Raw genomic sequence first — 142,994 nt, 5'->3', positions numbered from 1 at the left:
ACCGTCCAATAAATGTCCACCAATCCAATTATCATCTATTCAAATAATCGTTATTTTTTGGTCCATTGATACATATAAACTGGTATCCATAATTTGGACAGCTTGGCATGAATTTATTATACTCTACGCATGTAACTTCTAAGTAATATATAAGCGCTTGCGTATCATCCATCGCATCCTGGCAGAGTATCAAAGTTTTTCTCGTTGGGAAATGGAGTTATACGGTAGAGACCGGTTGCCCTGGAGTATGATAGAGCGATCTTCTTTCAACAGTATATTTAGTAGGGTAACGGATAGATCAGAACTGTCCATCTTGTTTTTCATTTTATAGATGGTAACATATTAGAAAATTCAGATCAATTTTAGAGTTCTAGCCATTGAATCAATCGTTTTCAAATCAACGGTTACAAGCACAAGTAGCCAAGGGCCCATTTGGCCGAGCGGATTGGAAGGGATTGGATGGTATTGGAAGGGACTGGAAGTTAAATCACATGATTGGCCGGGCGTGCCAAACAGACTAGATGATCCGATTTCAGGATATAGCAATCCCATGGATCTTAAGACAATCTACTGACAACACCATCATTACCTGGAAATCCCATCCAATCCACCCTAGTCGGTTCAAATTTGCGGATGGGAAGGTTTAGTCCTGGATTGGCCGGGCGTGCCAAACAGACTCGGAATAGCAATCCCATGGATTTTAAGACAGTCCATTGACAACACCATCGTTACCTTGAAATCCATGCCAACCACCCTAGTACCATTCAATCCCTTCCAATCCACCCGGCCAAACGTGCCCTAACGGTTATCATTAAGTATAGGGAAGTGAAGAAAGTGATGGATGGGAGTGTCTAGTCGGCATGGATTTTTGAACTATCGACCGGCCATGATAATCGTAGTTACCTTGCTACGTGGGCTGTGGATAGACGATTTCTCTTCGAAAATTGTGTAGTCTGACGCACCATAAAGTGTCCGACGTGCCCATTTCGTACACGTGGAGCTCATGGGTTCGTTAATACAGACCATCGATCTTGCTGGACCCACCCAAGGAAACATGACCCATAAGAGATGGAAGATAATATCAATCATATCTTTTCTCCTTTTCATGCACGGTTGCTGCATTTTACATATTAACAGTGTATATGTTGGGCACTCGAGAAGAAGGTTAGAAACCTCTGTTCTGTGAAATTTCTGGGTATTACCCCATCCGCACTAGTGCTCATAAGATCAACGGTCTGGATCACCAACCCATGGACCTCATATCTACAGGCAGGTGCATCATGAGCCATTCACCTTATCATGCAACCGAATTCCGTAATTCGTTGGGGCGCATGGCATTCGGAAGGGTTAAGTGGGATGAGATTCAAATAATGGCAGGGATTGTCCCATACATCATGTGGGGGGGAGGGCGGGGGGGGGGGGGGGGCGGGCAAGGCAATAGGAAGGATTAAGTGGTATGAGATTCAAACAAACATAATTATTATACATGGCAGGATTGTCCCACACATCATTGTAGGACCTACTCAACTCGATAACATTGAGTGGAATTGGCACAGGACTAATGCAATTCCATCTCATCCAAAATTCCAAGCTTTTCATTCTTCCCAAACATAGAGTGGGATTGGCACAGACCAAAAGCAATTCCATTTCATCTAATCCCTTTTAATATGATGCGCCAAACGCCCCTTGGGTATTTCGTAAAGCATAATGTCTCGTACGCATAATACATGTGGTCTACCGGCAGAGAAAAACTACGAGGCAGGGTAGGATTGATGATACGCATGCACGTAGAAACTGCTCAAAGATTCCATACTTGACATGCAGTTATTTTAAATTAAACTGTCCAAATGGTAAGTCCCAGTTTAGATGTATCATCAACCAAGACTTTTATACAGTTTACGGCTGCCAGATTGGAAGACATTCATTCGACGGCCAGGAATAGAAAGATCCATAGATCCCTTCTTTTTTTTTCTTTTTTTTTTTACACACATCCCCATACACGCATGCCATAGTAGTAGGATTTCACCATCTATGGATATTTGAACCCTCGACCGGGTGTTGAAACTCCTAAGAGTCTACCACAGGAGCAAGAGTAAGGATCCATGGATCCCATTTCATCAAACAAGTGTCCACAAGATCGGTGCATATCAAACATCATTCACTACCAGAGTATCAAATGACTCCCCGTACCACGAGAGTCGAAGTTGATAGATCGTATAAATAAATAAATTTGATATGCTAACAGAAGTTTCTTAAATCTGGACCGTTGGCCCTTGTTGCCATGGCCGTCAATTTTGATGTCTACGATTCGGCCAGATGCCCATCGATTCTGTGCATCTTTTCTTTATGACCCATTTAAAGTCAGGCCCAAGATTTCCACTATTTAATTTTACTGATATGTGCCTCACGTGTGGAATCTTTGAGTGCACGTCTATAAACCAGCGCATTCTGCCAGAGTATCAGTGTTCTTCTTTAGCTAGAGCATTGGGTAATTTTTTTACCATTGACGCGACCTTTTATCACCTTTTTTCTTTTGATCTGAATAAAATTTACCTTACTAATCTATACCCCTACAAATATAGATAAACCAATAAAAATGGAAATACTCTTACTTTTTCAATTGCTTTTATCTAAAAATTAGGCTGCAGTAAAAAGACCGGTGCACATCAGGGGGAGCAGTTGAACTTGTTTTCCTTAACAGCATGGCTAGAGAGTGCACACGAATTTTGAGTGCTGGCTTGTTAGCCCATAATCCAAATGGTTGGTCTATTGTGTCCCACCGTTGATGGACCGCTCTCCATAAATATTATGGATTGAACGATGCTAGCCACCAATACTGGGCAGCTTTTTAGTTAAATGTACTATTATCGCATTTGATGCTGGGCAGTCCTTAGATGGACGTGGACCGGCTTTTATGAAGTCGCTAGCTTGACTCGCATGCATACGAAGAAGATTAATAAAATATACTCAGCTTGCACAAGATGCTTTATATGCACGCACTTTGAGACTCCGTATGACAAATATTAACTCAAATCAATCGATCTGTATGATCGCTAGCTGCTGCTTTAGATTTTAAGTTGCTTAAGATAAGCTAATTAATTTATATTTATGGAGAAAATAAATACATTTAACAAACAACGTGCTTATCAGCTTCTCTTTTCTTTTGTTCTTCAAATGCATCTCTTCAACAAACTATGGAAAATAAAAAGAATGCCCTTCTTCAACAAATTATGGAAAATATAAAGGTTACAAAAAATAACTGAAGTAATTATATGCCATTAAGTAAAAAAGTTATTCATAACTAATCATAATTTAAATTAAATTAAGTTATAAAATTTACTATTTATTTTTTACACAACGCACACTTAGGCAGGGTAAAAACCAAATATACCTATCTCAAATGAGTTACTTATCTACTGACATAGGTAGAAAAACTAACTCGTGTGATATCTAAACCGGCACAAATAAGATATTTTTTCTACTTACATCAGCAAACAAGGAACTTATTTCATATGAGTTTGATTGATAATTACTTATAAGTAACTTCTTTTACTCAAAAGTACGTACTCACTTCTGTTAAGTCTCTTAGCTTTTTTACTTTTTATAAGTCGTCCAAGAGAAGCATGGGATAGATGAAAGAGAGCCAAAGCTGATAAATAAGTTGTTTACCGAAGATACTTATCTTCTTAATAAGTGTAAATTAAGGTAAGTTACTTATGATATGAATATCGTATCTTAAGCAAATTATAATCCAAACGTCCCCTAAATGACTCCGCGGTGTTGAATTCCTTATTGTCTCTAGTTGAAATGTGACTCATCTGACTCAAGGGTGACTTAAGGGATCAAATCAAATCATCCCGAATCATGTGAACATGAAAAGTAGGTCCATCATGTCGACAACCCATATATTACAGGAGGAGGAACAATGATCTACATCTAAGCACACGGGCAACCTATTTTTGGGACGCTGCTTGTTCATAACTTTGGTAAAACAATGGTTGAAAGCAATAGATAATATTCGGAAAAACAATAAATTAAATAATAAAATAATGTATGAAAAAGATAACTTATTTGTTTGAATTGAAGCGTGATTGGGTCACTCGGATTGAAATAAAATATATCATCTTCTGACTACATCCCAAGTGCAATAGGAATATTGGACAGTTGGCCTCTAGGATACAGTAATTATTACCCGGTCCCAATGGTAGACTTGAGTGTACTCTCAATCATCACATAAACCCCATACCTAACTTGGTGCGACGTGTGCCCATATGCATATGCGGTCACGCATATATGGTTTATCATCCTAAGAGAGGGGTTCATGCCCCATGCAAAAAATATTCTCTTATATATTTTGTTTTTTCTTTTGTCATTTCTGATGCGGAACAAGTTATACACTAAAAACAAAACACTTTCCAAAATAAGAAATAAATGAAATTTTTGAAAATCTTTGTTTTAAAATCCTTAAAAAACACAATACATAATGGCCAAGTGATATTTATGATGAAAGATACTTATGTAGTAAGGCCCCTTCTTCATCGACTTGCTTGCATTTGAGCTTGGATGCATATTGCATGGGGACCAAGGATTACAAGATTTGACTTGGGCATATGCCTATGTTAAAGATGACCCACACAAAGCATGTTTTAAAGTTATTCGGATGAGATGCAAATTGTAAGTAACTCTATAACCATAGCCCTCCGCGTCGACTTTGATATGCCATGATTTTATTGGGCTACTCACCCATGTCAAAGATGGGCCCAAAGTACGTTTGAAAGTTGCTAGGTGGAGTGGGTACTTGACTGGGTCCCATGTCTGACAAGGACACGTAGTCCAATCAAATCACCTCACGCAAGGTCACAACCCAATCCACTAGTCATGTACCATACATGAATTCCATGGTGACTTCACGTCACATGTGGAGTTAAGATGTAAAGGAATTTGATTAGGCCATGTGTTATTTTAGAGATGGGCCACTAGATCTAATAACTTTTAAGGGCACCCTCTCTAGACCTATCTCAATCAAATCCTACGACATATCAACACCACTAAATTATAAAGTGTTGAGACTCCCTGCAATTTGTGTCCGTATTCAACCAGCCCATCTATGCCCTAATCAAGACTTGTAAGGTTGGGTCACCACAAATTCTATGGTGGTAGGGTCACCATGAATTCCACAACCTTCGAGCTCACACTATAAGATGCGGTTTAGGTGGTGAGGCCCTCAGGAAGTGTGCAGAAGCTCTGAAAGTGGCTCTACCAACTTTCGATGGGCTCTGCATAATCGATCCTTCTTTGACGGGCATATACTGTAAGCCTCGTATCTTAGACCGTACCGTTCCATAGACTTCTGCGGTCTTCCCGGTCGAATTTCGACAACCTTCGACCCATATCCGATGTTTGCGCGCGACCCTGAGATGCATGCCGTTAACCCGAGTCGACTCAACCCAAGATGTGTACCCTAGCGACGGCGCCGTCGCCGCGGTTCCGATGCCACGACTTGCGCGCTAATATGATACTCTGGCCAGGAGTTGCGGGCCAGCATCGATGCGAGGAAAACGCTGCGCGTGCGAATTACAAGAAAATTTCTACGAGATGTCACATCAATCAATCAACCCATCAATCCCATCATGACAAGTGCATGTCAAGTACACGTCACCTTTCACCCATTCCCAAACAACCACAAAAGTAAAAAAGTTCTTACAGGCCCATACCTTTCTTACACCAAAAAACTCAAAAAGTCAAAAATCTCTTACACACCCATCACTCACCACATCCATCACTCCATCACCCATCACTCTCTCTCTCTCATTTTCAAACTCATTCCCAAGCAAGAGAGAAAACACCATACGTCTAAGCCTTTTCAAGCATTCCCAAGCAACAAATGTGGCCCACCTTCCCACTCTCTCATCTTCCATCTCAATCATCCAAACTCCATCTCCTCCGTTGGAATCGAAGCTAATTAGCTAAGGAAGCCAAGGGAGCAAGAAGATCAAGCGGTGGGTGCTTTGATAGAATAGTTTTAATATTTTTAAAAATGGGCCAAGTGAGGCCAACCGACCAATGGTTTGGATCTTACTTGGAACCCTAAGATGTGGCCGATGGCCCACTTTGATCATCATGATCATTCCATGATGGGGCCATTATCCATGGACCCCATTATGATGTTTATTTTTCTTGTATACCTAGGGTCATCTAGACCGTCTATTTTAGTGGAGAAGGGATCTCCACCGTTAGATTTTGATTTAATGGGCTCGTGTGTAATGGGACCCACTTGATGCATGATTTAGTGCGAGGGAAGGCCCATAGTGTCGAGGTCCCTCCATCACGCGTGTCCCACTCTCTATCCCTCTCTCTTTCATTTTCTTTTATGAGATCATGATATGGTTGTGTGGCCCACTTGAATAGACCCCACCATGAAGCATGTATTTGATCCAAGCCATTTGTAGGTGGGGCCCACTTTACATATATATTGTGACCACACCATCCATCATTTGGTGGCCCACCTGAACAGGGCCCACCTTAAAGGACGTGCTATGCCACACTGTCCAGCGTCCAGGGATGCTAGACGTGTAAGGGAAACAAAAATATTAGCTTGATTCACAAGCTTTTTGGGTGGACCACTTGTTTAGGCCCCACCTTGATGAATTTCGTTAATCCAAGCCATCCAACCTTTTCCCCAGACCATTTTAGGTGTTGAGCCGAAAAATGGAGCCAATTCGAGGTGTTGGCGGACTATAGCATAGCAAACAGTGTGTTTACCATTAAAATCTACCCTGGAGTTTTGTTATGCGAAAAATATATTGAATATTGGACTCGTTGGGTCTATCTTGAGCAGTAAAGACCAATGGCTGGGGTGGATTTACATGATGCGGGCCGCATACCCGAAAAACCGCAAGAAAACACAATTTAAAAATAAATAAATAAATAAAATAAACATCAGCAGCAGCAGGCGTTGCTGCTGTGTCAGAAGGTAGCAGGTGCTGCCTGCGCACAGCGGACAGGCGGACGGCAGCAACCCACCGCCCCTACCGTGGGCCCCACCATGATATATATTTTGCATCCACACCGTTCACGAGGTGGGCCACTCCCAGCAGTGGGCCCCCTCCAAATTTCAGCTCTATCCACAGATCAAGTGGCCCACACTGCAGGAAACAGTGGGATTGAACCTCTGCCATTGAAACCCCCCTTTTATGGGCCACAGAAGTTTGGATCAAGATGAAATTTGGGTTTTTCCTCTCACTCAGGTCCACGTGACCTCATGAACAGTTTGGGTGGGAAATAAACATTACAGTGGGCCCCAGGCCCACCTCCAGGTCCACGTGACCTTATAAACAGGTTGAATGGTAAATAAATATTACAGTGGCCCCCCAAGGTCCACATGACCTTATGAATAGATTGGATTGCAAATAAATATTACAGTGGGCCCTAGGCCCATGTGACCCTATGAACAGTTTGGATGGAAAATAAACATTATGTTAGGCCTAGGTCGAGTGGAAAACAAACATTTTGGTGGGTCCTACTTAGGACCCACTTATGTATGTATTGTGTCCACACCTTTCATCAGTATGGACCTCCACCACGGAGTATGTGATTAATCTATGCCTTTCATCCCTATGGGACCTATCATGATGCATGAGTTTCATTCAAACCGTCCAACCATTTTGGAGATTTGTATAAGGCCATTAGTTGAGGCCATCTTAATGTATTTGTGGCTCGTGGTTGAGGCCCACTTTGATAAATATAAGGCCCATGGGTTATGGCCCATTGCAATGTACATAAGGCCCATTGGTGCGGCCCATTGATGTGGCCCACTTGATGAATATAAGGCCCATATGATGTATTTAAGGCCCAATGGGATGTACCTAAGGTCCATTGCAATGTGTGATCCCAACATAGTTTATGTGATGATGTTTACGACAGACTATGCCTTGGGAGAAATGATGGTTTGACGACCACATTGCAAGTATAATGTTAGTTAAATGTCCACATTATAACTCTCTAGGCCCATTGTTTGGCCCATACTTGTTGTGTGTAGGCCGTCTAGGCCATCTGCGTTGTAAGGATAGTGCATTACTTTATAACATGTGTAGTATAGCTCCATAACTTATGATCATACGCATCATATGTATGTTTGATATGAGAAGTGACTGATCATAGCATATACCTTCGGGCAGATTGTTTAAGGGCTCCTGGATAGGCGTTGTTGTCCTACATGAGCGCACGACACGCGCAAGATTTCTGCATGACTGGATAGTGTGATTCATGCATTCGCATTGTGTGACATGGTTATCGTACGCCCCAGTGACATCAGGGCCGTAGCCTCCATAGGCGTATCGTGGTTGGCAGGATTGAATACCGAAAATCTTGTTCTACATGAGGTGCTATAAATATCCCTGGGTGAAAGTCCCTAGGCCCTTATGGTACTAAGAGGTTGCTCCAATGTCTAGACCGAGTGGGTACATGAGCGCTAAGTGCCGATTACCAGACGGTTGTGCTTTTCACTGTGTCATGGTCGGTTGGAAGGGGGTGCGGCCTTACCCGCTCGAGAGAAGGGGGTAAAGCTAGGCTGAGTCTAACCAGCTCGAGGAATGGGTCCGCTATTAACGAGCCGAGCCCGATATTGGCAGGCGAATAGTGAGGTCTCTTCCACTCCCCTTATCACGCGCGATGAGGCGACAATCTGGTTGGAGTGTACTAGACCCCGGTGATATTCCACAGTTGAACTGTATTAATGTATGGATTCAGATGAGGATTTATATGCTTGAGTTGTATTTTGCATCGCATGGCCTTGGTATGGCCGACATCATTCATGTCTTACATTGCATAGCCTTGGTACGACTAATGGTATTCATGGGTTCATCAGCATGTTCCGCATTACTCTGATACTGCATAGTTGTATTATTACCTTGTGCACACACTTTCACCACCCTCTAAGTTTTTCATAAGTTTATGCATGACCGTTACGTGCAGGTGACGTTGGAGCGCAGCAACGCTGAGGCAGGAGCACTTTGTAGATCATCTCGGAGCTTTTTGTTTATTATCATTGTATTTTCCTTTATGCTCATTGTACTTTTAAAGTTTTTGATCATAGTGGAAATGTGATGGAGTTTTTGGTTGTTGTTTGTGGGTTATGCCTTTGGTTATGCTTATTACGAATCAAACTGATGTTGAAAATCCTCCTCGTAGCATCCCAGGATCGGAACCTGACGAATTGGCGCTGGGAGCCGAGAATGGGGTTCTACGGAGGCTGTCGGCGCCGAATTCGGCGATTGAGAATTTTGTGAGCCCGGTTTCCGAGTTTGGGGCGTGACATCTACACATTAAAAATATGCTGCCATGTCGCTATAATACCTTAATGAGTGTTACTCGAGAAATTTCTGACTGTAAATGCAACCCTTTAATTACTGTCTTTTCCAAACGCTTCCAAACTTTACTTTCCCAAATTAAACCATTTTGTACGGATACACTATTTTCATATGAAAATACCCTTGCATTCAGCACGGTTGCACTGTCCATTATGTAGACCTATAGCTACAAATTATAATAGTAGCCATTGGTAGCATCGCCACTGGGGCTCAAGAGCCTTTGCACAGTATACTCGGTAGATACACCCTGATCCATAACTCAAGTAGTAGACTGAGTGAAAGATACCTCATTTCAACACTGAGGTCCTGGTATCGATCCTTAATGGGGGTGGCTAACAGTGAAGTGTGAACTGACGGTGGGGTGTACTAAGAAGCTAAAAAAAAAAAGTATACTCGATAGACCTACTTAGAGGTGGGCATCGAGTCGAGTCGGACCGAATTGGCCCCAACTCGACTTGGTCCGAACTTCTCAACGCCTGACCCGAACTCGATCCGATCCGGGACCGAGTCCAAGTCCTTTGACTCGACCCGACCTGTTGTACTACTGGCTTAACTCGAACCGAACTCGACTCGGTCAAGGAAATCAAGTCGGATTGGGTTACGTACGATTCAGATAGAACCGTCTTGACCCTAAAAGAGTTTCAATGGTAGACTTTCAATCCCAACTGCTTTTTGCGGTGTGGTCCACTTGATCTTTAGATCTATCTTATTTTTCAGCTAAAGCCTTAAGACGAGCCCGCCGAGTAGATGGACGATTTAGATATAATACATACCTCATGATAGGACCCATGGAACTTGCTGACGGCAACACGTCGAACCAGCTGGGCTGGTGCGTGGTACATCTGATAATCTGTGTATAAATTTTTTTCAGTATTTTCTGCACCACGCAATGGGATGCTATGTGGGCCCACAGTGATATTTTTAAGAAATCCACACCGTCCATCAGTTGTGAAACGTTATTTTGGGACATGATACCAAAAAATAGATGGATCCAAAGCTCAAGTGTGTTGGACGAGAGGGAAAACTGAGGAAGGTGGTCATTGAATCTACATTGTTTCCTCTCGTAAGGGCCACTCGAGCTTTGGATATACTTTGTTTTTAGCCGCATGTCCTAAAATAATCTCTTAAAACGGATGGACGGTATGGATTTATCACAAACATCACGGTGGGACCCACCTAGCATCCCATGCAGGGGGTTCACGTGAAAGGCTTTCCCTTAAAATCCACTTGTGTCAGCGAGCTCAGTGCTCGAGGCAATGGAAGGTAGTCGGTGAGAAGACGGATTGGCCGCTCCCCATGCCACCAGCAAGTGATGGTAGTCGGTGTTCTATGGACCCCACCGTGATGTATTTATTTCATCCATGCCGTCCATCTATTTTTCTAGATCATTTTATGGTAATAAAAATATGAGCTAAAGGCAAAACAAAGTGTGACCGACGTGATGGACGGTGCAGATCACACACACACACACTCAATCTTTCCATCCACGTCAGCAAGATTCACACCACTATACTCGTACGCAAACACACGTGTAGCTCACAGCCATCTTTATGTTACTTTTTTAAAAAACAGGTGGACCCATCTCACCTGGCGAAAGGCGCGCGTCCACCAGACTCCCGCTCTCTCTCAGATCTCACACACGCACTGACGTTCCTCGAGCTCTGAGTTGTATGAATGGTTCAAGCGAGATCAAAGTTTTATAGCCACACAGTGATGTATTTATTAAATCTACACCGTTCATCTATTTTTAGAGATCATTTTAGAATATTATCCAGAAAACAATTTATGTCCAAAGATCATCTAGACCACACCATAAATAGCAGCGGAGATAATGATTTTCACCGTTAAACAATTTGTAGGGCCCACCATAATGTTTATTTTCCATCATAAGGTCACAAAGACCTGAATGAAGAGGAAAAACAAATTTCATATTGATCCAAAACTTCTGTGAACCCAAAAAGGGTTTCAATGGTAAACGTTCAATCCCCCACTGCTTTTCGTAGTGTGGTCCACTTAATAGTTAGATCTGTCTTATTTTTTGTCTCAAGCCTTAATATGATATTGCCAAATGGATGGACGGTTTAGATATAACACATACCTCGTGATAAGACCCACAAAACTTGTTAACATTACACTAGCCAATCCGCTTCGGGGTCTGACAGTCAAGACGGCAGCCTGTAAACAGCTTTATGCCAATGCCTGATACGACTATCTCTCTTTCTCTCTTCCGTATACAGTTATATACCATTTCTCAATGTATATCTCTCTCCACCAAAGAAATCTCGTAAAGCTCCAAAACCCAACGGCAGAAAGTGAGGAATTTGATCTACCGCAAGACATCTAGCTAGCCTTCTACTTGCCTTCTTCTTCAACAGACAGGGAGAGACAAATTCTTCTTCAACTGACGGGGAGAGACAGATATAAAGAGAGAGAGAGAGATATATAGAAAGATAGAAAGAGATAGAGATAGAGTTGACGGGCTCAGGTGTACATTGGGCAGGATTTTTTGGCGCCGAACAAAAAGCCTAAGCGGTAAAAGTACAATACACACACACACACACACTAATATATACGGTCCAGATCGGGTCGGTCCGAATCGAATCCAATCGGATTGGGTTCCAGATCGGGTCGGTTCAGAACAGGGCCTATCCGGATTCGACCTGAAAATAATTCGGATCCGGATTACGTTACCTGATCCTGACCATCGGTTCTGTTTGAATCGGGTCAGATCCACTGGTTCGGGTATGAAATGCCCAGCTCTAGACCTACTCTACAAATGGCTACGGTTATAATTCGTAGCTATAGGTCTATAGAATGGACGTTGCAATCGTGCTAAATGCAAGGGTAATTTTGTGTAAAAATAATGTGTCCCGTACAGAATGTTTTAGTTTGGAAAAGTAAAGTTTGGAGTGTTTGGAACAGACAGTGAGTAAAAGGTAGGGTTTACAGTCAAATTTCTCGATGAAATCAGATTGCCTACCGAGTAAACTCTGTTGGGCCCATTAAGAATGTATGTGTTTTATCCACACCGTTCATCCGTTTTTTCATATTATTTTAGAGGTTGATACAAAAATTTAAGTATATCCAAGTCCCAATTGGACCACACCACATTAAACAGTGAGAATTATGATTTCCATCATTGAAACCTTTCTAAGGGCCCACTGTGATGTTTACTTGTCATCCAAACTGTTCATAAGATCACATAGAGAGGTGAGAAATAAATATCATAATGATCCAAAACTTCTACAGCCCTCGAGAAATTTTCAACGGTACAAGTTCAATTCATACTTTTTCTTGTGATGTGGTCCATTTAGGATTTGGATATCCTTTATATTTAGGTTAAAGCACTAAAATTATCTGGTGAAATTGATGGACGGAGTGGATAAAATAAATAAATTACATTGGGACCCAAAGAGTTTACTCAGTACGCTAGCATACTGAGTTACTCGGTACGCAATCCGCTTCCTACCCAGATAACATATAATCCGCTCCCCCGCCACCACCCTCAGGTGGTGTGGTGACGTGGGGAGATTTAATTAGGACACGGATAAGCTACTGACAGGTTGAGTAGCAAGACTCAACATTGAAGTGACGTCACCAAGCTATGTGGGCCCCATGATAATGTATGTTTTGTATCCACACCGCCCATAAATTTGGAGAGATTATACTAGGGCATGATCCAAAGAATGAGGCATACCCAAGGCTGGAGTGGACCCCTCTGCAGAAAAAAGCGGGGAGAGTGACACCCACTGTTGAAACCTTCCAAAGGTCCACCGTAATGTTTATTTGAGATCCAACCTGTTCATATGTTAAAGAAGACATGAAAGAAGGGAAAACACAACTATCAATGTGATCGAGAACTTTTGTGGCCGTTAGAGCTTTTTAATAGTGGGCGTTACTCTCCCCATTATTTTACGTAGTAGGGTCCACTCGAGATTTGGATATGACTCATTCCTTGGATCATGCTCTAATATGATCTATCCAAATGGATGGACGGTGTGGATATAAAACATACGTCATGGTAGGGCCCATATAACTTGGCGAAGTAACTTCAGTTGCGCTATTCAACCTGTCAGTAGCTAATCCGCGTCTATTTAAATACGGGTGCACAGGATCCTCGAACAAGTGTTACTCAGTAACACCCACCTACTGTGGAGCCCACCTGATATTATGTGTATCCATGTTGTCCGTCCGTTTTTCCGGCCCATGTGAAGACAAGATCCCAAAAAGCCAAGCAGATCGTATCATAAGAAAGAGAGGTGATTGAATGTCTACCATTAAAAACTTCCTAAGGCACGGTGTGATGTTTATCTTGCATCCAATTTATTATCAAGGACTTAAATGAAGGAAAAGTATAGATATCAGCTTGATCCAAAAACTTGTGGTCCACGAAAGTTTTTTATGGTCATCATCACTTTTTCTAATGTTGTGGTCCACTTGAAATTGGATCTCTTTAATTTTTGGGACCAAATCCTAAAATGAGGTGGAAAAATGAATGGGCTATATGGATATGTAACATAATCATCAAGGTGGGTGTAACTAGGGCTGAAAGTATGGTGGGTTGGGTTGGGTTGGGTCGGGTTGGTGCTCAACCCTAGCCCAACCTAACGTTACTATACCTCAACCCCTAACCCAACCCAACCCAACTTCGGGTTGGAAATTCTAAACCTAAGCCCAACCCAAGCGGGCTCGGTCAGGTTGGTCGGGTTGATACGTGCTAATATTTTTGTTATTACATTAGTCTACTATATTTTAATACATGCCTTATTTTTTGTACATATAATTTTATTAATTACATATGTAGTTATTTATTACAAAGAACTTTATTTTTTCTAAACAAACAAGCTCAAATATAAGACAACTACTCCTTTAACAATCAAGCATATCAAATTTCAAGCATTATCAAATATCAACAACATATCAATTTTCAAATAATATCACGAGTAATAAAGAAAACACAGTAGAAACTATAAAGACAAGAACATACCTCCAAAAAATAGAAGATCCAAGTTGTATATATATGATTACTTTTGGAATCCAACTATGGATGGCTCACAAGATACCGAAACAAAATAAATAAATACTATATTAATTCATTAATAAAGATAAAAATATATTTATAAAAACACCACTAAAGTAAAAGTTTAGTTTAGTTACTTGATTCATCATCTTCTAACTCTTCTAATTTTTCTTCAATATCGACTGGAGTTGATGAAATCTGTAACCAATCTTGTGTACATATCAAAGATTGCACAATATCAGGTGTCAACGAACTCCGAAACCGATCAAGAATTCGACTCCTGGTACTAAAAGCCGACTCTGAAGCAACGGTGGATATCAGAATTGCAAGTATGTCACGAGCCATGCGTGAGAGTACGCGATACTTTGAAGAATTTACCTTCCACCAATCTAAAATGTTGAAATTAGACAAATCTTCTTCAAGATATCAATCAATCTCAGATTTAGTGGCAATAACTTGTTCTTCTTGCAGAAATCTGAGATATTCTCGCCTAACATCCACAATATGCCCAACAACTTCATCAGAAGGAGTATCAATGCTCTTTCGTGTTAATGCATTATCTTCAGTTGAATCTAGAGTTGTTGCAAAAGAATTGTATTGCTCGAAGAGACGATTCATAGTATCCTTGACTTTCTCAATCATCTCCTTAACTTTTTCCATTGGATACAACTTGGAATAACATAACTTCAAATACTTTAACTTATAATAAGGATTCAAAACCACGACAATCACTAACAATATATTAACACGATCAAAGTCCCCCCAATACTTTGTAAACTTCATTTTCATCTTTAATCTCATGTCACGATAGCTCAAATCTTCGCTTACAGACCAAGAAGATAAGAGTCCTTCAATCGCATAAATCTCATGAAAGTATGCATTCGCAGGAACATACTTTTAACCAGGTAGACGTTTGGTGACATGATAAAAAGTTTTTAGAAACTTGCACAATACATTTGCTTTAACCCAATCTGCATTTGTAGGCATCCACTCACCAACGTCTTTTTGATATTGCTGGTCATTTTCTTCCATTCTCTCAAAAGCCTTTTGGAATACTAAAGCGGATTCCAACATGAAAAAAGTAGAGTTCCATTTAATGGCAACATCTAAGCAAACAACCATTTTACTGGTTATTCTCTCTTCCGCCACACAACATTTGAAATCTCGAAGTCGAGAAGGCGAACTTCTAACATACCGTACACAATGACAGATACAGACGATTGCTTTTTTAATTTCATCGATACCATCTCTCACAATCAAGTTTAAAACATGTGCACAACAACGCACATGAAGGAACTCACCATCTAACAACAACCCATTCCGTTTAGCTAGTTTTCTTTTCAATGAATGAACCGCCACATCATTTGAACTTGCATTGTCTGCCGTGATGGTTTGTATATTCTGTAACCCCCATGTTATTAGACAATCAACTACATTAACAATGTATTCACCACAGTGAGGCGTTGGAACCACGCAAAAGTTAATAATTTTTTTCTGCAACTTCCAATCTTTATCTATATAATGTGCAGTGAGGCACATATATCCAAGATTTTGGATGGATGTCCATATATCGGTGATTATACAAACTCTTTGAACCGACTTCTTAAATTCGCCCTTCAACTTAACCCTCTCGCACTTGTATAACTCAAGACAATCTTTCCTTAAGGTGATGCGTGACAAAATCTGAAACTTTGGCTGCATTACTTGACAAAAGTTTCTAAAACCCTCATGCTTGACAAAATTAAACGGCAACTCATCAACTATTATCATACGTGTAAGGGCTTTTGTACAAGCTTCTTGATTAAAACTCCAATTTACAATCCCACTGCTCCCACCATCTTTCTCTACTAAGACTGCCAATGTCCGTTGTTTAGGATCTTTATTATGTGGATATTTCTTACATTTATCCAAATGTCTCCAAAGTGCAGTAGTGCCTTGCTTACTATCAACTTGATATTCTTGATTACAGTAATTGCAAAATGCTCTCTTTTCTTTTGTTTCTGGGTTCTCAACTTTTTTAAAGTGTTCCCATATTCTTGAGACATTATTATGTGCCGTCGTTGTCTTCCTTTTCTTTTTTGATGTCACTTGTTCACTAACTGTAGAACTACCCGTAACATCAACAGGTGTATTACTATCACCCATTCCAGACATCTACTTATACATCTTGATATTGAAAGAATAAATAAATAAATAAATAATTCTGTACATTAGGACGGGCCTGGTTTATTCCAGCAGTTTGCTGGCATATGGTCTAAGTAAAGAAAAAAAATGAGAGAAAGAAGAGAATGAAGAAGGAAATGAAGGAGAAAAAGTTGGGATTGAGTTGTGCCAGGTTGCACCAACTCACTGCACCGTTATCGGTTTGTGGGTTGCGAGTTGGGTCAGGGCTGGCTGGTTGCAACAAAAGAGGAAGAATGAGAAGAAAGGGAGAAAGAAAAGAGAAAGAAGAAAGAAGGTGGTGGTGTGTTAAGCCGAGTCAACTCGACTCGAACCAAGTCGACTGATGTGAGTCAACTCTCTTTTCCTATATTAGAGCATCCTGTATTACCATTAGTTCCATTACCATGAATATGATAGTTATTAATCATGAATAGTCATCACTACACCGTCTACGTTAATATTAGTTATTATAAATGAAGCTACTATTAAATGATGGCACCCATCACTTGAAATATATTACCATCAATAATAGATTTTAATATTTTGTTACCATTGTAACACTTGTTATTACTATGATCGCAAGTATTAATCACATCATCAACAATAAATGGTAACTAACCATATTATTACATTTTGTTTAAACTACGCATACATTATGGTTTAACTCCTATAACTAAACCTTAAAAATCTAGCCTAGACCTAGACTCTAAGATAAAATTTTAGACCTAAGTAACTTAAACCCTAGGCCTGTACTTAAGACATAAATGGTAAGTTAAAGTATAAATCTAATTGTAGAAATTCATAACTCATGGTAGGTCGTAGTACCTGTTATCATGGCTAAATTCATTATTGAAAATTATGGCTATTATCATTAGAAAATATTATCATTTTCCTTATAGGTTAGTATAATTCTTGTTGATATAATTGTTAGTATCGGTCCTCATCATTGTTAGTGGAAATGTTAGTATCATTACTTGTATTACTTAATAGGTTATTAGTAAGTATAGAAAATATTAGATAATGTTGGGATATTAAATATGAATTTGAGAATCATCATTATCAATATTGATTGATAAATATTCTCATTACGAATATTATTTGATCCATCGTACAATAATAAAAATAAAAATAATTTAGGATTTAAATCATAACATTTAACTAAACCCTAGATGAAATCCTAATTTTACACAAAATTTTTAAAAATAAGTAATTCAAACCCTAGGTTATAATCTCAATCATAAATAGTACGCAGAACATGGATCTAACTATACAACTTACAATTCGTGATAAGATCCAAGTCTAAGGGCGTGCGCTCTTCCTAATAATATTGGAAGGCGAGTCGACAAATAAGGTGATGATTCTTCCCCTTAAGCTTTCCATTTTCAAATTGGTTTAAGTTATAGTCTTTGTCAAATGTTAAAATTGTTAATTTATATCATGCGATCTCTTACATGATTTATATCTGATTCACGGTTGACAATTGTGAAACATGATTGCATGCGATGGCTGCTTACATGATAACTCTCATTTTAATTTATAGTTCACATCATGACCTGTTATGATTATTATGCTTAACATGTCTGTCATGTTATAACTGTATATTTTCACATGAATTGTTGTAAGTCACTATGGACCTATATTCACTGCACTTATTAGTGGGTAAGCCCTCTTGTGTATGTGAACCCATACTTAGGATGTAACATGATGGAGTGTGGAATGGAATGGACCCTCGATTGGAGGTTATGTGGGACATGGAATATTAATGTGGGATTTACCATCCAGAGGTCATATGGCTTGAGTGGCCTAGAAACGATCTCTTTAACCGTCCTGGTTTAATCTTATCTGACCCCTTTGCCATTTCGATTTAATGTACCGAGCACCATTTTTCAGCTGCGATTTAACGTTTGTCCTATATTTGATGATTTCCTTACGTGGCTTTGATGGCCTATACCATGCGGTGGAAATCTCTACTTATTGAAATTGATTGGCCACTGATCGATGGGTTCCATTAAGCATCCCAAGGTAGGGAATCTCATGAGCCGGGGATGGTGGTCATGGGACAATATGCCCGAGCTGTCGGCCTATGCTGGGTGACAAGCCTCCCGTAGTGACCACTGAGTTACTTAAATTGGCTGATTATAACTGAATTAATAACGGTTGGCTAATCATGCATTTATAGCATATTGGCAATGACGGGTAGCTAATTCTGGATGCTGTAGCATGTGCTTTATAGTTGTTGGGGTATCGTTCCGCTAGCTCTCAGACCACCGACAATGACGGGTGGCTAATTCTGGATGCTGTAGCACGTGCCCTAGAGCTGTTGGGGTATCGTTTCGTTAGTTCCCAAACCACCGACTATCGACCATTTTGTTCCGACTGGATGATCATTCCCAGGTCGATGATTGCATGGGTAACGAGCCCAAGTTCGACTGGATGTGCATCCCCATGTCGATGTGCATTCATATATTCATGCATATAAAAAGATTGAATCATATATTGTTTTGATTACCTTGTCATTTTAATTATGCTTAGCTAAGGCGGCAATGTGAAATCTTGAGGGGAATTCATACTAAGTTGGCCACTCATCCATCAAATATACACTCGTACAGGTAGCACATGTGGCTTAAGTGATATGTAGGTTCCAAATGATGAAGAGCCGTCTTAGTGGTCAAGGATGCATGGCTATATTACCAAGAGGAGCTGCGCGATCTTGTTGCTCAGATTTTATATACATTATGTTATCTCACTTGTATAAATTGTGAAATTCATGTATTTGTTATTTTGGAGACATTGGTTTGTATAAGTCATTATGGGCAATATCTTATATATTCTAAATGTAATTGTAATCTTTCCTTATGATTGATTTGTCCATTCCACGCTTATCTGTTAACTCTGATGATATATATATATATATATATATATATATATATATATATATATATATATATATATATATTGTGTGTGTGTGTGTGTGTGTGGGGGATTTGGTTCTCTATAAGTTAACAGTCGGGTTTTTGGAAAACGGGTCGTGTACTCGGGTCCTTAAAAGTCGAGGCGTTACAGTGGGGCCTACACAATATACACCTAATCCGCTCCTCCATCCAAAGGCACTGAACCCCACCTCGAGGAGGAATTCGGTGGCTGGAACATACGTTATGCGTCGTTAGACTTTTATTAATAATAAAAAAATATATTTTTGTAAATATTTAATAGATAAGATCTTTCAATCCCAAACAAAATTGGAAAACTTAGTCCATAACGAGCCCCCCATTATCAACATTATGGATCACTAATCCATGTCCAATCGTGAGAAATGGATGTCGGTGGGGATACTACACCTACAAGGACTTAGCTAGAGACGGACGGTCCTGCTAAGGCCTCCATGGGCCCACCATGATGTATATGTTTGATACATGCCATTTATCTATTATTTTAAGTCGTCATGTAAAAAACAAGTAATCAAAGGTTCGAGTGGTCCACAATACATAAAGTATTTATAGTTGAAAATTTTTAAGCGCATTAGTTTTGGATTAATCTTATATTTATATTTTACCTTCCTACCCTTATGAATAGGGATGCGAATTGCGTCCTACCCCCACCCGGACGATAATCCGTCTGGGCAGGGCTCTGTGGGGCCCACCGTAATGTAGGTGTTTTATCCATTATGTTCATCGTTTTTCTTAGATAAATTTAAGGTATTATCCTAAAAATGAGCCAGGTATAGGTCTTAAGTGGACCACAAAGTTGGGATCGAACGTCCACCGTTAAAAACTTCTTGGGAGCTGGAGAAGTTTTGGAGCATGCCGATATTTTTGTTTTCACTTCATCCACGTCTACATGACCTTATGAATAGGTTGGATGCTAAAAAAAAGCCACGGTGGCCCTTAAAAAGGTTTCAACGGTGGTGTCATTATCACTGCAGCTTCCTTTGGTGTGGTCCACTGAAGCTATGGATCTGCATCATTTTTAAGATCATATCTTAGAATGATCTGAGAAAAGCGATAAACGGCGTGGATAAAACGCCCACACTACGGTGGGCCCCATAGAGCCCTGCCCGGATGGACCGTTCGGGCGAGGGTAGGACGCAATCAACGTCCAATGAATAGAAGGGCAGATAAATAACTCAGGTTCTTAAGAAGTTTTCAATGGTAGGAATTCAATTTACATTACTTCTTATTGAAGTCAAAATCTAGACCACCCTCCACTCAATGCTACGAGCCTCGTACGGACCTTAGTCATGCACAAAAAGGTGAGCAAAGGAGACCCTGGCTTAAATAGGGGACCCTCCGATGCCTAAGTCAGGCTAGGGAATTTGGGTCTAAGTCGCGTAATGTAGAGAGAGGGTGAAAGATATTGCGTACCTGTTGCAATAGGGTCCTCTGGTATTTATACCTGTGGGTCGGGCGGATCATAGCCGTCAATTTCGACTTGACCTACTCAATCAAGCGGATATTGCAATCATGGAAATACTCCACAATCTTTGGATCATATAGGACATCGTGTCTTAATGGAACGTATCTCCAAGCGTGATCTTTGGCCATGTCCACATTGAGACTAGTTTCTCAGCTCGGACCTCGTCCTATCTGAGTCCAAGGCTAAGTACTTGTGGTCGAAATTCATAGTTGAGTTGTTGGTGTCGGAATCTGTTAGGCATGTTTATTCAGGGCTTAACCCTTAGCCTTTAGGTCGAGGATGAGGATGAGGACGAGCCCCCGGCTCGGCCATCCTTCTTCGAATGAAGATGAAGATGAGGACGAGGACGAGCCCTCGGCTCGACCAACCTTCTTCAGATGGAGATGAGGATGAGGACGAGGACGAGGACGAGGACGAACCCTCAGCTTGGCCATCCTTCTTCGGATGAAGATGATGATGAGGACGAGGACGGGCGCCCGGCTCAGCCATCCTTCCTCGGATGAAGATGAGGATGCGGACAAGGACGAGGATGAAAGCTCATCTTGCCCAGCCTAGGGTTGTCGTCTAGAAATCCGTTCACGCCCAACGCGTTCTCCTCCCGAGGCCCTATTAATTAGGTTGGATGGCTCGGGACCGAGCCTCTTTGACCCTATCCAAATTTCTCCATAACACTTCTAAAAGTGTGGTCTACTTAAGCTTTTAATCTATCTACTTTTTATATTTATTCCCTAAAATGATAGGTCAAGATGAATGGACGGTATGGATAAAAAATATACATCAAGGTGGACCTCCCAGATCCCTGAAACGATCGTTCGTTAGGGCTGAAAGTTGGGCGGGTTCAACCCAACTGACCTGTGACCGCTCTGACATTGGGTTGGGCTCGGGTAGGATATTTCGGATCCAATCTTAAGCTTGGGCTATACAAACACCAACCCGATAAAACTTGGGTTGGGCTCGGGTTGAGGTCTTGGGTTGCCCGACCCAACCCGAACCCGATTAATATATAAGTTACTTATAAATTATAATTAAGTGTGGATCCTTTATGTCGAAGGCACACTAGTGATGTCGAGTCTCATTTGTCCATGTCATTTTCAAGGACTCAAGATAACAAGATATGCCAGATTTCTCTCTCAAATAGACTTCTGTTATGCTACATGACTTTTAAAGGAGTAGTTGTCTTATATTTTAGCTTTTTTTTAAAAAAAGAAAAAAATAAAATTCTTTATAATGAATAATCACATACATAATTAATAAAATTATAGATAAAAAAAAATTCGTATATTAAAATATAATAAACTAATGTAATAATATTAGCACGTACATACCTGGCCAACCCGATCAACCTAGCTGAGGCCCACTTGGGTTGGGCTTGGGTTGAGAATTCCCAACCCAGGGTTGGGTTGGGTTAGGTTGGGTTGGGTTGAGCCCCAACCCGACCCGACCGGACCCGACCCGGCCCGACTTGACTTTCAGTCCTACCGTCCGTCTCTAGCTGGGTAGCGGTGGGTTACTACCAAATCCGCGCCCCATCGGCACATAATTATCCCCGCTGCATCAGGACTCCATGATTCCTCCCAACTTAAGTTCGCGGGCCTCCGCTCAAACAATGCCACGATCGAGAAACGATTACAAACAGCGACTGTACGTGACCTTTTCCATACATCCACTTATATATCCAAATTTTTTAACACTTATAGAAAATCCGATACATTAAAACTAAAATATCCCATAATTATAATAAAAATATTTAAATAAAATACAGATCCACTGGTTGGATGGGTCACACCAATGAGCAAAGCCATACCAAAAGATTTTCATTTTGTGTCTATATCAATAAATAGATGAACCTGATTTTCATGATCAGTGATAAAGAAAATATCTCCTGCCATTTCCACGTGTACGATAATTAGAAAAACGATACATCATCAGAAAAACAATGGTTGTATACGAAGTTCACATACAACCGCCGTATGTGATGATCCTCTCTCGCTCCGAAATCTATATTCCCGACAAACCAAAACCTTTTCTCCAAAATCCCCATTAGATCCCTCCGTTTTTACCCCAATCACTCGCCGCTGTCGAAATCTCTCACCTTCTGTCACTTGCCATCCTTCTGCCCTCCTTTCTCTTCAGAGACACAGAGAGAGAGAGATAAAAGAACCTAGCCTAGGGTTTCCGAACAGTCCGCCTAGGGTTTCCGTACACTCCGCTCCAAGGGTTGCAGTCGCCATGTACGCAGATCGGGTCGCCGCCGGGAGCAAGCGGTCTATAAAGGATCGTCTTAACGGGAATTCGGGCGAGGATTTCGTCCGTAGTCGGCAGTCCGCCAACGGCAAGAGGTTCGTTCTCCTCAAATCGATTCCGATCTCTCTCTCTCTCTTTTTTTTTTTTTTTTTTTTGCCAAGTTCAATTTGGATTTGGACTTTACCGTCTTCGATTTGACGGGCATGTGTCTTTCTCCTCGTGAAATTGCATCGATGGGTGGATATTTGAGATCGTTTGGCGGGAAAGTTAGGGTTAGGGTTTGGGGTTCATGTCGAATGCAATTACAGTCTAGAGAGAGAGAGAGAGAGAGAGAGAGAGAGAGAGAGAGAGAGAGATGTTTCAAGGGTGTTTCCAATTTGGTGGGATTCGTAGTGTCCAGAATTCACTATTATATCACTGAATGGGCTGTCTCTAATCATTCCTCAGCGTGTAATCTGTTCTCTGTGGGAGAGTAATTTTCCAGCTATTTCAGCGGGTTCTCTCTCGCCTGTTTTCCTTTTTCTATTTTAATGAAAGTGAATGTTATCTCCCTCTCAAAAAAAAAAAAGAAAAAAGAGTCGCCTAAGATGGAGTGGCGTGAGGGTCACTGGTCGTTGGCTCTGCTCCGCCTTTGGAGTCCTGTTTTCCTTTGGTATTATTGAATTTACAGCTTTTCGTAAAAGTGAGTCTTTGGTACTGTTTCAGTGCATACTTACTGGATCGCAGGAATGGATGTGTGAGTTTGATGGTTTTGCTTTGATTTTCTATGATTTCTTTTTAGTGAGGATTTCAGATCTTTTGGATGGTTGGTGTTGGGGTTTACTGTTTATGCTTGATGTAATGAGGCTGGCAAATGAGCTGGGCATGCCTGGCCTGGCGAGCGTTCACCGTGCTTTGGGTACGGTGTGAGCGGTGCAGGACCCTCAAGATATGTAGGTTGTGCTTCAGCTTGAGTTTTTCGATCCGCTTAGTTAATTGAACTGGACCTGGCCTTGCATTTTCTTTAAGGCTTGAAAAGTTGGTCCAGCCTGGCATGACTCATTTGCCACCCTAGATGTAATTACAATATACTTCCATAGAAACATGCTTAATGAGCAGAAGTGGGAAAAGCTATGGCATGAGTTTGGCAGATTTAGGGGAGTGTTGGCAAAATATCTGGTGTACAAGTAGCATATATGCATGTCAATCTAGAATGTTAAAATGGCTGGTTCAATTATCGATCAGGTGTAGCCTAAAAACCCCATCGATCAGAGGATGCTCTCTGCCCAGTTGCTGGCCACTAAATTGACACTCAAAGGGAAGATTGTCAGGAGTCTGAAGTTAATGGGTATAATCAGATTGTTTAAAACAGTCTGGTGTTTGTAATTTTTTTGGATATGCTCCAAGGCCTGTGATTTAGAGGTCTGGCTTGCTGTACATTAGCACTGCATGTAATGTGGATGCGCTGCTAAATCCCCAGTGGTACAAAAAACTCGCATTGTAATCTAGCCGCAGATGTATAGCTGAGAATTTGGTGAAGCTATGCATGATTCTTGTTAGCATGCTCTGTGCATTGTTAAAAACCTGATAACTTGACCAACTAGATGTTCAACCTCTTCATCAATATTTAACCGGTAGGTTGGATACAACAGGTAACTATATTCACGGTAAAATAGTAAGCTGATTAAATGGGTATGAGCTGGTGTGAATAAACAAACTAAACTGGACAAATGTGGGAATATCTGGATATAGGTGGAGGGGATATCCCAAAAAATTATTAAATTGGACTATTTGAAACCTTTGATCATTTCACCCTTTTCCTTATAGGGCTAAGACCTGGGCCAGGGCAGTGCAGGTCCTCCGTAGTCGTCCATTATAGTGTGAAAGTTTCCAATTTCACTTGACATAGTGGCATTGTTCGAGAAGTATAAAAAACAGAGATATTTGCTTGCGTTATGTGGCATTGTATGTCTCAGGAAGGCATGTTCTCAGCTACGGACTTACGGTGTGCATATGCTGGTATATTACCTTGGGATTATTGTCCAGGATACTGTTGTTGCTTGGTTTGTGGATTGGAAGTTCCGTTTACTGTCAATTGTAGTCAACTGTTTGTAGTGCTGGAGTCTTGTAGCTATGTTGAGGGTATTGTTTCAGTTCATTTCTTAGCCAACATCCTAATAGAGGAAAGTAGAGAAAGTCCTAAGCCATTCTCAAGGATTTGGAATGTGGTGGCCCCTTAAAAGTCAAACCTTAATCTGGGCTCCGTGGTTGGAGAAGATTCTAACAGTCAACAACCTCAAGAAGCAGGAATGCCGCTTCCAAACAGAGGTATTATGTTCTGCAGTTCTGAAGAGTCGGTAAATCATCCTTTTCTGCAGTCCGGTGGCTAGATATGTATTGACGATGATAGTTGCTAAATTTGGCTTGGATTGGGTCCTTCCTGATACGCTTTTCAGGCTTATAGCAGGCGGGTCATCTCTGGCCTGGGGCCCAATTGGTTGTATGCTTTGAAAGTCAGTGGGTCATGTGTCATCATAGGTCATTATGGATTGATAGAAACTCCAGATTTTCTAGGGAAAATAGCTTCGATTTGGGTCATAGTCAAGCCTGCCTTTTCGATTTCTGGTGTTGTGGTCGGAAGCTGACGCCACCTTGAGATGCATCCCACCTTCGGAGCTAAACTCAAACTGGGTGGATATTCTGCAGTGCTGGATGAAGGTGCTTGAAAGCAAAGGTCAGTTGGAAGCCCCCTCCCCCGTGTTTGTTCACAGATAACTTTGATTGTGGCTTTTTATGCAACCTGGGTTTGGCTGGTACAGGAGGGGTGGTTTAGGATCACAGTTGTAATACCCTCATTGAGTTCTCAGGGCAAATATGTATAAAAGATTCGAATTTCGCTGAGGCCACTAGTTTCCTTGAAGCAATTAAAATCCTCTGGAAGGTGACTCTGGAATTGCTATTGCTTGGGCGAATTCAGGTAAAACCCTCAGAAGATTGCAAATATGGTGGGTGGCACTGGATATCATCTGCAGGGGCTATTTGGTGAAGTTTATGCATGTGTTACTTGAAGATAAGGAGGCTGCAGTCAGCTTGCGGAGCTTGGGGCGTTAAGTTGTGACCTGATAGTGTATGATAACAGAGATGGTTGGTAGCTAGAGGCTGGATTAGTTTTGTTTGATCCCTGTTTTCTTAGTTTCCTGTTGTGTTTTTATGCTTTCTAGCCTATTTTTGGGCTAGCATTGTTGGTGGGTGTTGTTCTATCATCTTTCTTTTTAATAAAATTTGGGTTACTTTCAGAAAAAAAATTCTTTTGAGATGCTAAAAATGTATGTTATATATTTTAAAAAAAAAAATAAAAAACAAAAAAGAGGAAAAGAATAGAAAAAGTTTTTTTTGGAGCTTATGTTTTCATTTGTTGTTCAGCTATTTCGCCCATTTAATTCAATCTGCCCCCTCCTTTGTTCTGTTTAATTCAGAGAGATCATTCTCATAATAGATTTGATTTGACTGTTTCTTCGTTTGATTCTGAGGCTGTAACTTGTGCAGGCAACGCCAAAATGATGACAAGTGGAAACATGATCTTTATGAGGATGATGAAGATCCTCAAGTTTCAAGTACAGATTTATTTGACCTGTAGTTGCAACCCAATTCTGCGTAACTTTCGTTCTATTTGGCTGAACTTCTTAATGATGTTGTTGATTGTTTTGATGTAACAATATAAAGATCCCAAAGTTGGTGCCAGAGACCTTCGATTGAAGCTTCAAAGGAAGGGTTCACTGCAAGCACATCAAAGTGGAAAGGGCTCTCGTGAAGGAGTCCGAGATCTACGTGAAAAACTAGCTGGCACAATGCACACTCAACCAGCAAATACTGATACGCCAAAGGCTAAGGCAGTTGCAGAGGCTGCAAAACCTGTGAAAAAAAGTGTCTTGCCCACTGAGGCAATCATGTCAGACTCTAAAAAGGTTGCCAATCCAGCTTCGTCTAGGAAGAAGTCTCAGCAGAAGGTAGAAATTCCCATGGATTTCCCTGTTATTTTATTTTATTTTTTTTAAATTTTTTTTTGTTTCATCTGCCACCATGCACATCTATTCTATTGGCATTGCGACAAGACTTGCTGCAGCAATGTTACTTTCTCATGGCGATGTGTCTCGGTTCTAGACAATAAGGCACCCATTCATGCGATGGGGATGCAATGAAATATTAATATTTTAGAACTGGTAAAATAATGATACTTAAAAACAAAGAAATTAATAACTTTGTATATTTCATCATTCAGCCCCTACTATTATACAGTAGTATAGTCTGAAATTTTAGTAACAAGAGAATAAATGAAGAATTAGTTAAGATTGGTGACCGAGAAGCATCCTGAAATGACACTTTCAATTTCTGGGGTCGGTCGTTCATTAGAATGGAGTTATTGAGAAGGATGTTGCCCATAGAATTCAAGCCGGGTGGGTGCTTCTTAGGTGGTGATGGTGCTGATTGTACATGCTGTGACATTTGTTATTCAAAAGTCTGTGAATATACATTAAATGTTGTATGATATTTCACATAGTATTGCATCTATACCTATAAGGGGATACAAACTGCAGCTACAGGTCCTGCTGTACAGTGAAAAATCGTGCATTTACCCAAAAGGAAGATAGTTGCAAAAAATTAAAAGAGAAGAGAAGCCATATAATTTTGATTCATATGATATTGTGGCTTGGGTCAGAGCTTGCATGCTTGTGCTGTTGTTTCTTGAGCATATTTTGTTGGTTGCCAAATAAGCATGATGGTAAGTTTCTTCTGTCACAAAGCCATCGCTTGTTCTATATTTTAGTCACAATCAACACTGGATGTTGATCCTCTTCAAATTTCTTTTATTGACTGCTACTTCCCAGATGCTAGACTTGTTTTAGATTTTTACTTTTACACAGATGCTGCATTAGTTTTGGAGAGGGGGAAGGAGTGAGGGAGATGGTACATTAAGTTTTTGTCTTAATACCTATGTCAGTGAATGTGTGTCCCAATGTGGCAATTTGTTTTTGAAAAATGGACGTTCCTTGTTTCCTACTTTCCGACATGATGCCTCTCTTTGCATGGCGCTGGTACTTTTTGAAGCATGTCTGGCTATTCATACATTCGACTGGTTTAGATGTGCCTCTCCATCAAAGCACGAGCTCCCATTTTTCTTAGATGGAATTGCAAACCATAGAACTCGAAACCTTTTTTTTTTTTTTTTCTCTAATTAGAATTTAGTTACTTTATCTTGTTTTTCTCATCCTTGGATCCCTTTCTTTGCCTTTCGTGTGTATCAGATTCTTGCACATAATGTTCCTTACACCCATGCGGTGTAAGCATAAATGACATGATTTGCATAAGATTGCACTCATTTGTCTTGATTTTATTTCCAAGTGATGTAACTAACTGTGCAGGCTGATACGTTGGTCAATGGTTTCTAAATCATGTAACTAACTGTGCTTCATTTGTCTTGATTTTGTTTCTAAGTCATGTAACTAACTGTGCAGGCTGATACGTCGGTTGATGGTTTTCTGCAGTCTCTTGGTCTTGAGAAGTATCTGATTACGTTCCAGGCAGAGGAGGTATGTAATTTGAAGATAATTGCCTCTACTTATGAGCTGTTACTTTTTGAGCATTTCCAGGAACTAATGTTTAACATCTTATATTACAACTGCAGGTTGACATGACTGCTCTTATGCACATGACTGATGAAGATCTCAAGGCTCTAGGAATTCCAATGGTAAACTCCACAACATCTCACACCTGTCCCCTACTCCACTATCTTTTATCGGTCTCCCTGATTTCCTGAAAATGACCAAAATACCCATGAGTGTATTGAAGATGACTCATCGCCTACAGCCAGGTGTAGGCTCACACACTCTGCCACCAAAAATTTTAAAGCATTTTGATCTTGAAACATATCATTTTTCAAGGGAAAAAGTGGGAACAAATTCGACAGGCATAATCAATGGGATTTTGCATAACACTGGCTGTAGGTGACTTGTTCCCTATATTTAAAAGGACCGAAATGCCAAGTAGTATTTTTTTTTTGAAAGATGACTAAATTTAATTAGAGAAAAAGGGGGAAAGGATACAAATATAAAGGGGTCATCGAGAAGGCGGCCTACAACTGCCCAAGGAAAGCCATTTACAATCCTTCAAATTTGGAACACAAGAAGCCCTTTTGATAACCATCTTCCTTGCCTTAAGGGAAATGCTTTCAACTGGCATGCTCAAACTGTTGAAGCATCTTGTGTTCCTTTCTTCCCAAATCACCCACCATATAGTGAGGATTGCCATTCTCGAAACCCAGATCTTACTTTCCCTAGGCCTACCCCAATCCAAGAGGCTAAAAGATGGCCTACTGAATTAGGAGCAAACCCACATCACCTGGAAGCGACTCAGCATATCAGCCCAAATCACCCTTAAGAAAGGGCAATGCCCAAACAGGTGGTCCACAGTCTCCTCATCCCTCATATACATGATGCAGATAGTTAGAATCACCATAGCTCTCTTCCGAAGGTTGTCAATGGTTAGAACTTTCTTTCTCCCCATCAACCATCCAAACACTGCTATTTTTGGACGGACATTAAAGCGCCAAACAAGCTTTGTACACTCCGCCTTGTTGCAATGTCTTGTTCCTTTGGTGAGGGCGTAAAAGGATTTAACTGAGAAGGCGCCCGATTTATCAGCTGTTCACACCATCTTATCTGATTCAGAAGATTTCTGGGCGGAGAAATGAATGCGCTCTTTGTCATGATCTGGGGAGCATCTACAAGGAGGTTCCCAAACGACTGCTCCCCCTATTGTAGAGAAACAGTCCGCTACCTTGACATCACGATCTGGGGCCAACCGATAGATAGCAAGAAAGTCATCTATCAAGCAGGAAGACCCCACCCAAATATCTTCCCAAAATCTAATCTTTTCACAATTACTAACCAAGAAGGCCCTCCAAGAAAGCTGACTTCACAGATCGAACCCCTTTCCAAAGAGTTGAGGTCCTATACATGTTCCACTCTCTAGTCCACCAATCCCCACTAGAAGAGCCACATTTGCTTTTAACCACCCTCTTCTTCCCTAAACCTCCAAAGCCACTTGCCAAGCGATGCTATGTTCATGGTTTTGAGATATTTAATCCCTAGACCACCCTCCTCGTATGTTTTGCAAACTTCTTCCCAACTCGCTAAGTGGATCTTATTTTTCTCTTCTGCACCTTTCCACAAAAAGTCGTGCTTCAACTTTTCAAGCCTTGAGAGAACCGAAGCCAGGCATTTGTAGAGAGACATGAAGGGGAAGATTAGATAGGACCACTTTGATAAGAGTGATGCGACTGCCTAGCGAGAGATCGAGCTTTCCTTGTTGCAAGATGCTTCTCGAATCTTTCCACCACGTTATCCCAAAGGGCTTTGGCCGGCTTGCCCACACAGAGGCAACCCCACGAACGTGGCCGGGAGCACACCCCAGCTGCACATCCAAAAATCTCAGCTAGCCTTTCCACATTGCTGTCCGCCATTCACACCCCAAATGCAAATTTATTTATTGACCTCTCCTTTCAATGATCTTTCTGAAAAGTCACCTTGATTACTCAGAAACACTCGCACTGGAGCATTTGCTGGTATGTGATGCCAGTGGTATACTACAAAAGTGTAAACCCTGAAAGTACTAATATTTTCTTTCAAAGTTCAATGGAAATTGGGCAGTTGCTGCTCTCAACAACTTATTTTCCTGTGGCTTTCAAGGAGCCCTCCCTTCTGCTTTTGTTCACTACTCAACACCTGGGTCTGTGACTTTTAAGGAGCCTGTCGACCAATCACGGGTAATTGCTGAAATTGTGCTGGGAGTTTTCTAGGTTTCAAAGATTTAACTACTGGCATTGGAATGTACTTTGCATTGCCTTGAAAGGTCTGGTAAGTTGACTTTCTCGATGTATCATGCAGTTTGGGGTTGTCCTCTGAAAACAATCAAGTTATCACATGAAAGTGACCTCAGTTTGATATTCCAAGCTCATTCAAAACTTCCAAGTAAACTGCAAGATTCACTGCTGTGTCTAGGAATTCGAGTGTTTTGTTTAACCAAGGGTCTATTTTGACTTACTCCTGACATCACAGCTGGAGCAGTGCAGTTGGCAGTCGAGCCACACCTTTCGTTTGTGGCCACAGAAAATGAAAACTGCATTAAGCAGGATTCTGTTGCCCTACCCCTTATGATCCATGTCGAAACTGAGACAATAACATTGAATATCTGTACTTATCTCACTGCCACGGAAAGTTTGTTTTTCTCTATTTTGAAAAAGTTAACCATTTCAGAGATTTGAATGATTTGTGTTGCAGACCGTTCTTTTTCCAATTAGAACCTTTGATAGGATCCTTTCTATCATCTCTTTTTACAGGGTCCCAGGAAGAAGATAATTCTAGCCCTGGATTCCAGAGATTAACATCGACGTCACAAGCGTCTCTTTTTTCACTGTGCTGGAGCCAAATCATCATGCTTGGCAGCTTGCATTTGCATTTTCTATAACTGTGCATGCCCATGTTTCAGTTGGTGCGAGCCCTCTTGCCAGTAAGATCTTTTATTTCTTTGCTTTCTGCCATTACCTTGTATGTTGGAGATGGCTCCAATCCCCAATGTTCATAGCAACAGCCGCATGCAATATGTGTAAGCATTGTGCTTTTGCTAATCAAGCCCCCACCCAGATAGGGGAGAAGCCAGAATTGGATGCTACCTGTGAAAACGATTATCATATTTAATTCCAATTTTTAGTTTGAGCTATCATTTCTCCTCACTGCACGCCTCATGCTTCGTTTCCTCATTGATTTCTAGTAACTAGGAGTTGGTGCCTTGCAATATCTGTGCAGTGGCCCATCAATTGGCTGGTCTGGATTGGTTGATCTGTGCTATTCATATGTGATGCCCATGCCCGGTCCTTTTTACCATTTCCTAATTGCGACAAGATCACTGGCTTGGCCTGTCTACTATTAGGTATGCAGGGAGTGTACCCACCGCCACTTTTATTAGGTCCAACTCATTCATTAGGTATGCTGCCTCTTGTTCAGGCTGATCGAAAACTCAGGTAGCCAACGCCATAGGAAACAGTTGGTATGGAGCACCCACCATGGGTTGTGTAGGACCCACAATGTTGTCTTATATTTCACAAAATCCATTAATCTAACTTGCCTCATCAGGATGAAAGCATTTCCCAAAAACCACTATTCCAAAACTTGAGCCACAACAGGTGAGCTTAGAGGTTTAGGTATAATTCCCTATGGGGTGGCCCACCTAAGTGTTGAATCAGCCTGATTTTTGGGATCAAGAGTAAGCAAGGGGTGTTGGACCTGATGGATGGGGTGGATCCCATGCGCTTAAAAGTCTTCTCTCAAAGAAGTTTTTTAAAAAGCCCCATTATGTTAGAAACCACCTTTCCAAAATGGCTGTACTACCTGAAGTTATTTGTAGTGTGATCAGATTTCCGTAATTTGCATTGAAATAGCAGTAGTTGAAATCAATGACGGTGTGGCATTACCATTTTTGCATTGATCTGAATGCCTATTGTGCTGAATGCTGCTGTTGATCTTGTCAAATGGAGTTCGCTTGATTTGTTGGGTGGGTTTGACACAGGAAAGCGTGCCTGCCTCCCAAGGCCAAATGCACCCGCCTTTCCCAATCACACTGAAACTGATTCTTGACCAGTAGGTTGATTTCATTTGTGTAGTTCTGGTTAAACAGATTCGGAGATGAAGATTGATAATGGCAAAGCTGGAGCAGGCCATGTTTTGGCCTACCGAATCCAAATTTAGATTGTTTTGATGATGAATCCGAATTTAGATTGTTTTGGTGATGCATCTCTTCCAATACGAGCCATCGCCTCTACAACCTGTTGCAGGTGATATTTGGAGTGATTGCCTGCAACTGTCCGATGGCTAATGTAGCCCACCATCTGAGCATTCTGTGCTTTGAATGTTATCTGATTTTCGGAAGGGTAAAGGTGAAAGCATAGGGTCAGAAGACATGAAAGGCAGGTAGTGAAATCCCACTAGGCGTGTGTGTGTGCGCGTGTAAAAAAAAAGAAGAAAGGAAGAAAAAGGCAGGTCTTACCATTCGACCGGTTGTAGGTTATCTGTTGGCTTGCAATATCAGGAGCTGATGCGCTGTGCCGAGGATTGAAGCTACATGTTAGATGCGTCCTTTGAATATTAAATTTGCATGATCAGTGTGAAGAACGACCTAGTTGCATGTAGTCTGCTGTTGTTTGTGCAGACTCCATTCTTTGTGAGGCCCACCCTTGGCAATCTAAGTGGCCCCCATAGTAAACAGCCCGCTGCACGTTCATTCATTCAATGGAATAGCTTCTTTTTTCTTTTTTCTTTTTTTTTTTTTTTGCTTTTTAACGTACCGATCTGCCTGATGCTTGCCCCCCACAGAATCATCCGATTGTTAGAGATCGAGTGCGCTTGCTCGAGGAAAGGTTGGAGGTGGGGCCCAGCTTTCGGTCGAGACTACCTTAAATTATAAGTGGGCAGTATTACAAGTTACTAACTTTTTTTTAGTGGCGATCGCTTGCCCACTAATCCATCACGACTGTCATGCATTCAAAAGCTCACGCGCCCTGAGTTTTGACCAAAGTGGAATGGGTGAGATGGATGGGGACCTCGAAATCACGTGCCGACATGGGGCACGTGTGATATCCAAGTCGTTCATGAGCTGGGGTATTCCCTGGAGCATTTTATATATATATATATATATATATATATATATATTCACTTGACGGTCATACCATACCTGCATGATAAACAATGCTAGATTTCGAAAAAGTGACTAATGATATCCACACTCACTTGGCCTGATGTTACGGTGTAGGGTTTGGCCTCTACCCGATCATGGACGGTCGGCCTTGATCAGCTGTGGCTCACATAGTGACTAGGCTGGTCCGGTAGAGAAGCGAGGAATCGTTTTTCTTCCTTTATAAGGTTTTTCAGTATAAAACAAACATGTAGCCGTCTTAGCTCAGCTGGTAGAGCGCATGGCTTTTAACCATGTGGTCGTGGGTTCGATTCCCACAGACGGCGTAAATGTGATATTAATCCTTTTTTTTTTACACGTGGCACATCTCCCAGATCTGCCTCATTGTTTATATTTTGTGTGTAATTAGTATATCCAACCGACGGTCATAATTCAATGGGCAAAAAGTTCCTTTAGCCTCTAGCCAATACATTACATGCTTACGAAAGATGAACATTCGAGATCTCACTGAAACAGGATTATTATTATTTTGCATTGCAAAATCAGATGGCACGGCTATGATCATGCAGAATGAAGGTAAATGGCGAAACCACAGTCAACCCAACAAAAACTAATGATTACCTTCTGTGGGGACATAGATGGGCAGATTAATATCATTTTAACGATCAAGGGATGTACCTACGCAATAGACCGAATTGGAGAGTTGGAAGTGAGTGGCCTCCTTAAATCAACCAGCATTGGATCGGACGGGTCTCTTTACTCCCTGGATCCAACAGCAATCGGATGGCGGCCTACAATCAATGGTCTTGATCTATTACTCTTCGTTTCCTTGCCTCTTCCTTTTCTTTTTTTTTCTTCCTGTTTCTTGCTCTCCTTGTATTTTCCATACGTTAGCACTGGTCGGTTAATAAACTCCGACCAACGGTCTCCAGTCAACAAGTTCATCTGCCCGGTTTGATTTTTGGCACATGGTCAATCCATGGTGCAAACCACTGATCAAGTGTCCAAATCAAATCAAGACCGGATCATTTTCATAATCATACTGAGACGATTAGGATCCTTTTCTTTTCCCAGATGTGACACGTGGCAAGTGGATCTGGGTCTAAAATTTAGTCCCATGGGGCAGGTCTAGATCCTGAAGTTCAACATGAATTTCTAAATGGGTTTGTCTGGTTCTGAAAATTAAACATGAGTAATTAAATTGGTTAAGTCTTGGGTCCTCCCGAAATCAACCCAAAATGGACCCAACCAAGACGCAAAACCCAAAAAAAAAAGAGGTTAATTTAACGAGGATCTTTTTCTTTCTTTCTTTTCTTTTAGGCTGGATAAAGCTGTAGTTTACCACATTTTTTTTCCAAAACACGGTTATCCATCAACTACTAGGGGCAAGTTCGACCAAGAGAATAATGGGCCCTATCATCAATGGAGAACATACCAAAAGTTGCTCTAATTGTACTCTACTCGTTGAAATTGGATTTTACTGCCCATTGCAATTTTTACCATCGAAATTGATAACCACCAGTAATTGGATGGTTTGGAAGTATAAAAACTCAATTGAAATTTCTATCCCCAACGTAGACCCAGACCCGGATTTTAGTGGGTTAACCGTTTAGGTCTATTTCCAAAACCAAGGGTGGCAATGGGTCAGGCCCAAAAATTATTGGGCAGGTCCAGTGTGAAAAGTTGATAAAATCCCTATTTCTCGCTTGAATGCTCCCAACCTATCCATTGATCAAGTGCACCACACGCACAAACAAATAGACATTTTAAATTGAAACCAACAGTCTACACTCAAGAAGGATGGATTGCCAAATCGATAATTGGAATGACATATTCATAGAAGATAACATGCATGTATGAGGTCAGGTAGCATCAAGCTTAACCCAAGCCTGACAATAAAATTGATCAGGCCATTGATGCAAAGTCCAACCTAGCTGGTCAAAGGCCAGCCCAAAGACTTTGGGAGGGCTACAAGGGCCATTGCCACCCTTCCAAAATTCCAACCAGATTCTTAAATGGGTCAGGTCCTGGGAACCCCTCGGCCAGACCCAGTAGGCCTTTCTCCATCTCGCACAAAAACCAAGAACTGGACACAAGACAAAAAGCAATTGCCCTGAACAATAGGAGTGATTCAAATAAATTTTCGTGACAAGATCTGATTACAAGCTCTCTCTCTCTTTCTTTTTCTTTTTCTTTTTTAAAATCGGCTTCATGTGTACAAAGAAACTGTAATGGCAATCCATAGAAAAGCCCCAGCCTTAGACGCATTAGAAGCATTACCTATTGGGGATAGAAGCAAAACTTACAGCTTCCTTCATTGGCTGATGTGGCAACCCCCCAAGCATCATCCCCTTTGTCTCATCAACCTCCATCTCCAGATTCTCGATCCGTCCCAGAAGGGGGCTGATTGAGTCAGAGTAAACACGCACCTACGACGACAAACATGTTTCAACCCTTCATTAAGCTATTAACCATAAAAAGGAAATCACATGTCAAGAACACAAGATACAAGACAAGATTGGCATTGTTCATCCAGTAGGCTCCACCACATCTGGGCCATTAGCTGCCCCTTAAAATTTGGGGCAGTTAGGGTTATCCTATTGGGTGTGTATGATGGTCCATCCTCATGTATGTGGCCCACTTTGTTTTGTTAGAGTGGTGTATTTTTCAAGTATGGAACAAATAGGTTGTGAGGACTAACGTCTGCACATGTGGGGGTGAGTGTATCACACATATACCCTTGGTTCCTATCTTTCCCTTTTTCGTGACATGCGAGAGAGAAGAACATGCGAACACCCAATTGGCCTGGCTTTTGGGCCACAATGTATGGTGGGGCTCACCAGATGACAGGACAATATTGTGTACACATCCAACCAGCATTCCTCATCAAAGTGAACAAACCTCTGCCACTATTTCTTCACACTTATCAGCCAGTTGTTGCCGTGTCACCACTCCAGATTCTTTCACTGAACTAATTCTCATATTTATATCATCCCCCTGCCATCAACAGTAAATCCCATTTATGCACCTTGATTTCAGAGGTGTGGCAAAAGTGTATCAGATATGAACAGCTGGTCAGGCAGGCTCTTCCTTAGATGGGCCACACCCCAAAAAAGCACACCCACAGGACAATCCCACCTGTTCTGTTGGAGGACTTTTGCAGAAAGAAGGATGATTAACGAAAAGGCCAACCAAAGTTCCTTTCACTGTCCATAAAGAAAACCTCCAACCTGAGGTCTAAGATTATCCAATCAGTGCAAATTTTAATAAATGGCCCATTCAAAGTAAAGGCATACCTGACTAATGGTTCAGATAATTAAAAAAGAAAAGTATGAAAATAAGGGAGAAACAATCAAGGTTTTGTTTTAAAAAGAGCTATATATGAAAGTGAATTGGTTGCAGTATCAGAATCAAGAGGGGAGCAAATGCTACCTCTGCAACCATAACTTCAACCTTCCTTTCCCTTTGGTCAAGCTCATGCGACTTCAGTTCCATTTCTGACTTCGCAGCATTAAGTTCCTTAACAGCCTCTGCATGTTTCAGATCTCTCTCTTTCTCCATTGCCTTTCTGGATTCCTCGAGTTTGTCCACTGGCCGCAATAATTGCAACTTTAGCATATACCGGTTGAAAAAAGCTAGGGTTTTCTGATGCCCACATGCACCTATAAACACAGCAGCATGGACAAACTGGCATGTAGGAAGATCCAATCCATGCATCAGGTTTGTCCTTATCGAGTGCATGGTTTGGCCCAGAAAAACAGGCCAGCCTGCACATCGGGGTGACAACAATTCTGGAAACGACTGATGGTTTTAAAAAATGGCAATGGTCCACATTAAGCTCATCAGGCTGGTCTGATTTTTAGCCAGGTCATCAGAAATTGGACATCTCAAGCACCATGTTGTGATGCATGTGGCTTAGAAAGCCTCTGGAAATTCATGGGAACAGAGTTGCAGATTCACATTTTCCTTGCCGGTCGACTATTTTTGCTTCTAGAGACATGTCAGACACTGCCTCATTACTCAGATTGGCTTTCAGATCTTTAACATCTTTATCAATGGTTTTTGCAGAGTTAACCTGATACACACCAATGTTTAGCAACCATCACAGCTTAGGAATAAAGCATAGATGAACAGATCAACCCAATACTCAATAGTTTCATTATCTAATCTGGCTAAGGAAATTCATGCAAATGGAGTCTATAAGGATCCTCTCACATGGATTTGTCCGCTTCATCTGTAGGCCCATTGCCTACCAGATCAAAAAATAAGAAAAAACCAACAACAATGCTGCAAGGAAAATCACATGGCAGCATCTCTTCATATATGGCTCTCATTTGCTAATAATCTTTTCCTATTGCTGGCAACACTTCAAACACATTACATGAACTGATTGTGTAGGAATTATCGGGTCGTAGGCCTCAAGGTTTGTAGTGTCCTGAACCCAGAGTCCATAAAAGTGGGCACATGGCATCTGGATGATAGATCTGACAGGCTCCACACATGGACCACACTACAAAATTGTTACCTGTTTGGAAGCCCTCACTATCCAATCTTTTGCATTGTTTTCATTCAATGTAGACAGTGGATGTATTTTTCTCTTTAACAATTTGCAGGCCACCAACTGAAAAGCTAGGATCATTCAACCAGGAAGATTTTCAGCGTGTGTATGGTTGGGCCTATGAGGCCAACAACCTGCATCACCAACCTGGGCCTGACTTGTATGGAATTAATACTGAGCACATTAGGAACCTGGCAATGCCTCTTAAATATGTTGATTTTGTGTTGTTTACTCCATGTAGTACAGGAACCTTCATAGTTCATACCAACCTGTCAACTCAAGCCCAGTAACATATTGACAAAATAAAAAGTTAGAAAAAAGAAATCAGCTGAAGGCACAAAACCAAACCTGTTCCTGTAGAGCCTGCATCTGCGCCAAGCGCTTGGACATTTTTTTGTGAGCCTAGAAAAGAGAGAAATTGCTTAGCATAATCAAGACAAGAAGAGGCAAAGATCAAATGAAAAGACCATCTTAAAGTAAAGAAGCATATGAAAAATGAATATATTAAACATAGAGAAATTGCTTAGCATAATCAAGAGAAGAGGAGGCAAAGATCAAATGAAAAGGCCATCTTAAAGTAAAGAAGCATATGAAAAATGAATACAACAAACATAGAGGAATTCATCGTCTTTGACAGACGAAAAAGTTAAGCAAAACTCTCTGAGAAAGGTAACCTCATGAGGAGTGGCGATGTTTTTTGTTGGAAATACAACACTCATGATAAATGCCAACTTTCCTTTAGAAAGTCATTGTTTGTAGTGACTACATTCTCCTAAAACATGGAGTCTTTTTTTTAACCCCTTATCTTAGTGGATGGCAGTTTTCAGGAAGACCACCACGCATCATAGGGATTTACAGAACCACCTTTCTATTTAAAAAGATGATTGGGAAAAAAATATAAAATTGGGAAGACAATAGGAAAGAAAAAGAAATTAGGCAAGCGGAGGGAAAGCAAGGCTTCAAAAAGTGTTCCAATCGTAGAACAAACAACATGCATTACTGTTATATAAGAGGTAGCTTAACTAGAGGTGAAGTTTTTACAAATGTAAAATGTTTACACTTTTTGGCTCGTATGTGTGTGGGTGCACCTTTACATAGGTAAAGTCTTCACTTAAAAACACTCTTAAGGTGCTTCTCACCAATTAGGTGAGTTGCCCTTTGCCTATAAATTCTTTACCAACTAACGACTCTTTCCAATGTGTGTGTGTATTAAAATCTTTACCAACTAGCAACCCTCTCCAACTGCCCAAACATGATAAATTCTCTACCTGTAAAGACCACACCAGTACCCAAACCCAACTTATTGAGGGGGGATGCACATAAAGATTTTAATGTTAAATGTTTGTAATTTTAATTTCCTTTAATTTTAAGCTCCTCCAGAAGCCCTATTCACTACTAAGAGGCTGCTCCACATTCATATTGATCAGAGTAATAGGAACTCAATTTAGAAGAGAACCCTACAAGAAACTAACGATGGAAATAGATCCTTTCTTTGCACTGACTCCATGTTAAAACTTCTTAAAGAGACTGATTGAAGGGTTGTGTAATTTTCAATAAAATAATGGCTATAACAATGGTGGAATTTGTTTGTAATTTTCAATGAAACAACAGATTCATTTTACGGAAAACAGCATCATATTCCATAACATAGCAACAATATATTTGAGCAAGTGTCACTTGTAGTAACGGCTTTATTCCATTACATAATGCGTGTTATAGAGAAAATAACAGCCTGATATTCTGAAAATAATGACTGTTATTAAACAAGCATTTAGGTTATGTTCTGATGGGATTAATACCAAAGCAGCCACCATTGTGAAACATCATTCAAAAATCACTAAAAGATTTATATTTGTTAAGAAAAAGAGCTCCATTTGTAATAATATTTGTCCATTGGAAAGGATCTAATCAAATAACCAGGCAACCACACCTAGCAATACACGCATGCAGAGACCAATGGTGGGAATGGGTCGTGTAGACTGCAAATCAAGCCCGGCCTCACTTCATAGGCCTTGAAGACAATTGGGATGTGCTTGAGTGCAGCCTCTAGGTAAATCAGGATCTATTAAATAAATGTCAAGATATCAAAATACCTCAAAGAATCTTTACAAGAATTAGGTTTCCAAGAGTAGATAACATATAACTTGAACAATGCCTCCCCCTCCCCCCAGTGTGCAATGGCACTTCTCTCCTTCCCCATTTATTTGGCAAGAAGGAGATGAATGTGAAGAAAATACCCTGATGCTTTGGCAAGAATAAGATGAAGAAGAAACCCATTGCTGAAATTGATGCACATATTGCCTCACTTAATTGGCACCACGGCAGGAAGGGATTAATACCAAGGCAGGAGTTAAGCGACCATTTGGATTGTAAGTTGCTTAAGATAAGCTACTTATTCCACAAGTAGCTTATCTTAGTTTCTACCTATTAAGAAGATAAGTATGTTTGGCAAACGACATACTTATCAGCTTCTCCTCTCTTTCGTCTCTCATGATGCTTTTATTCAGCAACTTATGAAAAGTAGAAAAGCTAAAAAAAAATAACTGAAGTGATTATGTACTTTTAAGTAAAAAAGTTACTTGTAACTAATCATGAAACCAAACTTATCTGAAATAAGTCACTTCTCTACTGCTGTAAGTAGAAAAGGCAACTTATTTGGTGGTATCGAAATGGGCACTTCTCTACTGCTGTAAGTAGAAAAGGCAACTTATTTGGTGGTATCCAAATGGGCCCTAAGTGATAAATGCTCAACTAATAATTCCCCGTGGTTCCCAAGACCAACAATCCTAACCACTTATAAGCATTCAGCACAATATGAAGGCAGGGTGATTGGAGAAAAAGGCATCTGCACAGACCCCAGAAGGATAAGAGGGAGCATGGGTGGGATAGGGATACGTAACATATGAAAAAGAAATTGAACATTTGTTTCATGTGCTGGGAGGATGAGGAAAACACAGGAATGAAGTCTAGTCATTTCATGTCAAAAGCTTCATTCGTATTAGAGGTGCAAATATGACCACCCCCCCCGGTGCAAGTGTGGCGGAATGGTGTCCCCCTGAGAGTCAGAAGCAGCTTGGTTGGCCACCACCAATAAAATCTTGAAAGCGAACCTAAAGAAAAGAAAGTTTGCTTCAAAACATTTCTTTCATGTGCTGGGAGGATGAGGAAAATATCAATAATTTGTTTCTCCATTGTCCTTTGTCAAGGGAGGTGCGCAACCACTTCATTGTGTCTGTATTGAGATGGTGATGAATGCATCTGTTGGGGCCCTAATCAGTGGTTGGCTTGGGGAGCTTTTTCTTCCAAAGGGAGAGTCGTGTGGAAAATGTTGCCTCATGCCATCCTGTGGACCTTGTGGAATGAAAGAAATGGGAGGATTTTCAGAAACAGAAGAGCTTCAGCAGAAATTATCAAAAGATCTATGATGTCCTCTGTTGTCAGTTGGTCAATGTCAAACCAGAGTTTCATGGGACATCTAGGACAGACTTCTTCTAGGATTTTTAGAGAGGTATTTGCTGGGTAGGAGCAAACATAGTAGAGCTACAGCTTAGTGGACACTCCCACCTCAGGACTGCCTAAAATTTAATTTCAATGGTTGCTCAATTGGGAACCTGGGACCTGCTAGAATGGGAGGGGAGAGGTGCACTATCACAAGGGAGCATTTTATTGGCTTTCTTAGATCTAGATGGTGATATAACCGCCCTTGAAACTTAAATTCTAGCCACGAGGGAAAGCTTGGTTGGCATTGCCTTGGAATGTCAGTCATCTAATTATCGAGGGGGGACTCATGATCAACTGGGCTTCACCTAGATGTTTGCTCCATGGAAATTATTGTCTTGTAGTTTCGAGATCAAATAGTGGTGGAATGATCATTGTAAATTGTTCTCAATTACTCTAGGGCATGAATGGGCTAGGCTTTTCTCTTATTGGGTGATGAGAGGGTTACTATCGGCTTTGCGCTTCCCTAGAGCTTCTGCATTCTGTTGTTTTTCCTTGCTCTAATAAAATTTCAGTCACCTTTTCAAAATAAATAAAAAATAATTTTTAAAAAAATTCATGTGTCCCAATCACAGTTAACCCAACACAGTTAGTTTAATAGAGTGGCGGCATGACAAAGGGAAGTAACTAAAAAAAGAATACCTTTGAATACACCTCCACAGTAGAATTCCTCTCTTGGAAGCACTGCATTGCTGATCGTTCAGAGTTTGTTAATTCCGTTCGAATTGATTTCTTTTCCTCCAGAGCCCTCTTCAAATGAGAAATAAGTAGAACATTTAGCAGACTATATGAAGAATTGGATGGAAATTTCCATGACTGTAAAGAAATTACAGCATTAACTATTTGTAGTGCAAATATAAAGTGCCAATCGACTACATATATCTATAATGCTTGGAATGATAATGCATATTAGTTCTGAATCATGTGCCTAAAAGGACTTCTGGTACACTTCGAACAAAATCACTGATAACCAAAATCTGTTACAGCAACAAAAACCATTTTCTATTGGAAAATGACAATGGTGCTGAAGATTAAGGAAATCATAATGAAATGACCATACACCAATTGAACCATATTAGCACATTTTGTTGACAGACTAGGTGTTACACTCCTCACTCTAGAATCTATAGGTAGACATGTCAACATAAAATTGAGACTATTAAACGTCCAGCTTTCTAGTCAAATTTGACATGAAATAACTGTTATAAGAAAAGCACTACACAGTTTACACATTTGTAATCGTTAAAATGGAAATCACACGAGTAAGGTTACAAGTATTGAATCCTTCCAAAAAAAAAAAAAAGAGTACAAGTATTGAGTACAGAAGGATTACATACAGGGGATGCTATAAGCCCAAAATTCATATGAGTAGAATAATATAGGATATGCACAAAGGAGTCAATATAAGATATCAAAATGATAATGTTAAAATTTTGCCAACAAGAAATATCCTTGGCTTGGAGTCAAGTTTGAGGGATGAGCAAAAGAGATTGTTAAATAAATTGTCTACGAGGATCCCATTTTATAGCTGAGTGACAACTGATCACCAGACACCTGTTGTACATTAGGTTAACCTACAACACATTTCACAGGCATTTTACCCTCGAAACTAAATGATAATTTCGAGGGGCAAAATTGGAGAGCAGTTTCCAAAATTGGAAATTAAATACTTGAGAGCTAAAAAAAAGGTTTTTAGCATACCGCCAGTTGTAGCAGATCAGTTCAATTTAAGAATTGGTATTCTACAAACCATTCTGCAAAACATATTATGCAATAATCAGATGGAAAATATGAATGGGTGACGAGCCTTGGCAGACTCAAGCAGGAATACTTTTCTTTAGTTCTTAGAAGGCCTCTGACAGTTTACAGCTACAAAAACTTCTACTGAAAGAGGATTAAATTATCCACACCAAAAAAAAACAAGGTAATGACAGGTTAGAGCAGTACCTGTAGCTTATCTGGTGATTGAACGATTTTAGATCGCAATTTGGCATTTTCTTGGGCACTTTTTACTAATTCAAAATCGGCACTGGATATCTGCAAGATGTTTTTTATTAACGACAAGATGTTACTATTTAATAGGGGAAAGAAGAGAAAATAGGTAGCTAAGTTGCATCTTGTTTGCCAAAATGACAACCGCATCTGGTATGAAAATGTTAAGCATTCTTTGTTTTTTTTTCCCCCCTGAAGTAAACAGAACAAAATTGCACCACGGATCAGAGACCAAACCTTATCATTGATTTCCAGGTTTTTGTCCTTCAGCGTCCGAAAAGAAGACTTCAGTGATACCTGTTGTTTGTTTAGAACTTGAATGTTCTGGCGCAACTCTTTGACCTCCGCCTCAACCTCTTGAACCTTAGGCTGCTCCAATCTGCTCGCTTCTTCATGGTCCACAATTTCTTCCTTCAGCTGCACGGACAGTGTAACTTCTTGCAAATGTTTGGATTCAATAATTGTACTTTTGAATGAATTAAAGGGTTCCACCTAAAATACCTTCGCAATATGTGCTTCCAGCTCAAGACGCTGTTGTTCATAGCCATCCAATTTCTCCATAATCGGTTGTAAAGTACTCAATTTATCCTGGCTGAGATATATAAGCAAGTGTATTGAAAGACAGAAAACAAGTAATCACCAAATAGAACTAAAGATTGGCATATGTATTGATAAGATGTGTGCCCTCACCCCATAAGCTAGTCATAAAAAACTATGCCCTAAAATGTATGCAGTGCACATGTCTGTATCTTTTTTATGAAAAAGGGAAATGTCGGCCCATTTGGATTCTACCAAATAAGTAGCTTTTTTAACTTACGCAAGTTAATAAATTAGTTTTCTTAAATAAGTAGTTTTTTTTTTTTAAATGACTTTTTTTATTGCTTTTCAACTTTCAGAAGTAACTTATTTCCTTCATTTTCATTGGTGACATAGCAACTTAGGAAATTATTTAAGGGAATATGCTCTCTATGGCCATGAACCCCTTCTAAGTTCATGAGATTGAAAAATAATCCAATAAATGGGTATATGATCTAGTAGGCCCCACATGATGATGGCCCATATCAAGGTGGCCCCACATGATGGACAATCCACATCAAAGGTTTGTCCCTGATGATGAATGGCCCACATCCAAGGCGAGCCCCACATGATGGGCAACCCACATCAAAGGTGGGCTCCACATGATGGGCAATTAATGATGGTGGGCCCCACACGATCGACAATCCACATCAAAGGTCAGACTAATGATGAGTGGCCCATATCCAAGGCGGCTCCCGCATGATGGACGGTCCACATCAAAGGTGGGCTCCATATGATGGGCCGTAGATATTGAAAATGGGCCCCACATGATGGACAATAACATTGATGGTGAGCCCTATCTAATGAACCGTGCACATTAAAGGTCGGCCCCTAATGATGAATGACCCACAACCAAGGTGGGCCTTGCATGATGGACGGCCCACATCAAAGGTGGGGCCCACACAATGAACAATCCACATCAAAGGTTGGCCCCACATGATGGACGGTGGATGTGAGGGGGACCAAACAGGCTTTCAGGATAATTACTTATAATGTTGGAAACCAAATATGCTTTTCTACTTTTTGGATGATAAATATGTTCTTTACCAAAAATACTCATCTGCCAATTAAGTAAAAAACCAAGATAAGCTACTTATGGCATAAGAAGCCTATCTAAAGTAACTTGAGATCCAAACTGTGTGAATTGGACAATCATACCCATCTAATCATCGGACATTTTCCAGACACCTTCGTTGTTACCAAAACTCCACTTCTGCTCATTTGAAGGTCACTGACCAGGTAGTTCAGATCATCTGACCAGTAACAATTTCCACCATGGCCCATTCACAGTTCAGCCTATGTCACATGTGCCCATTTTACGTGCAGTAAAAAAAAAATTATCATCATCTAAGCCTTACCCAATAACCACACTAATTGGGGTCAGACACACCCACACGAATCCCGTTCCACCACTCCACTCTATCAAGTACCATATTCTCCTTGAAATGCCAGCTTTTCAAGATTCATGGTAGAAGTTATGGCCAAAGTTTCACGCCAACTGCCAACATGATTCAATCCTCCTTTATCCGGCTTGGGACTGGCTATGAGAACGCAAAACTCCCATAGGCATTATTATATGCAGCACAGAAATGAGATTATCAAATCTGTGCACTACATGCAAGTTAGATTTCCCATTTTTCTAAGAATTCATTAAAAGAAATTTGGTATATAGAACTCTTATTTCCCACTTCTAAATATCAGAATAGTACCAAAAGCAGAAATAAAAGGTTAATGTATCAAAAATGAGGCAGAAAATATAAATTCCCTGAAATTTTAAAATCAACCAGTCAAAAAGTTTTAAGGGGTCATTTGGCACCCTGGAATTTAAAAATTACTAAAGAATTTGTTTACGGGAAATTAAGTCCCTGAGAAAGATAGTTTGTTTGTCATGTTTGGTTACTGGGATTGTAATTTTGTGGAAATTTTCAGGAATTCCACAACGCGTATCAAAATTTCCAAAAAAGTGATAGTTGGGAGCAATCTGTTTCCCTCAAATTTGCAGGCCAGCCTCTGGCCAGGAATCAGAAAAGCAGCCATTAAGCTGGAACTGGTTTCCAACCAGAGACAGTTTCTAAGCTTTTCTAGGGTCCCAAATGCTGGAATTTACCCCTATTTAACAGATTCCATTTATAGGTGGCTATTTTTTTAGGGAGCCAAACGACCCCAGATTACCCTAATCCATTATTGCATCGAAACCTTGATCACTAAAACCTACAAAAGGAACCCCGAAGAGAGAATCAAAGGTATTGATTTACTTGTAAAGGCACAAATTGATGATCCCGCTGATGAATGCAGTCGTCCGGTCACGCTTCGGACTGACAAGATCTTTCAGCGTGAAATTCATAGAGCAGGCCGAGTTAACCAGATCCTTCATCTTGTGGTACAGATTGACGATCCGGACAGAATAGACATGCCGGTCCGGATCCTCCAGAAGCTCCAGCGTGGCAAAATCCGCATGTGCCGGATCATCCCTGTAAAAACCCTAGGAAGAATCTCAGGAACCCTAGATAAACAGAGAGAGATTCAAAGGCAATTCACAGCATACATTCCTGACTTCTCATGAGTGTGAAAGATTGTGGACATTCATCAGGTGGGCCCAACCCCTACCAAAAAGTCAGGCCAGTTCAACCATCGGACGGGTCACACATAGCAATCTCCGATCGTCTTTTTCTCAAACCGTTCATTTCTTCTCATTAACGTGCAGTGCAACGATGAGATCACCGATCTGATTTTTGGATCAGGGAGAGTTTGAAGTGGGCCCACTTCTAACGGATGGCTAGGATATGCAAAAAAAAAAAAAAAAAAAAAAAGGCATGGGATTTCTCAGAAAAGGATTGTAACGTTAGGGTAAGGGTTAGAAATGTAAGTGAGAGAGACAGAGCGGGAGCTGTATAGATACATACCCGAGCGGGTCGAGGTGAGTGAGGATGGCGGTGTAGAGGGAGGTCATGAAATCGACAGTCGGATTTGCAAGGTCCTCTGGTTTGACGGTGGCGATCTGCAGCTGAGAGAAGAAGGAGACGATCTCGGAGAGGGAGAGAACAGGAAATGAGTAGGACGACATTTGAATTCCCGCTGCGAATTTTTTCCCGCCTGCTGGAAGTGGGGTTTTGAGCTTTTATAGAGAACCCGGTCAGGTTATCCAGCGCGCAGGTGCGGGCGTGTTTGATTTTCCTGTGAACTGGTAAATACCGCGTAAAAAAGTAATAATTATATCCTTATGCGTTTACAACATACTTGATTTGACTGCTTACTTTTTGACACGAAAACCAAGAATATTACAAGATATATGCGGGCCCCACTGCGATGTATTTCTCTTATCCACACCGTTCATCCAGTATTCAAGTTGAATTCATAGCATTAATAAAAACTTGAGGCATAACCAATATTCAAGAGGACCACGTCATACAAGGCTACGTAAGTGTTGGATCTGCTTCATTTTTTGCTCCAAAATATTGTAATAAAACATATGGATGGAATGGATATATTATATGCATTACCTTGCAGTTCAAAAATTAAAATTACCTCTCTTGAATCAATTTTAAAGGCACAAATTCTTCCAAACAAGGTTAAATCGTAATAATTACTATTTACCGTGCATTTTCCATTCCTTCGAAAAAACGAACAGGCAGTGCGCACACCCCTGTGATAGTCGCGGGAAAGAGGAATTACACAGGTTTGAGGCTGTGGAAAGTGCGGCCCATTTTTCGGTGATCCAGACCGTTGGTATGTTGAGTCCCAGCGTGGATGGAGATTATTATTGAAAATATGCCATATTGGAAGATTCGCAATCAATATTATAACTTTTTTTGGTGAACGTGACCCGTTGATTTATTTCTCCTTGGCACGGACAATAGGGAAACTTTTCAACGAGATGAGGAAATCAGCCTCATCTTCACGATGGGGCCAAGGTTCGTACGGGTGGGATGTCCTGAGTGGAAGCGGATTGCGTAATGAGTAAACTCTGTGGGGCCCACTGTAATTTAAGTATTTTATCCAGTCCGTCCATCCATTTTATCAGACAATGTTAGGTCTTGAGGCTAAAAATGAATAATATTAACAGCTCACCTGTACCACACCACAGGAAACAATGTGAATTGAATGTTTACCGTTGAAATATTTTCGTGGGCCACAGGAATTTTGGATCAAGCTGATATCTTTGTTTGCCATTCATCCGTGTCTTTTTTATCTTATTAACAGGTTGGATGACAAACAAACATCACTGTGGGCCCTAGGAAGGTTTCAACGGTAGAAATCATTATTCCCACTGTTTTCCGTGGTATGGTCTACTTGGGCTTTGTAAATCCTTTAATTTTAGGATGGACCTCTAAAATGAGCTGGAAAAACGGATGGACGGTGTAGATAAATTACTTATATTCACGGTGGGCCAAATAGACCTTACCAAATAGGATATAAGCGTACTGAGTTACTCGGTACGCAATCTGATTTCGTCCGAAGCATGTCGTACGTCTCTACGAAAACGGGGTTAATGTTTTGCAGTGCTAAGTTAGAGACAGTTGACTCCGCTTGCACACAAGGCTGGCTCTTTTTCTGATATGTGCTAATAAAAAGGCTTCCCAGAGACCTGCCTAGGATGCAGGTTTTTCAAATGGAGGCTGGCCCGATTAAATAAACTGGCTGGGCACGGACTGTCTCGGGTGTATCCCGTAATCTACACTGACGCAGGAGAGCACGTGAGGTTGAGTTATATCTTTCTCAAAAGGATAATTATTTTCAATCCAGGAAACTTCTCTAAACTTCTCAAAGAGATTTCTCGAACCCACAAGAAAATAAAGTAAGAAAAATAAAAATAAATTCTAATAAATTTAAAATTAATTAATAAGTAACTAAAAATAAGTTCACGGCCTTTTATATAGGGATACCATGAGAGATAAATCAGAATCAAACTACAATTAAAACTCTTAAAATTCACGACTTACTATAAATATATATGGTCGCGGTGTCTGCTAGCAAGTTTCCTATTTAGCTTCACCATGTTGTTCTCTTAATTTTTTTAAGCTCCTTTTGCATTTGGCGCAACTCTTAAAGCCCAACAAATGAAAAGTTATAATCAAACTAAAACTTATTAGTTATAATAAAAATTGAATTAAAATAGGGAAATGACCATCGATTTAGTGGTATTTCGCATATCCAACTTGGGCAACCCAGTGTAGCCGAGTTGGGTGGCTAAAGTAGCTCATTCGATCCCAAAATCATATATTTTACATCCAATAACTCATTTTAAATTGTGATATACACCTGATTTAAGGTCTGAAAATCCAAATTACTTCTATCATCGACCAAGTGTTTTTTGATCCATCCTGGCCACGTAACTGCCCACAATTCTCTCTACATCATAAACTGTCACTAGGATAATTGAATTGGTCTGTTGCATGAAAATATCACCCGATGGTGAGAAAAGCACTGAAGTGAGTTCTCCAAAACAACGATACATAAAATTAGGAGAACTCGGTAAATAATCCTAGTGAACAGGAAGATCTACCTTAAGCCAAGCTTCTTAAACACCGGACTCTGATGCAAAGGGTCATTCCCTGAGCTGAGAAGGACGACTACAATAAAGCAACGATCTCCAAGAATATCTCGCTCCAAATCAAAGGACTATATTTGACATAGTTAAAAATTATATTGACTGAGGCGAGCTGGGTGATTATTTTTGATGAGTATATCCAATATAAAATTCCAGCATATCTCTATATAATATATCCCTATAAAATGTCACAACATACATGATTTCAACATCTTATAAATACTATCACTGCAGATGAAGAGAGTGAAATAACAAAAAGATCCTTAACACAAGCGTGGCTTAAATATTTTTGTGTATTCACCTGACCGAGGCATACGAGGGTCTCAGCCGCATCACTGTTTTTTATATATCATCGCGTGGATATACTCGACAAGTCTATTTCTATAGGTGACTGCACCGGTTTCTATATTCAAGGGATAAAATAAATCATTAGACAGTTATCAGACAGGGTACACGTGCCAAGGACATGGCCTGAGCAGTGAGCTCTTGTTCAGATAATCCAAACCGTTCGCTTGTGTCTTCACGTGCAGAGTTTCGCGCGGGCCTATTGTGCCTGGTACCGCAGAAGGGAGGAATGGTAGGATCCTGAACCTACCGTTTGTTGCTGCCCACGATTCCTTGCACGTGGGCCCACTGCTTGGGGATCTAGATCGTTAACCTGATGGGCCCCATTGCGCACGGTGGATGACCCAAGCTTTTCACTGCTTGGTATATCTCAGCCCCTTCATCTATAACAATGTTACCTTGTTAGTATTCCCCACTGTGCGAGATCTGGTCTGTTCATCGGGTGGGACCTGACATGAATGGGCCCTGGTCCAAAAGTCCGGCTGCTCTGCTCATTACTGATTAGGTGGGTGAGGGTGGGCCTTTTGTCAACTTTTCTTAATACAACTCGCCCTTCTAATCCTAGAACTATCGTAACTGCTTGGGCCAGAAACATACACAATCATGTTCGGCCCACCTGATGAACGGCTCGGATCTAACATGCGTATTGCTTTGCACGTGGTTGGCATAGCATAGCTCTTACAGTGATGTCAATTCAATATCCACGTATGTAGTTCACGTGCAAAAGATCAAGACCCTTCATCTATTTGGCCCTACGCTGGACCAGAAACATACACAATCATGTTCGGCCCACCTGATGAACGGCTCGGATCTAACATGCGTATTGCTTTGCACGTGGTTGGCATAGCCTAGCTCTTACAGTGCTGTCAATTCAATATCCACGTATGTAGTTCACGTGCAAAAGATCAAGACCCTTCATCATGCGGCCCGATCCAGACCGTACATTATTCAAGGCGCAAGCCCCACCGCAACGCAGCTCACCCAATTCAAATGTGGAAGCTTAGCACTTGCAAGTCGCGCCAACCACTGCACCTTAGATGGCATTGCAGCCCAAGATCTGTGGGCCAACCTGGCCTCCCTCACACTAGGTGAAGGTATGATCATGCGGCCCGATCCAGACCGTACATTGTTTCTCAACGCAGCTCACCCAATTCAAATGTGGAAGCTTAGCACTTGCAAGTCGCGCCAACCACTGCACCTTAGATGGCATTGCAGCCCAAGATCTGTGGGCCAACCTGGCCTCCCTCACACTAGGTGAAGGTATGATCATGCGGCCCGATCCAGACCGTACATTATTCAAGGCGCGGGTCCCACCGATGATCATCCACACCCACTTCGAGTACTCGAAGCTTCTCGATTCAGATGCGTTGTTCTCCACGTGTGGCACTTGCAGCCACACCCTCAAGCAGCCCTCACCGCATCCACCCCACCTGGTATACATCTCATCAGATCGGATCGCCGGACTGAAGACGGACGCCCTTAGGGACGGCCGGCGCGTGAATTGCACCACATTCCACGTGATCGCCGCGCGAATATGGAAGGCGAGGAGCGTCGTGATGGGGCTACCGGATGATCGGATGTCCACCATGTTATTCCCAGTGGACGTGCGCCGACGGATGGTGCCGCAGCCGCCGCAAGAGCTCGCCGAGAATGCAGTTGTGCCAGGCTACGCACGTGCAAGTGTGCACGAGATCATGACCGATGGGGCCCCATTTCTGGTGGGGAAGGTGCAGGAAGGGCTAGATCGGCTGACTGATGATTATGTACGGTCAGGGATCGATTGGCTGGAGGAGAATAAGGGGGTCCCATGCAGGGTTGATAGCTTCTCTAAGGTGGCCTGGTGGAAGCTTGGATTGGAGGAGTTTGGGTGGGGCAAGGTCAGATCTGTGGCCCTCATCGATCTAAAGCCAGGATTGATTCTGTTGTTATCAGGAGACAAGGAGAAGGGTGGGATCAACATCTGCCTTGAACTGCCTCCTGATCAGATGAAGGAGTTCTACAAGCTTATGATGGAGGATTGACATTGGAGTGGTCATGATCTTAAATGTAGAGGTTGGTTACACTCACACGTTCCAATGCGGTACACGTGTGTGAGATACTAGCTGTTCATCAAGTGGGTCACACTGCTTAGTACCCAAGGCTAAAAATCTGTATGGTTCGCGCCTCAGGTGGGCCATAGTGTACAAAACATATAGATGGCTAGAAAAAGTTGTTTGGCACGTGTGGCAAACCTGAGTCGTGAAGAGTGTGGGCCACTTGATGGAAAGGTTGGATTTCGCATGCGTGTGCCGTTTAGCACGTGTGGTTGCCTGTGGTATGGATAGGCATTTGGTTTGACGGTTGATATCAATAAGCTTATGATGGAAGGCTAATGTGTTATGATGTTTTGGGGCTGCAATGTACGGACGGTTTCTTTTCTTGTTGTTTCCGGAGCGTACCAATCTCAAGTGCATACCGTACTCTAGTTTTACATTTGTACAGGTGGGGCCCATGAGTGAGGAACTGGACCGTTGGTTTGTTGGTACCCAAAGCTGATGGACCATTCCTCAAAATGTCCTCGATAGGACCATTGTAATGTTTAAATCAGTGGCCTGCAAGCAAACGGTGAAGAAGAGAAGTACAGCAATGGTCCATCCATTGTGGGTCCCACCGGACCAACGGTCTGATCTAGATCACTGAGTCATGGGACACGCGTGCAAACTGAGAGCGTGACTATAATGTGCCCATGTAGATTATATCATCTGGTCACTGGAGGAGAGAGATCCATATGTTAGTTGTGAAATCTAGTCAGTGGATAACAATTATATAGGTATTTTTTCACTGTAGACACCACCTTTACCTATCTTGCCAGCCTCGGCCGACCACAAACATTGATAACCAAACTAGACCCCTGCTTGTACTGACAAGTGACAACCTATTTGGGATGAAAATTACCCTGCTTTTTCACCCGCTTCTTACCTGAGCCCGAGGGTATTTTCATCCGTCCATACCTTAAAAATCGTCTTTGGTTGTCAAAGTTTTCCGTCGGCGAGAAAAATAATTATTCTTAAAAACTACATCTACTTTAATAATTATTTCTCATATGATCTATCAAATGCAGATTTCACTCAATACTTATAAGGGCCTATTCGATTTTCCATGATATATGTAAATCATAGTAAATAAGTAATTATTATTTTTTCACCTTGTTTGAAAATACGACAGTAATTCCACCTTCAAAATTGAAACAAAGGTGTTGACTTAAATATGTGGACCCCACCATAATGTATATGATATGTCCACATCATTTATCTATTTTCTTAAAACATTTTGGATCATGAATTGAAAAATGAGGCTGATCCAACACTCAAATGGCCAACAAGAAAGGAAACAACATTTTGGATCATGAACTGAAAAATGAGGCTGATCCAACACTCAAATGGCCAACAAGAAAGGAAACAACATTTTGGATCATGAACTGAAAAAAGAGGCTGATCCAACACTCAAATGGCCAACAAGAAAGGAAACAGCATTTTGGAACATAAATTGAAAAAAGACGCAGATCCAACACCCAAATGGCCAACAAGAAAGGAAACAGTGGCCTTGCTTCATCCATCATTGAAAGTTATTTTCTTCACTAGGCCCATGTTAAGGTTTTTTCATCATCTAACCCGTTCATAGGGTCACACACACATGGATAAGGGGAAAACACAAATATCAGCTTTATCTAAAACTTTTAAAGGCCCCAAGAAGTTTTTAATGGTAAGTGTTTGATTCCCGTTGTTTCCTGTGGTGTGGTCCACTTGAGCTTTGGATCTGCTTCATTTTTTTTGCTCATGCCATAAATTCAGCTGGCATAACAAATGAGTGGCATGGATAAGTAACATACATCACGATGGCCCCCACGTTAATGTTGTAAATTTCTTGATTTAAGTATTAAAAAAGTAAGTTGTCATATCCGTATTGAGAAAGATGTGGTAATTACCTAGGTAAATAATTATTACCCATTTAGATGGTAATTACACTTGAGCCGAAAAATGAGAAATTTCCAACTGTATGACCCATATATGGCCCACCAACCTTTTTAAGCCCACTTCTTTTTAAGCTTCCAAAAATAAGTCTCTGCTTTACGGACGCCTCTGCACATGACGAAAATGCTCTTGCTCTAAAAATATCACTACATGTGCTCTCTTACACGCAAACACATGTCCGAACTCTCCCTACCATCCCTAATCCTTATTTTCACCCATTTTCTTCGTGAAATCTCCATAGAATCCCCATCCGACTATCACATTACATCTTCCATCATCCACTCTACTCAAGGCGAACGGTTTTCTTTTTCTAAGAGGATGTGGATGCATTGATAAATGTGAGATCTTGAAAACTTGTCTCCGAAGAACGTGTTTCACATCAATGTACTCTTATTATTCTTCTCAAACAGAATTTTACTAATACGGTGGCGGCACGAGGTAAGGACGTTTAAATTCTTAACAAATTACCTAGAAGTTTGTAGTCAATTTCATGCATTGCTAAGTCAATTTTATGTGGTTATCCAATAAACTTCAAGAAGTTCGCGGTCAATTTAACAAAGTTTCGAGGTCAATTTCACTTAGCGCATGTTTGATTTTCTCAGGTAAATGTAAATGTAGTGGAAATGGGCAATAATTATTTCCCTGGGTAATTACCTTCGAGGAGACTGCCAAATATAAGTGGGGCCCACCATGATGTAGGTGGATTATCCACACCGTCCATCCATCATGATAATCGAATTTAGGTCAGGAGCCAAAAAATGAGGCAGATTCAAAGTTCAAGTGGACCACACCACAGTAAAAATGTAATCAAACACTTACCGTTAAAAACTTCTTAGAGCTGCTGTTTACTTTGGTGTGGGCCACTTGAATGTTGGATTTTTCTCATTTTTCATCTCATGCCTCAAAATGTTATGGTAAAACGGATGGATGATGTGGATATGTCATACACATGACAGTGTGGCCTACAAATTTATGCCAGTCATTTTGGACCCATTTTTCAAAGCAGGAATACGCTGCTATAGTCAAATAGGTGAAATTGTAATAATTGGCTATTTACTGGTATTTACATTCTCTTTGGAAAATCAAATAAGCCGTTAGTTCCCGGTCAATTTACTAAATTGATCGGTCAACTTCATGTACTACTTGGTCAAGTTCATGCATTTTACCTTCAAATTGTAGTGCATTTTTGCAATACGACCGTCAAATTTGTAGTGCCTTTTTTGTAGTACAATTGTGAATGTTATATATTGAATACATTTGTTGCTTGCTTTGAAACTGGGAATTTCATACCACTACGATTCAAATTTCACGGTCAATAAGACATTCCTTTTACGGTCAATTTTATGCACTTCACGATCAATTCCATTCACTTCACGGTCAAGTTCATGCATTTCATGGTTAATTCCATGCGAGTCCCCTTCACTTCACGGTCAATTCCATGTATTTCATGGTCAATTCCCTTCACTTCACGGTCAATTCCATGCGTTTCACGGTCAATTCCATGTATTTCATGGTCAATTCCCTTCACTTCATGGTCATTTCCATGCATTTCATGGTCAATTCCGGCGATTCCCCTTCACTTCACGGTCAATTCAATGCATTTCATGGTCAATTCCCTTCACTTCACGGTCAATTCAATGCATTTCACGGTCAATTCCCTTCACTTCACGATCAATGCAATGCATTTCACAGTCAATTCCATGCATTTTATGGTCAATTCTATGCATTTCACGGTTAATTCCATGCAATTCTATGCACTTCACGGTCAATTCCATGGATTTCACGGTCAATTCTCCTCACTTCACGGTCAATTCCATGCATTTCACGGTCAATTCCCTTGACTTCATGGTCATTTCTATTCATTTAATGGTTAATTCCATCGATTCCCTTTCACTTCACGGTCAACTCAATGCATTTAACGGTCAATTTCCTTCACTTCATGGTCTATTCTATGCATTTCACGGTTAATTCCACCGATTCCCCTTCACTTCGCGGTCAATTCCATGCATTTCACGGTCAATTCCCTTCACTTCACGGTCAATTGAATGCATTTCACAGTCAATTCCCTTCATTTCACGGTCAATGCAATGCATTTCACGGTCAATTCCATGCATTTCACAGTTAATTCCATGGATTCCCCTTTACTTCACGGTCAATTCCATGCATTTCACGGTCAATTCCCTTCACTTCACTTAGAAAATTGACCGATAAGTCGATCATATTCGAGCTAGTACAACAGTGTATTTCCTACTACTTGGTCAAATCCACCTTATACTTGTGAATACTAAACGAGTTATATTATTGTGTTTGTTTTCAGAAAATGGCTTCGATAATGATCATATGCTCATATGGTGGAGAGTTAGTAAGCAAAAACAATCGATACATGTACAAGGGTGGATACTCGAAAACTACTGTTGTGGGCATTGACACTACATATGATGAGCTTCTATCGAAAATGTACAAGATTGCGAAGAGTAGACCTGAGGATTATGATATTAAGTTGAAAGCATTGTTTCCCTGCATAAATGAATCAGTCCCTCCGATTGTAATTGAAGATGATGAAGATGTGAGAATGTTGTTGGCAGCACAGTTGAAGCATTCGGATCAGTACATCCCTTTATTCATCGAGACAATGAAGCGCGTTAACGAGGCAATACCCGAAGACTCGATGGCTTTCAGTGGTTTCGAACATGATGCCGCAGCAATAAGAAGTTTTGGTGAGGAACATATCTTAAAAGTCGAAGTAAAGGCACACATGTTCCTCTAAGCAACACCTCAGTACCCGAGCCGGCTCAGACATCAAACTTCATTACAAGTCAAGTGAGGTCGTCGGTTGACATGAATCTCATAAGTGAATATACGACATCACCTTCATTTACAAGAGTAGATTTGGCCTCAACATCCAACGCCATCAACATAAGTGGAAGTGACATTCCTTTGCCCGGGCAGGCTCGAACATCGGACTTCACCACCGGCCTTCCCATTGTGCCTTTCGAGGATGCTGGTTTCACCAATGCAGACCTGTCATTGTATTCACATCCACTTGATGACTTGATTGATATAGTTGTTGGCCAAACATTTAAGGACAAGAGCTGGTGTAAGTATGTGTTAAGCCAATTTGCAATTCGCAACAACTTTCAATACAAGGTCCTGTATTCCACATCCAAGAAATTCACCGTGGCGTGTATGGAAGATAAGTGTGATTGAAGGGTACACGCATATAAGGTGAATGATGTGGGGATTTTTAAGATTAAGACTTACACGTCCACACATATATGTGGAATGTCATACATGAAGAGTGATCATCGGCAAGCAAGCAGTAAGCTAGCCAGTGAACTGGCGGTCAATTGCATTGAGCAACGACTGTGATTAAGGCTGAAGGACATTATATTGGCAATGCAAGAAAAGTATAATATTCTTATTAGCTATAAGAAGGCATGACGCGCAAAAAAAATTGCAATCAATCGCGTAATGGGGTCTTATGAAGACTCTTACAAAGAACTCTTGATGTACTTGCATGAGTTGAGGATGGCGAACCTGGGGACACTGACCGCCCTGCTTGCGGATCAACAAACTGGGAGGTTCGAGAGATGTTTTGTTGCGCTCGGACAGTGCGTCAGAAGTTTTCGAACATGTCTACGAAGGGTCTTAGCCGTTGATGGGACACATCTAAAAGGTAAGTACAAGGATGTTTTATTCATCGCTATGACTTTAGATGGTGACAATCATATCTTTTTAGTTGCTTTTGGTATCGGAGAATCAGAGAACAGCAGCAGTTGGAACTAGTTTCTTACTTACCTCAATCGTTTGTTAGGCGATCTACTTGGTCTTGTGATCATATCAGATCGGCATAAAGGTCTAATGAAAGAAGTTCTCCAGTTCTTCCAAGTAGCAATCAATGGCTACTGTGCTTACCATATATACCAAAACTTGGTGGACACGTTCAAAGACAAGTCGTTAGAAATATACTACTGGCAAGCTATAAAGACTTGTAGGAGGGCTAAGTTTGAAAAATTAATGCATGATATCGAACTTGCCAATCCCTCGATACATGCATAGTTGAGGGAAATACGGTATGAAAAGTGGGCATCATCGCACTTCCCAAGAAAAAAATTCAATTTAGTCATTACAAACATAACTGAGTGCGTTAATGCTCTATTCAAAGAAGTGCGAGAATATCCCGTGACTATGCTGATAGAGACGATCAGATTGAAAATTCAAGAGATGTTCTATAAGAAAAGAGAATCAACATCATCATTCGTTGGACCGTTGACACTGTGGGCCGAGAAACAATTAAAGGATCTCATACCGAAGGCACGAGATGTTCGTTGTCATGCAATTTCTCGAGATGAATATTATATTATGGGAGAGTACAATCATACTGTCAAGCTCAATGAGCTTTCATGTACATGCCGCACATTTGAAGTACAGGGATTCCCTTGTTTTCATGTTCTTTCAGCGTCTATAAACTACAACCTTCCTCATTATTCATACTGCTCCCCGTTGTACACGGCGAGGAATTACTAGATCACATATGAAGATTTCGTGTACCCAGTACCAGACAAGAATCAATGGAAAATTTCATTAGCATTCAAGGATTTGTGTGCGAGTATGAAGTCACCGCTACAGAGGAGGGCAACTGGAAAACCGAAGAAGGCACGGATCCTTTCCCGTAAAGAGGAGAGAGCAACTAAAAAATGTGGACGTTGCAAACAAACAGGGCATAATCGTCGGAGTTGTAAATTTCCAATACATCCGGAATAATGTAATTTTTTGTGCATTTTTTGTAATACGACTGTGAATGTTATACATCTTTTGTAAGACGACTATAAATGTTATACATTTTTTGTAATACAAATGTGAATGTTATACATTTTTTTGTAATACGACTATGAATGTAATACATATGTTGATTCACGGTCATTTCCAAGCATTTCACGATCAATTCCTTTCACTTCACAATCATTTCCACTCATTTCACAGTTAATTCGCTTCATTTCACCATCATTTCCATGCATTTCACAGTCATTCTCGACAATTCCGTGTTGATTCACGGTCATTTCTAAGCATTTCACGGTCAATTCCCTTCACTTCACGGTCATTTTCACGCATTTCATAGTCAATTTGCTTCACTTCACGGTCATTTCCACGCATTTCACGGTCATTCTCGGCCATTTCGTGTTGATTCACGTTCATTTCCAAGCATTTCACGATCAATTCCCTTCACTTCATGGTAATTTTCACGCATTTTGCGGTCAATTCGCTTCACTTTACGGTCATTTCCATGCACTTCATGGTCATTCCCGGCCATTCCGTGTTGATTCACGGTCACTTCCACGCATTTCACAGTTAATTCGCTTCGCTTCACAGTCATTTTCATGCATTTCACGGTCATTCCCGGCCATTTTGTGTTGATTCATGGTCATTTCCAAGCATCTCACGGTCATTTCCCTTCACTTTACGGTCATTTCCACACATTTCATGGTCAATTCGCTTCATTTCACCGTCATTTCCATGCATTTCACAGTCATTTCCGGCGATTCCGTGTTGATTCACGGTCATTTCCAAGCATTTCACGGTCAATTCCCTTCACTTCACGGTCATTTCCATTCATTTCACGATCAATTTGCTTCACTTCACGGTCATTTCCAAGCATTTCACGGTCAATTCCCTTCACTTCACAGTCATTTCCACGCATTTCACAGTCAATTCGCTTCATTTCACCATCATTTCCATGCATTTCACGGTCATTCCCGGCGATTCCATGTTGATTCACGGTTATTTCCAAGCATTTCACGGTCAATTCGCTTCACTTCACGGTCATTTCTATGCATTTCACGGTCATTCTCGGCCATTCCGTGTTGATTCATGGTCATTTCCAAGCATCTCACGGTCAATTCCCTTCACTTCATAGTCATTTTCACACATTTCACGGTCAATTTGCTTCACTTTACGGTCATTTTCATGCATTTCACAGTTATTTCCATGCATTTTTCGGCGATTCCCGAGACCTCAACTCGAGCCCAACCCAAGTTTTATCGGGTTGGTGTTTGTATGGCCCAACCTCAAGACCAAACCCGATACATCCTGCCCAAGCCCAACCCAATGTCGGATCGGTCACAGGTTGGTCGGGTTGAGCCTGCTCAACTTTCAGCCCTAAAATCATATATGATACGTTAAGTAACTAATTTTGGTTTAGAATATATTCTTGTTATATGAATAAAGAAAGAAATGAAAAAAAAAAAGAGATAAAAAAAATTTATATGCTTATATATACATATTTATATAAATATGTGTTAGAGAAAAATGTAGATAGAATAAAATTCTCCATGTAAAAAATAAAAAAACATTGCACAGGGATACGGCTATAGCTACGGTTATAATCCGTAGCCATAGACGATAAATCGTGGCTCCCCCAATTCCACCGAAGTTGCTAATCGGCGCTGTCCCGATCAGCGATCAATTGTGGATTCGGTGATTCCACCACCGGATCTATGGCTACGGATTATAACCGTATCTATAAGCGTATCCCAATGCTTTTTCTTTTTCTTTTTTTACATGGAGAATTTTATTCTACCTACATTTTTCTCTAACACAATTTTATTCTACCTACATTTATTTATTTATTTTTTCTGCCTAGATCAGAAAAGTTTGGATCTTTTTGTATTTATCTTCTCCACGCTTGCATGTTTATAAATTTTGTTTATTCTTGTGTTTTTAATTCCTGTTGTATTTTTTCTGAAAGATTGATGACCCGTTTTGGTTTCGGGTTTGAATTGTTGGTTTGTTTTGATTGATTGGTTGTTGAACTTAGGAGAATGATTATACTTTTCATCGCAATCTTGCTAGTTTTATTGGCGATTTTGATGGATGCATATTTTTCTCCCTTCGGTTGTGATGGGTTCATGTGGTAGATTGATGTAAAATAGCTTTTATTTTGTGTTGTTGGGTTGTTTTGCAGGATGGGTTTGTTGAAAATGTGAGAAACTTTACTGCTTTGCATGTGTGGTTTTCTGTGTGCCTGTGGTCCTTCCTTATGCCTGCAAGGGTTATATTTTCTTAATTTTGTTTTCTTGGCAGTCAAAAAAATTTCTTGCTTTTGGTCAAAATTAGAATATCAAGATTTTTTTTCTCTCAGTTTGCATTCATTGAAGTTTTTTATATTTATAAAAGAAAATGATTTACGCGTATTTTGCTTGGTGGTGGTTGTTTGGTTTGCTAGATATATCGGTTTGGTTCTGGCTTTTTTGTGGTTATAGGCTTGTTTGTTTGGATTTTTCTCTTTTCGCTTCATTTAAAAACTCGTGTCTACCATTATGCCATATGGGGATTTGGTACTTAATCTCTGGCTTTGTTTGTTTTATTCGATGAGTTATTGAAAATGGGAAGAAGTTCCTCTGTTCTACTCATTTTTCCTTGAGGATTTTCATATTGTTTCTTTGGTAAGTGTTTTTTCTTGTTTTAGTTTTGATTGTGTTGTACTCTGAGTTAGAATCTGGTGGAAGTTTTGTTTTCCATTGTTTCCATTCAATGAGGATTTGATATTTTAAATGAAATGTCCTTTTTCGCCTTCATGCAACAATCTTGATGGTAAATTGACGTATTCTGCCAAGTAGGAATCACATTGGTTGTACATGAAGCATCTGAATTTGGTTACCACGCATGGGGACGAAAATGTTTGATTGGTTTGAATAGGGTTATATTCCTTTGCAGAATGTGTAGCTGCATTTTGTAATTGTCTTCTTCTAAAAATTGAACTACCTACCTCTGTTGGCGTTGTTTGCTGGTCTGGATTTGGAAGCTATAATGATGGGTTATTGATTTATCCAACAGCATGTTGGCTAGGTGTAGGTTATTAGTGGATTTATGTGCTGTTGGAGTGGAACTAGAATGACAAATTTATTTGGAATTGGCCTCATCGACATGGGTAAATTTATTTTCCCATTCTCTTGAACTGCAAATGTGACAGAAGAAGCGGATGTTAAAGGGGCTTTTGATGAGGATGATAAAGGCGAACGGTTAGATCTGGAGGATAATGAACCAGAATATGAGCCGGAAGAAGACCCTGGGGTGGAATATGAGGAAGTTGAGCATGAGGATGGCCAAGATGGGGGTGACATTGAGGTAGAGGGTGAGGAGGGTGATGCAGGTGAAGAAGACGAGGGCAATATGGCTGAAGAGGAATTTGAAGATGGTGGTGAGGGAGAAGAAGATGGTGAGAATGATGAAGAGGAACATGAAGATATTGTTGAGGAAGAGGAGCACCATGAAAGTTGCCAAGGAGAGGCGTAAACGCAAGGAGTATGAAGTATTTGTTGGTGGGTTGGACAAGGATGCAACTGAAGAAGATTTGAAGAAAGTCTTTAGCGTTGTTGGTGAAATTACTGAGGTTAGACTGATGATGAATCCCCAGACGAAGAAAAACAAGGGCTTTGCATTCTTGCGTTTTGCAACTGTAGAAAAAGCAAAACGAGCTGTTTCAGAGCTTAAGAGCCCAATGGTATTTTTTTTCCTTGTGTATTCTTTAGTTGAAATTGTGGCTAAGGTTTTTCCATGTTCTTTTTAAGAATTTTACATCTTGATTCGAGGTGAATGGGAAACAGTGTGGTGTTGCCCCAAGTCAAGATAACGACAAACTTTTTTTGGGAAACATATGCAAGACGTGGACTAAGGAAGCTGTAAGTAGGCTGGACACTTAAATGGTCCATGGTTCTCCTTTTAAACAGTGATATATAGGATTCCCTTGTCCTATGTGATGTGAACATGATTTCAGTTGAAAGAAAAGTTGAAACATTATGGAATCGAGAATGTTGAGGATTTGAATTTAGTTGAAGATACCATCAATGAGGGAATGAATTGTGGGTTTGCCTTCTTGGAATTTCCATCCCGTTTAGATGCAATGGATGCTTACAAACGTGAAGTGAAGCGAATTGACCATTAAATGCGTGGAAATGACCGTGAATCAACACGGAATCGCCGGGAATGACCGTGAAATGCATAGAAATGACCGTGAAGTGAAGCGAATTGACCATGAAATGCGTGGAAATGACCGTGAAGTGAAGGGAATTGACCGTGAAATGCGTGGAAATGACCGTGAATCAACACGGAATCGCCAGGAATGACCGTGAAATGCATGGAAATGACCGTGAAGTGAAGGGAATTGACCGTGAAATGCGTGGAAATGATTGTGAATCAACACGGAATCATCGGGAATGACCGTGAAATGCACGAAAATACTTAGTCCTGCCATCATCAAATGAACTGGATTTATCTAATTTACATTATTATTATTATCCATTGCATGATTTTCAAGCGATGGCCCACTAGCTGAGCGGTTTGCATATGGCTGAAATAATGCAGTGCTCAATGAAAAGCAAAATTTATCTAGAAGTACTGTCAGCCCACACCATTAATAAAATGATAAAAGGAGATTTCATTTTCAATGCATAACGGGAAACTAAACTTAGGCAATAGATATCGTGAACTCCCCGTAGGGAGAAGATGACGCCATTCTAGGGATTGGGCCACAAAAAGGGGCGGTGTGAGGGCCTACTGGTCCTCAGAGTCAGGCGAAAGAGGGGGTGCTCCCTCTTTCTGTACACAGCACAGGACCGCTCTTATTGCGCTGTAGAGCTTCTTGCCCAGCTTCTCTTGTCTCTCCATCCTTGCATCAAGCGATTGGTAGAGCTCTCGTATTTCCTGTAAGGCAAGAGGTGTCTCGTTTGCCCTTTCCTTTTCAGCTTCCTCTTCCCCTTCACTTTCTTCTTCTTCATCGCTCTCCTCTTCTTCTTCCTCTTCGATCTCATCCCGAAAATTTTCGAGCCTAGACATCTTGAGTTTCGAGCCAATATTCATATGGTTGATCGTAGTATCGTCGATGAATTTCATGGGCTCGGGGTCCCCATTGGATCCCTTGATCCCGTACTTGCGGGCGAGCCTACAGATTAAGCGACCAAATGGAAGCGTTGCATTTCCCCGAGTCGATGTTGTTGCCTTTACAATCTGGGTAAGTACAATGGTGGGGAGACATACTTGTGCTCCCTGGCCGACTTGGTAAAGGAGCTCGACCATGAAACGGCTGCACTCAGTCCGGTTGCTAGTCCTTGGATACAGGTTGTACGTACAAATGTGGTGGAGTAGTCGATACGGGAAGAGCAGGTCGGAAGCAGCCACGCTGCTGCCACGCTTCCACTCGACCAGCTTCCCACACAGGTGCATAATTCGCTCATTCCTATCATGTTTCTTCTTCATATTTTTCACATTAATATGCACTTTCCCTAAAGGGGCTCCGAGGATCTTGGAGATGACTTCTATGTTAACGCGGACCGTTTTCCTGCCAAAAGGGATGTCGAACCCTAACGGGTTCATACTTGCCTTATGAATTACAGAGTAGAATGACCTTACCAAGCACGCATCGGAGCGGTAAGTACCATCAAACATGTGTGCCCAATTGTTGTGCAAGAGGCGGTCGAGTAACTCAAACTCGCCAAAGAACTTGTCTTCAACGGAGACCTCAAACACGACTTTTCGATATCGAAATTTCCCTAGGTTCACCTCGGGGTGCACGCGAGGAGCCATCTTTTCATTTTTGTCGTGATTCCTTTTCGAACGCCTTTCACGGCTTGGCCTCGCGGTGCTAGGAGCCATTGCTAGCTGCGGCTCACTCTCCCTTTGCGTGCGCGTAGCCTGGCTCAGCCCTACTGACTCGCCAAATCCCTTATGCAAGGGTTTGTTATCTGCAATGATGAATATGAAATTATAACAACGATAACATCAATATTTAACGAAGCATAATGTGAAAGTTCACTTGCTGTGGTGAAAAATCATAAAGTATGGTGTGAGTTAGCCAAGTCGGTGGTCAGTTTTTTACGAATTCAAATGAAAGTACAGGACTTATAGGTAAATTTTCACAAGTTTTGTGCCTGTTTCACTCGTATATCAGTCAATTTCATGAAGTTGTCAGTAAATTTATACAAGGTTGTCGGTCAAAAAGATGTCAATATCAAGCAGTTATCGGTCATTCTGACATTCAACAAGTCTGCGGCAAATTTTACCAAGTTATCAGTCAATTTTCCGAGCTATATGTTCCATTTCGGCTCGAGAACGTCATGAAATTGACCGTGAGTGAATTTGACTGAGGACTGAAAATGACCGTGAAGTGAAGAGAATTGACCGTGAAATGCATGAAATTGACCGTGACGTGAAGGGAATTGTCCGTGAAATGCATGGAATTGACCGTGAAATGAAGGGAAATGAGCATGAAATGCATGGAATTGACCGTGAAGTGAAGGGAATTGACCGTGAAGTGCATGGAATTCACCGTGAAGTGAAGGGGAGTTGCCGGAAATGACCGTGAAGTGAAGGGGATTGACCGTGTAGTGAACGGGATTGACCATGAAATGCATGGAATTAACTATGAAGTGAAGGGAATTGACCGTGAAATGAATGGAAATGACAGTGAAATGAAGGAAATTGACCGGAATTGACTGTGAAGTTAGTTATATGTTTCTTGCAGTTGTGAGTCAAATTTCACTTAGCGTTCAATCAATTCCATTCACTTTGTGGTCATTTTAAGTCAGTTCACAGTCCTCATCAATAACTCAGAGGGTCCTCGGTCTATTAACTCAGTCGGTGCTCGTCGGTCTTTGTTTAGTTTCACATCTCATTTCGTTATTTGTTTCAAAAACTCTCATTGTGGGCTATTTGAGCATTAACTTTTGCCCATGTATCAGGACATGCCATACCATTCAATGTTTAAAATAAAATAGGTTGTACATGAGTCAAGCTCGCTCGAGACATCCAGAGTCAGCTCGGATTGACTCGGCTTAAAGGCCAACTCGAGGTAAGTAAAGTTAAGTTCAAGTCGAGTTCGACCATGGTGTATTGCAACTCGACTCGACTTGAACTCGACTTGACTCAGCATGGACGAGTCAAGCCGAGCTTGGCCCACCTCGACTCGACTCAGCTCGATGTACGACACTAAAATCAAATGATAAATGGATCGTGGACCATGAGCATATATAGTATAATATATAGTGGGGTCAACAAAAAGCGAGGGATTTGAATATACCTGCCGTTCGAAGCTTCTTAGATGGGAGGACCATTTTCGTGGGGACCATTTTCGTCCTTTCTTGGGTTCACAAAAATCGAAAATGATGTGTGCGGGGTCTGTATTCTCGACTGGACAAAGGGAAAAGAAAAAATGAAGAAAAGGGAGGGTTTTACTGGAAGGTGGACAGTCACAGAGGGGGAGAGGCAATCAGAGAATTAGATTCAGTCGGCTAGGATGAAGGAGCGGGGAGAGGAAAGAAGAAAAAATCAGATTTTCAGTGGAGATGGGGCTGGCAGCGTTTGAATGGGCGTCTGTTTTAGAGCAGGGGCATTTTCGTCATGTGCAAGGGCGTCCCTACGCCTGGGAAGTATTCTTGGCAACTAAAAAGAAATGGGCTTAAAAAGGTTGTGGGCCATATACTGGTCGTACAGTTGGAAATATCTCCCGAAAAATCAAACAAGCCTACATGTTTTTCTCAAACATTGTAGAAGATCAACTCATTTGGTAGGCCACGTGTACGCCGATTGGACGTCAATATCTTAATATTCCATTTATTTTCTGGTGGCCCACCTGACAAACGGCTTTGATCTCTTATGCATCTGCTGTGATGACTCGAGTGAGCTGCGGGTGCACAGAACGTAGTGTAAGAGAGGTTTAACCATATTCTGCCGGAGTATGGAATGTATCCACACATCCGGCTTTCTAAATACCGTCCAGACCGTTTCATGCATCTTTAGCTAATGACACGTGATTGGATCTACTCAGACGAGATCCGCATGATCCTGACCATTTCTTTGGTGGGCCTTTGATCATTCTCATTCTCACAGCTCCAAAATTACTGATTTTGATTTTGCAAACCGGGACTATGGTGAATAGGCTTGCCAACGTATTAGATAGCATTTCTGATGAGGCTTAAGTTCTTGCAAACGGTCGCAAACCGGAATGAGGCTTAAGTTCTGACGGTCCGGGATCATCCGGTTGCACACGTGGATGCGCTCAGCAAAACTCTCCATGGGACGATGGAAAGCGTGGACGTATTCTCATTTGCACAGATTCAAAACAAAACATACAATTATCATCATCTATACAGGAAAGAGAGATCTCACATCTTCTCTTGGAATTTCATCATACATGAGGCCGGATCCAATACAAAGGTTTCTACGTTAAACTTAATGTACAGATCTGTGTGGGGCCCACTGGGATGTTTTAATGACATCAAATCCATTCATCTGAGTGTTCTCCTAATGGTATCCTTAGTCCCAACAAATCTGGCCAATCCAAAAGCCATGTGGGCCACACCACAGGGAACAGTTGGGATGGGAACACCCAACATTAAAAACCTTTCAGATTGTATTTTGGGATCACCATGTTTTGTACATGCCATCTAATCCATTTCCAAGATGTGTCCAACCAGGATGAATGGACACCCAACAAATCAGGCAATTCCAAAACTCAGGTGGGCCACAATACATTTAAGGCATGATTTTACATGGTGCGGCCAACCTGAGCTTTGAGCAGCCAGATTTTTGGGGGTGCACATGATGGATGGATTGGACGTCATTAAAACATCACAGTGGGACCCACACATCGATTTTTACATTAAACTTATCATAGAAATGTTTGGATAATAATTATCACCTGGGTCTTTTGCATAGGGCTGTGGTCAAGACGATCTCATCTTCCCTTGGGCGTTTCAAATTCATACCGATGCAGCTGCACTTGAATTGGGTGGTGCTCGAAATTGGATTGCACAGGCTGGCTAGTTCCCCTGTTAGATTCAAAAAAGGACCCAAACACCCTCACTAAAAGAGCAAGAAACACCTCCTAGTTGCAGAGTAGTTAGGAAATTAGGAATCTTAGAGTTCCACTGATCCCACACATACCTCTATATGTGGATACAAGTGCTAAACTGGTGGTATTTGTGTGGGAAATCGAAGCCTTGCATCAGGTGGCCCCCACCTGATGTTTGGGCTGGTCCACTCATCGTGTGGTCTATGCATCTACGTTGAATGTGGAATGGCCTGGTTCTTAAACCATCAATTGTCTGTGAACATGTGGACCATTTAACAAATTGACTGGACATATGTGGCGGTGCAATGTCATGCATGGCCTGGACATTCCACACTAACTTGGAACGTATGGTTGTTTGTAGAGGTACATGCTGTCTAAATAATCTCACGAATCCAAAGGCCAAAGCTGCAGCAAACATTACAAAATCTATTGGAAAAGGTTGCTTGTGCTCATTTGCACAAAGAGTTGGTGCACATGGCACCCACCAACGGTTGTGGCTCATGCACGAAGAGTCAGTGATCACGTCTCCCACCATCCAACAAATGGTGGGTTGGAATCTCAATAAAAATTTCAAAACGCCTCTCAAAAAACAAGAATTTCAAAATGGGTTTTCAAGCCTGCTATTTCGAGTTGGGATTTTAGCCCCTATTTGTTAATCGGGAGATGAGATGGGGATTTGTAAAGTGCAATTTTAGGCAAGAAAAGGAAGAAAAACAGGGCATGTACCTGAGCTGCGCCGATCCATCTTTCTCTTCTTGAGGAATTTGACATCTTCTGACTGTGGCTTTCTCTTGATTCCAACGCCATCATCCTCGGTTGTCTTAGGATCGTCCCCGTTCCCGTTGTTGGAAGGGTTATGCAGTCCTGAGGGGTAATCACTCAAACATTAATAAGGGAGAATTAGGAGACATTATTCAATTAGCGATAAGGAAATGTGTGTGTGTACATATGTAAAAATATATTATATACATATACATACATACATACATGTGTGTGTGTAGAAATGTAACGTTACCAGGCATTGAACCCTGGATCAGTCACACACACTACAGTCTCTACCCGCTCATATAATGAGCAGGAGAGGTTATTCAATTAGTGATAAGGAAATTTTGAAAACTATTTTAATAATAATTGTTTGAACTCTTTAAATAGAAAGAAAAAAAACAAAACAAAACAAAAAACAAAAAACTAAGAGATGTTGCAGAATTAACTCAATCAAATCATGTTTTATGCACTTCAACAAGTTCGTAACCAGGAAAAACTAGATTAAATACCCAGATAATTATCGGCTTTCACATTTTTTTTGTATTGGCATCTGTTTTTGCTGAAACGTCGTGAACAGTGAAACTGGACATAGAATCTGCAAGAAATTGAGAACTGTCTTTCACAAGGAAACATATGCATCTGGTTTGAAGTGCAGTTTTCCATGAATTCATGTAGAAATGTGAAAATTCAGCAGTCTAGAGACCCCCCCCTCCCAGCCCAAAAAAAAAAAAAAAAGCAACGTTTGCAAAAAGTGTTTAAGTGGGATTCTGCTTGATAAGAGTTTTCAATGCAAGAAAACAAACACTACTTGACAAATGGACCTCCAAAACAAATTTTGCCAAAGTTCTTTCACTGTTTTCAAGAGTTGGAATGAAAATGAATCTTAACCATCTGTGTGTGTTTTTTTTTTTCAGAGAGAACTGAAATTTACTAAGAAAGGCCCAAAAAGCAGGGAAAGAATACAAAGCTACACTAATGCGGAAACAAAAAAAGAGAGATCAGCAGACCTATCTGCTTGGACATGAGGAACCCATTCGGAAACAGCACATTTCACTAAATAAATGACCCTCTCAATTGAAGATTTCTTGTTTCTCTCTTGAATGTGAATTGTTTGTCTCTCGAATGAATAGAATGAATATGAAGGTAAAGTGGTATTTATAAGTTTCTCAAATCTACCTTGGAAGATTATAGAAAACTTCTCAAGCTTATATCTAGAGAGATCCGAGAGATCTACTCAATCTTATCTAGAGAGATCATGGAGACCTCAATCTTATCAATACCCTCACATTATATTGAATTTACAAAGGAAGTAATCATATGAATTACACCGTAATTTCTAACATAAACCACCATTTCTTAACATTCCCCTTCAAACTTTGAGTGGGTGAGGGCTGAACACCCAACTGGCTACATATCCAATGGCTACAATATCGAGGATCAACTTATTAGAAATAAGTGGCGAACTACTAAGAAGAAGATGGGATCTTCCCTCAGGTAACTTTCTAACAAACAAAATAGTAATCGATCTTGGTGTGTTTTGTGCGTGTGTGAAAGACTGGATTTGCCACCATTTATGTAGCACTAGCGTTCTTGCAACAAAGAATAGAAGAGCCAGGCAATAAAATACGAAGATCCTGAGGTAGAAATTGTAGTCAACTCAACAATTATAGATGCCATATCATGATACTTAGCTTCAGCACTGGAATGAGAAGCAGTGGATTTTATTTTTTTCTTGGCACACTAAGAGAAGTGTGCAGTCACAGAGAAGCCGACTGTCTTGTGGTCAGATGATCCTGCTAACTGAGGCTAAGATGATGACGATATGATGATGGTTTTTGACAACCATGACAGGTTTTATAAGGCCTTTTAGAACAGACACGGTGAATTATGATGAAGGAGAAAGTTAGCTCCCAAATCTAGACTGTGATGTTTCAGTATTTTTATGTAATTCAAACTAAATCAACAAATAAGTCTCTTGTACTTTTGGCAAAATCCTCGTGTGAGGCTTATTGCTGGTTACAAAATAGAAGAAGTGTTGCAAGAGCACACTAACCTAGGCATTTTATCCCATAATCTCCGCTAGCTCCCCAGAGAATAAGAAAAATGGAAAAAGAACCAGCCAGATGTCCGAACGAAAGCTTGAATAATACCATGCTAAATGATGAAAACTAAGTGAGCAGGCAAGGAAGGGTTGAGAAGGATCGAATGACAGGGATTTTGCTGTGGCTACGAGATGCTGGCTGAAGAGGATTTTGCAACACTTCTTTTATAAATTAAGGGAAGATTCAAGAAGAAAATGCACCGGGGACATTGGATCTCATAAGATCTCGAACCAGCCAGATGTTGGGAGGAAAGCCTAAACCATGCTATCCTTAGCTGAGGAAAGCTACGCAGGCAAGTAAGGGTAGCTGAAGGGGCGATGCAGTTACCTACAGGCCAATTTTCATTCAACAAGTATTCTCCAATCAATTCGATGGTAACCAATCTACATTTGCACCTAGATGTAAATGGTGGTATTGTCCCTTGCTCAACAAATGCTAACAAGCTCATATGAACTTGTCCAATCATACCTGAAATTCCCAAAAAAACATGCCAAGGCCATAAAGATATGACGAGACTATGATGGTACCACCTAACAGATGAAGCTTTCTTGAAAATGGCATTGCACCTATTAGGTTGCATACCCCAATTGTTTGTATGCTCATTACTTCCTCAGAGGGTGACCAAAGCTTGACAACAAAAGAGAGATAATTTACAAGGTATAATCCATCTGTATTATAGCTACAAGTTTCACTGATTCAGACCAACTCATGCAGTCCATGAATACTTAATTACAGGCTGTAAATATATTACAAGTTATCCAAACACAAACAATTGTTTGCATGTAATCATATTACAACTTAAAGCCAAACATGAAAGGTTATAAACACTTTACACTTGCAATCAGATTTTGGATGCCTATAAGGTCCTTAAGTAGTAAAGGGATTACATATATTCAGATTACAGGGGCTGTTTGGATGCATGTATTTGCCTATAAAGGCTTTACAGGCTGTAAACATATTACAACTTTTAGCCGTAATCCGAAACTTGGCAAAAAGCCATGCTTCATATTATAGGTAAAGTCTTTACAGCTAAAAAGACATTATACATATTAGAACACAGTGATTGACATACACTCATGATATGTGGGGCCCACCATAATGCGTACAGTACATCTAATCTATCTATTATGTGCTTCTCTTGATGCTCTCCTATGGCCCTAAAAAAAACAACTCTTGATTATCCAATTGACCACACAAGGGATGGATGGGACGTCCACCATTAAAAACTTCCCTATTGCATTTGGGCCCCACTGTGATGAGTGGAAGACGTCCGATCCGTTTAGTGTATGCGTGCTTTAATGCGCTCTTACGGCCCCCAAAAAAATCAAGTCCTTATGTGATTTGTGGATTTTGGAAGGTTCACCGCCCAAGCTCTATTGTAGGAATTCCTACTTCATCCATTGTAAATACTTTACAATCCAGCAAAACACACAATCTATTTACCTGTAAACAGATTACCACTTAAAAGCCAAACGGAATAGCATGTAAACCATTTACACATGAAACTCTTTTCAGGTGTAATGTGTTTACAACTTAAAACTTTACAAGCATCCAAACGACCCCTTAAGGAATTTCATTTTTGGAAAACTACAGGCAATTGGAATGTTATACTGATTGGCCTATCTCTCAATTGGATATGTTCAGTTCAGCCTTGCCAGGAAATGATAGAAAGAACAGCAAGATTTCCAAAACCTGATCAAGGACTACAGTTTTAAGTAGTCACATGGACTACTAGAGCAGTTCAAAACCATTACTAAAAAACCAAGAACAGAAGAAAAGCCTCTCTCAGTCCGCCAACCACTGAAATGAATTCGTAGTCTGCCTGCTGGGCCATTCGTGCGGATGATCAGACACGTTCGAGAGGTAGGTCCCACCATCAGCTTGCCATGTGAACAGTACGATTGCATGGAATGAACCATGGCCTCTGAAGCGAAAAAAGGGCCATCCGTAGCATTCAAGAGGGCCCATGAGCTACGACTTCTAGTAGTCACGCAGACTGCTAAACTTGCGCTAAAGCAAACATACCCCCCCCCCCCCGGCGCACGTTAGCGGAGACCAATACAAAATCACCATCGTCCACCACATGGCCGGGGAACTAGAAGTCTAGAAACTAGAACCCCTCAACCCCCGCCACTAAAGTGAGAAGCAGAAGCGCACAATAGCAAAGACAGGAATATCGAGCTAACGTGCGCCATCCAAGCTTAACCTATCGCCGCCGCGGAGCGGCTCTACTGAAACAAATTTCTACTATTTAAAGAACGTGGAAATTAATAAAAAGAAAAGAAAGGAATCACCTCCGTTTGCAATATCAGGACGGCAGAGCTTGCCGTCGACGATCACGGCATCTCGACCGTTCGTTCCGGTCGAGAATCCTCGGCTATCGAAGAAGGAAAGGAGAGACTTCCAGGTGACGGAGGAGATGAGATTGACGCCCCTGCTGACGAAATGGCCGTTGAGCCGTAGGGTCGCAGGGTCGAGCCCGAAGGTCCGAGCTATGGTGCCCAGGTCGAGCCTGTGGTCCTCGTACGCGACGAACGGGACGAGCTTCGACAGCGACGGACAGAAAAGCTTGATCGTCTTGCTTTTGGCAGTAGACATTGCTTTTTTACTCTGGAAGTAGCAAAGCAGAGCAGAAGAGCATTTTTCATTTCAAGGAGAGAAGAGCTTGTTTCGCCTCTGTCGCGACTGAGTATCCAGCGTGCGTCGCCACCCACACGGGCCCACATTTTGAGATGTTCTGATTATCTGAACCGTTCATGATCTCTTGGATGCCATAAATAAGTTGTAATCCGACGATCACGTTTCAGTTACGATTCTAACTTTCGATTTTATGGTTGAAATCACGCCATAGAAAAAATTTCTTTTCATTACCAATCATTGGTTCAGCCAATTTTTTTAGAATGATAAAGAGTGTAAAATAAATAATTTGGACAGTTTAGATCATCAGATAAATAAAAAAGTGGGCCCCAGTGGCGGCGACTCAAGCTGTACAGCAGCATTGGCAAAACAGATGAGAGAGGTTTTCGTACGGTGGATCTTCTCGTATGATGGATAGTCGACTGCGTTTTAGAAAATGGTGGTGACTCTTTTAATACGTGGCAAAGTTTTTAGGCAATCCAGACCGTCCAAATATCTGAAACCATCAATTTTTTCATAAGAATCACATACCACTAAAATTTTAATTTTAACCATAGATTTGATAGCCATCAATTGGATGGCTAAGATTGCTTAATCTGTGTGATTTTAAATATATGAACCATCCATTAAGCTCTCTACAATTTTGATGGTCTGGATATCCCTTATGAGTGCCCCAGGAGAAGAAGTCACTTCCAATTTCATGGTGGTGAACCATGAGTATGGTGGAGCTAGTAGGAATTGAATATGGTAGAATTATTCTCTACAATACACATAGTTTGATGAATTCCCGATCTGGACCGTCCGTCTACTGGAAACTATCATGGATGGACCATGTGTAAAAGCTTACGCCTATCAGAAACACTACTCACAAGTTCTCTCTACTTTGGCGTACAGAACATCAACCGTTCGGGTGCTTTTGTTTCGTACCATAGATTCGAAATCTGGTGATCGGATGGATACAATCGTCCCAACTAGGCGAATTTTAGAAGTTTGTGCGTTTACAGTAATTGAATCTAGGTGGACGGTACAGATTGATAAATAACCGTTGCATGTGTCCTTTCAAGAGATGGATGCATCATTTTACGATTTTACCGGTTCTACCTTATCATCTCGCGGGAGAGTGCCTCTATGTGTTTCTAACAGCTTCCGGAAGTGTCTCAAACGTCCAGCGTTTTTATTAATGATCCAGTGCTCCTCCAGAGCACAAACACCGCAAGAAGCAATAGCTGAACGGTTCGGAATACTGAACCATGGGCTCCACTTGTCACAGCTGAAAGTGTGCAAAGACACCTTACTCATCCAATCAATTGATATGGACTGTCCATGAGGTCCAGATCACACTACATGGGAGACCATGGATGATTCCAACCAGTCCATTGGGTGTGGCTCGTCGATGACTGCTTATGGTCCCAGAAAAAACCACTTTTGATGGATTTTCTAGTTGGCGATGTTTCTTCCTGTCGTGGCCGACTGAATGTTGGTGGATCTGAGAGACCGGTCTAAATTGATTTATTGGACGGTCCATATAACCCGATGGAGTGAGAAAGGTTATCCCTCTTAGTCATGGTCGCTACATTTATGCTGGACTTCGTAGGGCGAAGGCACTATTAGGATGAACAGAAAACAGCATCAACATAAGCCATTGCATATTAATTGCCTGCTAGATTTATAGCTTAGATAATCCAAACATGCAGCCACGTGGGCCCCATCCGTGGTTAGCGTGGGTGCCATATTGGATCCACCCACCATCAAGTCCACTAATGTTACGGTGCTCCACACACAATGCCAAAGTCAGATAAGAAATTTATGTTTATGTGTGTTAAGGTTTCAATGCATATTTTCTTTTATAAAGTTAATATGGATTTATAGCCCTAAGATGCCCTCCTTAAATGGAGAGCTCTCCTACCTATCAAGTAATTGTCTTCGAAAATCACCAACGTGAATCTTGGAACAGCGCTATGAATAAGATCAATAGGACAGATTTCAAGGGAAGAATGGAGAGTTGCATTAAATTGCTGAGCTCGACCAAACAATTCCAACTTTGAGGTCGAAAGTCCAAGGCTATCTAGAGGTGGATGTGGGGTCACAGTTGAGGTCGACTTCAACGCATACAAACAATGGTATAACTGTAGATTAGTTGGTCGGAGCTTGTCAGGAGTTCCAATCTCTTCAGTGATAATTGGAATGCCATGTCGTGCCTAGGGATCGGGACTGGCTGTTATAACTGAACTGTCCCTCTAAGGGCATTGCAGTTTATCTTATTTGGATCATCCTTGGTCAATCCCTTTCTACTCATAACAACTTAAACATGATATGGATCCTCAGCTTTTCATCAACTGTAAATTCCTGTTTTTATGTATTATGATTGATCCACATCATCAAGGACATTCAACGTTATTATTATTGGGGAAAAATATGACAAGTCCGAAGACCCGGTTATGAAATAGACAAACTCTATTGACACTGCCCGAGGGTCCGGGGTAACAAGTCGAACCAAGACAAGACGAAGCCTAAAGGAAAGACTTAACTCGGATTGCAGGAAATAAATCTCGACCAAGACTTAAAGAGTCAAAAGCCATAGGCAAAATATATAAAACGCATAAAGTTGACTCGGCTAACGAAACAGTAACGTCTAAAGGGGTCGATTAAGACCCGAATGCTAGAAGTCACCTGACCGACCATAAAACCGTCCCATATTAGGGCGGTTATAGCGTCGGTTATCGGATTAAGAAAGGATATCGGTTACGGATTGACTCCGTTTCATCCGACAGAAGGCAAAAAGCTACATCCTTACAGTCATCCGAGACTCATTTACTATCATAGTCGATTAAGGCCGAGCCGAATAAGAAAGAGACGGTGTAAACCTAAAATACTGTCCCGAAAATCCAGTATAAGAATTTCTGATCCCGAGAATTTCAAAATCGGGTGAAATCCGTAAACAAATCAAATCAAATCTCCTAAGAATTGGGAAGAGAATCCCTGCACGTCGGGACCTCTCACTCCTATAAAAGAATGATGTCTCCGGGATCAAAGGTAGGCAGAAAATACCTTAAAAATACCTTCTTTCTTGTCCAGTCACTGACTTGAGCATCGGAGGTTCCCCGACTCTAACCAGGGTCCCCTTTACATCTTTCTTGTGCAGGTGGCGACAAAGAAGGTGTATCAGGTTTTTTTCATCAACAATCACATTAAATGAAATATTTGTGATGATGTGATTCAATCATATTGCAACAAACAATATAGAGACTCCGAACTCAAACAATGCCATGTGGCAACAAAATTTTTGACATAAATTGAGCCAAAATTTCTTCAACTGCCTTAATGAGAGATCTTAAGTTGATGATTTTTCAAGGGGAACAAAAACATTCTAATACACTGTAAGAGCGATGATTATGGATGATGCATATGCACCAGCCAATTTGTTGCAGTTTGATGCATGAAATTTCAAATATATACATACATACGTGTGTGTGTATTTGTTTTGCTTTTCATCCCTCTATGGTAGTTTTTTTTTTTCCATTTCTGCATATGGTTGATCAATCAGACAATTGCAAACCACTAATCACATAATTATTGACCACAGTGGTTGCTAAAATCATGATTAATGACTTTCTAATGAGAAAAAGGAACTTTGAGACTTTGTCGGAGTGTGATGAATGATACAAATGTGCATCGACTTAGATTGATTTGTCATGAAGTGTACAAAAATTATATGCTCTCTATCGTGGGTGCAGTATATAAAAGCTTATTTTAGCTCCTATGCAATTCAATGTCCAGCATGTATCAACATCCATCACGGCAAAAACGACTATCATCTGCACATTATTTTAGAGTATCATGCCCATTTTCAAAGCTTTATTCCAATTGATTGAAGCCAGCTACACAAGTTATGCTATGCTTCCGTTGGATAAGAGAATTTGGAAACTCGTCTCCGTCTACTTTGTTATTAATTTACGCATTGTCTTGTTGTCCTTTATGGAAATTGTTAGGTATGAATATGTCGGATACATGTGATTTGATCAAAGACATTTCATTTTAAGTGAAAATTATGATTTGTTTGGTGATCTAATTTCATATAAAATGCAGAGTAAACGAGTCACCATTGTTGTTTTGCAGGTTTTTGTTTATACAAGAATTACAACTCATAAATTGATAGTCGAATACATTTGTAAAGGAATAAGGTAAACTACATTCCAATATTTATATTTTCACGTTATAAAACTATCATTATTACCTTACTATGTAAATGAAACAAACAATGTAGTAAAATCATAAGTTGATAGTCGGATACATAAGTTGATAGTCGAATACATTTGTAAAAAGATAAGGTAAAATATATTCTAATATTTATATTTGTTTCATTTACATTTGTAAATGAAACAAACAAACAACTTATGAAACAACTCATAAGATGATAGCCGAATACATTTGTAAAGGGATAAGGTAAAATACATTCTAATATTTATATTTTCACATTATAAAACTATCATTATTACCTTGATATGTAAATGAAACAAACAATGTAGTAAAATCATAGTTGCAATCTGTCAACGATTCTTCTTTTTTTTTTTTTGAATATCTTTACATTGAGATAATACAAATAAATAGGAAAACTTGCAATCTTATTTTTATCTATTACAGATATCTTAGTAAAGATTATGAGAATTCTATATTTAAGTCTACAGCTATATTGTCTATATTTACGTCTACAGCTATATCTTTCCTAAGTTGGCTTCTAACAGCTTACGCCAACACTCCCCCTCAAGTTGGCGCATACAAATCTCTGATGCGCAACTTGTTAAGTGAGTTGTGAAACTCTTTGCTTGATATCGCCTTTGTGAGTATGTCTGTTAGTTGATCTTCGGACTTCACAAATGGAAATCGAATTATTTTTACTTATAGGTTTTCCTTGATAAAATGTCGATCCACTTTCACATGTTTTGTACGGTCATGTTGGACTGGGTCGTGTGATATTGCAATAGCAGTTTTGTTGTCACAAAAGAGATCCATTTCTGACATAGAGGTGAAGCCTAGTTTAGTAAGTAGTCTCTTGATCCAGAGTAGTTCACAAAGCCCTTTTGTCATTCCATGAAATTCTACTTCGGCACTGGAAAGTGCTACCACCTTTTTCTTCTTGCTTCTCCATGTAACAAGATTCCCCGCAACAAACATAAAATAACTTGAAGTAGACCTTCTATCTGAGATATTTCCAGCCCAATCTACATCCGTATAGCCATTAATTCTTAAATGATTATTCTTTGAAAACATAAGTCCCTTCCCAGGCGAGGACTTCAAGTATCTCGGTATCCGGGCTACAGCATCGATGTGATATTCACTAGGATTATGCATGAATTGGCCAACTACGCTTATAGCGCATGCAATGTCTGGCCGAGTATGTGAGAGGTATATAAGTTTGCCAACTAACCTTTGGTACCCCCCTTTATCCGTTGGTGTTTGATCTGAGTATTCTCTAAGTCCGTGGTTCTGAACAATTGGAGTGTCCACTGGTTTGCATTCCAACATTCCTACCTTAGTTAATAAATCCAACACATACTTCATTTGGGAAAGAAATATTCCTTGTCCAGATTTGACAACCTTAATTCCTATAAAGTATTTGAATCCTCCCAAGTTCCTCCTCTCAAATTCGGTGGCCAACTTCTTCTGTAGTCTGGATATTTCTTCTTCATCATCTCCTGTGATAATCATGTCATCCACATAAATTATCAACACGGTTACCTTGCCCAATTCGTGCTTTATGAATAGTGTGTGATATGAGTTGCTTTGCTTGAACCCGTATTTCCTCATTGCCAAATTAAACTGCCCAAAACTCGCTTGAGGTGATTGTTTCAATCCATATAGTGCTCGTTGCAGTTTGCACACGACCTTGATTTCAGTAGATGCCGTGTATCGCGGAGGAAGGTCCATGTACACTTCTTCTTTAAAATCACCGTGTAGAAAGGCATTTTTTACATCAAATTGATGTAATAGCCAGTCACAGTTGGCTGCAAGAGATAACAATATCCTTACGGTGTTTAGTTTCGCAACAGGTGAAAAAGTTTTTTGGTAGTCTACCCCATATGTTTGTGTATAGCCCTTTGTCACCAGTATTGCTTTGTACCTTTCGATCGATCCATCTGCCTTGTGTGTTGATGGAAAATACCCATTTACATCCTACTGCTTTATTCGCTTCAGGTGACGGAACTATGGTCCATGTGTCATTCTTTAGTAGTGCCTCCATTTCTTCCTTTATTGCTTGAGTCTATTTCGGATCAGACAAGGCTTCCTGAACTCCAATTGGTGTACTTGACTTGAAGAAAGTACATGCACAAATGATTTGAGGGGTTCGGATAATCTCTTGGTAGACACGTAGTTGACAATTTGATATTTCGATCTTCGCTCTTCAATATTATGAGAGTATCTATTCGGTGGCTTACCACGATTTTCCCTGAAAGGCAATGTATATCCAGCAGGAGTATTCAGGTCACTTATATTTGAAGGCGTGTCGAGAGTGCTTACCTCAGGGATATTCTCAGGAGATGGGTCTGCAGGTACTGAGGAAGGGGGGAGCTTGGTTCAGATGTATTCTGCTCTGTAGGCCCATCCGGCCCCGTGGGCTCAATCGGCCCTGGGTTTGGCTCAACCAGCCCTGGGCTTGGTGCTTCGTCCACCACTGTTTCACTATTTGGCCAATCAAAGTGCAACTAATTTTGCTTTTCATCTCGTGTCTCCCCCTGAAGAGAATAATGAGGGACTGGGAAAAATGTGTCGAACTCCAGGAAGGTGACATCCATCGTCGCATAGGTGCATCGGGTAGAGGGATCATAGCACCGATAGCCCCTCTGATGCACGGCATAGCCCAAGAAGAGACAGTGGAGAGCACACGGATTCAATTTGGTTCGTTGAGTTTTGTGAAGCTGCACATAAGCCACACACCCAAACACTCGGGGAGGGAGCATTAGGGCTGTGGGTAGGGAGACATGGGATGCCAGAACCTGGAGCGAAGTCTGAAAATTTAAGAATTTTGAGGGTAGTCTGTTGAGTAAATGTACGGCAGTAGACGCCACATCAGACCAGTATCAGTCGGCACATGAGCTCCGTGTAGTAAAACTCGTGCAGTTTCGAGAATATGGCAGTTCTTCTGCTCAGCTACGCCGTTTTGCTAAGGGGTCTGAGGACACGATGTCTCATCAACGAGTCCATGGTGTTCAAAATAGGTGTGGAAGCACTGATTAACATATTCGCCCCCATTATCAGAGCGGAGAACTCGTAGTTGGGCGGAAAACTGAGTCTGGATCATCGCATGGAATGATTGAAACATGTGTAACACTTCATCTTTATGTTTCATAAAGTAAAACCAGGTCATACGGGTACAGTCATTAATGGAAATAATGAACCGACAAACACCAAAACCAATAGAGATAGGAGAGAGACCTCACACATCCGAGTGAACTAAAGCAAAAGGAATAATGCTTTTATTCATACTTAACGGATAGGAAGTACGGTGGCTTTTGGCTAAAATTCAGGTATTATATTTAAGATCAGACAGTACCATATTGGAAAAAAGATCAAGTAGTAAATGTTTCAGATAACCAAATTTTGGATGTCCCAAATGTCGATGCCATACCCAGATTTGTTGTTCCCTCCTATCACCCCGTATGTGATAAGCATGACCCATGCTTACATCTTTCATGTAGTATAGGCCCCCCCTTTTAGTACCATGCCCAGTTATCTCCTTAGTGAGAATATCCTGAAGAAGACAAAATGTAGGATAATATAAGGACAACACAATTTAATTATATAGTAACTTGACTAACAGACAATAATTTATGCGAGGGCGATAGTACAAGTAACGTATTCGACAATTAGAGGGAATGAGACAGATACACAGATCTGGCCCCTGTGACCAGAGAGACAACCCCATTAGCATTTGCAACATTGGTGCGTCGTAGTGGAGATGTCGTAGTAAAATCGGTAGCTGCAAAAATCATGTGGTCTGTGGCTCCGGAGTCAAGGAGCCAGGCACCACGATCAACATCACATGGGGAGGTAACTAAACCAGAACCAGAGTTACCTATATCGGAGACGGGTCCCGCATCCTGAGAAGACTCAGCTTAGGGATTCAAGGAATGGTGGGGTTCGGATGACACTACAGCCACCCCGCCTGTGTTCACATTCGCACCAGTCGAGTCATTCTTTTTCTTTGCTTGCAACTCATACCATCAATCAGGATAGCCATTTTTTAAAAAATAATTCTCACCTGTGTGGCGATGGTTGCCACAATGGGAGCATTTCGTTCCATCTGGAACAATCCATGACTTAGAGGTTGCAGTGGATTTCCCAGTGGGCTGGCTGGAGATCGCAACAGAGGGTGAGATGGTTGAACTCAGTTTCAGCCCCTTGGTGGCGAGAACCGCTCCGGAGGTATTGTCGGGGTCGCCAGTGCTCATGACTGCCTGTCGGAGAACCTCCCTGCGAACATGAGCATAAGCTTGCTCGATAGAAGGAAATGAGTGCATCTGAAGCAAATCGTTGCGGATGTTGTCGAGGCGATCATCAAGATCATCTAGGAAGGTGTAAACACGATCCTCTTGGAGTAGGTTGTTGTAGTGTTGGATGTCGGTGGTGCATTCCATCGGATTCGGACGACGGAAATCAATTTCCCGCCAAAGTCCTTGTAGTTCGGTGTAGAACTTGTCAAGGGAGCCGTCGGCTTGTTGCAGGCGAGCCACACGTTGCCTAAGTTCATAGACTTGAGAAGTATCACTGCCATCGAAATAAGTAATAGCAATGGCATCCCAGAATGATTTTGCAGTGGAAACGGATGAAATCGCCAGTGAGTGTCGGGTCCATAGAGTTTATCAACCATCATTTGACAATGGCATTATTAGTACGCCATTTTCGAAAGGATGGATCTACCTGCAACGGTGGTGGACAGTCGTTGTTGATATAGCCCGGTTTGTCTTTGCCGGAGATGTACATCTCGACAACCTGGGACCAAAGGGCGTAGTTGGAACCATCTAACTTGATGCCGATTGGAGCAGTTGAGTTTTTGGTAGACGAAACTGGGACCTGGACTTTGGATAAAGCTTCGGTCATTTGGTCGGTAAAGGTGGTGATGATGGAGTTGGTATGTGGTGAAGGGTCACCAGTGCCAGTGTCGGCCATAGCTAGAAGGCACGGATCAAATAGAGAAAGCTAGGTATTTTTTTGGTGGAGGGAGCCAAGGATCGGATGGCTTTGATACCATGTCAACGATTCTTTTTTTTTTTAAATATCTTTACATCGAGAGAATACAAATAAATAGGAAAACTTGCAATCCTATTTTTGTCTATTACAGATATCTTGGCAAAGATTATGAGAATTCTATATTTAAGTCTACAACTATATCGTCTATATTTACGTCTACAGCTATATCTTTCCTAACTTGGTTTCTAACAGTTCACGCCAATACAATCAAATGTAAGTGATGTTACCACACAATTACAAAAAGAAATTAGAAAACCAAACAAGTATAACAATTAAGATTCATCGTAGAGTAGGTGCTTTATTTAATATCTGTCCTTGTTATAAATATATCTAGGTGGCTCCATGTGGTATGATTTATTGAGCTTTTCCAAGTATCGGCCGTTCTATCGATTGGAGAAGGTCTTTATTCCTATCGGGATCGATGACGAGAGTTGGGCTAATAAGTTCCTTGTTGGGTGCCAGCTTAATACAAAAATCCTCCTGTATCAAGCTTTGGGGTCCGGTAATGATAGCGTAAACTCTCGCACGAATGTATTATGTATTAACCACATGCCGTTCTTTGTCTCGAATCACCCAATCCATGCGACATGTGTCCACGTGCCAATACGCACACGTGCTCTATCTAGCTTTAAGTGCCCATATATCTCATGTCTCATGTTTTACTATACATATTTTCAAGCATTTCACATGTACCACTTCCATCGCAAATCAACTTTAGATGGTCCACACATGTTAAGTATATCCTATGTAATAGGCTTCATTTCTAAGCATCCTGCATGCCTTGCATCCCATTGTTGAGGACATGCTAATGACTGCCTCCTCTATCAGAGGGTACTGAGTAAGATAATGATTAAATCTACAAATGGCATGGTGTGGCCCACATGAGCCTTGGAATATGCTGATTTTTGAGGAGGCAAAGGCCAGGATCATCACCGGTAGAGTCGGGCATTGAGTTGAGTCAGACCGAGTTAGGGCTGACCTGATTCGATCCAGTTTTGAAATAGTCCTGACATAAATTCGACTCGACTTGGTACTGAGTCCAACATGCCTGAACTAATCCGAATCCAAGTATAGTATGGACTAATCAGGACTGAGTCCAACTCGGAAAAAAGTACCAAATCGGTTCAAGTTAACACCAATTTAAATTGAGAGATGGAGGACTGAAGGAGTGGAGAGGAGAGAGAGGAGGACGGTGGTGAATCCGGTGATGGTAGTGGGTGGCTGCGGGGCTTGGAAGAGGAGGGTGGGAGGGAGTGGAGAGGAGAGAGAGAGGGGGAGGAGGAGGGTGGTGGGTGGTTGTCGAGCTTGGAAGAGGAGGATGAGGGAGGAGGAGAGTTTGGGATCGGGTCGAGGTCAGGTCGGGTGAGGTGTATAAGGTTAGAGATACTTAAAAACGATGGTTTTTTATTATATATACTTGAATCGGAGTCAAGTTAGTTTCGAATTGAGTTGAGTCTTACCAGATCGAGTTTTAGGTCAAGTTATTGGGTAACTCGATCTTGACTCAGTATGAGTTCGGATTGGGTGAAACCTACTTGGTTCAGGCTGACTCACCCATTTAGTTCGGGCCGAGTTGGATAAGAAGAGTTAGGCTAGTCAAGCCAGTGTGCCCAGCTTTAATCATCGGATGATGATCATAGGGCTATTAATGGCAGCCAAGGAACGTACACGGTTGATAACTGTCTGAAAACCTGAACCGTCCATTTTCTTTTAAAGCTTTGGTCCGCACGACCGGTCTGACTTAAGAGAAAAAATGAACGTTACTGGTCGCAGTAACAGAACCATTGGCACTGAACAGGACGGGAACCAGCCATGTGGGCGGGACTCTGACCGTGGGCCATCTCGATGTATGAATTATATATCCACGCCGTCTATACGATTTGCAGCTCATTTTATTAAACGGTTAAAAAAGAGAGGTAAAAACAAATTTTAGGCGGACCACGCTAAAGAAAACATTGGTCAATAAATACCTATCATTAAAAATTTATAGGGCCCACGGTAATGTCTATCTAGTATTCACCATCAAACCTGGTGATGATGTCAGGAATAACCGGATGATAGGCACAACACAATATCAGTTTTATCCCAAACTTTTGTGGCGCACAATTTTTTTAATGGTCAATGACTACTGTTTACCGTGGTGTGGTCCACCTACAATTTATATTAGCTTTAAGTTTTTGAAACATACTCTAGATTAAGCTGCAAAACGGATGGACGGCGTGGATACACAATTCACACATTGAGGTGGGCTCCACGGTCAGGTTCCCACCCAATTATGGGACACATGTAAAAAATCAACAATCCGCTACTTTTCTGGCTCAATGTAATAGTGGGGCCCACCCAATTATTCGGTTGAAACCAATTTATTTCCATTTTTCCTCTACATCACTTGCCCTTTTTTGGACGGATCAGATGTTATGCAGGTGTGTGCCACGTTGGCGTAAAAGAAAGACCGTTGTATGGGATATTCGTTCACATGCAACGTACTTGCATGTGAATGGATCTCTCAAGAGAAGTATAAATACCAGAATCCAAAAAAGAAAAAAGAACAGAAAAGAAAAAAAAAGTTGGGGGGTTTTAGGTTCTCTGAGAATCAGGCTTCTCGATCTCGATTGTTCGATCTATCCCGACCTGGCTCTTTTTCCTCGTCGGGGAATCAATGGCTGGGCTCTCTCTAAAATGCGAGGACTGTGGGGCCCACTTGAAGAGCGTAGAAGAAGCGCAAGAGCACGGTGAGCTGACAGGCCATTCCAAGTTCTCAGAATCCACAGAAGCCGTCCTCAATCTCATCTGTAACACGTGCGGGAAGCCCTGCAGATCCAGAACCGTACTCCCTCTTTCTCTCGGATTTCCATAGATCATATGTTAATTCTTGAATTTGTTTTTTGTTTTGTTTTAAAATTTGGGTTTCTTTCATAGAATTTCGGATCTGGGTTTTTCGTTTCCATCTTGGAAACTTAGTATTTTGTTTTAATTTTCCCTTTCGTAGTAGAATTTGGAATTGTCTGATTGTTGGGGATCTTCTTTTTTTTTTTTTTTTTGGTCCTATCATATGAAAATTCTGAAATGATTTTTTTTTTTTTTTTGATTTGGTTTCTTTTTGTAGAATTTGGGAACTGGGTTTTTTAATGTTTCGATGTCTGAATCTTAGTATTTTGTGATTTCCCCCTTTGTAGTATAATTTGGAATCAAGGTTTCAAATCTGTTTATTGGGCATCATCTTGTTCACCACCGATACAGCCTCAGATCACCCTGTATCCCACTGTCTCCGGCTGTTTCGGCCTATACAGCTTTACAGTTTATGGACAATACTGGATACTTATCGGGCAATACATACTGTTTTTGGGTAAAACTTTAAACCCTGTTTGGAATGTTCTGATTGTTGGATCCTTTATTTTAGTACAATTTTCTTTTACTTGATTGCTAATTCATTGATTTCTTTGAGAATTTGAAGTGTTCATGATTGTTGGGGTTTTAGTGTTCCTCACTGAATTCTGAAGTTTCATATTTTTGTTTTGATCTGGGTTTTGTCTAGTAGAATCTGAGTATTTGAGATTTCCTGGGATGTTTTTTTTTTTTTAAAAAAAAATTTTTGGTTACGATTTATGAAGTTCTGTATGATGGTTTGGTTGGAATTCTTTTGTAGAATTTCAGGATTGTTGGAGATCTGGGTGTTTTGGTTGCAATTTATGCATGCTCATGTAAAATTTCAACTAATTTTTTTAGTAGATGTGTTCATTTAGGGTGCATTGGGTTGCACCAAAGATGAAGAAGTTTCATGATATTTCATGATTAATCAGTCTAATTTGGTTCAAAATATCATGAAATTTCATGATATTTGGTGCAACTAAAACACACCCTTAGTGATGGTTTATGAGTTGGGTGGTGGTGGTTGCAATTTCTGAAGCTTTGTAGCTTTGTTTTGAAATTTTTATTTTTATTTTTTTCAATAGAGTTTGAACTGTTTGTGATTAATAGAGATTTTGTTTTGAATTGTTTCGCCCCCTTTTTTGTTACAAATATTGTGGATTTTGGGTTGTTTATTCTGTAGGAAAGTGAATTGCATACAAAGAGAACCGGCCATGCTGATTTCAGCGACAAGACCTTGGAGGCTGCAAAACCAATCGATTTAGAGGCTCCAAAGGCTCTGGCTGCAGATTCAGAGGAGGGAACTGCTAGCGGCGAAAGTGAAACTCAAGCCCAGGGTGATTATTTCCTGAACATGTTCTGAGGCTGATATTTGGGTCTTGTTCAATGTGTTGAATTTGATTTTGGATGGAATTGGGAGATTGGTTCCTTTTTTCAGTTGATAAGTAATGATTTGTTTTAGATCATGTTCGGATGCATGTCTCTCAAGATAAAAATCTGAACCTATTCTGCCTCATTAGCTATTTGGTTCATTCCGCATGGAAGATATGTTAAAAGGGCAAAAAAGGTTTTCCATTGCCGATGGTGTGATTCCACCTCATTGCACATGCCTCCAAATGCAGCCTTAATGCTTTGTTTGAAGTTTCTGAATTTGAATGAATTGGAGTCTAGTCCTTTGCATCATGGTGATGGTATTTGGAGGGTATTTCTGGGTTAGGTAGGTCCATTGGCTTTTTGTGTCTGTAGGATTAGTTGATGTTGATCTGTTTATGGACGGTGAGTGATCCAGGGTTCAATCCCTGGTAATGTAACTTTTCAAAAAATAAAAAAAATCAAATCCTAATTTGGCATCTCTACTTTTTAATTTCAGAGATGGCTGTTCCGGAAGTTGATAAGAATTTGCTTGGCGAACTCGAATTGATGGGATTTCCAACGGCTCGTGCAACAAGGGCACTCCATTATTCTGGTGAGGCAATTGATAAGAAGAGTCTCTTTTCATCTATACTCTGCATTTTGTAATAGCAAAGTTGCTTCCATATAAGATTGGACAAGGCTATGATGATGATGATGAAATTTGTTTTTTGTATCTCACTAAGAGGTTCCATTTCTTCTGCCCAAATCACTGTTTTTGTTGTCATGAGTTTCTGTTTGATGATTCTCATGGATGTCTATGAACTTATGCACTGCTAAGCTTTTGAAAAGCTGGTTGGGTTATTTCTAGTGCTTCTCATCTAATATTTTTGTCTCCCTTTGCTGGACATTTCAGTTGTTGGCTAGCCTAATTTGGCGGTGTATCCCTTATTATGGTGATATATCAAATGGGAAAAATGGTATTTAGCGATTCTTCTACTTTGTTGCATATCTTTTGATATTGAGATGATGTCAAATTGGAACATATCTAACTTTTACTATTTCTAACCACACATCATCTTCATCTAAGCCTTATCCCAAATAATTGGGGTCGTCTACATGAATCCGGTTTTGCCATTCCACTCTATCAAGGGCCATACCTTAAGTTAGATCATAGGTCATTAAGGGGTCGTTTGGATGCCTGTAACTTTTCTAAAATGTAAGTAAGTTACAGGTGACTTAGTTACAGTTAGTGTTTGGGGGAGGAAAGTCACAGGTGACTTTCTCTCAACCTGTAACTAAGTTACAGGAGAAAGAGCCAAAAATCTTACAGGCGCTGGAGTCGTTTTTCAAGTTACCTGTAACTAAGTTACAGGTAACGGTTGAAATTTTTGAAATGAAAATCGTTGGGAAGAATCGCAGTCTTCATCTCCCTCTCGCCTCCGTTTCCCTCTCTCAGTCTACTTCTCCCTCTCCCATCGAGCTTCTGCTAGGTACGAAACCCCTTCCTCTCTTTTGCGTTTTCCTTTCTTTCCATTATTATTATTATTTTTTTCCTTTTGCATTGATGGAGGTAGTATGGTGAGGTGGCGTGGAAAATGCAGATGATCTATGGGGCCCACCATATTGTATTTGTTTTATCCATGCCGTCCAATCCATTCTTTTGAATCGTTTTAGGTATTGATTCCAAAAATGAGGGATATCTAAATCTCAGGTGGACCACACCACCGAAAACAATAACGATTAAAAGTCCACCATTAAAAAACTAGTAGGGCCCACTGTACTGTTTGTTTGACATCCAAGCCGTTGATTAGGTCATAAAGACCTGGATGAAGGGAAAAAAACAAATATCAGTTTGATCAAAAACATTGGTGGCCCACCAAAAGTTTTTAATGGTGGCTGTTCAATCAACATTGTTTCCAGTGATGTGGTCCACCCGAAATTTTGATGTACCTTATTTTTGGGCTGATGACTTAAAATTTTCTGGAATAATGGATAGATGGTGTGGATGAAACAAATACATCATAGTGGGCCACCTTAACACGTTTAGTCCATGATCTGGTAGAGAGTGTTTTGAGGGAGGGGCCCCACGGAAACCATTTTAGTCCTGATTTGCCACTGGGTTTCATGTACATTGTCTACATGACATGTTGGCACATGTGCTGTGAAATGCCTCTTCAATGGATCATTTTATCACAGCACATATAAGCACATGGGAAGTGCTAAAGCATTAACAGTCATTTGTGATGGTGTATGCAACCATTCGGCTGAAGCACTTCTCACGGGAGACGTACCCCAGTAGTTAACCCAAATTATTTTCTAGAGATTTTGATAAGGATTGAAAATTTTTGATTGAATATGTTACTTCAAGTTTTTTGTTCACATTACTAGCATTTTGAAAACATGGGCCCATTTTTATGGTCCACCTATTGATTAGTTTAGCCTAAGAATCGGCCAAACTATTCATTTACATGGGCTTAATAAAATGAAATAATTTTATCCCAATCTTTTTAATGTATCAATCTGATTTTTCAACGATTCTCTATTTCAAACTCTATCTAGCGTGAATATCCAACTTATTACCTGTAACAAAGTTACAGGTTATCCAAACACAAAAACAAAGTTACCTATAAGTAAGTTACAACTTACATCCAAACAGGATTACCTGTAACTTACTGACACCTGTAAGTAAGTTACATGTAACTTACTTACAACTTAAAAAAGTTACAGGCATCCAAACAGGCCCTAAGTCTTTTCTTACTACCTCCATACATGTCCTTTTGAGCCTTCCACTTGCCCTTTTAGAGCCTTTAATTTCTACCATTCATTCCTTCTAATTGGTGCGGTTCTTGGTCTCCATTGATCATTACCAAACCATCTAAGTCTACTTTCCCTCATCTTATTACCTATGGGTGCTATGCCTAAGTTCCCTTAAATGCATTAATCTCTAATTATGTCATTCCTCATCTTGCTACTCATCCATCTCAACATCTTCACTTAAGCTACACTCATCCTATGAACATTTGTTCTTTAACTGCCAAACATTTTGTTCCATAAAGCATGGCTGGTCTTATAGCTATCCTATAAAATTTCTCTTTCAGTTTGAGTGACACACGATGATCTCATAAAACTCCAGAGGCATATCTCCATTTCTTCCAACCAGCTTGAATTCTACGGGCAACATCCTTTTCTATCTCCCCAATCTTATGAACTGTTGACCCAAGGTATTGAAAGTGGTCATTTTGGGAAACTTCTTGGTCGACAATCTTAACTAATTCCCCATTTTCATCCTTATTGTTTCTAAAGTTGTACTCCATATACTCTATTTTAGTCTGACTAATTTTAAATCCTTTAGATTTTAAGGGTTTGTTTGGACAACGGTATTAAATGGTATGGAATTGTATTAGATGGAATCAACACCATTATTGCGCAATGATTACATATTTGGAAATACCATGGTATTTTCACCGTCCAATCCCACATTTGGGATGAAGTTCTGCCTTTGGAAAATACACTGTATTAAGTGAAGTATGCTTTTGGTGGACCATGGAATTATAATCAACGAACCACATTTTACAACCGATGTTGGTCACTTGTACGCATATGCAAGTTAAATGTCACGTGTAAAGGGCACATATGTATGGATGGCATGGATAAAACGTGCACATCAATGTAGGGTCCACAATTGTAGTGGATTTTGAAATCCACCAGAAATTTTGTAGCATCCACCATTAGCTCTGGAATATATGATACTGGGATTAATCCAATCCTTCCTGTTGTTATCGAACACCCGGTGGAATTTGCATGGGACCAAACGCAATTCCACACCATCCAATCCCATCTAATACCATGCACTGAACAACCCCTAAAGTATCCCACCATAAATCTAGCTCCGTGTTTATGCCTTCCCACATCTTGTTAATCAAAACGGTGTCATGTGCAAACAACATACATCATGGGATCTCTTTCTACAAATGCCTCGTTAACTTCCATAACCAATGGGAAAAGGTACAGGCTCAATGCCTCACATTTATTACCATTTCCTCATACATATCCTTAACAATGTCTATATATCTCATTGAAACTCCTTTCTTTCCCAACATCCACCAAATAAACTCTCTAGAACCCCATTGCATACTTTCTCTTAGTCATTAAAGAACATGTGGAGATCCTTCCTCCTCTCCCTATATTTCATCATCAATTGTCTAAGTAGGAAAATAACTTATGTGGTAAACCCTCCTTGGCATAAACAAAACCGATCTTTTGATACATGTGTCTCATGCATTAGTTTTTGCTCAATCACTCTCTCCTAAAGTTTCATAGTTACGACTCATAAGTTTAATCCCACAATCGACTCTACATGTCTCCTTTGTTCTTATAAATAGGCACCACATCTTGTTGAGCTACTTTGTTAGCCAAAATAACCCAGCATCTCCCATACACTTCCAAATATCTATTGGTATACGGTATACCATCTGGTCCAAGAGCTTTTCCTATTTTTGTCTTTCTCAAAGCTTCTTTCACTTCAATTATCCTAATCCTTCTTTCACTTCACTACCCTAATCCTATGAAAGTATCTATCGTATCCTATGTCATATGAGTTTGTGGTTCCTTTTATTCCTATGCTCTCAAAGTGGTGGCCATTTAACAAGTTCTGAAAATAGCTTCTCCACCTTTCATTGATCTCATTGTCTTTTACTGGCACTCTTTGGTTAATCTAACACAATCTAGGTCCCTACCCTTTCCTCTCTTTCATTTTCGCAAGTTTGAAGACATCTTTCTCACCGTCTTTTGCCCCCAGTCTATTGTAAAGATTATCATAAGGCTTACATTTAGCTTCACTTATTGCTTTCTTAGCAGTCTTTTTGGCATCTCTATATTGTTCAAAAATTGTGTCATTTTTTGTCCCTTCCTCAGCTTTGAAACATTAACGTTTCTCGTGAATAGCTTTTTGTACATCGTCATTCCACCACCAAGCTTCCTTAAATGACTAACATTTCCCTTTAGATACTTGTAAAATATATTTTGCCACTTTCTTAATGCACTCTACCATCTCATTCCACATAACATTTGCTTCTTCCTCAACATTCCACTTTCCTTGTTCCATAAATTTATTTTTAGATATGATTTTTTTTTTCTTATTTTAAATTCCACTACCTAGTTTTTTGACACCTATTAATTTCACTCTCTTTCTTCCATCTCCTAATGTAAACATCTATAACCATTAGCACAGTCTGACTCTCTCCTAGTATAATCTTGTTGTGCTTATCATTATGTTTTCCTAAGTTAAAAAAATAAAATAAAATCCATTTGGCTTGGATATGATCCACTTTTGAAAGTTATTAAATGTTTCTTTCTTTTCAAAGTATTTGTTTGCTAGAGCTAGATTGTATGCCATAATGAAATCAAGAATGGCATCCTCCATCACATTTCTTCTTCGAAAACCATATCTTCCATGTATACTTTCATATCCTCCACTTTCTTTTCCTACTCGACCATTTGAATCTCCTCCTACAAATATCCTCTCTTTCTTGGGAATTCCTTGCATTAGTCCATCCATATCCCTCCTAGAATTGTCTTTTGATTCTATCCTCTTTCCCTACTTCCAGGGAGTAGGCACTAATTACATTGATTATCTCCTCTCCTAGCACTAATTTGGTTTTTGAATCTTCAAATATCTGTACATACTTATGTTTAACAATCAAGTTGAGAAATGCTAAGGCGGTTCCCATGAGGAAGGGTTAAAGGGTGATTTGCAACATACATGTCAATTTAGCACACGTGTGAGATCCGGTCCATTCATCAAGTGGGAATCACCGTGAGATCTGTCCTGGCCAGAAAATCAGGCAGGTCCACTTATCAAGTTGCCCACACCTGCGCGTGATATGGTTAGAAATACGTGACCAAGGTCTACTATATGCCCATGTGGTGCACGTGATGAGTGGACCCACCTTTTTTTGGGACAGGGCGTGTTCATGGGCGGGGTTTCCACTTGATGATTGGCTCATATCTTGCACAAATTGCCATGCTGGCACTAGTGCCACAAATTGCCTTTTTGATTTCCCTGCGTAAATCACCATAGCCTTTTCCCAATCAAGTTCCCTGCTTATCCCATTATGCTTAGTACATAGTACATGCTCTCTTCATGGAATCCCACTGCAGCATTATGAAACTCCCTGCTTTGTACTTTTTTGTGGTGTGCATTTCCCACTCAAATTCCCTGCTTGTCACATTATGCTTTGTATATTTGCTCTTCATGGAATCGCACTGCAACATTTTGAAATTCCCTGCTTCATACTTTTTTGTGGTGTCTTCACTTTTCACACATCATTATCTATTATCTATGTTTTTTATTTTATTTTATTTTATTTATAATTTAAAAAATTGGCTAGTTCTGTTCAAATCAAAGATACACTGTTTGGCAATATGGTTCTTTGCATTTATTGTAATTTCTAATGTCCTGTCCTCAGGTAACACGAGCCTTGAAGATGCTGTTAATTGGGTTGTTGAACATGAGAATGATCCAGACATTGATCAGATGCCTATGGTATGGTTTTCTATTCACTTGATGTTGGCCTCTATTCGGCATTGGATGTAGATTTGTTGACAAGTACAAGATTTGGCTCTTTTTTTCTATTAGCCTGACTTACAATCTGGCAGTAAAACTGGTTGGCAGTGTCAAAATTGTTGAGAAGAATGATCTCCAACTTTCCATTAACTTTTCACTGAGTTAGGAAGACTTAACCTACCGATAGCATCTGACTGAAAGAGCTCCTACAACTGGTCTAGAATTTCTTGAGTAGGTGGGTGGACCTTAGGGTTATTACAGCTTGACACTGCAAGGGCCTTGCCACAAGATAGGCCATTGGAGCAAATGAGCGACCAATTTTTGAGTTAAGCCAAAATGATATGGGAGTTGATTTATAGAATGAAAATATCAATCAGTCATCTTTGGCCCGGGAGGTTTGTTGTGGTGGTGTACCCATGTAGGGAGAAAAGTCGTCCGTATTAATGGCTTCTCTTATCTCCTTGCTAGATAGAGTTGACCTGCATCATTAATGCTAGAAAATCCCTTTTATTGTTTTTGTAGCAGGATTCTTCCCACCATGGGGGCTATTATGTGGCCTCTGTATTTTAAGGAGTTTGGGAAAACTACTAAGATTATAATTCCTCGAAATAGGAGTACAAGAGTATTAAGGAGGTTTGCCTGTGTGTGCTTCAAATGCATGGATGAAGCAAATAGGTTGATTGAGGTGCTGAATGGATGGAAGGTAGGATGGTGGAAGTTTTCCTTTCCAATTAACTTTGCGAAGTATGGGAGGAGACTTCGAAGGTTATAGTGGTTTAAAAATCATCGATGAATCTCACTACTTGTAAGGGAGTAAACTTACATCTCTCTCTCTCTCTCTCTCTCTGAGCAGTAACAGAAATTTTAATTGAAAGAAGCACCGAGATGGTAGAAAAGCATTAACCTTAAAAAGGAAAATTTTAATCTTTCTATCCATCCGTACTAGAAGCCCATTCCACAACATATAACATCCGCCTACTAGTGACTCCGCTCTCTTGTATTCCTCTCATTTTGAAAGCACCCTCCCATTCCTTTCTCCTCATATTGCCCAAAGGCCAGCCAACAAACACAATCTCCAAAGAGCCTTTGCTTGCTTCCGAAGGCCCACGCCATGCCAAGTCACAAAGAGCCTGCCAATTGAACTTGGTACTGTCCAAGTGATATTAAAGGTAATAAGGAAGCCACTTCACACATGATGTGCAAACTAGCAATGGACGAAAAGATGATTGACCAACTCAACGCATGTTAGACACATAAGAAATATATGTTCGGGATCACCATTGATCGTTTCTAAAGATTATCCACAGTTAAGACCGCCTAACCATCCGAAAGCCTCTCTACCATTTGGGGGCTCCATAAGACCACACATGTCGCGTCTTCTCAGATTCCTCATCCCCCCTTTGAGCTTGAGGCACATAGTAGGAGGAGCAGTTGAGAAGCACCCTGATTTATCATTCCACCTTCCTCCCTCCTATCCTATTCTCTTCCCATTGGCAACATAGCTGGATACATTCTAAAAGCAATACAAACTACTCCATTTCTTCATCAAGGAGGAGTCTGTGGCACAAGGGAGACTATATGACCAATGTTTTAAATATCGTTATCGCGTAATGTATCGCACCCTTGGGATATGGATGCATATCGGTTATCGCATGGGATATATCGGTTGTATCGCATAATGTATCACTGTTGTTGGGAAACGTGGGAACATTGGGAAATTAGTCGAATTTTTCATGGAAGCTTCAAGAATTATTGAAAAAGACATCAATGCACACTTAGAAATCAAAACATTACAAAAAAAAAAAAAGAGTGCACAAAGTAGGGGTTTCCTTTGTATGGGGTCCTAATGCATGCACTGTCCAATTGAACTAATGCAAGTATATTTAAAGTCTATTTATATAAATTATAAATGTAAGAAAACATGTATGAAAACACAAGCAATACATTTAAAAGCAAAAGAAGAATCACTAGATTAGGTTGCATACATGTTTGATTTTGTATTTGGATACAAAGATTGCAACTAATTTGTGAGAAATTGAGAAATTAAAATTTTTCCCAATTTTCCGCAACTTGCCCCACCTCCCCCAAATTACAAAATCGAAGCTCCAAATCCATGATTTTTCATGGAAAACATGAAGAATCATAGATTTGTAATCAGTTGACATTGATTTAACGTGATTTATAGTTTAAAAAAATGGATCGAAAATCGAAAATGCTCACCAGATCAAATAAGTGGGATATATCGGCACTACATGTGCATTTCGTATCGCACAGGTGGGATTCAAGATATATCATGGGATATATCAGCCAATATCGTTGATATTTAAAACACTGTATATGACCAAGTTCCCGTAGTAAGAGAAGCATTGATCAACCTTGATATTGCATTATGTGGGAAGGCGGGCTAATCTTGGAAACCTTGCTTGCAATTGCAAGGAGTATTCACCAACCCACACATCCTCCTAAAAGTGGATCTTCTCCCCATTACCACGGGAAAACGTAACCCCCTTAAAAAAACTTAAATTTCACACAAGAAACTCCATTCTAGATAGTTGATGCTCTATAAAACGAGGAATCCCTCACACCCCACCCTCCATCCTGACACCCAATGTTGTCAAACGACTCAAACCACATATGCGGTTCTGTGCGATCGCATATGCAGTCACGTTTTTATTTTTTATTTTTTTAAAGGAAAAAATAAAGGGAAATTTTAAAAAAAAAATGTTGAAAAATATAAGATCTTAGGAGAAACTTCCCTAAGTTAATAGATAACCAATGTAGTAATTATATATGTATATATATATATATAATTATTTTGTAATATATAAAATTAGTTTGTGACCTGTTAGAAAAATGAATGAAGTACATCAAATTCAACAATCAACAATATACTTAAGTAACAAAACAATCAATAAGCTATTTATTATACAAATAAAACTTTGAAATTACATCTTAATGTTTATTATTTATACACTATAACACTAGCACTACTTACAAGTTACAAGTTACAACTTAGTTACACTAATACTACAATAAGTTACAACTTAGTTACACTAACACTAAGTTACATTCAACAATATAGCAGTGTTTTGAGTAGCGTTGGTAGCGTAGCGCTGCAAAATCGCTACGTAGCGCATCCAATAGCGTAAATCCCCTGTAGTCCATGCTACAGGGGTCGTAGCATACACTACAGACGCATAGCTTGTAGTGCAGGTAGCGCGCGCTACCTTTTGTTGGTTTTTTTTTTTTTTTTTTTTTTGTTTTTTCACTACCGTAAATAGTGGTGAACTCACTCCACAGGCAGTTAAGTAACTTAAAAAAAAACCCTTAGGCCTTATCGAAAAGCATATTCGACAACAAGCCCCAAATCGACGCTGCTTCCTCTCCCCCCTCTTCAGTCTTGTGATCGAAAGGCCCTTCGACCTTTGGCCGATTGTTGGAGACTACAAGGAGCTCCATTTGGTGCAGTTTCATTAATAATGGAGAAAAAATGACGGAGAAATCGGATTTCCCCTATTCCGGTTGCGATCGGCTGTGGAGCTTCAACTTTTGCATATTTCATTAATTCAATCTCATCTTGAGACAAAAATAGGTACACACACTCCTTTTTTTTTGAATTTTTTTCGATGTACAATGAAAATAACTTGGTATTTTGAGTTTTTTCTCATTTTTTCCCTTTTAAAATGCCGGTTACTGTGCGTTTTTTGTTCTTTATAATTTTTTTTCATTTCTTTTTCAATATCTCTGTAGATATAGATTTTTTTCTGTGGTATGGCCCACGTGGGGCCCACTGAGGTGCGTGAAGTTGTGGATTTACATTGTTTTCTATGGTATGGCCCACGCGGGGCCCACTGAGGTGCGTGAAGGGGTGGATTTGCATTATTTTCTATGTTGTGGCCCATGTGGGGCCCACTGTGGTGTGCGTATGTGTGGGTGTGCATTGTTTTTTATGGTGTGGCCCACATGGGGCCTACTGAGGTGCGTGAAGGGGTGGATTTGCATTGTTTTCTATGGTGGGCCCACTGTGGTGTGCGTATGTGTGCATTGTTTTTTATTGTGTGGTCCATGTGGGAACCACTATATTATTTTTCACAAGTTAATGTTGATTTTTGTGATTCACTTATTTGTTTGTGATGTTTTTTTTTTTTTTTTGGTTAAGTAGTGAACTATATTATTATTATTATTATTTTTAAATAAAAATAATTAAAAAATAGTAGTATTGTGTAGCTTATACTAAGCTACACGCTATAGAGGGTTGAACGCTACGCAACACGCTACTGCTATTTAAAACACTACAATATAGTTACACAACTTACAGTTATAAGTTACACTACTTACTAAAGTTCAATATTTTGCAAAAACAAATAAATAATAATAATAATGTGCTAATGGTTGGTAGATATGTGATCACATATCCTTGCACATTTAGCATATGCAATATGCATATGGGAATTCGCATATGTGGTCGCATTTAACAACATAGTGTCAACAATAGTCTCCCTCCATAGGATACCTTCCTCTATACCAAACCTCCACAACCTCTTCCCCAACAACGGGAGGTTCATCAGCTTCAAATCTCTTATGCTAGCTTCTCCTTCGTACAACTTGCATACCTCCCCCAACCTAACAAATGAAATTTTTTCTCCACTTTCAAAACCTATTGTAAAACTCCCTCCTCAACCTCCCCAATCTAACCAACACCATCTTTGTGCATCCGAATAAGGACGTGAAGTAGATTGGCAAGTTCGACAGGGTTGCTTTGATGAGGGTTATTTGACCTTCAAGAGACAGGTACTTGCTCTTCCACTTAGATAATTTCCTTTCAAACCTTTCCATTACTATGTCATTCAACCTTTCCAATCTAACCAACATTATCTTTGGGCATCTGAATAAAGTCATGAAGTAGATTGGCAAGTTTGACAGAGCTTCTTTGATGAAGGTTATTTGGCCTCCAAGAGACAAGTAAATGGCTCTTGCAACTAGATAATTTCCTTTCAAACATTGACACTACTATGTTCAACTGACTTCCCGATGCATAGAGGTAAACCAAGGTAAGTGGAGGAAGATCCTGCCACACACCCAAAGATTCCGGCCAACTGCTAGACCTCCACCGGCATGTGAACACCTAGCATCTTGCTTTTGGCGAAGTTAACTTTCAGCCTTGGCATTGCTTCAAAGTACGTCATAATAATCCTTAGCTTGTTCACCATGAGATCATCAATGTCAAAAAAACATAATTGTATCATCAACAAACTGGAGATGGGAAACCGGTGGACTTAACCTTTCAACACTGAACCCACGAAATAGATCAACCTTCTGCATAGAGAGAGCTGGAGAAAGCAAATCTCTTTGGAATATGGAGGCTAAAACTTTGTCGAGAATCTTGTACGGCTTACCAATTAGACTGATTGGTCTAAAATCCCTTGAGCACTTCGCACTTGTCACCTTTGGAATGATAACAATAAAGGATGCCCCAAGCTCTGCCGATAATTGCCCCCTCTAAAAAGATTCTGATGTGAAGTTCAACATGTCCCCTTTCACAACTTCCCAAAAAACCTCGAAGAACGCCAAGGGAAACCCATCAGGGTTCAGAGCTTTATCCCTTCCCAATGAGTTCATAACAACCTTCACATTGTCTTCAAAGAAGGGTTTCTCTAGCATTTCAGAAGCTTTAATTTTTGGCACAATTTGATCCTACATGGCCCTCCATGTCGAATGACCCCCACCAATCTTTAACCAATTTGGGGAAACCCTCCACCTCTAACCACATCAACTTGAACGTGAAGGGCTTTAGACCCCAATTCTCTTCCTCAACTTCCAATAGGATAGGATAATGATCCGATATAGGCTTCAATAACCCACGTTGAGAGACTAGCGGGAAATTTGCAACCCACTATCGTGACTCAGAATCTGTCAATCTTTGACATCACCACTTGATATTGACCATTCGACCAGGTGTACTTTTTGCTTCCCATTGGGACGTTGATTAGTTCATGCAAGTCAACCCAATTTGAAAAACCCTCATACTATGGGTGATTCTTCCTTCCGTTGATTTCTCAAACATGAATTTGGTGACCTTAAAATTATCTCCCATGCACCAAGGATAGTCAACCTTCGCAAGAATTGTGCTAAACATGGCCTAAAATTTGTTTGTTGCTAAGTTTGGCCCATAGACCACCGTGCACATGCACTAACTTACATAGCTCGTACAGGGGCCCTCGTTGTAGTCTGGCCCATAAGAAAAGGCCAAAGGCTTGGAAGAAAAGTTGAGGGTGGTGGTCAAGGACCTCACGGCCACTGAAAAGAGTTCACCCAAGGCTTGTTTGGTTGGAATGGTTGATCTTCGCAGTGACTTGGTGGAGGAACTTGAAAGGTATATGAATAATTAGTTGAAAATGAATCTATCAATGAGAGTAAAAGTTGTTTGGTGGTCAATTATATTCATGCTTTTGTGCGTGTACGTGTGGTTGGGGGTGGGGCGGAGACTTTCACGACTTCAGATTTTGTTTTGGGGTGGTCTTGGAGGTGGACACTAAGTTGGTTAGTGGAGATGAATTGGAAGTGGGTAGAATAGAGGTGCTGGTGGAGGGACAATATGTTGGAGCCAAACTTCATAATCCCTCCGATGTTGGAATGATGGTCCCTCATGGTGAAAATAGGGAGCAAGGGAATCTTCCACGTCTTGGTTGCCCTGGAGATTTGATTCAAACAAAGGTTCTGATATGCTCGCTAATGATTTGGGGGATCAACTCCTCTAGTGACCATTCTGGAGAAGGGACCAATTAGAGGTAATGACGATGTGGAATGAAGAACAACAATCAACAAGAGTCAATGGATAACGCAGGGTCCATGTGCAAACCAAATGTATAAGTGAATCAAGGAAGGGGATGGTGTTAGCGATGTTGTGGAAATAATGGGGGTGCTTTTGCCTGAGGAGGTTGAGGCTTTTGATTGAAACTCTTGAGAAGGTAGAGGTAGGCATCTTGGTTATGATGGGCTTCATAAAGTTGATGCAACATGGTAGCATGGCTCGTTTTGTGAAGAAGGGCCGATTAAAGAAAGGGCAACTTATCACCAATACTAGATGAGACTTTGAAATGAGGGTGGTGCTTGTGCTTTAGGAGGTTGAAGCTTTGGTTGAAACTCTCGAGAAGGCAGAGGTAGGCGTCTTATTTATGATGGGTTTCATAAAGTTGATGCAATATGGCAGCATGGCTTGTTTTGTGAAGAAGGGCCGATCAAAGAAAGGGCAACTTATCACCAATACTAGATGAGACTTTGACGAGATGAGAAAAGTGGATGAGATAGTAGGCAACCCATCTTGCAAGATGCTTGAAACTATTTTTGAAACGGCTGCGGCTTGGTCACTTTCAATGGTTATGGACATGCTGTCTATGCATAGGGATGATATTGGTTAGTTGGGTCCCCAAGATTCAAGTAGAGAACTCTCTTGGAAGGTAGGTGTCATGTTTGATAAATTGGTTTGGTTTCCAATTGGTAAGGGCGAATTATGTGCATTTTTGGAAATATATGCGGATCGATGGAGCTCCCTTGGCTGAGTCTTTTTAGCCATCTAGGATCTATCTCCTATCCAAATTCGAGGATGCAAAAGTGTCCATGGCTAATAAAATTCTTACCCTTAAGAACCTCCAAAAAGCACCAAATGGCCCATCCATGTTGAAACGATGAGGAAGCAGTGGATCATATATTCCTTCAGTGTAATTTGGCCCAATCTGTATGGGACCATTTATTTCCTCTATTTGGAGTGAGTTGGGTTCTTAACACATGCCCCCAAAAGGCAATTGACAGGTCGTTGAGTTGGTCCTTTTCATCGTAGAGGGAGTGCTTGTGGAAGATGTTGCCCTTTACACTTTTGTGGGGGCTTTGAAAGGAGAGGAATGGTAGGATCCTTTCATCATAAAGTCACATTGGAAAACTTGATCAAAGGAAATCACGTCCATGATTAAAGAAGGGGCTCTCATCACCTTGGATTTTGGGGAAGCTCCCATTCTGATGTTATGTGGATTCCAATTAGGGGAAATGTTGAGATGTCCATGCATTGTAGAGCCTCCTAAACCGAGCTTCTGTAAGCTCAAATTTGATGGGTGCCGTCTAGTGTTGGTGGTATTATAGGAATGCTACTTGCACTCAGAGAATGGTGGTGCATATTTTCCTTGTCATATTCTGGAAAGTTAATAGTTGAAGGGGCATCATTGTAGGTCATCTAGTGAGGTGTCTAAAGATAAATCGAGGCATTGGAGGCTCACTTCTTCCATTCTAGAGATCAAAATTTTAGTTGCTTCTTTGGGAGCACAATGCTCTTTGATCCCTAGGGTATCCAATGAGTTGGTAGATGGGCTTGCCAAAAGATTGATGAGAGGGTAACTACTATTTGCCCCATAATGTATGTAGTGTTTTTTTTTTCTCTCACGCAGTTATGTTTTTTTTCGATTTTTTTTTTAAAAAAACTGTCCGCTTTATTTTAATAAGATTTCATCATCTTGAAAAGAAGAAGAAGAGAAGATTCACCATCGAACAATGGATAAAAAATTTCTGCAGCCCTGGTCATCTCATTAGGTTGCTGCATAAATTCAATGATCAGTGTACTATCCTCAGGTTGGGTGCAGTCCTTGTGTTTGTCTCAGCCTAAGGCCTAGGAGGGAACATGCATCTGCTCATGCAAAAAATTAAGATTTCGCCTGTTTTGGGCACCTTTTGTTTTCTTTTCTTCCCCCCTTTTCATAATTATACCACTGTAAAGTACTCTCGCAGCCCATTTCAAGGGTGCTGAAATCACTCTATGAATTTTAATATTTTTTTTGATGTGTATTCTAATGGTTCAATTAGATAGACGGTTACTGTAATTCATGCATAATCTTTATAGAATTTGACTGATCATTCTGTCCTCTAGTTAAATGATTTTCATGTTTTGTGTATGCATGAGGGCAGATGAATTTGAGTTTTTCTTAGGAATCCAGTATAAGCAAAGTAGCGACCTAAAAGTTATTCCCCATTTCAGTCTCTTTCATTGGGTTGAAATGAGATCTGAAGCTAATGTTCCTGCTACGTGCCTTGCAACTTGGGTGGACCAAGCTCCCTTCTCCTTGACTTTGAAAAGTTATTTAAGTATACTGTTCACATTTAGTCCAAAGACTACATTTGGGTGTAGAAACATGTAGGAGCTGTGGCTATCAAAGCAAATATCATGTGAAAAATCCTCTATTGTATTGGATGCTATATAATGAACAAAAAGCTGCCATTCTGTATCCTTCTATATTGTGATAGTGCTTAAAAATTATTTGAATGCTGTAGTCCTTGCTTAAAAGTTCATGATGGTAAAAAAGAACCGTACTCTAAACAGTAATCTGAGAGGACTATGGCCCCTCATTGACGGGACAAGGCCCCTACCCTGAAACTGATGGGTCAAGTGCCTTAGTTGCATGATCTTTCTAGCCAGGTGACACTCCTACTTTGAATTGTGCTGTAGGCTCGTGCTGCCACTCCAACTTCGTTGTTTTTCCTTTTTTGAATGGTCCTAGCTTTCTATACTTGCTACATTTTGAACAGACGTCTCCCTGTGCCTGCACCTGAATATGTACATCCCATCATGCTTCATGCAACTAAAATTTGGTGGCACCATATTTTGGTAGCCAGTGGAAGGCAGAGGACTGCAAATGGGGGCCTCTTTCTTAATTATAGCGTTGCTGGAGGATCTTCACTTCAAGACTGCAAGGAAAATCTATGTATTGTTGGAGTGAAAGATAACTACCTCATATTCTCCTCAAGACTTAAAACAAAAAACTTTTTGGTAATCGAGTCTCAATCTCTGTTGCAAGGATATAGCTTGCCCATGGAACAGGTAGACCATGGGTGTGGCTTCTGACTTGACACTTCTCACATTTTTGGAGGCTAGTGCTAGCATGATATATACTAAAGTTATCCATGCATGATCGCTAATTTTTTTTTTTTTTTTTTGAAGATAACTTTGTAGCCATTCACCATCTCTATCTGTGTGGCCTTCAGGTCCCTATCAACATCAAAGTTGAGGATGGCAAACCATCTTTGACCCCAGAGGAAGTGAAGCTCAAAGCACAAGAACTACGGTTTGTCTCTGACAGTGTTCTTATTTATCTCTTTTCTACTACTGCTACTAATAGAGGACAATGCCTAAAAATTCTCCTCCTATGAGAAACTAGATTTCCTTTGATGAACACAATCACTAGATGAGTTATTTTATAGTGTTATGAAATATCATACATATTTTAAACTGTTTACTAATGTTTTAATAGAAGGTTCCTTGGTGCTCCTGCTTGAATTTTGAGAGCCATTACTTCCATAATCTTGCGACTTGGGCAAGTCAAGTTGTTGCTAATTAAATAAATTTATATGCATAGATTATAGAAATATTAAAAATAAATAATTAAAATAAGTCACAACTCACAAGTCATTAAGTCATAGGATGTGAGGCACTCAGAAAGGAGCCAAAGAATCTTCTGTTTTCTCGGATAGTTATTCGATACTCTGGCTACATATGTCGCTTGTTATGCAAGCACTTAGAAATGGTACACATGGCATATGTTAACTCAAATTAAACCGACAAAATTGTGGAACCCACTGGACCTAAGTTACATTCTAAAAATCTATAATTTGGGCAGTTTAGTTTGAATTATTTTAATGCTGCGTATGCAATTTCTCAATAATATCTGACTTGCCTATGTACCCTCCATCACGCTTTGCCAGAGTATCAAATTATCTCTTTTTTCTTTTGGTAACCGGAGCTTAAGAATAATTATTCAATACTCTGGCTTCATACGGTGCTTGATACACAGTTACACAAAAAGGGCATGCATAGCTAATATATTAACTCAATCTAAACCAACTAAATTGTGAAAACCACTGCGTTAAGTTCATTGTTGTCAAATAGCATAAGCGATCATATGCAACCCTAGGAGGCTGTGTTTATTAGCCATTGCATATGCCATCCTATAATCGCATAAACCATCGCATATGCAACTGTGGCATGTGCGATATATGCTCCCAAAATGACACATGCGATTGCATATGACAACACTGGTTAATTTACTTGTCGCATATGACAACACTGGTTAAGTTACCCTCTAAATGTCGCATATGGCAACACTGGTTAAGTTACCCTCTTAAATGTCTGAATGTGTGAATAACCCTAATATCTGATCCATGGACACTCGCTTGTCAAAATAAGACCATTGAATATTTTATTTAACCATCCAATAAATATCCTCCAATATGGTAGAGGCAGATAATCAAATAGGACAGATTTTGGTTAACAGTGCATTTAAATTGGTGCCCATGATTTAGATGCTTTAATTTGAATTAATTAGACTCCACATATGGTACTTTTTAAGTGCCCATGCATCACCCACTACACTCTGGCATGAGTATAAATTTTCTCCTTTATTGGACTCATAGATGACTCTCTAGGTTGCCAAAAACACTCAATAGATGAGTACTCTCTAGGTTGCCAGAAACTCTCTCCCTCTCCCTCTCCCTCTCTCCCCCCCTCTCTTCGCTCAACCCCCCCCCCCCCCCCCCCCCCCACAACTCGACTGATTTTTGTTAGTCAAACGAGTCAACGACTCACCCAAAATCTTGGCCAAGTGATGTCGGATTTTTCCCGCCACCAAGTCTACACATGTTTTGACTCGGTAGGGGTTTGATAATGGGTTGACTCGAGTAAGTCATGAGTGGACTCGGCAAGTCCCAAGTGGACGACTGGGCTCCAATCCCTTAGTCATTATCTATCAATTTCACAATTTGGTGCAACTCGGTTATTGAGTCAATGAGATCTCGATAACCAAATTGCAGAAAAATGTATATCCACAAGAACAATGGTGTTGAGAGATATTCAAATGACTAACTCCTACACTAACCACCCCTTTTTATAGATCTTAAATCAATCTTCAATTAAAATCCCCCCAACTAAGAGATTGATTTCAAATCAATCACAGTTTATTTTAAATCAATCTAATCATCCTTAATATGGTAAAAGCTTAATAATAAAAATCAAATATAGAAAGTGATTATATTTCTAAATCGGCCCCATATCTTTAAATCAACACCCCCATATCTTTCAAAAAAATAGCAAATTGCAATCATTGATTTAAGCTTCCAAATCTATGAATAAACAGTCCAAAAATCAGCACATGTTGGGCCCAATGGGGGGTTGTGGGCTTTCATTATTGTTGGGCCCATGGTGGGCCGTTGGCCTGCATCAAAATATCTTAACTCCCAATATTAAGGAGGTGGACGTGTTCTCTAAAGTCAAAGCTACCTCTCTTTCATGTGGGTGTTTCAAAATCCTTCTGCTAAGAGTTGCTCCCGCTTTGAATCCTCCTTCGGACTCTCACTCCCGATTCCTACCTATTTGTACTTGGTTTACATTTTGAATAGATGCTTCCCTGCTCCCACACCCGAATTTTTTGTCGCTTTGCTTTACAATTTTATGCAACTTTATGTGGGACCTTAAGTTGATTATTTGGAACTCGGCTTTTGACTTGGTGAAAACTATCGTGCTTCTCTCATTGTAGTTTCACTGTTATGACCCATCCGCTTGTTGTCTTGTCATTCGAGAGCGTCCCTCTTCCCTTGGTGAAAACCAACCTAGTTCTCTCATTATTGACCCATCCGGTTGTTGTCTTGTCAGTCGAGCGCGTCCCTCTTCCCTTGGCCCCCCCTGTCCACCTCAACTTCTCTCAACTGTGTGTGGGGGGGGGGGGGGGGCTCTCCCTAGGTTGTTTGACTTCCTCCGACCACCTTAACTATTGACATAATCACCTTCTCCAACTGCCGACTAGGATTTCATAGCCAAAGAGCATTCTCCTTCCTCCCTGATCTTCACTGCAAAGGTTTTCCCTTCAATGATTAGTGGCACAATTAGGTCGGACCAAAAACATCGTCGATGATCGAGAGGAAAGAGAACTTAGTCTTGAGGAAAATTGATCATTAGAAAATCCCTCAATCGCAACCTCATATCGAGATGGAAATCGAGAGAGATCCAACTGCTGTATGTCTTTAAAATCGGGTCACGATGTCTCCTCTCATTCTCGATCCCATAGACATCGAAGAAAATCTTCAAAGGCGAGAAATTGATCGCCTATTCCCGATAGTTCCCTCAACCCCGATGGGGATTTCATCAAAGACTGCAACACCATAAGATCAAAAGAACCATCCAAAAACCAGGGTCATTACCGACATCTGCAGGAGGAAGATACACTGAGGGAGGCCACCAACCCAAAGTGTTTCAAAGCATGGATCGGGGTAGAGAAAAAAAAAAAACAAAAATCATTGCCCTTTTAAAAAAACTGTAATCTTGCTTTCAATGCCCTCAACTCCCAACCCTGCATGTCGACAACTTTTCAGAAGAATGGATGGAGATCCATTTTAAGAGCCTTTGGTAAATTTGGGGAGGTCAGAGAGGTGGTCATCCCCAAGGAAAGAGGCTATGCTTCAGTTAGGGGCTTTGCTTTTGTTAGAATGAATTCAGATGACGAGTTGTGGAAGGGATGGGAGGTAAGAGATTTTATGGAAGGGAAATCAAAGTAAACATCACTCATTTTGGTCAAGAGAGAGTAAAATCTAAGAAGATGATTCCAGTCGAGCAGCCACACCCTCCATTGAGTGTTCATTTTGCCTCCCAACTCCTCCCATCTCCATCGCATTCTAGGGTTGTGGGTTTAAACCCCTCTACTACGCCTGGTAGGTCCTTCGAAGAAGTGTTGCAAGGGAAGGATTCTTCTGTCGTCCCTCCAGAGTCGTCGGACCGTCCCCCACCTCCCGCTCTACCTCTAGTTCCCCCTCCACCATTCCCACCTGCCTCGATCCCTCCTCCTCCTGCTCCTCCTCCTCCTCATCCCACCCCCCTCCTTCAAAGCCTTTTTCAGGCTCTTCCCTGTCTGAAGGGATGTCAATCAAAAATTACCATGTCAGATTTCGTCATTGATAAAGCAAAAGGAAAATTTTCAATTGTCGATTGTGGTGTTCATGCAAAAAGGTTTTTCAGTCATTGATCTCTCAGCATGGTTCCAGTTTTATTGTTCACTTTCTGATGAATATTGTGTTATCCAAAGCCTGTTGCCGGAGGTAGTTTGGGTTTTGCTGGCTCCTTTTTTGGATCTAGACTATCGTATCCATTGCCTTTCTGAATAGTGTGGCCCTGTTCAAGGGATGCGCAAATGGTCAGATTGCTCCAGGTTTGGATCGGTCAATGCCTGGTTTTCCTTCTTCAGAGTCCCCATTGAATTATGGTTTGAAGATTTTTTTCTAACATTGGGCTCTATTGTTGGGGAGGTGTTGCAGGGTCATCAAGAATTCAAGAAATGGGAAGATATTAGCTCCACCAAATTGCTTATCAAAGTCAAGAAATTGAGGGAAAATCTGAAAACGGTGAAAGGTCTAATGGGGCAAGAAGTTGTGGAAATTAATATCATTTGTCCGGTCGAAGTAAGCAAAGGGGGTGCAGATATGGTCCCTAATGATTCGTTGCAGATGTCTCCCTCCATGAATGAAGGAGCATCAAAATTGTTGAAAGGATGAAAAGAAAACTATCCACTTGGAAATTGAATTTTTTATCTCCGAGAGGCAGACTCAACTTGATCAAGGCCTCTCTCAAACTTACCCATATACTTTCTATCCTTTTTCCAATGTCCGAAATCCATTATTGTCACGATTGACAAATTATGTCAAAACTTCTTTTGGCAAGGAAACAATGATGCTAGCAAATTCCCGCTTGAGCTGGTTAACAAAGCCCTTCTTGGGAAATGGATATGGAGGTTTGGAGTGGAGACAGATAGTCTATGGCGTCAATCAGCTGCAAAGTATGGTACCTCTCCTTTTGGATGGAGGACTAAAGACTCTTCATTATACAGAGCTTCTTTCATTTGGGAAAGTATTGCTAAGCTGGGTCCCATTGCGTTTGACAAGATCTCTTTCTCCTTGGGCAACGGCCATAGAACTAGGTTTTGGCTTGATAATTCGTGCAGATCTCCCACTTTGGCTGAATGTTTCCCCACTCTGTTCTCCATCTCCCTTGACCCAAATACTTTTGTGGGAAATTACTTCATTGACAACGAGAATGGAGGAATTGGCCCCCTCTGTTTAGAGGATAATGAAATCGATGAGTTTACTGCTCTTCTTTCTCATTTGCAGGAGCTTTCTCCATCGGCTTTTGATGAGGATGCTTTGTACTAGACATTATCATCCTCAGGTCTGTTCTCAGTTAAATCCTTCTACTGGTTCTTAGCAACCCCTGCAGATCCAAATAGCTGCTGTCATACGGGCACTCTCTGGTATGGTGTTCCGCCAAAAGTGGTGGCTTTTGGTTGGCTTCTTGGAAGGAATCAAATCCTAGCTGTTGACAATTTGAAGAAAAGAGGAATGATTCTCCCCATTGTGTGTCTTCTATGCTTAAGGAGTTAGGAAACTGTTGACCATCTCTTTATCCATTGCCCTCTCTTGATGTTTGGTGAAAAGTCCTGAGGAGTCCTTAGATTGGCGGGAATGTCTCAGGCTATGCCCAATTCTGTTGACAATCTCTTCTTTATGTGGCATGCGGACTCTGGAGGTGTTATAGGAAAGAGGAAATGGAGATCCCTTTTACTAGCGGTTGGCTGGGCTATATGGGCATAAAGAAATAATCATTGTTTTAGGTATAGGAGTGTGTCCTCGGCGGGTGTCTTCTTCAGAGTTCTCGTGTTCTTTAGGGACTGGGCTCCTTAAGTTCTATCGGGGTTCTCTCCAGACGTGGGTCTGGTTGTTGTAATTTTTTTTCCTTCTTTTAGTTTTTGTTTAGGATTCTTTTTGTCTTTTTCTCAGTCTGTCTTTGTTTTTCTTTTCTATGTATGGTTTGTTAGGGTCGTCCAGTTTTGTTTGTCTTTTCTTGTCTTTTCCTTTTTTCTTGTTGCTTCTCTGTCTTTCAATAAAATTCTTATCTTTCAATTTTTATTTTTATTTTTTTAAAATAAAAAATCACTGTTATGATTGTCTCTTCTTGGTGATACTTTTTTTTAAGAGCAGCAATGGGGTTTCTGACTTTGGCACTGTGTTTTTTGGGTTCGGACTGTTGTTTTCTTTTTCTTTTATTTATTTATTTATTTTATTTTATTTTTAGATACCATTCAATTACTTTTGATGCCATTCATTTCTTTTTGATACATTTGTATCGCTCTGGATAAGTTATCTTGCATAGTTTACTCAGATTTCTTCTATAAAGGTCTTGCACATCACTAGATCTGCTTTCTAGATATGTATAAATCTATGAATATTGATTTTAAAAAAAGATATCTAAATCCATGAACCAAAATGCTCGTCTTTTGTTGGCATAGGCAGATGCGATATCCTTCCTCTCATATTCCATTTACGTCTAGTTTGGTTCTCTCATGCGGTTATTCTTCTTTTATGTCTAGGGAGCGAGCTCGCAAAAAGAAAGAAGAGGAAGAGAAAAGAATGGAAAGAGAAAGAGAGAAGGTATGACATACTTTAATACCTTAAGCTGTGGTAATTTCATACTTGGTGAGTAGAAAAGTGGCATATGCTATGTACTTCACTGTTCTCATGCCTTTTCTGGTTTCCCTATCTTGAAAAGCCAGCCATCTTCTAACGAAGGCTTTTGGGGTTTTGGCAAGGAATAAATGGTTGCTTTTTCATTATGCCTGTTTTGACAGCCCCCAAGTGGGAAACAATACCTTAAGTCTTAGGGCGAAGAAAAGAAACAAAAGGCAAAGAGGGATCAAGGACAGTGAAACATTATGGTGACAAAGCTACAAGCTTAGGCTTTTCTATTTACAGGCGAGGAAAACATCATCGACTTGTTTATAGTAGACCTCAACCTTTTGTGGTTGCACCTATGATCATGGTCAACTATTGGATAGGAGAGGCCCACAATTGGTTGCATGTGGCCGCAAAACCACCCTAATTGGAAGATCACCACTATCCAAATAAGCTGTACAAAATTTATGGCAGCAATTTTTCCAAAATGCTAACAACCCAACATCTTTAGAATAAACAGCAAAACAGACAGTATCAACTGAACAATATTTCCAGGGGAAATGAATTTTCAGAAACTAGTACCCCAGAATGCCACTTTCATAGATGTGATTTGTCAGAAAATCATTTCAGGACTGTTAACAAAATGGGCCTAAGGTTGTCAAGATTTAGCTCCCTTGTTTTTTTTTTTTTTTTTTTGGTGTGTGCGTGTGAGTGTTCAAATGGCCTTTTGTAACATATGTTTATCGTTTCATCCCTTTGTTTTCTCTATTAAAAGCATGCATAGATGAACTAGCCATTGAATTTTAAGTATCATAAAATGGAAAGCTCCAAATTGTCATTTCCTTAGCATATGAGGATTTGGGATCCAAATTGCAATAATGCCATGTCCAAGTTGAACTGGAAAGAAATGCAACTATCTTTGATCTTAAAATGACTTAAGCCTTCAGATTCATGCCATGAATTTTTATTTTATACAGTCGCCCAGAGAGGCTGATATCCATTCATCCAATGCACCACACTATATGTTTTTATGTATCAATGGGTAGACATTGTTTTCTATGGTGTGGTCCACCTGATCAGTGTATAGGGCTGATTTTTGCACCTAGGTAGGTCATACTCATTAACTTGTGCATCCAAAAACAGCCTAAATGCATATTCTAAGATGCCCATTTCATATGGTTGTGATGTTAGTCAGCATAGTTCAAAATTCTGAAAACTCGACTTGGCTTGACGTCCGGCCAGGTCGGGTCAACTCAAAGATTCAACTTGATATTAAATTAAATTAATAAGATCATTTAAGTAATAATGGCTATTTAATAGGTTGTAAATAGTAAAATTGACATATATTATCATAGATGAAGTGCATGGCTTATTGGAAGAGTCAAATGACTTTCTCAAAAAGCTCAGGGGTTTGAGTTTTTATTATGAAAATTCGAGTTTGGCCAAGTCTCGTCCAAGTCAAGCTTGATAGAGTGTTTCACGGCGACTCAGCTCAAAATCTCATCAACTAGAGTCTAGTCGGCCTAGTTTCGAGTTGAGTCACCGAGTATGCAGCAGGTAAGTTTAGCCTTTTACATATCGAAGTTCTTGTTTCATCTGTAACCCAATTGCTACATCTATTGCAGGAGAGAATTCGGGCTGGTAAGGAACTCTTGGAAGCAAAGCGAATTGAGGAAGAAAATGAAAGAAAACGGTTCGTCCTATCATTTGCATTCAGTCTTCTTGCGCATGGCTGCATTGAACTTTTAGATCTCCACGTTACTTGGATCAGCATTGCATTTACCCTTTGTGCTGGTTATTCTTTGGCATACTTCCTATTTACACGTGTCCTTATTGCAGTATTATGGCCTTGCGGAAAGCTGAGAAAGAGGAGGAGAAAAGAGCAAGGGAGAAAATTCGTCAGCGGCTTGAGGAAGATAAGGTCTTCACTGGAATAATGCTACTATATACATCTCTAATGATTGTTATCCTAAAGTAAACCGTGGTTTGGTTGTAATCCATCAATTCTGATTTTTTTTCAATAGTTTATGTGCACTAGTTATAGCACATTTATAAAATTTTCACGTGCTTCTCAACACAGACCTCTTAATACAGCTGCATGGGTGTGGGACATCCAAGCCGTGAATCTGTTGGCCCACTGTGCAGATGACATGGAACAAAAGTTAGGCTGTCCACTCATCAGCTGGCAGACATCTAGGTTGGATATGGACCATTGTTTTCACATATGTGGCCAGCAAAGTGATTTGATCAGCCTGATTCTTGTCCAGGTCTTCCAAACAGTGAAAATTCTTTTAAGGGGTTTTACAGATTACCACCTCACCGTTATTGCAAATACCCACATTCTATTTGTTTTTCATAACTTCTGTTTGCAACTGTTAGAAAATGATAAAAATGCCCATATGGAACATACCACAAAATTCCCCTTCATGGGAACCTGAATCTTTAATTCTCCTCCACATGGAAAATACCACAAAGTAATTTTAATTGAGTTTATTTTATTTATTTATTTATTATTTATTATTATTTATTTTTATTTTTTGAGTTGTAGAGAGGTTTTAGGTTAGAGTAGTTTTGTCATTTTTCAAAATAAGCCAAAAGGTTAACAGCCATTAATAAAGCCTAACTGAAAGTGGGTATTTGCAATAACCATGAATTAATGATGTGGGTTGTTTGCAAACTTTTTTTTATTGGTATTTTGCAAGCACCCTATTATTTTGGTAGTTATTTGTGAAAACCCTTTATTTTAAACATTCCATTGTTTTCACAGATGTGGCTAGCAAAATGATTTGATTGGCCTGATTCTTGTTGAGGTCATCCAAACAGTGGGGCCTAGCTGAGGATGTGAATTGTGTATGCACCACACCTACAAGAAGTTCTTGTAGGCAGAAGCTATGTGGGTCCACTGGGATGCCCATATGACATCCACTCTGTCCATCAGTTTTGCCAGCTCATGTTAGGAGATGAGTCCAAAAATGAGGTGGATCCAAAACCCAAGTGAGGCACATGTGAGGTAATAGCGGTGATTGAACACCCACCATTGAAACCTTCATGGGGCCGCAATTTTTGGATTAGGCTAATATTTGTGTTTTCAGTTCATCCAGCCAGCCTTATATGAACTGTTTGGATGGCATATAAACATCATGGTGGGTGTTTCCATCCACACTGTTTCCTGTTGTGTGGCCCACTTGATTTTTTTGATCTGCCTTATTTTTGACTTCATGTCCTAATGCAAACTGGCGAAACTGATGGACGGAATGGATGTTACATGGAGATTGCGGTGGCCCCACGCAGGCAATTTGTGTCCCCTAGCTGATGCATGACTCATGTCCTATGCACATTCTAGGTTGGCACTGGCGAGGTATGAGCAAACATCATTGTACACACCACACACGTGTCTTTGAGTTTGCGTGTTTGAGTGTGCATGTGTGCATGTAAACACTCAAGTTGCATGACAGTGATACATAACCTGTTAAAATCTGATGCAGGACACTTTCCGTTGGATTTAAGTTGATATTTAATTGTCTGGCACCATTAATTAATGTATTTTACAGGCGGAAAGAAGGCGAAAGCTTGGATTAGCACCTGAAGATCCTGCACCTCCAAAACCTGCTGCACCTGCTGTACAGGAAAAGCCGGTATTTGCCATCAGAACTCTATTAATCAAAAGTGCCTCTTACAGTACATGAAAATCTTGTAGGAAATTATGTTGATATTATCATGGAAGAATGTGTTAATATATCATTGCAATTGCAGAGCGCATTGCCCATCAAGCCTGCTACAAAGGCAGAGCGCATGCGGGACTGTTTGCGATCTCTGAAGCATAATCACAAGGTAAGCACTTCCCGATCCATGGATCATGGCATGTTTGGGCATCTGCCAGAGTCACAGTTGTGGGGTTTACGAAGCATGCTTAATACGCTTTGCTTTTTGGGTAGTGTGGAAATAGAACCTGGGACATGATTTTAGCATCCTCAGGCCCCTTCTTCGATGATCTGGGCCACTTATCTGATGGGCTCGCGGGCCCCAAAATCTTGTAGATTGGAAGATCCTAGCCATCTTGGCCCATTGGTCCACTGAATGCTGGAATGTTGCATTATCTATTTGGAGGGCTGTTGGTCTAAGGTTTAAGATTTTATCATCAGAAAGATTTTTGGGGTGTGGTCCATCAGATCAACCATGAGCCCACTTTGTACAAACTAAAGGCTTAAGGATACTATGTTCTTTATATCCAACCAGAATTTTCCAGTACTATGAGAGTACTTATAGGGCTGTCAATTGGTAGCCATACCTGCGGGTACCCAATCGACCTTACCCGATTTTAGTGGGTCTGAGTTCGTTTGGATCAGCAAGAAACTGGTTTGGTTCAGGTCTCACCTTTTGTACCTGGTTAAAAATTGGGTTGAGCCGGGTTCATTTACACATCACATGTGTCAAAGCAGCAGAAATGTGTGCAATCTAATAAATCCATCTGATGGGTCCTACCATGTAAATGCTCTTATTTTTCCCAAAACCAAACTTAAAACCTAGATCCAAGGACCTGATGGGGGTACCCGAACCTGATTGGATCTGGGGCCAAGGTATTCAAGAACTAGTCCCGGACCCGGCAAGATCCGAAGCCCAGGTACAGTACTATAGGACCCAACACAAACCTGACCTGTTGATAGCTTTCAATACTTATATCTATTTTGTAATCACGTTTAGTTATTGCTTAATTGAGTAGGATGATGATGCCAAAGTGAAGAGAGCATTCCAAACTCTCCTTACCTATGTGGGTAATGTTGCAAAGAATCCCGACGAGGAGAAATTCCGGAAGATTAGACTCAACAATCCATCATTTCAGGTAAATCAGCATCTTCCTCAAAAGATGAGAAAATACGGTATCAATCAAGAATGAGCACAACCTAATGGACTGTACAGGTGCGGGCCATCTTTTGATAATTGGATGGGCTCCATAGTAGGTGGGAGATGATGAAAAACTCTCATCTATGATCGATCCTGTCAGATTGGGCCTCAGGTGATGTTGGTTTTGATTGCCTGTTGCCATCATCTGATACGGAGGTGCTGGGGCATGGCCTGTCTCATGATGTGGAGGTTATGGGTGGAACTTGGGTGGGTTGGTTTGAGGGCTCAACCCAACCCAACTGGACCTCAAGAGGACCCAACCTGTGGTACCCAACCTGAATCAACCCAACCCAACCCACCCAAATATAAGTGATTATTCCCAACCTGACCTACCCATCACTCAATCTGAACCCAACCCATGTTTAAATTGGGTTGGTGTTTTCCTACCCGAACCCCAAGGACCTTCACAACCCAACCCAAACTCAGGTTGGGTCAATAGAGTTTGGATTGACCCAAACTTAGATTAAACAAACAGCCTTCTTTACTGAAAGTGGGCCTCTTCTGTACTCTCTCCGGGTCGGATTAGGCCATAGCATTACATGTCAAAGTGATGTCACAGATTATTATTTTTTCTTTCTTTGCATATGAATCCAGATATCTCTTTCTGAATGCTTAAACAGGATAGAGTGGGCAGCTTGAAAGGAGGCATTGAGTTTCTCGAGCTATGCGGGTTTGCGAAGATTGAAGGTGGGGAATTCTTGTTCCTGCCTAGAAACAAGGTGGACATGCCAGTACTGCACTCAGCTGGTTCAGAGCTGAATTCTGCCATTGTCAATCCCTTCTTTGGAGTTCTCTGAGTTGTGTTGGGACCATAGATCCATCATCTGTCTCGTGGGTCCTTGATAACATTGTTTACAGATTGTATTTTTGGCATGAAAGCTATGAAAAAAAACGGATTGTGTTGATAACAGAAATGGCCAGTGTGAATTTTATTTTATTTCTTCTGAAATTGTGCAGTTCGAATGGTTCAGAGGGTCTTTGCCCGATTCGAATCACATGGGCCGAGTCTGTGTGGTCGGAGGGGAAGTTACCCAAGCGGATTGGGTTGGTCAACTCAATCCCAACCTCAAGAGTCAGCCTGATGGTGGGCCAAGCTACCCCACCCCAGCTAGAGGTATTGGAGGGTGATTGAATCGGATTCGGTAAAAACATTGCTCTAAAATTCTCTGACTTATACTCGAGCTTGGCTAGGTGAACTCGGCATGGTTAGATTCTGAGAAGTTGTGGCTGTGATTCAACCCTGATTCAAAAAGACTCGTCAATCGAACTGGATCACTCAGTCGACGTGGAATGAGGCAATGGAAACCGTGATCTCTTCAAAAGATGGTGTTTTCAGGTCAGCTTGGCCTGATTGAACATTTTTTGGGTTTTTGGATCTACCCATGGCTATTCGTGTTATGTGGTAAAGATACATGGCTGGGTTTTGGGTTGCCGAGGCCTCAACCCAAGCCTGACCGGAAGCGGATTGGCTGGTGTACCATACGCCACCGACCTTGATGATGTGGGCACGTGGCGTTGCAAATGCCTGAAGGCCTCGAGCCCCACAATGTACGGACGAATGGTGGAAATGAAATCAAAGTTACACGGGCTCTACAATGATGTATTTATTATATCTACACTGTCCATCCTTTTGGCAAGATTAGTTTAGAGCATAAGTCCAAAAACGAGACCACACCACAAATGGCAGTGAGTACAGTGATTTCCACCGTTTAAAGCATTGGTAGGTTCCACCATGATGTTTATTTTCCATCCAATTTGTCCGTAAGGCCACAGACATGGATGAAGGGAAAAAAAAAAACCAAATATCAGATTGATCTAATACATATGTGACCCCCATGAAGGTTTCAAGTTCAATTTCCCCACTGCTTTCTGCAGTGTGATCCACTTGATCTTTCCATCTATCTTATTTTTGGGTCAATCCTTGCAACGATCTTGCCAAATGGATGGACGTTTTAGATATAACAATTAACACATACCTCGCGGTTGGGCCCACAGAACTTTGGATATGACACATACCTTATGGTGGGGCCCACAGAACTTGGTGACGTCAACACACCACCGAGACAAGTGTGTGGTACACCAGCCACCCGAGAGTCCAAGGCACACTCACTCAAGTTAATGTGCCTTACCCTTGAGCAGTTGAGTTTCACGGGTAAATTTGTCAGGACATCACACTTTGAATCACATTGGTTTTTCACAGCTGTTCGTTTGTTTTGTATGGGTGGGGCCCACATGATGATCATACAGACCTGATTCTTTGGATATTGAATCAACATGGTTTACTTGGGTTCACCTAATGGAAAGAGCGGCTCTGATCTGACACGTGCGAGAATGACTATGACCTCACACGTGACCTCTTCTTAGGATGGCAAAGAAAATGAATGTTGGCTTTCTTAAAATGGAAAAGAAAATGAAAGGTGCCTGATTTTTCTAGGAACAACTTGCCTAGATCCTGCAGTTGTGCAGGGAGTGGCTAGGCTGGGAAACATGCATGAGCTCAAATCCGTCCATCCATCGCATGTGTTGACTCAATCTTCACTCTTTTAACCCCAAATATCAGACCAATCCAAAACTCAGTAAACCACAGTATAGGGAAACAGTTGGGATGAGGATGCCCACCATTTGTTGTGTAGGGCACACTGGCATTTACATACCATTCAAGCATTACACAACAATAAAAGGATGCCCCAAGGATCATGATATTCCAAAACTAAGGTGGGCCATTCCAAGAATTTGTTAAAAAGGGAAAAAGAAAATCTACAATAAGCAACATTATTCACTTAAAAAAACCTTTCCTGCTCATCATGATTAATGACAACATAAAAAAAAAAATGGGCCATTCAATTATATATATATATATAAAATTTGCTTTAAGAACAAAAAGATGCATCTTATCTTGGTGATGACATCCAAGATTAATTCTTCCATTATAAATCCCTTGTTGTCAGTCAGAAATAAAATGCAGACAAATCTGCTGCAATGCTTTTCTTTTCCTTTCCTTTTGGAGTTCACCTCTCATGCAAACCATCTATCTCTCTTTTACAATTGCAAGATAGGACTTGAAACGTGATAGAATTCGAACAATAAAAATGGTGTGCTTTTGCTTGTGAAAATTCTAAGCACATCTGCTTAAAAAAGACTATCTTTCACGCTTCCACCCATGAGGAGACTGAAAAACGGATCATCAGTCTCCTTAGCATTGCCTGTCAGCCTGTCAGCCTCCATCTTCTTGTGGGGTCTGCTTCCATTCGATTCTGATGGAGCAGATTTCCTTACTGAAACAAAAGCCACATTGTTAGTAGGTTGAGCTTGGGGTTTCAGAGATGGTGGGCTCAGAAATGGGGAAATGCTTCCCACTCCACTACCCTCCACAGTAGAGTCCTTGTGAGGAGACCTTTCGTTATGTAGATTATCTCCATCCTTGGTATTATCAGTCTTTACATCATCATCCATCTCAATGGATTGAATTGAAATTGCATCGGTTCTATTGACATCGATGGGACCTGAGCCCTCTTCAACTGAGTCGGTTGTAGGGACCTTTTTCCAAGCGAGTTCATCATCTACAGGTGGGGCCAGCATTCAACAAAAAACGCAATAAGAATATATATCACAAACAAATGGAACACATCAAGGTGCGTTTGGATTTTGATAGACATGTCAGCTCATTGCCACCCCTAGAAGAAGGGCCCGCACTCAGAGATGCATGGGTCTCTCTGCTTACGTGAACAACTATAGAGTGTGAGCTCTTTTACCTCGTGTGCATGGAGATTAGCATTTTCCAGAGATAACCAAAACAAACTGTGAAGCTTCTAGGTCAAACATGCCATTGCATGTTAAAGGTGAGATGGCTTACCTTCATATGAAATTTCAATACTCTGATACTGTATCGTTGATGCTCCAAGAGGAATAGATCTGCCTTCTTCAAGATCCTCATCTTGGTTCTTTCTCTTATTTGTATTGGTCATCTCATGCAATACAAACTTGTCGCCCTCCCACACGCATTCTAGGGTAAGAAAATCTCCGCTTGGGGGATGGTATTCTCTGAAAACCTACACCAGTTTAAAAAAATGGTGTGGAATCCCAAAACTGAGCAACTTGAAATGTTGTATCGAGTGTAGTCAAGCACGCTCATAAACTCGGTAGTGTTTTTTTTATATAAAAAACCCCAAATGACTAAGCAAATCTAGCCCGCATCATCCAAACCACAAGGAAACCTAGCAGTAAAACACGAGCTTTGCTAAGCCCACATGCACATGCAATAAAGCTCATGTACACACCACACATGTGCCAGCATGTCATGATAGATCTGAGATCCAATCCACCCATCAGAACAGCACCAATATATCGATGCCCTAGCCCAAGAATCAAGTTGATCCACTGGCCAGGTGGGCCACAGTTTGAAAAACAAATGTACGCCTCTGAAAAACTTGTTGAAGTTTTCTAACCCATCCACCTGCTTCCAATATCGGGCCCCACTTGCATATTGGACCAGTGTTTTTTGGGGGGAAATGTGTACCAGGTCAGGCCAACCTGACGGATGGATCACATGTCACATGTATTTGCCATGCTGGCACATGTGCAGTGTGTACGCGAGCTTTATAGCACACGCGTGTGCGCTTAGCAAAGCTTGTAAAACATTAACAGGTAAATTACACAATGTTTGATCGAGCATCTACTCAGATCAATAAACTGTAAATGTGGGGCCCAGAATTTGGTGATCCCTATTGCTCATGTATGGAGTTCTTTGATTTTAGGGGTATACCACAAAAGTGTCCCCCATCTGATGACCCTCACTCTCCGATTTATACCTAATTAAAATGGAGGCTGCTGGTTGTAATTGCCCATTTTCATCAAACAGATAGGATCACCTGATAGGTGAGATCTTGAGGCATGCCCATCAAGTAATGGCGCCCACCAGATCAACAGCTAAGGATACCAAAAAAGGTACCCTTCTAAACTAATGATGGGTCAAATTGTCAAACAAGAACCATTTCTTTTGACCAGGCATTACAAAGCATGATCAATTGACTCAAACATACCTCAATTCCATCCCGTGTGAGTTTTACAGATTGCTCCTTTTGAGAGAGGGATGAAACCAAGTTGAACACGGAAACAACATCGAGCAACATCTGTTGAAGAATGAAACAGTAACCCAGTTTAAGTAATCAACAAGGAATGAAGGTAATTTTGAAATATCACACACAAGATCTGGGTCACTTGTAAAAATGAGAAGACAGCGTCCATATCCCAGCAATCTTTTGCACTCCATCACAGTGGTTTGAGATCTAAAAGACAAACCATCTGCTACAACCTCATAAAATAGCCATGGAGTAATCTAAAATACATGAAAAGCTACTAAGTATAGCAGGCCAAGGATCATGTTTCAACCTCCAAGTCATGGTGGAGATTGAAGGTTAGACAAAAGACAGTGCTGGTTCTGGAAACTTGTCAATAAGCAGGGAAAATTACTAGAAAAACATTATCTTCTCTGACTTAAGGAAGAACATGATGGGGAGTACTGCTAAGCCCCCACATACCAGCCTAGGAAGGCGGATGTGCCAACACATGGTACATGTGCAAGATCCAAGCCATTCATCAGGCAGGCCCCACTTCGTAGATGCACTGGCAAGTAAACTGGATCAGTTCCCTCCTCAGTTGGGCACCACATCTGGCCACATGATGAGTGGACTGGCCAGACTTCTGGGCCAGAAATCTAAATGGGTCCTACCTGTGAGTGGCTGGGAACTCGCACAGGTGGCACATTTTAGCATACCCGCCTCCATGTGGAATAGTGTGAGAGCTTGGCAAAGCTATATAGCAATGGATGTAAAAACTACAGATCAAGTCAATCAATGCTTTCGGGAGTCTGGATATTCCTAATACTCACAGGACCAATCCCCTGTTTTAAAATGAAAGTTTATTTTTTTAAAGTTTTAAAAATATAAGTGCAGCGTGTGTGAATGATCCAGGGTTCAATCCCTGATAGTATTATCTTTCAAAAAAGAAAATTGTTTAAATTCTAAAAAAGAAGGGGGGGGGTCGCTGTAGTTAGTTTTAATACTACAGGTCTACAATAGGATCAACAACGTGGAGATGGAAGCAGAATCTTATAACAATTGTATCATGTTTGCTCTGGCTTCTATTTCTGTGTTGATGTAATGCAAAGTCGAGTAGCAAATTTCAAGTTTGTACATTGAATTTATAAGACCATTCCTTGTCTTTTCCTAGCATGTCAATTTTTCTCTTTCACGTGTTGCCTCTCTGATGAATTTACCAGTCAGAATTTTGGCCAGGAAATTCGAATATTTCTCCCTTCTTAATGAATATTCTGGATAGCATACACGATTGACTTGTTCTCATGTGTTCTGCTTAGCCCTAAGTTTGGACAAGTGGAGCAAATGAATTGTAGATCCCAACCATTGATCTAACCTAGCCCTTGTAACTTTGGCATGCAACTAGATGGTTAAGACAATGCAACACTGGTCCAAATCCAATGAAATAAAAGGACAGATTAATGATACCTAGTGATTGATGAATGTGTTGGAATGTCCTGGCTATTCATCACTAGTCTTTCCACTGGAATGTGGACCATTGTTGTATTTCTCTTCTTATAATAATAAGAACATCTCTTGGCCATCAATGGAAAGGTGAAGATTACAGCTGATATTTATGTGCCATAGTCCATCTAAGAATAGACGCAAATCACAGAGAGAGAGAGAGAGAGAGAGAGAGAGAGTTCATGTTTTTATTTTAGAGAGAGAGAGAGAGTTCGTGTTTTATTAAAATATTAAGAGAGAGAGAGAGAGAGTTCATGTTTTATTAAAATATTAAAATAGGATATTTAGGTCATTTAATGAATTTTCTTTGTTTAATCTTTTACCAAGTGTATAAAAAAAAGTATTATAACATTCTGAGAGTATAACTGCAATTACATGACTAATAGGTAACTGTAATTACACCATAGATATAGGTACAGTAATTTTCACAATAAGTAGTCAAGAAAAGGAAAATGTCACATTTGAGGAAAACTGTAGAAAGGGAAAAGATTTCCATTTCTTTAGGTTTGAGAGTGGAAAAGGATATGCCCTTTATAGAGGAAACCTGTGAAATCAATTTCCTCAATCCTCCTGTCTATCAAAAAAAGAGAAACCATCACATGTGAGAAAATCGATTTCATTCCACCAATCCAAATAGCCTTGAGGAAATGTACAAATTTTAGCCCAAATTGCAGGTGCTTTTATTTGGTCATGCATTCCATATAGGTGGGGGCCTACACGTCAGTTATTCTGACCATTCATCTGGTAGGCCCCCCCTGGTATTGGCGATGGACCAAAACCTCCTCATCAGACAACCCCAGCCATCTGATTGGTGGAATTCTTTGGGTTGCATATAAGTCATTGGAGATATATTCTTTTCAACTATCCACTTGCTAGCCAAATTATTTGGTGATTGGGATCTCCGTTGAGGAGATTTGTGGTCTATCACCCATACAAGGTGGTCAACCACTTGCTCGTTCATTGTCCGTTCATGTCTAAAATCCGGGATGAGTTCTCTCAGATATTTTCAGCAAATTGGTGTGTCCCTGAATCGGCAGCAAGCCTCCTCCCTTCTTGGAATGGTTTCAAATTGGGGAAGCTCAAATCTCTCATTTGGCGCATGGTCATCATTGCTATTTGGTGGTCCATCTGGGAGGAACGAAACAACTGCTGTTTTGAGGACGTGTCCTCGTCTGCCTCGGGGTGTGATACAGGACCAACAACTTGGTGATTGAATGGGCTTCTAATGTAAAGGAGTTGAGGTCCTTCGATTTTACCTTTTTAGGTGGCTAGGGGGTCGTCTGCTATCTCAGCAGCGGTGCCCTTTTCTGTCTTTTTGCTGTTTTTCTGTTTCTTTTCATTTTGTCTTTTGTTTCCTTTCGTTTGTTTGTTTCCCCTCTCTTTAATGAAGTTCCAGTTATCTTCTCTTTTTTTTTTAAAGGTGGGGCTACCAGCTGAAGGGTCTGAATACTGAAAGGTGGGTACACTGTACACCTATATGGAATTATGTCCTGAGCGAAAGTACCAATGATTTTTTATTTTATTTTTTTGAGAGATGAAAAGTACCAATGAGGGAAAAAAATCTAGTTTTGCCTAAGAAATCTATTGAATAGAGAAGAAATAACAAAGCAACATAAGAGGTCTTAGACATGATATTTCTGATGCAATCTAACAATTGAGAGAGATGGGACTAGTATCAGCCTAGATCCCCATATTTAAAAATTGAAGTCCAAATAGCACTAACAGGAGCCAACTCGTAGGAAGCTGCCATGTGAAATGTATACTGAAATGGGGACGGTGGCAGTTGCAAACAATGGTATCTTGACAGTGAACACATTATTGTAAGGTAACTAAACAATCACGATGCTTAATTCTCATTACCAGGTCTGCTAATTCTGCATGCATGTAGATCCCATGTAAATGCAGTCACATATGCCAACGTGGCATGTGTAGAGGATCCTTGCTGTCCATCAAGTGGTCCCCGTTGAATATATGCTCTGGCCCAAGAATCAGTTTGTTGAATTAATCATGTAGGCAAATAAAGGAAAGGTTTTAAGAAAGTTGGCCAGCAGTCCACAATGGAAGTACACACATGGCCCTGCCCCACCTGATGAGTTGACTAGTCTCACTCTTGGACCAAGCCACTCTTGGATCTCAACAAGCCAAATTAGGGTGTGATATTGCATGTATGTGGGCTGTGATCTACACACCTGTAGAACTAGCAAATCTCCTTCATCACAACAGGATTGGAAATCACGTTAGAGAAAATAAAGCAGACTATTATTCTGTAAAGAGGTAACAATGCTTACTTGTTGAACCAAAACTCGGAGGCGGGCGAGAATAGCTAAATTCGTTAGAGAAAATCCCATGAAGAATGACTGAGCAAGCAAAGAAGATATCTGACTACAGAACAGTAAAGGACAGCTTTCAAGGTGTTTTATAAAATAATTTCAACATGAACTAACTGAGCATGATTTTCTGAGATGGAAAAGTATAAAGCGGCTAATGAGTAGTAGTTGCAAGCACACCCAAAGACAGATACTCAAATCAAATCAAGGTGAAATATGGATAAATGACATCTGAGAGAAGTAGAAAAACAAACGAAAATGACAGGTATCATTGCAAGACATAAAAATGGTGAAGCAATATTCAAAAAGGATCCTGCTGTCTGGGACAGAAAATGGTAGAATTGTAGGATCCTGATGCAAGAGGACGTGTATAGTGTCCCAATGCACCCAATCTGTACAACTGAGGTCCATGGTTCAGTCATTGAGACTGTTGACATAATGGGCATAACCATGAATTAATCACATCCCATAAATCTCCTAATGGGATAATCATAAAATTTTGAAGTGGCACATAAGAAAAGAATTTGAGAACCTCATCGTAACAGCAACTTAAGTAGGAATAGCCCGTAAACTGGATCTCTTACTCGCCTTCGAAACTCCCCTTCACCTGCGAGCGGACCTCCTCCGGAAACTAGTCAACATGACTTTTACCACCATCTGAAATGCGCGAAACTTCGATTGGTGGAAGCCAGTCCATGAAGAGGCATCCCCATCACCTGTGTGGTCCTTCATACCACAGTCTGGATGATCAACACATGGGCCCAACTTGTATGATGGGGTGCACCAAGACACACTTCCTGATGCATCAGACCCCCATAATTCCTTAGGAAATATAGTAGAAACAGCTAAGGATGTACTGTCAAAGAGCTTTATATTGTAGGGGATATGAAAACTGATTAGGAGTGTCAGATCTAGCATATCATGGTGTACTGATAATGAGTATAAATTACATCAATTTCTTCAAATATGTTTTCCTTCATCTGAAATTAGATTGATAATAAAATAACATGAGTGTTTTTGACAAAATACCGAGCCGAGTAAAGGCCTCTGTTTGATTTTACATCTTTTATGGATAAGGAATAAAAATATAAAATCAAAAGAAACATTCTTCTAAATTTCCCCAAGGAAAAGCCAGACATGTGCCACTGCTTTCTATATCTAGTCACATTCTTTCAGATTTCAGCGGAAAGTGCCATGACCTACATAAGAAGGAAAAATTATACATTTCAAATGGCAAAGAAAGGATACATTGACGCCTTCAACATGGGTTCAACCATCTGCAATAGAGGGAGGTAATGTTAGCTTCCTGAGAAGTCATTGATAATAACAGAATGGAAGAGTCCAACAGGAGGTCCTAAGGGGCAAAACGATTGGTTTTGACCAGTGCATTATAGGTAAAATGGTATGGAACAGTGTGCACCAAGAGTCGGTGAACATGTATCTTGAACTATTGACATGAAACCCATACTTATTTCAAAACCAGAATATTCAAAATGTGTTATTCCCTTACTTTGGGAAGTGGGAGGTGAACCAACTCTCAGTTCAACTGTGAATGGAAGAAGAGCCCATGCATATACAAAATAGAAAAAAGCTCCAGTGCTCTCAGAGCACTATGAGTTATAATGATCATAGTTGCATCAGTTCACTTAAGACAGTTCAATTACTCGATCCGAACTGTCTTTGGAACATATTTTCATGGGCTGCCATGCAAAATTCTCACTGATCAGATTATCCAATCCATCTTTAATTGGCCCTCTTATCTATAGCAATCCTTTTCCCAAGCCATGGATGAGATGGTTACAATTGCCAAACAACGGTGGTTCTTTAGAATCATAGGCAATTACTGATGGTCCCTAACAAATGTATATGTTCTTCTTTAGACCTATTTTTATGTAAACGATCTTGACCGTATTTAGGGCCAATGATCAAATGGTTAATATATATGGATATGAGTGGTGTCTCCTTCCACGAACAATTAGTTGGGATAAGGCTTAGATGATGATGATGATGATCAAATGGGTTAAATGGATCCTGCTGTCTTGGACAGAAAATGTGAAAGAGGTTTTAATTATATGGTGACTGCTATCTGACGCGGTAAATTTTGGGCCTAAAGAAATATTTGGGCCTCATCTGGAAGAACGGCCAAATCATGAATAGCTAAATTTGAGCAAAATCAGCTTTTCCCATCCAAAATCAGTTTGGATGGAGTGCATCCATCCACTGTGGGAAGCGGGAATACCCAAACTCCACTTAGTTAAATGAATTATCATAGAAAACTGAATGCTGCTTTATTCCATATGTGCATAGCACATCAAATGCTCAATAACACGTCCCATTTGGGCAACTGTAGCAATCACAAGTGATCAAGTGATTAGGGTGCCAAAATCGCATGTAGGTGTCTTGGGAAACCCTTAAACTGGTGCAGAACTTCTCAACAAATGAAAGCTGGGAGTGATCGAGAATCGAGATCAATGGAAAGAGTAGCAAGATTGCAACAACATAATTTTGCAGATGGGAGTCTCTAAATAGCATTAGCCTTCATTCCACAAGGGTAGATACAGTCAGTGCACAACTACAACTAAGAGAGAAATGAATCATTTCTACCTGTGACAGTAAACGTGCAACGCCCAACAGTCGCTCCTGAAAATTATGCCTTCTGTTGTGATGTTTTTGCTTCTTTAGTCTGCATACACAACAAAGATATCATAAGAATACAACATAAATCTGCAATCATTTTCTGAAATAACCTCACAATCCAACAGAAATAACAAACAGCGTAAACAAGTGTGTGGAAGGAAACTATAAAGCAGGTCTAAACTCATTGAAACATAGGTTGGCACAAAGTTTATCAACAAGAACTTTTGTTTGATCAACCTACAATATTGAAGTCTCCACTGACACGAGCACATCTACAAACAAGGGAGCTACCACAGCGTGCCTTTGTGATGGTTCATTTTCGTTTTTGTTGAAGCTCATTATGTAGGGCCACCAATTGAATTGTCACAATCTTCATCAGGGCCTATATCATTGTGCACCATAGCATTATCAGTGTTTTAGCTGACTGAATTCAGTATTGTGCCCTACATATCACCCTTGAATCTTGAACCATCCACCCCAATGTCCATGGAGAGGTTGATGTATTCAAATCTCTGCTTCAATATAAACCTTATTAAATCACACCAATCAGTCCATTAATCCATCTACTGATATACCATCAACATCCAAAGGTCCACCATATTCATCGTCTTGATTATCATCTGCAATTGTAATGTTCTTGACTGATTCTTTTTCTAATGAATCTTGGATTTGTTCTTTGAAATCTTAATTTCTTCGTAAAACCCAGGTAGCTCAACTTTTACACCATAGTTTAGCCATAACCTTCTAATTGGTTGTCAGGGTCCGATATCACAATGCCCCCACCTTCTCAAGCACAAGAAGGCTCTCCTTCATGTTCTCTTTTTTTCTTTTTCTTTTTCACACTGTCAACTTATCCAATCAGCCCAAAATTCTTGCCCCGTTCCAGCATTCAAGTATATTTCTCACTACTTTCTCCAATATATTTTTTCTGTGACTATTGATATCTAAAACAATCCCATTGATGGAACTACCTCTTATACCAATAGATAGGAAAGAAGAAGAGAAGAACTGATTTTCGTATACACCATGAAAATCAAAGAAATGTTTTTCTTCGGGTTTTTCCCTTTGCAAGAGAACATTGTCTCCATGAGCTCACACTGCTATTACTCAACTACTCCAAGCCATATGGCATCAACATACATACATGTGTGTGTAGTGAAATGCTCGCATGGGAATCGGTTCTCACGGGAACTTGTGAGCACTTTTTGACACGTGATGTGGGCACAAAATCTGAACAGTCCACTAGATGAATCACCTCATGAAACCCCCAGGGCCCAAAAGTTAGCCTGATCCAAAAATCTGGTGGGCCATAACAAAATGAGAGGGAATTCCCTATATATTTTGAAGAATACATGCATACATATAACCCAACAAAAAAAAAAACAAAAACTTTTAGCCCTTGACATTACCTAATTCCAACCACTGGTTTCTTTCATTAAAAACCTAAAAAAACTATAGCCATACTTGCAGCATAACTATAGCACAGCACCGTAGTGTATATTGTAGTGAATAGTATAGCACATGTCTATCTATATAAACCTTATTAAAAAGTACCAAATCCTAAAAACTGAAAACTAACCTTTTCTATTGACATATGTTTAATACGCGTGGGGCCCACCAGATTGGTGAATAAATATCCAATTCGATCATGGCACAATTGGGCTTCATCACCACATGTGCTATAGTATAGAGGACTTTGATGCCTAGGGAAAAAAACATCATTATATTTTCCTATGAAGACGAGTTTTGTGGAACAAGAGCTAAAGAAATATCGTTAGGCCTTCATTGCTAGCCTTCATTTCCAACAAGTTAGAGGATCAAACTAATAACATATTATTCAACATCATTTCAAAAACAAAACCAAAAAAGATAAGAAAATATAATACAGCTTTTACCTCTCTAGATGATGCACCTTTTGTGTAGGTTTCTTTCCATTAATAACTTGAAAGAGAACGCTCAAAACCCCCTCCAAGTCAGCTAATAAAAGCAGCTTCACATCCCTTCTCACCTACACAAACAACCAATTCATTAAAATCTATATTAAAAAAATGCAGACATGTGTTTCAAATCAACTTAGATTAGAGGTTAAAATCAAGTAATGCAAGATCAACCTTCAAGAGGTATTGGAAATAGAGGCAGCGCCTGTGTTGATTCTTTCCCTTGTAGACAATCCTATCAAGAATTCCTAACTCCGTTTGTAACTGAATAAGAAGAGATTTCAATCTCTCCTCAAGATTTATACTTTCAGAACCCATATACTAGCCTACATAGAGACATCCAAAGAGATAGATTAGCCTATATGTGCAGAGTTATTCTTATAAGTAAATGACTCAACAACTATATGCAACATAACAAAGACGTAACAGTGGAGCTGCAAGGAAAGATTTGATTTCATGATCCAACCAAATCAGCTTTTGCTTTAAACAACAAGAAATGGAAAAAAAAAAAAAAAAGGATAAAGATAGTGAAAAAGAATTCTAGCTGCAAAGACCAATGTTATATTTTGTAATTACTAAAATATCTATAATATAAAAAGTAAAAAAGGCAGACATGAATATGTTGTGATTAAACAAACTACTAATGATATTTCTTGATTGACCAAGCTACCCATTCTTCTAATGAAAAACAAGTGTGATGAAATGCATGCACAATGAAAAACAAATGCTAAGGACTGAGGATGAACTAACTCGCCCCAAAAAGAGGTTCGAGGGCCCTAGTGAGACAATGAAGAGTTATCTCTCCGGCGAAGATGAGATTGAAATGTCTTTCAAGATCCACGAAACAATAACCCTTCATTTTACACGTGGAAAGTAATGTTTACAAAGTGGCATTATAGCTGTTTAGAAATATCACACCAAGGATAAAAATAAAAATAAAATCGAAAATAGTAACAACGGGGCTCATTGAAAAGCTCTTGATAAAAGCTTCCCACTGAAACTTTGCCAGCAACAGAAATTTCCAAGATGATTTGTGTTCAAAGAATGAAACAAAATTTTGAAACGGAGTTGACAAATATCAAAATACATTTACAATGTAGAAATCTTGTTTCTTTCTCCCAATAAATCCATGTTTATCTTTCAAAAAAAAAAGAAGGCAGTAGGGAGCTGCATCTAATGATCTAAATGTTGGGTTAAATTTTATAAGAGTTAGCTGTCTAGAAAAAGTAAATGGTTGCCACCGTGGTATTTTAAATCCTATTAATCACACATGGGGCATTGTGTGTCCAATGCAAGCTATTAATCAGGCAGGCCTTGTGGCTCAAAAGTCAAAGCAGTCAAGCCCGCATGTGGGCCACGCTTGCACATCACATGGAGACCATTGGTAATTATCTTCTAATAGTCTGTTTTTGAACGTTTGTGTGGCCTTTCACATAACTGGACCAACCTGACTTTCGGGCCACAATGCATTGTCGCAGGGCCCACATAATGAGTGGCCTGGGTCTTGTAGAAGGTGCCATAACAGACCCTCTTGTGGCACTCCCACAGTTGAGTTAAGCCCCAGTACGTCTTAGGGCAGATGTCTCGAGATAATTATGTAAAATCCCTAGTGGAGATCGCAATGGGCGCAAAACTACACGATTTTTCCAACAGAAACTAATTCCTCAAGTTCAATTGAAATGGTAGAAGTTTGTTCAGCTTACTCGCTGAATGAAGTGATTTAAACATGCGTAATTAAAAATAAAAATAAAAAAGAGCATCAAAATCAAAGCTAACAAATAAAAGAGTGGACAACGAAACTTATCGATTATGATTGCAAGTATGCATTATACAGTATGCTGGGATCAAGGACCTCAAAATTATGAATCGGGCTCTCCTAGGTAAGTGGATATGGAGGTTAGGATCCGAGAATGGTGCTCTTTGGAACAAGCTTATTAAAAGCAAATACGGCTGTTCAGATGGAGGATGGTGGACCAAAGATTCTTCCATTTATAGGGCTTCCGCCCTATGGAAGGGAATTGTCTCTTTACACAGGGAGGTGATAAAAGGGATCGGTTATGAGATCGGAAAAGGGGGGAAAATCAGATTTTGGGAAGATTTATGGATTGGGGACATGCCATTGAAAGATGAATTTCGAAACATTTACCTCGTCAATCCTTATCAAACAGCTACAGTGAATTATTTCTTTTCTATCCAAGGAAGGAAAACTGTTTGGAATGTGGACTGCAGAAGAAATCTTCAAGACTGGGAAATCAACGAGTACGTTTCGCTTCTGGATCGCATCTTCGGAACAGTTCCAGACCTGTCTAGTGAAGATAAAATAATCTGGAGGCCAGATAAATCAAGTGCTTTCACAGTAAAGTCGCTATTCAATCAGATGGTCAGCAGTCCTCCTAACTTATCTGATCCTCTGATCAGTCATATCTGGAAATTATCTATTCCCCCAAAATTCGTTTCTTTTGGGTGGCTGGTTGGTAGGAAGAAAAACCTTACGGTTGACAATCTCAGAAAAAGGGGCATGATTCTTGTGAATGTTTGCCTGTGTTGCACGGAGCAAAAAGAAACGGTGGATCATTTGCTCATTCATTGTCCATTTCTCAATCTCATTTGGTCAGATTTTCTCTCCCGGTTCGGTATAAGTTGGTGTTTCTCAGAGTCAGTGGATCTTCTGTTAAAAGCTTGGCATGGGATCAGATTTGATAAACAGAGAACGTGGATCTGGAGAATAGCTATAATCGCTATTTGGTGGTGTGTTTGGGAAGAAAGGAATGAAAGATGTTTTCAGGACAGGGCGCACTCAGCTGAGAGTGTAGCTAGTAAGGGCAAGCGCTTTATCATTGAATGGGCCACTTTTGTAGACAGTGTTAAGGGTTGTAATCTTCTGTTCCTCGAAGTTTAGATGGGCTTGCTTTCTCAGCTTCCCCTCTTCTCCTTTTTGTTTCTTTGCTCTTCTTTTAATATAAATCAGTGATCTTTCGGAAAAAAAAAAAAAAAAGTATGCATTATACAGTATATATATTGCCATATGACGCAGACAATGCATAAGCACCCATCAATGTTCTAGATCATAGAACAACGACCTGTGATCCAGACCATTCATCGGCTGCATCCCACCAAGGATGACCCAGCTTTTGTACACCACATGGAGTGGATAATCCTACCCATTCATTGGCGAAACTTCTTGTCTTCTTCCCATCGGTACATAGCCATCCCATCAATATTCTAGATCGCAGTAGTATGACAATCCATGATCCAAACCATTCATCAGTTGTCCCACCAAGGATGAACCAGCATCCGTCCACCATAGGGGTTGGAGAGACCTATCAATTCATTGGTGGAACCTCTTCCCATATGTAATCAATCAGACGGGTAAATATCATCCATTCAGTTAGATTTTTCTACCATGGTCAATGTATGGCAAGACCCACCCAATGAATGGCCCAAACCATGGACCACCGTGCTATCCGATTTTTTGCTCAGTGCACATGAACTTGGGTTTTACATTCTGCTCAACAAGATGGGAAAGACATTAAAAAAAAAAAAAAAAAAAAAAAAAGGAATATTTTTTTTAAAAAAAATCTGGATTTTCCATTATCACACGCAAAAAAAATATATATATAAAATCAGATTCCATTGATCAGTGAGAGAGAGAAAGCAATGCCTGCAATGGCAACTGATCGTTCTGAACTTAAACTAGTTGGAATTCAATTCCAGCAAAAGGCCATAATATTGAATTCCTGTTGGGAGGGTGTGCGCTTTGTAGATTCCAGGGAATTGAAAACCCCCCACCCAACTGTCGTATTTTTCAAAATCTCTGCTATAGATAGAATTGCACGCACTCTCTCCACGTACACAGTTAGTGATCATTTGAATGCCTGTAATTTTTTAGTTGTAAACGCATTACACTTGAAAAGAGTTTCGGGTGTAATCAATTTACATGTTATTCCATTTGGCTTTTAAGTGGTATTCTGATTACAGGTAAATAAATTGTGTTTGGTTAGCCTGTAAAGTGTTTACAATGAATAAAGTAGGTATTCATACCATAGAGCTTGGGAGGTGAACCTTCCAAAATCCGCAACTCACATAAGGACTTGATTTTTTTTAGGGCCCTAAGAGAGCATTAAAGCATGCACACACTAAAAGGATTGGATGTCTTCCACCGATCACAGTGGGCCCCAAATGCAATCTAGAAGTTTTTAATGGTGGACGTCCCATCCTTCCCTCATGTGATCTATTTGATAATGGATGAGCTGTTTTTTTGGGCCATAGGAGAGCATCAAGGGAAGTACATGATGGATAGATTGGATGTACCATACACATTATGGTGGACCCCACATATCATGAGTGTTTATTAACCATTGTGTTCTAACATGTATAATGCCTATTAGCTGTAAATACTTCACCAGTAATATGAAACATGGCTTTTTTTTTCCAGGTATTAGATTACAGCTAAAAGCTGCAGTCTGTTTACAGCCTATAAAGCCTCTACAGGCAAATGCGTGCATCCAAACAGCCCCTTAATCAGACTATCTGTAATCCCTTTACAACGTTTAAAGACTTTACAGGCATCCCAACGACCCCTTAGGGCTGCACGATGCTTGCTCTGGTCGGGTTGCAATGCGATATGCGGGCGGGAGGGTGTCACCAGACCAGGTTAGGGCCGGGCCAAGCTCTGTCCAAGCCCGGCTAGCGTTTTTCAACATAGACACAAGTCCGGCCCAGTCAGAGATTTTTATGCTGGCCTGAGCTCGCTTATGAGAGAGTGAGAGAGAGAGAGAGGCAGACCTGTTTAAGGCTCCCTGCTTCTCCGGTTGTTCAGTATTTATACGGCGAGAATGGCATCATATTCGGGACGGATCCCAGAGAAAATCCGGCGGTTTGGCCGAAGGTGATGATCGGAGGAAGTTAGGAAGAGAGGAGAGCTTGGAAGATACGAGAGAGAGAGAGATAGAGAGAGAGAAAGAGAGAGGAAGATTTACGAGCTTGGAAAGAGAGAGGGAGAGGGAGAGAGAGGCAGGGGTTCGGAAGCGGATTGTCTGTGGCACCCGCCATAGGACGCGGATTGCGTCCTCTGCGGGGCCCACCTTGATGTAAATGTTTTATCCACGCCGTTCATCGCTTTTTTCATATCATTTTAAGATTTAATCCTAAAAATTAGGCAGGTCCACTGATCTAGCGGACCACACCTGAGGAAGCTGCAGTGATAATGACACTCACCGTTGAAACCTTTATAAGGGCCACCGTGATGTTTTTTTTACCATCCAACCTATTCATAAGATCATGTCGACGTGGATTAAGTGAAAAAACAAATATCAGCTTTATCCGAAACTTCTCCATCTCCTGGTAAGTTTTTAATGGTGAAAGTTAAATCCCCACTTTGTGGTTGACTTAAGCCTTGGACCTACCTTATTTTTAACATAGCGTATTAAAATAAAATGAGAAAAACGATGAACGGCGTGGATAAAACACTTACATCATGGTGGGCCCCACAGAGCCCCGCCTGGACGGTAATGGGGGTAGGACGCAATCCGCGTTCCCCGCGATATGAATATCCCGGTGGCACGACGTGGCCCAAACACCATTTGGTCCACCGCGATGTTTGTGTTTTATCCACGCCGCCCATTCGTTTTGCCGGATCATCTTAATGGCATGAGCCCAAAAATGATGCAGATCCAGCGCTCAAGTGGACCACACCACGTAAAAAAGTAGGATTGAACGGCCACCATTGAAAACTTCCAGGGCCCACAAGTTTTGGACGAAGGCTTCTGTTTTCCCTTCATTCAGTTCTGTGTGAACTAATGAACAGGTTGGATGGCAAATAGAACATCATGCTGGGCCTTACGAAGTTTTCAACGGTGGCCGTTCAATAACCGGTTTCTAGTGGCGTGGTCCACCTCAGATTTCGATCTGCATCGTTCTTTAGGCTCGTGCCCTAAAATGAGAGGGCTTGGAAGATTGAGAGAGGTTGGGGCATGGGTTAGGAGCAAAGCCAAGGAGTCTCCGGCTCAGGGCGTCACTCCATTTTAGGCTCAGGGCCAAATATCAGCCACCGCCGTAATTCAGGTGGGCCACATGATCGGAGACCGAAGTGGTATTACACACCTAATACACATCGAGGTGGGACTGTCAAATTTCCCATTCCTGTCATAAAACTCCCTTCTTTTTTCATATTTAAAACGGTCATGAGAGAAAGCAACTCTTGATTTTTTTGACGGCCCACCTTGATATATTTTTGAAATCCAGTCCAACCATTAGATGTGTGGTAATATTCTAGGCCCAAAAAAAAAAAAAAAAATTTCTTCATGACCTAATATTCATATGCGCCACACCAAAGGAAACAATTGACTGATATGATTTTTAGAAAGCCCACCATAATGATTACATGAAATCCACTCCAACCATTAGATTCCATACCAATACTTATATATGGGGCTCAAAAATCAGGCCTATGCATGATTTAAGTGGGCCACACCAAGAGAAACAATTTGAAAGGTTAGCATTGTCCTATACACTATTTCCAATAATGTGATTTACCTTGATATCATGGATGGAGTGCAACAACTGGCATACAAGTGATTTAAATTAAACTCTTCAAATGATGGATACTAATTAGATTATCAAAAATTTAAAATTAAGATCATTTGATCATATCACTGGTCAATCAGTGGACATTGAATTTTTATTTTTTTTGTTAGCTTGTTAGTTGTAATATCGTGGATTTTTGCTATTTTGGATTTCAAAACACCCTTAAATTTTTTCATTATAATTAACTTATGTTGTTGCTTATTGGTCCTTAACCCCATTTCAAGGACAATTTAGAAAATCCTTCAAATCAAAATCCACACCTAGAACCAAAATCATGTGATCATTAAAACAAGTTTATCATGTGATTTTTCAACGAGACAAATCTAACCGACATATACTAACAACGAGACAAAATATAATAAGTCTCAAAGTCAAACAAGTGAATTGATCTTATTAACAAATTAAATCAATCGTCTCCCCATTTAGGCTAAAACCTCAGCTTATACTGCCAATTTTAACCAAATTGCATTTCTGCATAATAGAAAGTCAATCAAACTTAGTTTTACCCTAAGTATACCAGAAAATCTACTACCCAATTATTACGAAATGCCGATTTTCCGAATACTTGAACTGTTACACGGGCCATAGTATCAAAATATAGAATAATGTCGCTATCGATTGAGCCACATAATGGACGAGGACTATCATAACCGTAATTGACTAATGATGAATGATAAGTCAACAAATATTCTGGGAAGAATTAAACTTAAGTGAAATTGGGTTTCCACTATCAGAGTTAGGATTTCGACCGATGGTTTATGACAAAATTCTACATGAAGAAGGATCCTTGCTCAACTCGAAAATCGTCACAATATGGATCTTAAATAGACTTCTAATCATGAATCCGTGACGGTGTCATGGGCCGATCAGCCACATTAAATACATATGGTAACTATTTATGGTGTATATCGACATGGCCCACTTAGTACCCAGATATTGAAAAATCCTCGTATAGCTAGTTGTAAAAACCAGTCATTGGGCCTTTATACCAATTTGGCATATACCTCTTTGGGACCTTCCCCTACGAATTTACCTAAAAAAGAAGAGATGAAAGTGGAAAGATGAGAAAAGAGGAAAAAGAAGGTGAAGGAATAGGAAAAATGGACCACTGGAGTGTGAAATCTATAAACCCTCTATTCATTTAAAAATCCACATCCAAAATCGGATTTCCATCCATTAGAGGAAGCACCTGCATTAAATCTTTAGTTGGGTCCAGGATTTGTATGAAATCCTACTGCAAAGATAGTGGCAGGATTTCGCAACGATCTGATCGAACTTTGGTCCCACTGTATGTCTTCATGATTCCATACCGATTTGTTCTATGTGGATAGCCCAATTTTAGTATGAATAATGATTTGCTTATGGAGATTATTTGGAAAAACCTAAAAGCATTAACTTTGATCTTCTCAAAATCAATATGGAATGATGATGGAATGTTTGAGTTTTAACATGTTGGGTAGAAATTAGATTGCGTGCTAATCCTTGCAATTCTTGATGTATTTCCACCTGTTTATGTCTAATTTGGTATTTTTTTGGTTTGAAATATATGAAATGTTGGTTCCTACGACCACAATCAGAATGCCATTTATTTGACAAAATGTTAGATTTGCTCTAGAAAACCTAAATTTTTTGAAAATATAATCATGAATTGCTTATGTTAGTTGATAACCAATTATTGAAGTTTTATTCATAAACCCTTGGTTGGTAGAATTTAAGAAGAGAGGTGGCCCATTGTGTACTACCTGGAACCCTAATTTTTTATTATATGGAAACGATGAGTTAATACTGATCGTAATCATTGTGCGTCCCTGACCCGCTGGAATTTCGGTTAGATCTTCCCCACCATGTTTGTAATCATTCTTCAACATGACGAACACCTTGGACACCTGCGCCATTTGTTTACCAGCATTCCTTGGATCAGATCTATGCTTCCAGACTGCAGGTGGAATGGCCGTGGCCAAGTCGAAAAAGCCTACAGTTGTGACGAGCCTCCCCGTAATGACCCCGAGCAATTCCTTTCTTAGCACTCCCCATGTGCTTGAAATTGGGCATGGGGAACCCGATGGGATCAATGATTGCGGGGGTCTTTGCCTCGCAACTAGTTAAGGGCATTAATATCGTGAGGTGTACCAGATTTTCCAATCTGCTGGATGAACGAAATTAACTAAATACTCGGTTAACATTATTCATGCATTGCATTAGGTAGGATTTTGCGACTCGGCAGTTGAGGTCGCAATGAGGAAGTATTGGTCATGTGCGATCGTTAGACGGAGTCGCTCGAGGGAGTATTGTGGCGCAGTCATGCATCATATCACTTATCATGCATATGCATTAACAAAATTAATTAATGATTTATGAATGTTTGTCTTTCTTTAAATGCATAATATGATTGCTGCCTGATGTAACTTAAGATTAATAGCATCTACTGAGTTGATCACTCACTCCCACTCTGGGACGGTGTTATAAAACACCAACCAGACTTTTTAGTAGATGCAGGTGATGCTGAGTACGAGGAGCCTTTCGTCCTGAATGAGGAGGACGAGCTGTCCTATTTCCAGTTGATAGACGGTCTGTCGTAGATTTCGCATGCGAACTTGAGTCGTTGAGTAGTGGACTCAACACAATATTCTTTTGAACGTATTATTCCTTTGTATTTTTGCTGGGTGACGCCTTGTGCGTTCTATTGATATTTTTAGACATTGTATATATATTTAGCCTTATTCCTTCAAATATATTAGTCGTGAATTGTGATTCATGTATTCAATAATTCCATGATGCTCAGTAAACCGAATTAAATGCAAAATAGTAAAAATTGGTTTTAAGTGATACTTAGAAACTTGAGAGTCAAGTGTATATACAACCCCTAATTTTGAAGGGGTTTTATTAGTACACCCACTGTTAGCCACCCCCACTAGGGAATCAATGCCAAGACCTGAGTGTTGAAACGAGATATCTTTCACTCAGTCTACCACTTGAGCTATGGACACGGCTGTGACATTGAAAATTTTTTGCTAGCCCGATTTCAACAAACAAGGTCCCGCTAATCAACGTTTAAGATTGCTCAACTAGTCTGATTTCGTGACTTTCCCCGTCTCGACAGTTTAGTTGGTTTACCTCGAGTAAAAATCTGCCAAGTTTACAAATTGGGAGTGCCTGCGTATCAAGAGTCATACGCTGCCAGAGTATCAAATAACTCCCTGTATACGCGGATAACTCCCTGTATACGTAATGCGCGTCTCTGAGTCTGAAGAGTATACGCTAGTATTCAACAATGACAAGTGGAGCCCATAGCCCAGTAATACGGACTATTTATCTATTGATTACTTGATGGAATATAATTCAACAATATCCTGGTTAGAATAATCTCATCCTTTGAAATTCGGTCCACAATTAGAGAGTTGCAAAGAGAAATACAACAAACGGTCCACATTCAACTCAAAGGAATAACAAATGGTTTTTGAGATTTAGGTCAGCGAATTGGGTGGTTCGTGGACTATCCACCTTACAACAAGAGACACCAATGGTTTGGATTATCGAACCATGGGCTCCACTTATAAGAATCGAAAACCCGCGTATACTGCCCAAAGACGTCGGTCGCGTATAGCAGTATCCCTCTACGGGAGGTTCACGGACGCCCATTTCCAATAGCGGTTGGTGGAGAGAACACGTGCAACAAAAAGCTCCGTGTGGCCACATGACATGTGTATGAAATCCGATCCGTTATTCATTTATTTCCAGATCGTTTTAGTAAACGAGCCAAAAATTAGGCTGGTCCAGAGCTCATCTAATCCACGCCACAAGGAATAGTGGTGTAATCCACGCCACAAGGAATAGTGGGGATGCGAACGTCCATCATCGAAACCTTTCTGGGCCCACCGTGATGTTTATATTCCATCCGATCCGTTCATGATGTGGATCCCACAAGGATGAAGAGAAAAGAAATGCATTCCTGATCCAAAACTTCAGTTTTGCAAAGAAAGTTTCAATAGCAGCCGTTCCCGCCCCCATCTTTTCCTATGGTATGGCCTACAAGAGTATAAGATAATCCATTCCTTCATTTACATCCTAATATTATCTGAATAATATTATTGACGGAGTGGATTTCACAAGTACATCACGGTGGGTCCCACGGAGCTTTCCGTTGCACGGGCTCTCTCCAACCACTGTGGTAGGAAATTCGCGTTCCGGCGTTCGGTTGTCAGCGATTTTCTCCGCCTTTTCCTCCCTCCTTCCCGCGAATTCCATTACGAGAGAAACAGAAGAATGAAAAAGAGATTCGCCTCATTCAATGACGATATTTGCATCTTGTCGGAAGCCGACCTTTCTCTTCTGCTTCTTCTCTTGTCTGGATTCCAGGCATCGAGAATTACAGGTGCGTGCTTCTAAAATTTATGGGCCTAATTTTGAAATTCATGCAAGGGTTTATTTGTAAACGCTTTTCTTATTTTTTAGAAATAGGATTTCTTCTTTCTCTTTTTCCTTTTTTATTTTTTCCAGAAATCCAGTCCTAAGAAGCTCAAATCTTCTAGAAGCCTTTTTTGAATGATTGGATTCTGTTCTTTTGACTCTCTCTCTCTCTCTCTCTCTCTCGAAATTGAGCTTTTCACCGTATGGAATTAAAGAAAAATGCGTATTTTTTGTGATTTTTTTTTCTTTTTGGGGAGATGGGATTTTTGTTTTCAAAGTATCCAATCTGTAGAAGGCCTTTTTTGAATATCCATTTGATTTTTTGTCTGTGGAAAATGGCCTTTTTTTTTTTTTTTTTGGCTTTACCAGCAAGTCTAATATCTTGAGTCTCTGTGAAGATCTTTTAAAGAATCGTGCTCTGTTCCTTTTTTGTGGGAATTTTCTTTCTTTTGTGTTGGATTCTTTTCTTTCTCTTCACATGGGTTACTCTTCTTCTATTTTATGAAAATTTATGAATAGTCCGGCAGAGTATGGTGGGTTGTACTAATGCAGCCATTCGGCATGCACGTTTCACATTATATGTCAATCCAGACCTTCCAAATCATGGCCCCCCCTGTGGATGGAGAATCATTTAAAAGACGTACAGATTAGATGATGCCAATGGTCCTATTTTGACTTGGACCGTTTAAACATTTTCTTTTTAAGCATTTCTTGATTTCCAGATCGGACGGTAGGATAATTTCTATGCATTTTTTATTTTTTTATGCAATATCCCATGATTTGGGTTGTATGAACTGACTCACATGTATGCAACGTTGATGCCGATGCTACATGCACATGATCCATCATACTCTGCCAGACTATGGTGCATCTCCTCCTGTTATTGTTCCACTGGTGTTGAATGCGAAAAAGGTTTCCTTTTAGGAGTATGATTTTCTTTTTCACTGTGATTTGGAAGAATGTTGTCGTTCTGGAAGGAGGATAATGTAATTCTCTAGCTGTATATGGAGGGTCATAGTTACCTACTCATCCATCGTACCTGTAGCAGACATTCCAATCCAGACCATCCAAATTGTGTTCCCTGATATGGATGGGGCATAACCCAAAAGCAGTGTTGATCGAATAATGCCATTTGTTGATTGATGGCCATTAAATGGATGGATAAAAAGGAAACATGGTCAGTCATTTGAATTCAGCTGGCAATTTTTCATAGATTAGATTGCTAGGGCAGTCTGATTAGCATGGTTTTGGGCTATGAATTTTGATTCTCAGATTCTGCAGAATAGTCCTGCATATCGTCCTATGTTGAATATTTCAATTTTGTGTGTAAAATTCATATCCTTGAAGCAGTGTCTCATCTGCATGCCGTGGAGGTACAACAGTTTCAATTGTCTACATTGGGAACATGTCTGCCACTTATTGTGTAGCTACATGCATGAGTAGAGTATTACCCATCATACTCTGCCAGGTTATGATAATATTCCTCTTTACTCAATTTTATGGTAGTTATTTAAGTTGCCAATTTTCAGTTGAGACTTGATTGACTTATTGGTTTGGATTTTTTGTCATCTTAAAACAAGCTTTCCTATTTCTTTTTTTATTTATTGCATTTCTAGGTTTGGTCGTTTTGTGAAATTCTTCCTTTTGTATTTGCTAGCTGGGGAATTCTTTGGTGGGTGGAAGACGAATACAGGGCCTAGCAGGCTTTCCGTGACGAGCAAATGGAAACTCTTCCTGATGTTTATCCCTTAACAAGTCTGCAAATTGGGTAAGTGACAGTTTTCTTTTCCTCTGTGTGCGCACATGCACCTGCATGTGCATGTGTCATCATCATCTGAGCCTTATCCCAACTAATTGGGATTGGCTTTATGGATCTTGTTGCGCCATTCCACTTCATCAATGACCATATCCTCAATTAAGCCGTATGTCATAAGTCTTTTCGTATTACCTCCACCAAAACCTTTTGGGCCTTCCCCTTGCCCTTTTAGAACCTCCAACTTGTACCAACCTACTCCTAACTGGTGCAATTCTTGGTCTCCATTGCACACAGCCAAACCCTCTAAGTCTAAACTCTAATCTTATTCCCTATTGGTTCTATTCCAACTTGTACACATGCACACACGCATGTACTCTGGTTCCTTCTACTTGAATAAAATCACATGGTATTGACAAATAAGTTGGCAGTGCGATCGATGTGTATATGTATGCTAATACACATAATCCGATGCTTACGAAACAAATGACAGTGATGTTTATGTGTCATTTGTCATTTGTCAATAGCAATTGCTTACAAATATCGGAATGAAGAGATGGTCAAATTATGGACATGTGCATGTGCATGTATTTGCCCTTGCACAATTCATAGCTTCCCATGAAAGTTAGAAAAAAAATAAAAAATAAAAACCTAATGGAAGTTTCCCATACCTGCCTTTTCCTGCTATCAAATTTGAATTGTCGTTATCTGGGCTGCAAGAAAAATAAAAATGATGATGTCATAGTATTTTTTAACAGGTAATGAGGTTTCTCCATTCAAAACAAGTTCACTACTTGATTCATTATGAGGAGAGATTCATTTCCATGCTAACTTAATTTCATGGTTCAGAATATCCATATCGTATCGGCAGATACGGACATATGGGACCCATATCAGCCTGATATAATTTGCGATGCCAGTTGCTATTAGCCTGTCCCAGAATATATATATATATATATATATATATATATATATATATATATATATATATATATATATTTGTGAATTTCTGTCTTTTCTCCATTTTCCTGATATTTTCATACTAATTTTTTTATTCAAAAAAATTCTGCCAATATGGTCCGATATGGATACAATGTGTGTGTCTTGTGCTGGTTTTCAGCCGGGCTCATACACCCTCTGATATTCAGAACCATTCCTAGTTTGCTGTCAGTTCGATCCACATAGTTTTCAGTCTACATCCCCAGTGAACTTAGGCTACCAGTATCATAATGCCAATGGTGTGTCTGGATTCTCGGTTGAACTGAGTTTTAATAATACAATTCAATATAGAAGAAATGACCAAAATAGAGGTAGCATTGGTTTAATTCACAATGATGACCAAAGTTGGGAAATTTGCAATTGCTATTCCTAATTTCCTATGCCTATTTAGACATTTGTGCATGTATTTTCAGTTTATATAGCTGTTCTAATGGATGGTGTTAGATGTTCAATGAATTTTATGGCATGCTTTCTGCAGGGATATACAGTCTTATTTGTCACGGATATTCTTATATTTTGCCCCCGTGAGTAAT

At 40.4% G+C, this 142,994-nt stretch overlaps 8 protein-coding genes and 1 non-coding gene across 20 annotated transcripts in view; 6 read left to right on the top strand and 3 right to left on the bottom strand.

Annotated features, from left to right (window-relative positions):
• Positions 1-22,939: 22,939 nt before the first annotated feature.
• Positions 22,940-31,962, top strand: LOC131246843 (uncharacterized). Its single transcript, XM_058247279.1, has 6 exons — positions 22,940-23,303; positions 26,734-26,801; positions 26,911-27,194; positions 28,701-28,775; positions 28,871-28,933; positions 31,583-31,962. The coding sequence occupies exons 1-6, from the start codon at positions 23,194-23,196 to the stop codon at positions 31,625-31,627; spliced, it is 645 nt and encodes a 214-aa protein (XP_058103262.1). The 5' UTR covers positions 22,940-23,193; the 3' UTR covers positions 31,628-31,962.
• Positions 31,963-34,183: 2,221 nt separating this feature from the next.
• On the top strand, positions 34,184-34,256 carry TRNAK-UUU (transfer RNA lysine (anticodon UUU)). The gene has a single exon. It is a non-coding gene; the product is annotated as a tRNA-Lys (tRNA).
• A 1,769-nt stretch (positions 34,257-36,025) lies between these two features.
• On the bottom strand, positions 36,026-47,687 carry LOC131246842 (kinetochore protein NUF2 homolog). Of its 4 annotated transcripts, none has more exons than XM_058247276.1 (11): positions 47,458-47,682; positions 46,810-47,025; positions 44,480-44,570; positions 44,216-44,395; positions 43,934-44,023; positions 42,629-42,736; positions 38,837-38,890; positions 37,891-38,005; positions 37,363-37,520; positions 36,832-36,927; positions 36,026-36,359 (listed from the first exon to the last, which is right to left on the bottom strand). In XM_058247276.1, the coding sequence occupies exons 1-11, from the start codon at positions 47,616-47,618 to the stop codon at positions 36,207-36,209; spliced, it is 1,422 nt and encodes a 473-aa protein (XP_058103259.1). In that variant the 5' UTR covers positions 47,619-47,682; the 3' UTR covers positions 36,026-36,206. The 4 variants fall into 4 exon arrangements, 3 of the variants coding, with proteins under 3 accessions (XP_058103259.1, XP_058103260.1, XP_058103261.1); XR_009171519.1 differs by having other exon boundaries at positions 36,306-36,359; positions 36,832-36,958; positions 47,458-47,687; XM_058247277.1 differs by lacking the exon at positions 43,934-44,023 and having other exon boundaries at positions 47,458-47,683.
• A 1,987-nt stretch (positions 47,688-49,674) lies between these two features.
• LOC131247168 (acyltransferase GLAUCE-like) lies at positions 49,675-52,468 on the top strand. Its single transcript, XM_058247600.1, has 2 exons — positions 49,675-49,692; positions 51,590-52,468. The coding sequence occupies exons 1-2, from the start codon at positions 49,675-49,677 to the stop codon at positions 52,466-52,468; spliced, it is 897 nt and encodes a 298-aa protein (XP_058103583.1).
• A 9,970-nt stretch (positions 52,469-62,438) lies between these two features.
• Positions 62,439-64,002, top strand: LOC131247167 (heterogeneous nuclear ribonucleoprotein Q-like). Its single transcript, XM_058247599.1, has 4 exons — positions 62,439-62,957; positions 63,046-63,135; positions 63,231-63,377; positions 63,952-64,002. Exons 1-4 carry the CDS (start codon positions 62,601-62,603, stop codon positions 64,000-64,002), a joined length of 645 nt encoding a protein of 214 aa, XP_058103582.1. The 5' UTR covers positions 62,439-62,600.
• A 3,498-nt stretch (positions 64,003-67,500) lies between these two features.
• On the bottom strand, positions 67,501-73,793 carry LOC131246841 (uncharacterized). Its single transcript, XM_058247275.1, has 3 exons — positions 73,462-73,793; positions 69,027-69,164; positions 67,501-68,277 (listed from the first exon to the last, which is right to left on the bottom strand). The coding sequence occupies exons 1-3, from the start codon at positions 73,763-73,765 to the stop codon at positions 68,144-68,146; spliced, it is 576 nt and encodes a 191-aa protein (XP_058103258.1). The 5' UTR covers positions 73,766-73,793; the 3' UTR covers positions 67,501-68,143.
• Positions 73,794-85,584: 11,791 nt separating this feature from the next.
• On the top strand, positions 85,585-116,110 carry LOC131246840 (uncharacterized). The gene is made up of 12 exons (XM_058247274.1): positions 85,585-85,877; positions 87,102-87,255; positions 87,789-87,884; positions 93,739-93,815; positions 103,860-103,939; positions 110,276-110,336; positions 111,983-112,050; positions 112,197-112,278; positions 113,909-113,992; positions 114,111-114,188; positions 115,078-115,197; positions 115,880-116,110. The coding sequence occupies exons 1-12, from the start codon at positions 85,710-85,712 to the stop codon at positions 116,054-116,056; spliced, it is 1,245 nt and encodes a 414-aa protein (XP_058103257.1). The 5' UTR covers positions 85,585-85,709; the 3' UTR covers positions 116,057-116,110.
• A 2,034-nt stretch (positions 116,111-118,144) lies between these two features.
• Positions 118,145-133,696, bottom strand: LOC131246835 (uncharacterized). 3 transcript variants are annotated; one of them, XM_058247268.1, is made up of 10 exons: positions 133,503-133,696; positions 128,892-129,043; positions 128,676-128,788; positions 126,748-126,826; positions 125,392-125,420; positions 124,105-124,198; positions 120,299-120,388; positions 119,113-119,308; positions 118,654-118,819; positions 118,145-118,534 (listed from the first exon to the last, which is right to left on the bottom strand). In XM_058247268.1, the coding sequence occupies exons 2-10, from the start codon at positions 129,033-129,035 to the stop codon at positions 118,474-118,476; spliced, it is 972 nt and encodes a 323-aa protein (XP_058103251.1). In that variant the 5' UTR covers positions 129,036-129,043; positions 133,503-133,696; the 3' UTR covers positions 118,145-118,473. The 3 variants fall into 3 exon arrangements, with proteins under 3 accessions (XP_058103251.1, XP_058103249.1, XP_058103250.1); XM_058247266.1 differs by having other exon boundaries at positions 118,145-118,819; XM_058247267.1 differs by lacking the exon at positions 120,299-120,388 and having other exon boundaries at positions 118,145-118,819.
• A 5,579-nt stretch (positions 133,697-139,275) lies between these two features.
• The window catches only part of LOC131246834 (uncharacterized), a 12,394-nt gene continuing 8,675 nt past the window's right edge, over positions 139,276-142,994 (top strand). Inside the window, exons 1-3 of one of the 7 annotated variants that reach the window (XM_058247264.1) lie at positions 139,276-139,674; positions 141,367-141,477; positions 142,940-142,994. The exon at positions 142,940-142,994 is cut by the window's right edge and continues 87 nt beyond it. In XM_058247264.1, coding sequence (XP_058103247.1) covers positions 141,431-141,477; positions 142,940-142,994 — 102 coding nt within the window. In that variant the 5' untranslated portion in view covers positions 139,276-139,674; positions 141,367-141,430. The other 6 variants (XM_058247262.1, XM_058247265.1, XM_058247258.1 and 3 more) reach the window with 6 other exon arrangements.

The sequence above is a fragment of the Magnolia sinica genome, chromosome 5 (assembly GCF_029962835.1).
Source record: "Magnolia sinica isolate HGM2019 chromosome 5, MsV1, whole genome shotgun sequence".
NCBI classification, from domain to species: Eukaryota; Viridiplantae; Streptophyta; class Magnoliopsida; order Magnoliales; family Magnoliaceae; genus Magnolia; species Magnolia sinica.
The sequence above is the reverse complement of the archived record's forward strand: the minus strand, read 5'-3'. Positions and strand labels throughout refer to the sequence as shown.

Bases quoted from the DNA above. Each gene is read 5' to 3' on its own strand.
- LOC131246840 (XM_058247274.1), top strand. From the start codon at position 85,710: ATGGCTGGGCTCTCTCTAAAATGCGAGGACTGTGGGGCCCACTTGAAG. The intron at 87,885-93,738 runs GTGAGGCAATTG...TCCTGTCCTCAG, and splicing joins AAGGGCACTCCATTATTCTG to GTAACACGAGCCTTGAAGAT. The intron at 114,189-115,077 runs GTAAGCACTTCC...TTAATTGAGTAG, and splicing joins CTCTGAAGCATAATCACAAG to GATGATGATGCCAAAGTGAA.
- LOC131246835 (XM_058247266.1), bottom strand. From the start codon at position 129,035: ATGGGTTCTGAAAGTATAAATCTTGAGGAGAGATTGAAATCTCTTCTT. The intron at 120,389-124,104 runs GTAAGCATTGTT...ATTCTTCAACAG, and splicing joins TCCGAGTTTTGGTTCAACAA to ATGTTGCTCGATGTTGTTTC. The intron at 119,309-120,298 runs GTATGTTTGAGT...AAACTGGTGTAG, and splicing joins TCACACGGGATGGAATTGAG to GTTTTCAGAGAATACCATCC.
- LOC131246843 (XM_058247279.1), top strand. From the start codon at position 23,194: ATGTACGCAGATCGGGTCGCCGCCGGGAGCAAGCGGTCTATAAAGGAT. The intron at 26,802-26,910 runs GTACAGATTTAT...AACAATATAAAG, and splicing joins TGAAGATCCTCAAGTTTCAA to ATCCCAAAGTTGGTGCCAGA. The intron at 28,776-28,870 runs GTATGTAATTTG...TTACAACTGCAG, and splicing joins TTACGTTCCAGGCAGAGGAG to GTTGACATGACTGCTCTTAT.
- LOC131247167 (XM_058247599.1), top strand. From the start codon at position 62,601: ATGCAGGTGAAGAAGACGAGGGCAATATGGCTGAAGAGGAATTTGAAG. The intron at 62,958-63,045 runs GTATTTTTTTTC...TCTTGATTCGAG, and splicing joins CAGAGCTTAAGAGCCCAATG to GTGAATGGGAAACAGTGTGG. The intron at 63,136-63,230 runs GTAAGTAGGCTG...ACATGATTTCAG, and splicing joins AGACGTGGACTAAGGAAGCT to TTGAAAGAAAAGTTGAAACA.
- LOC131246841 (XM_058247275.1), bottom strand. From the start codon at position 73,765: ATGTCTACTGCCAAAAGCAAGACGATCAAGCTTTTCTGTCCGTCGCTG. The intron at 69,165-73,461 runs GTGATTCCTTTC...ATTACCCCTCAG, and splicing joins TCCTGATATTGCAAACGGAG to GACTGCATAACCCTTCCAAC. The intron at 68,278-69,026 runs GTACATGCCCTG...TGAATCTAACAG, and splicing joins GATGGATCGGCGCAGCTCAG to GGGAACTAGCCAGCCTGTGC.
- LOC131246842 (XM_058247276.1), bottom strand. From the start codon at position 47,618: ATGTCGTCCTACTCATTTCCTGTTCTCTCCCTCTCCGAGATCGTCTCC. The intron at 38,891-42,628 runs GTATTCTTTTTT...TCTCTTTTCTAG, and splicing joins CTGTGGAGGTGTATTCAAAG to GCTCACAAAAAAATGTCCAA. The intron at 37,521-37,890 runs GTGAATCTGCAA...TATTGCGGCCAG, and splicing joins AGTCGACCGGCAAGGAAAAT to TGGACAAACTCGAGGAATCC.